General features: G+C 44.5%; 1 protein-coding gene, 2 long non-coding RNA genes and 1 pseudogene across 11 annotated transcripts; 1 reads left to right on the top strand and 3 right to left on the bottom strand.

The window, feature by feature from the left end:
• Window positions 1-9388: 9388 nt before the first annotated feature.
• Window positions 9389-15234, bottom strand: LOC140849373 (uncharacterized). Its single transcript, XR_012131120.1, has 3 exons — window positions 15121-15234; window positions 14275-14450; window positions 9389-13221 (listed from the first exon to the last, which is right to left on the bottom strand). It is a non-coding gene; the product is annotated as an uncharacterized lncRNA (long non-coding RNA).
• A 19505-nt stretch (window positions 15235-34739) lies between these two features.
• On the bottom strand, window positions 34740-114753 carry LOC108402752 (uncharacterized). Of its 9 annotated transcripts, XR_012132382.1 has the most exons (9): window positions 113369-113581; window positions 77861-77952; window positions 68351-68532; window positions 63105-63363; window positions 62064-62206; window positions 60306-60377; window positions 49826-56677; window positions 35047-35098; window positions 34740-34900 (listed from the first exon to the last, which is right to left on the bottom strand). It is a non-coding gene; the product is annotated as an uncharacterized lncRNA (long non-coding RNA). The 9 variants fall into 9 exon arrangements; XR_012132388.1 differs by lacking the exons at window positions 34740-34900; window positions 35047-35098; window positions 49826-56677; window positions 113369-113581 and adding exons at window positions 77341-77570; window positions 114287-114753 and having other exon boundaries at window positions 56690-60377; XR_012132384.1 differs by lacking the exons at window positions 34740-34900; window positions 35047-35098; window positions 49826-56677 and adding an exon at window positions 77341-77570 and having other exon boundaries at window positions 56690-60377; window positions 113369-113570.
• On the bottom strand, window positions 80611-81471 carry LOC108402751 (ribosome maturation protein SBDS pseudogene; annotated as a pseudogene).
• A 2717-nt stretch (window positions 114754-117470) lies between the features above and the next one.
• POU3F3 (POU class 3 homeobox 3) lies at window positions 117471-120104 on the top strand. Its single transcript, XM_037020040.2, has one exon. The coding sequence runs from the start codon at window positions 117480-117482 to the stop codon at window positions 118977-118979; it is 1500 nt and encodes a 499-aa protein (XP_036875935.2). The 5' UTR covers window positions 117471-117479; the 3' UTR covers window positions 118980-120104.
• The last annotated feature ends 24075 nt before the right edge of the window (window positions 120105-144179 follow it).

Genomic DNA, 144179 nt, shown 5'->3' with positions numbered 1-144179 from the left:
AAAAAAAAGAAATTTAAAACACACACACCAGTAATTTAAATTCAGTAGAGAGTTAGCTATTTAGAGGAACTCAGTTGTAAATCCTTTCACAAACTGAAGAACATTTAAGTAATTACCCTCTAATTTATGTGCTTTGTAAGGTCAACTGTTTAAATGTCTGGCTTTCTTAATTCGAGGCACACCCACATTTATAGAACCTCTTTAAACTCATTATGGCTGACAAATGTATTTTTCTTTTCTTCAACTAAAAAACCAGTATTTTGGTGAAATAGGCAGAAGAAATCTATTATCCTGGAAACTATTATAACACTCACTTATTGCAAAGAGGATTTCTGTCAAACTGATCTAGGCTTAATATGATCTAGAATCAAATTATCTTATATTTAAAAACATATTGTGAGCACATACATCTTTAATCCTTGTAATTTGTCTGTTTAATCTTTAAACTCCTGTAATTTGTAGTCAAACTACTCATAATTTATTGGTGGTTAACCATGATGAGTTTTTATTTCTCTGTAAACCTAACAAAAAAGCTACTGATTAGTGTAGTAGCCATTGACTATTAATAATAAGAATATAAGAAAATGTTGGAAATAACCTTTAAAATATTCCTTTAATGAGTACATTAACTTTTAGATGTCTTTAAAGCAAGATAAAAAGACCCAATGAAAATTTCGTTCCTTCTTTGTTACAATGTAACTTTCCAAATTTGGTTTAAATATGGCAGAAGCAAGCATGCTGCGGCAGAGTGTACACCCAGGATTTACACCCAGAAGGAACAAAATACTGTCTCTAACTGGGTGTCAGAAGACCATCAAAGTGAACCGCTTGAAAGAATGAAACAAAGGCAAGCTGCTGAGATGGACCACAGGTGCCTGGGGGAGCTCAAACCACCCCAGGACCTGGCCAAAGGACAGAGCCACTGGCGACAGCCCCAGGCAGCTCCACACACCTAGGGGACACACTCCAATGGAGTCCACATGTGTGGTGCCCCCTAGAGCACAGGTCAGGGACAGCTTCTCACACAGGGGCCTGGTGCCCCTGAAGGCGATTCGCGGCCCTCACCACTTTCCCCTCCCCTGGAATTCGGTTCCACAGGACTCCGGTCTAAACACAGGCCAAGAGAAAAGCGTTATTTTGACCATTCCCACCTCACCCTGGCCATACTCATAATACAATGGTGTTAACACTCAGACGACAGAAGCTTTGAATGCCTCTTCCCGCCAGCAGCTGCTGCAGGCACGCCAGACAACGGGCCGACCCGCGATCTTACCTGCCAGGGCCGGCTGGTGGCGTGGGGGTGGGCCAGACAGCGGAGCAGAGCAGCACCTTCCTGGACTCAGGCCAGTCAAAGTCATGTATTTTAAATACCCGAGTGGGGAGAGGAACAGATGTGAAGTGAAGCCCCGTCACACTGCGTCTGGGCAGAACGCTTGATCTGGTGTTCGCAGGTCGGGGCAGGATCTCAGGAACAGTGCACACAGGACTGGCGTGCAGTCCAAACTAAGCTGCTGCATGGTGAGCTTGAAGAAGTACTGGCTGTGATGACGATGTCATTATCACAAGGAGAAAAGGGAACCAAGCAGCAATGTACACACTGAGCATGCTTGTCCCTCTCCTGGGACGCTGTCAGGTACTTAGGGGGGTTTTATACCCCCAAGCAGCATTGTTTCCTGATGTCAGCCAATTTGAGGCAGCATCGGTCTGAATCTGGCCTCCCCCACATTCAGACTTTTAAAATAAGTGACTTTGAATGGCTGGAGTCAGGAATTGCACTGTCTTATGCAGCTACCGCTCCCACCACGCTCCTGTGATGTAGCAGGTGGGAGCGCGAACCTGCTCGGCATTCCCAGGTTGCACCTGAGACGTGCAAGTGTCCTGACCACTCCAGGATCCAAGGTGTGCAGTTCGGAGACACGACTGAGGAGGTCCGGGGACTGAGCGGCCACGAACTGTGGCTTCCTCGGGAAGCCCACATGTGGGCTCTCCCTCTTTCCAGGCCTGCTCCCCAGCTCCGCCACCTGCTCCCACAAGCCACTCACACATCAGCCTTCTCCCTGGCCTGTGCTTTCAGGGGCTCCAACTTCAGGTGTTTGGTAACAGGCAGCCCTAGAAAGCAGATCCTTGGATAAGATGTTGGATCCGGATCCCCAGCCATCAGGAGACATAAGGCTGCATTCATTGGGTAAGGGGGAAGGTCTGATCCACATCCCTGGGATGCTTGCTTGCAATTGGGATGAAGGACAGGCAGAGGCATAGGTTAGCAACAGCCATGGCATTGAAATGGTACAGTGTACTGGTCACCGTTAAGTCTTATGGAGGGAGTTTTGCTCATTGCTTTGGAAATCTTGATGAAGGAAAACAATGCAAGTCATTATGCATTTGTCAAAACCCATGCAATGCACAACCCAGAGAGTGAATGCTGATGAAAATCACAGGCACCCATTGGTAACATTACAGTATCACTGAGCATATCAACAACATTGAGCCAATCATCACTGGCTCATTTGCGGTAACAAATGCGGCGCATAATGCAGGGTGTTACTAACCTGGCCGAGGAAACCGTGTCGGGGGCTGGGGTGGGCAGAGGGGCTACATGGGAACATCTCTGCAATCCTGAAACTGCCCTAAAACACAAAGTCTATTAATTTAAAAATAAATAAATATGAGACAGTTTAGAAAAATGGCAAACAGTAGGCTCAGAAAAGTCAGTCTTCACCTTAGGTCAGGCTCAAAAGCAGCAGGTAAGGAGAAAGGGGGCACAGAATACTGAGAGCCACACTCGCAGCCGTATTAAGGTTGCAAGAAGCAGAGGAGGCAGGTGGACAGGGCCCAGGTCCAAGATGAGGGCTGGTGGGGGTGGGTTTTGGCCTTGAGCTGAGCATCTTGAGTCACAGCTTTCCTTGAACCCTCTGCACAGGCAGAAGCAATGCCCTCCTCATCCATGGAGGAGAGCACCTGCCCCTTCCTGGAGACCTGCAGGATGTCACCTAGGGCGTGACACTGGCCCCAGTCCACAGGACAATGAGAAACAGCCCTCCTGCTGTTTCTCCCTGGCCTCTGGAACATCAACCTAACAACTGGCAGACCTTGGTGGTTTACTGTGGAGTAAGGGCCCTGAGGTTGAATGAGCAAGTACATGCCCCTGAAACTACCCGCAACACACATACACACACACACACCTGAGACTAGTAACAGAAGCAACACTCCCTCCAAGGAGGGGCTACGGAAATCAATGCCGCTGTCCACAATTAAGGGCACAGGGTGGGGTTCCCATCACATCCTCACGCAGATCACCAGTGCGGGCCCTGCAAAACCAGATGGGCGGGACAGGTGTCTGGGGACTGCTGCAGTCTTAAGCAGTCACAGTTGCCATGCTACACATGGTGTCTTCACTAGACAGACCAAATCCCCAACATTGGAGCCATCTACCACCCACAGCAGTGGCTGTCCTGACAAGCCTTCCTTAGACTGGCCCTCCTGTCCCTGTCCTGCCATCTGGGATCCCTTCCTCTTATAAGCAACTCAAACAGACCTCTGGGCTCACACTTGAACTCAGAACATCCAGGCTACATCAGTCTATCCTTATCCCCACTCTGCAGAAGAAGGAACTGTGCCCAAAGCAGCCCAGAGATTTGACCAAAGCCACATAGCTGGTGAGTGGGGCTGAGCAGGACTATGAACACAGGCAGGCTGACTTTCAAATCCCTGCCTTTCACCACTATGACTAGTTAATCATACAAGACAGGACAATTTGGAGAAACGTAGACTTCCCTTCTGGAAACCCTAACCATAAACTCTCAAGTCCTGAATCAATTTTCTGAATAAATCCCAGTCTAAGTGTTCCACTCCTCTAAAAATCTTCATGTAATTAACAATAATTAGGACTGTTGCTTAAAACATCCAAACAATTGCCTCAATGCTTCTCTTTTCTTTGACTCCAGAGAAACCATCTCTCTCATCTCTAATATTTTATCACCGTATCTTTAACTGTGATATAGCCATCAAAATTATGTCAGCAGGTTAAAGGCTCAAAGCAGCCGGGAGGAAGCACCATCAGCAGAGGTAGGCCAAGTACTTGGGGTAAGTGGGCCTTTGTGGGTAGTAGCAGGTCCTGAGATGGCTATTGTTGGGTCTAAAGCAACTTTTCTGATCAAATAATCAGTGAGCTGATTTTTGCCTTTGAATTCCCTTTGAAAATCTCTAATTTTATAAGGGAAATTCTTGAGAAGAAAATAAAGCATTATCCCCATTGCAGAAGAGAAAATGCAGTAGCAAATATCTTCCTTGGGTGCATGAGACCAGGCTCGGCTCCTACCCTCACCCCCCACCCCGTTATTTTCTTGGTCTCTTTCACTCCCCCCGCTTTCTCTGGCCACCTTAGTAAATGAGTCTGTCCTGAGAATCCAGCCCATGTGTCCTCTTCTTGCTTAATATGAGGCCTTGCCATCCGTGACCCCCAGTTCTGACCCCCAGCCCATATACACACACACGCATGCACACACACTCATCTCCACCAAGCCCAACTACTAACTGTCCCCCAGACATACCAAATACATTTGTGTCTCAGTGAATTTGCACAGCCAGTACTCTACTACATGAACTTACATTTCAAGGCCAAGATTCAACATCACCTACAGTCCAAAGACTTTACCTCCACTGTTTTCCCCATAGTGATGCTTTGCTGGGCTCTGTCTTAAATGCTTATATTGTGATTTAGTTTGTGTAGTCTGGGCATGGTTGGTAGAACTATATAACTGTCCACCACAGTTAGCAAAGGGGAATAAAATATAATAAATATAAATATAAATGGACATATGATAATTCAGTGGCCTACATGCTATGATAGGCTGACTAATGCCCCAAAGAGGTCCACATCTTAATCCCTGGAACCTATGAATATGTTCCTTTACATGACAAAAGGGACATTGCTATTATGACCAAGTTGACAAAATGGGGATGAGAAGAATATTCTGGATCATCCAGGTGGGTAAGGATCTTTACAAAGGGAGGCAGGAGGCTCAGAATTTGAAGAGGAGATGAGACAAAGGAAGCAGGTCAGAGTGATGCAACCCTGAGTAGGGAATATGGGAAGCCTCTGGAAGCAGGAACCAGGTCTCCCCTAGGGCCTCCAGAATGAGCATGGCCCTCCTGATGCCACCCATTGAGACATCTGACTGTCAAAACTGCAAGGTAACAAATGTGTGTTGTTTTAAGTAAACACTAAGTTTGTGGTAGTTTGTTAACAGCAGCTGTAGAAACTAAGACACATGTCTCTTACACAAGAGACTGACTTTCTCAAAAGCAAAGACAAGTTTTGGCTCTGAGTGACTATCTCAGTATCTAGCAGAGAGTAGGAACTCCAGAAATGTTTGCTGAATTAAATCAAAACCTATATGAGATATCACCCCATACCAGTTAGGGTGACTATTATCAAAAAAATAAAAGATAAGTATTGGCAAGGAATGGAGAAAAGGCAGCCCTCATATAATGTTGGTGGGAATGTAAATTGGTGCAGCCACTGTGAAAAACAATATGGAGATTCCTCAAAAAATTAAAAATAGAGCTTGCATAAGATCCAGCAGTTTCACTTTGGGGATATATATCCAAAGGCAATGAAACCAGCACCTCAAAGAGGAATCTGCTCACTGCAGCATTATTCACAATAGCCAAGAGATGGAAGCAACATAAGTGTCTATCAACAGATGAATGCATAAAGTTGTGATTAACCAACTGCATGATCTCATTGACATGTGGAATCTAAAAAAGTCAAATACACAGAAGCAGCAAGTAGAGCACTAGTCACCAGGGTCAGGGAGGTGGGGAGCAAAGAGAACAAAGTTTCAGGTATGTAAGATGGTAAGTCTAGAGACCTAACGTACAGCATGATGACTGTAGTTAATAGTATTGTTTGTTAAAAGAGTAGATTCCAGGTGCTCTCATCACACACAAACACAAAATGACAACTATGTAAGGAGGTGATAGGTTAATTAGCTTGACTGTAATAATCATTTCACTATGTATATGTATACATCAAATCATCATGGTACATACCTTTTATATATACACAATCTTTATTTTGAAAAACAAATACACATACATTTTTTAAAAATAAATGTCTGCTAAACTAATGTATTAGTGCCACTGCAAGCCTCACTATTAAGCACTGATGCAGCCTTATACAGGGATTAAAGATGGATCTTCACTACAAAGGAAATCATAACTAAAATCTATTCAGCAATCATGGGATGGTAGATTATAGAAACAATATTTTCTTTTTTTATTTAAGTCTTTGTTTTTAAATTTTCTGAATTTTACATCCACATATTTCTGGTTATTTAGATTTAAGTGTTTTGATTCTCTAATTACTAGAAAAACTAAAAGGCTACTCATAAATCACAAATACTATCCATCTTCAACTTAACTGCTAAGTATCTGAAATGAGTTCACTGTTGATTTCCTGAAACTGCTTTAGTTTGGGCTGTGACTAAGCATGGGAATTCCAGTTAAGTGGCCCAGTTTTCTAAAAGTTACAAGTGAGTGAAAACAGGAGTTTGGCTGCATCTTACTTTAAATTTTTAAATATTAACCAAGCTTGACCTTCTCTAAATATTAACCTGAATACTGAAAGGGGAGGTTATCAGTGAAAACCCAACTCTAATGAAGCTGTGTGAGAAAGAGAGAAGGAACGGAGACCACAAGCAATCTGTGACTTGTCAGAATTAGAACTAAGATCCATGTTCCCAAACATAACAAAGAATTTTGCCATTTCCGTGTAGCAATCACATCCCCATAGAACAAAGTCAGGGAGCCCTGTCACACAGCACTGTTGTCACTGTGGAACAAACGAGATCACAAACCATTCAGACTATGAGGAGCGCTGACACTGCCAGCTTCTCATCACCATCTCTATGCTGTTGGGGTGTGTTATATAAGTGGTCTCCACCCTCACTCTTCCATCTGATTCCTGGGGCACAATCACTGTCCCCTCACTTCTCACCTCTGTCTTATTAATTATTAAATTGGGGTCCTGGCAGGATCAGGAGAATCCAGTTTAGTTGAGAGGGACTTTTCCAGGGTCCATAAAGTCTATGCTAGTCCTAACTCCCCATCACACTGAGATAAAGCCCTGGGCCATGAAGCACCACACATCCTGTTGCTAGGAGCTGAGCATCCATCCATCATTCACTTAGTAGCAGGTGTTGATCACCTATTTTTTCCCCAGGCACCAGAATCTACCCTCAAGAGTACATATAACAGATAACAGATCAGTGTTAAAATTCAGAGTGCTATGACACATGCAAATTACTGTAGAGACACAATGCAGGGTCACAAAGATCTTGTCACAAAAAGATTCCTGACAGGTGACATCTAAGACCTGGAGGATAAGAAGGAACTGGCAAGGCCAGGAGGGTTTGGGAGTAGAGAGAAGATGGGGAAGGGAGACAGGCAGGAGGCAAGCAACAAAAATAAAAGAAATGAGAGTGCAGACATTGGCAGGGACCAAATCACAAAAGCTAGGGTGTATGGAGAGGTTCAGGCTTTATCCCTCATTAAAGAACGGTGTGTAGGGACATGGCGTGCTTAGGTGTGCTTTAAAGTGTTCACTCTGCCCTGCAAGATGGCAAACAGAGTGGGGAAGAGCAAGACCCAAGAGGTGGGTGACTAGGCTTTAGTAAGAAGTCGGACTGATTCAATCATTTATTCAACAAATACGAACTTAATATCCACTAAATGCTAGATAATCAGACAATGAAAACAAGCAGGGGCACAGCCCGCACTTTCACGGAACTCCCAGTCACAGAATGAGACGAGCGTCATGCAGTCACACACCCAGAAACAGGCCACAATGGACAAGCATAGGCAGGAGGAACCACGGGGAGTGTGAAGGAAAGGCCAGATGGGAGATGATGGTGGCCCGAAATGAAATGATGCCAGGGCAGAGGGAAATGAGACTGATGGTGATTGACTGTGGGGAGGAGCTGCGAGAAGGGGAACCTTGGGCAGCCAGAGCAAGGAAACACCAGCAGAGGCATGAACTTAGAAAAGAGAGAGGAAGATGAAGTGGAAAGGCCAACCCAGACGTTGAATTTGAGGGGCCGTGAGACATTCAGATGGAAATGTCAATACGTAAGTGAATCTGAAGATGCACCGTAAGTTTAGGGGAACGCATTGGAGAGTGCAGATAAGGAGAATAAATGAAACAGATCTCAGAGGAATGGGTGAGATGTCCTAGGACAGGGGTATCTAGTGGGAAAGCTGTGGTGTCCCATAAGCTTTCATGAAGAATCCCTGCTTTTAATATACTAAGAGCCTCAGAAGGGGCAGCCTGACACAGAGGAGGAAAACTGAGAGATGTTTCCCACAAATAGGATCGTGGCGTTCTTGATGTATACATAAGGGCTGTATTGAGCTGCCTTACCTGGAATGACAATAGAGATACACCTACCCACCTCTCTCTAACTCCTGTTCTTCCTTGCAGCCCAATGGCAGCGAATGACCTGTACAAGATGGTTATACTATATCAGGCTTTGGATATAGTTGGTGGCCACAGCGACAAAGAATTCAATTGCTCCTTGGATGACAAACCTACAAAGTTTACTTTGTCCTTATCAAATGAATAAATCAGTCACTGACTATCCTGCGCATACTTACAGATTTGTAAATCCATATATAGTCATTTCTGTATTCAGACCTTTCATCATTCAATTTTTATTTAATATTCTGAATATTTAATACAAATTACTCAGGGAGTTTAGATTCTATGAATAACTGCTTTTTTGACTATCTACTTTTGTATACAAACACAGCTATTACACTTATGAATTCATGAAAACATCTATATACTACCAAGATACTAGGCCCTGCCATCTACTCAATTTGTTCAACTTTTAAATTGACTCATCAATGTAGTAAATCAATCATGAATCTTTCTACCTTCATCTAACAGCCAAACTCAATCACTGAATTCATTATTGCTAAAGAAAGTAATTTCAACTACTGCCAAATTTTCTCAATCAACTGATTTCCTAAAACCACACCTGACATCACACCAGGTCAAACATGTGATTCTCAGGTTCTCAGATATTCTAGAGATGGTAAATGAAAACCACTACTAAAGCAGCTTTTAGATAGACTCAAGCCTGGTCATTATGGTTGGTCTTCAGAATCAAAGTACAGAATTGACTCTTGAACCACAAGGCTTTGAATTACCCAGGTCCACTTATACACAGACTTTTTTCAAAATGTGTACTGAAAAATTTTGGGAGAGTTGCAACAATTTAAAGAAACATTTGCTTTTCTCTAGCTTACTTTATTACAAAAATACAGAATATAATACATGTATCATACAATATATGTAAGCTGTTAGTAATTAAGTTTTGGGGGACTCAAAAGTCATACACAGATTTCTGACTTGCACAAAGGGTCAGCACCCCAGTCCGCTGCATTGTTCAGGGGTCAGCTGTACATGGAAGACTAAAGAGAAATTCTATCACAGCCACCACTGTCTTTATCATCATAGCTTACATTCTTGTAACTTACTATTTACCAGGCTTTGCATAAAGCCCTCCACTGCACCATCTTACTAAACCACACAGTGTGAAAGAAGGCATGTGGAATCTACGAGACAACACCCAAACAGGGCTTTTTTTTCCAATATTCAGTATTATTATAAATACCATAAAAGCACCACTGACAGACCCACTGAACAATGTACTCAGTTATTCAAATTTCCTTAGACTACACTCTGTCAAATACACTGTCAAATACACTCAAATACAAATCCGTGAAAAATGCAAAAATACATAGCATCTTGCTTCTTTCAAAACATCTTAACTTTTCGAGATCTTTAAAAGCCTTTGCACATCCTGGTCCTTCCAAACTTGGATAAATCAGAGGGAAGCCAGTCTGAAAGTCCACCCACTCCTCATTCCTTCTCATAGATCAGGGGACTCTTTGTCTTTGCCTCCACAGCCCACAGCAGGTGAACCCTATAGGCAGTGGAACCTCTGAGAAGTTGCCATCAACCTCAAAATATGGCCACTGTTTATTGTACATGTGCTATGTGTCAGATGGCATGTAGACATTATTTTGTATGTTCTACCAAATATAAAAATGAATGAGGTGGGTATCCTCATTGCCGCTTTAAAGACTAGGGAATTGAGGCCAAGTCAGGTAAAAATCACAGACTCCGTCCCCATGGGATTTCTCCTGCCAAAGCTCAGGGGATGCCACCAAAGCCCAGTCCCTGTAAAGTTGCTCCCTGAGCATCATCCCTCAAGGAAACCTTATGCTTTTTCCTCATCATTCTTATCTGTTCACTTTCACTAAAACAGACCCTCTTAAACAGTGAACATCTCCATCATCAACTTGACTTTTAGAAATTTCATGAGGAGAGTTTTTAATAACTATCTATGAACAAAGCAGAAGAAAAGAGTTCCTATGCTGAATGAACATTCCTTCTTACTAAATACCATGAGGCTGAATAACTAGACTGGCCATTTTTTCCTGAATGGATATATATTTTATTTTGTTCAGAAAACTGATTTCCTGTTAAATCCATGTCAGCACAGCCCAAGAATCTTAGTTCTATGTGGAAAGGATTTCTTTTTCTTTATTTACAATGCATGAACCCTGAGATGTACACATGGTTTTAGTGTAAAAAGCTACTTTTAAGGACAAAAAAGCTGTTTTCCTCTGTAATCCAGTCACCCAGAGTGGGTTGACAGGTAATTATATTTCTTGCAGACATTATAGGAGTTCAGCTCCTTCCCTCCGGTTTCCCCAGCATCCCCCAGGATATTGCCATGATCTGCATGTTCAAAGATTAGAGTAGTCTGTCCTGTATTTTAGTACCAACCAAAGGGAAAGGCCAAGTGTTAGGACACAGGCCTTGAAATGTCTCCTATCCCTACTGTTTATATTCCATTGACGACCTGCAAGTAAGGCTTGAAATATAATCCCTACTAAGAGGCTACATGCCCAGCTTTAAGTAGATTATAGCCTTGAAAGAATGGGAAAACAGACTTGGTGGGCAGGCACCATTCTCGTGCTGGGCAGGCCTGCAGGTCTCGGGTGCCTGTGGAGCAGAAAGGCTGAAGTGCACAATACACGAAAGACACGGTGAAGCCAGGGAAAGAGAAGACCTAATGAACTTGAATAAACAATGAATAAAATAACTATTTACCCAAGCGTAAGATAGTGAGCCTGAATTTTCCTTCAAATTCATGATGAATATCATAAGATATGTACTTCAAAACTCTGTTTTACTTAGAACAACCTTTTGAGAATGAAAGACCACAGCACCTTTCTAAGCATATGGAAATGGGGTTCACCTCAGAAGAAGAATAAAGGATAATAAAAATATTGCCACTTGACACAGAGAGTCAAGAACATACCCAGGATGCCTCTAAATCTGAAAATGATCCTGAGTTGGAAATCAAAACAAAATCTAAGACTCTCCAGGCCCAAACATATGGGCCATAGACACACATATGGTTTCCATCTCTAGCTGAAAGAGCTGGATCTAAATGGAGTTTCAAAGCACATATGCAGTTTCATAAATAGAATTAGGTAGATCAGGATACCTTCCAACCAAGAAGTTTAGCAATGTCCTTTGCACAACTAGATTTGCTGTTCTATAATCTAGTCTTTGTTAAAATTTCCTGGCTGGTCTTGGATCCTCATAAAGTTTGGTTTCCACGAGTGTTGGGTGAAGCTTTAGAGGTTTGCTCTGTGGGAAGACTGATGAGAATGCCTGAATTTTAATTTTGGGGGAAAATATATAAACAGCCATCCATAATATGAACATGTGAAAAGTACTTCAATAACATGAATTTCATAGGTTGACTTTTCAATAAAATGCATATCCCATCAGAAGAGCTTGACCAATGAGACAATGGTCCAAGTTAAATCTAAGACATTTCTATGACGGAGAAGAATTTACAGAACCTAGAATTGTAGGTCATTCAGGTTTCACTCTCAAAATGCAATTCTCAGCCTCCTCCAAGAACTATAAAAATAAAAATATAAAAGGAAAATCTAAAATTATGAATATGAAGTGAGTAAAGAAAATATGAAGATGTATCCTAAGGGTCTAATTATTCCTATTTGCTGTAGATTTATAGAGCCACTGGTCAACTCTTAATTTTTTCATTGTAGTAGAAACATACAAATGCAAAGTTCTTGTGAGAGATTTTTGTAAATGGAAATTTTATAGCCTGTCTGTTTCATTTTGTAAACCTTGCTGTATCAACACCTTTTTCCCAATAAATCTCATTTGATTGAGAAAGGGTTTTAATGGGTTGCTTTTCAACTACTTTTGTGCCAATGTTGGCTATTTATTTGCCCAATCTCATGATATAATTCTTCTAATTGCTATGGTTCCAGAAAGAAAAAAAAAAGCTACAATGAGGCATGTCCTTCCTATTGACAAATTGACCAAAACTTTATAATTTTAATAATTTCTACATAACCAGCAGTATCTAAATATAATACTTATGAAAATATCAATGAAAATATTCCACTTGAGGTCTCTCAAAGGAACCATATCAACTGGATAAAAACCAGATTCCTCAGAGGATTCCCGGCCTCCCTCCTGTGCTTGGCAGTCGTTCTCTGGGTTAATTGATCTACTTTGTTAGAAGAAGGCTAGAGATCAGCCAGTGTGCAAATCTTATGGCTAAATTATTGAAAGTGGGTCTCAACATAATATTAAGAACAGTGTAATTACAAGGTGAATTCAGAACTCTCTCAAATGGCTGCATGAAAGCATGGTGAAGAGTGTATAAATACACACCCACCAATATGCATTTTCTCCTCTATAGCACAGTTTCTTAGGACTTACAGGATTCAACAGTTTGAAGCATTTGTCCACCTCTGATCTAGAGTCGATGAGAACAGGTTTCAGAGGTGAAGTGACTCACCCCGATCACACCACCTTGGGACTCCCCTCCCAGTGCCCCTACCTCCTCACATACCATGCAGCCAAACTCTTCCCAAGATGCATCATGAGGAAAACCAGCTGTGGAAATTCTGAAACCACATAGTCAATGCTAGAATAACTTTAGTTTCCAGTCAACCATTTGAAAAGTGGGCAGGAAGACACAGAGAGCCATCCCAGGAGGTGAAGGAAGGACAAGGACATTCTCTAAGGTAATGGGCTCGTACACAGGCTGCTGCTCTTCTGAGTTAGGCTGCAGGGATCTTCCGGAGAGCATCCTGGAAAGAAAAGTGTAGAAAGGCTTCACTTTCTGGAGAATTGATCCAGTTGCCCCAGAACACATAAGCACCCACCTGCCAGAGCCAGGGTCACTGACCACGTGGACAGTTCCTTGTTGAGGGTGTCAAAGCAAACCCTTCCCTCTCTCAGAGGTGTCAGACTCAACAGGGCCCACTTCACCTACCTGCCAGGGTTTTCACTCTGAAAGTCAGGTGAGCAAGGAAGCATGTAATTACACAGAGACTCTGGCTCTTTGTCCAGGAGTTAGGCTTCCTTTGTAGCAACGTACATCTTTTTGAATCCCTGTGTTAGTTTTGGGTTTCCTTCTACATAAAGGAGTTTCCTAGAAGCAGTACAGATAATACACCTGAGTAGGATGGCTCATGTGCACTTTCACAGGCAGTGTGGACGCATCACTGGAAGGAAGGAATGCAGATGCTGCCCGCTGCTGTTCTGCGCTGGAGTGTCCCTGTCCACAGGAATAGCACCAGAGAACACAGGACAGAGAATCGGACCATCATGGGGGCTCACGTACACCGAGTGCAGTCTGAGTCACCCAAAACCTTGCCCTTCTCTGTACTGGTAGGCGGATTGTGCTGGAGAAGACAGTATGACCAGGATTCACATACTTCTTTCCATATCCAGAATGAGTTTTTAAACAATCTCTTCTAATTGGCATGTTCATTCTTAACTTGCAGTCACAATTTAATCCCTAATACTCATTTAGTGCTGCATTAGGCACTGTACTTGGCACTCTTCCAGCTTCCAAGAGCAGGAAATGTGAACTCCCTGCTGCCCTCATCGCCACTGGGGCTGCCTTCCCCGGTCCTACTTCTCTGACCAGCAGCCCCACTTTACCAATATTCAGAAGAGATTTCACACTTGAACAGAATGGACACAGAGCTTTCTGTAGGGGTTTTCTGGTCTGCTGTGATATGTGTTACTTGCTATGTTTGGTGACTACTGATGGAAGCTGAGCCTGGATCTACAGCTGCTGTGGAGGGTGGAGTGGTGGCACACAGACTCAGCACCGCGCTGTCATCCTCACTGACCTGCAGGAACACCCATGTAAGGCAGAACTGTTCCAGAACAGCGTATCCATCAGGCGAGCAGAGGCCTGAGAGGTTTCAGGAACCATCCTGTCAAATGCTGCTCTCCAATTCTGTCTACTGGTATTTCTTTTCGGTAGCTGTCACCTTATCACCTCATCTCTTTGAAAAAATGGCCACTTGAAAAAAAAAAACAGAAATAAGTAAAGGATACAGAACATCCTTCCTTTTTTCTAATTCCAAAACATCCCCTGACCATCAAACCTTTGGAATCTATTAGACATCCTGGAGTATCTCAGTGGTAGAACTAAGAAAATTTTACATTAATTCCATATTATTTGTATTTGTGGAACATATTATGCTATGCTATGGTAACAAAATAGCCGGGGCTGTCCTGTCTAATGATGTTTCTATTCAGAGCCCATCACCTAACTGAAGATTATATCTTGTGCATGCAAAGGCTGATGCAGGTCAGCCGGGCTCCCTTCCATCTAGTTTCTCAGGGATCCAGGCCCCTTCTATCTTGCAATGTCATCATTTCAACACATGGCTCACAGGGAAAAGAAAACATGGAAAACAATGGCCTCAGATCAAAAATGACATGTCTCTTCACTCAGAGCCCATTGGGCAGTACTAGTTACCCAGCCTCTAACTACTTTCAGGGCAGCGTGAGTCTCCCCATGTGCTCAGAAATGGAGGGAGTCCCCATATGGAAAGCAATAGGAATTTACTGCCTCCAATGGCCAAATTCATGTGCACATTTTCATTACAACCATCTCCAAAATTGGTAGCAACTTCCACATCTGAAGATGACAGCAAGGCCCGCTGCTTCTAGGACAATGAACTCACCATGATGCCAAGACCCTGCCTTCCAGACCCACATGAGAGGCCAAGGATTTTTGTCACCAGCTTTCAGGATCGTCATGCCATCGCTTTCTCACATGAAGATAGTGATTTCTGCTGCATCAATCTAGCCATCAAAACCAAAAGTAACAAGAGAAGGAAACTGATTCTCCAGAGCCTCTGGTAGCATGGGGGATCAGTTCTGGGTGAGGAAAACGCTTCAGTCAGTGGTTGGCTATGAATTCATAAATGCCAAGGAATCATGTGTTAGGGAATGAAGTCACTCCAGAGGAAGGAGAAAAAGGCAAGGAGAGTGGGGCCAGGAGAAGGCCTCATTCCTTGAGGTAGGACCGACCTAGGGATCCCTCTAGTCATTGGCACAGGTACTAAACTCAAACAGAATGTGTAACAGGGACCTTTGATGAAAAACAGTGGTGTAGGAAAGTAACATCCAGACACTGAAGCAAAAAAGATGCTTAGATGCTTAAGGAAGCAAACACTAAAAAAAAGGGGTGGCAGGAAGGACCCTGGGTCCCAAGGCCATGGAATGAGGATTCTAGACCAGATCCTCAAAGGCAGGAGTCCCATTGACACACAGCTCCTGCAGCAAGGCGACTTCATTCGTACTGGGAAGCAGACTGGGGAAGGCCTCCAGTCACACTGCAGGAGTGCAGAGGCAGTTGGTAAACAGCAAGTAGCTCATTTTACAGTGCCTTTTACAGTGCCTTAACATTACTTCTGCTGAACACCTGTGGCCAAAGGGCACCTCGGGTCATCTCTGTGGAACTTACTAAATTGCCTGATACCCATCTGGAAATTCAGCTCCTTCCGCCTCACCACCACTCCTCATACACACATACTCTGAGAACCAGGATCCAGAGAAATGCGTCTCCTCCGCAGGAATCGGCACAGTGTCTGGCCCACCTAGAGATCCCATGGGATAAAGGAGAGGCAGTGTGTATAATGGTTCGGGCTGGGGCTGAACTGTACAACCATGCTAGCTACATCCTGACTTCAGGTCCTCATGTCTTTGAAGAGCACTTATCTCCAAGGCTTTGCTGGTGACTGGATAAGAGTAAAAACTACATAACTGAGAGTAAGAGCTGGCATGTAGCAAGCTTTAGTAAATGCTAGCTGCTATAATAGCCACTGCCCTCTATGAGTATGGACAGAGAAAGAAATGGTATCTTGGAGCTGAATCATTGTGATAGCAGCTCAGCTGGGTGGAGGGGTTACCAGAGGGAAAGAACTTGTACCAGGAACCCTACAGGTGACCTGGAGAAGGTCATAGCATAAGAAAGTCCACTTTGTCTCTATGGTGTCTCCATGCTGCTGAGAATTTTAGGCCTCAGCTAAGTGGACTGGGAATGTAAAAAGGGAAGGGAAGGCAAAAGGCACTTCCCAGGAGCCCTGAAATCACATGAATGGCGGAGACCAAGAGGGGCCCCCCTGTGTGTCTCCACTTCATCCACAGCACTTGGGTTTTGCAGGCTGCTGATCACCACACAGACACAGCTAGAGGTGGCCATGTGACTATGGCCCTGGCAGTAGGAGGTAAGTGAAGGTGCTGTGTGGGAGTTTCCAGGAACTTTCCTTAAGAAACAGAAGGCTCCCTCCGTCACATCTCCCCCATCCCTCTTTCTTGCTGTCAGGAATGCAGGTGTGATGGGTAGGTCATCGTGGACTGAGAAATGTCCTTGGGAGCAGAAGCCCACATGGAACTACATGAAAGGAAAAGCAGCAGGGCGTGGAGGACAGATGCCCCCAGATGCAGGTGTCCTGGGCTAGGGGAGTCATCCTTACTCCAGGGGAGAGAGACAGGAGAGGGGGCAGGACAGCAGAACCCTCAGCCATCTGCACAGAGACCTAGATGGACTAGTTTGTACAAGGGAAATAACCGTCCCTGTGGTTGAAGTCACAGTTGGGCTGCCCCTTACGTCACGCACAGTCCAGCATGGTCCTCAGCGGTGGTGACCCCTGCGTCTGCGGGGGCTTTGGTGACACTCCCTTACCAGCCTTGGCTGTTCACTACTTTCCCTTCAGTTGCTCTGGGTGCCAGCATTTATTATACCATTAATCTCATTGTAACAGTATTATAATCTCACTCCCATTTAAATGCTCTTCAAAATGAAGATTGAATGTCAGTCCTACTATTGTCCACCTTGCCCAGATATCCACAGTTTTCACAGATGTAATAAAAGAAAAAGTGGGGAGGAGGGTGGGGAGCCAAGACAGAGCTTTGCAGTTTTGCCCAGAGCTGGCCCAGGGAGCACCGCATGCAGCCATGGGGATCCATACAAAACTGTGAGTATTTGGAAGAGGCTTCTGACCTCCCCTATCCAAAAGAGTCATCCCAAACCTGACTGCATTCTCTGCCTCACCCAGCATACATCAGCGTTCCTTCTGGCTGACACTGCATGCAGACCAGCTCCTTACCAAGGGCCAGGTTGGCAGCACCCGCCCTGCACATTCAGGTGGTTCCTTCACCCCAGACGCAGGGTCTTGGAGAGAGGGACTGCTGGCACAGAGTGGCATGCAGCCCACCGAGCCCTGGAAGGAGAATGGGAGGCGCAGGGAAGCAGCTGGAGCCAGGTGGCTCTCGGCATCCCGGCCGGTCCACCTGCCATTATCCTCCATGACTGATCAGAGGTCACCTGACATGGGCCAGGCACCCCCACCCCTCCTCCTGTGACTGCTGCTGCCGGGCATGCTGAGATTCCTGCTCATCTGTTATCAAGCTGGCAGGGTTGTTTTTTTTTAACACCTGTGTGTGTGTGCTATTTCATTCTTAAGTCAGCCTATTAATAGGTATTACTCCACTGAGTCCTCACAACAACTTTGAGAAAGTAGGCATGGACAATATTGCTCCTGATAATTCAAGCTGAGGAGATCGAGGCCTTGGGAGTTGCTAGGCACATCTGCAGGGGAAGGAGACTGGACTGCTCCTGAGACCCGGCCCGAGGAGGGTGGGCCTGGGGAGCTGCAGGCAGGACACAGGAAGAAGGCTTCCCCAGGTTCCATCCCCCACTCTGTGTTCCTCCTGCCTCAGCCCCTGCTCACCTCCCTGCTGAGGCCTGGAGTCTCAGCCAAGCAGGGCAGCAGGCTGAGTTCCCAACAGACACCCTGCAACCACACATGAGACAGAGACCAGGGCCTGCCCCACCACCTTCCCAAGTGAGCCCAGAAACTACTTGAGAATCGAATTAGCTGAGTCTTACTTTGCCAATTTGATCACTTTTTCATTAAAGACAGGAAATAGATGCAATTCCTTCTTTCTTTTTACTACCATCCAAGTAGGAGATGCCAAATGTTGACACAAAGCACAGGAGGCTGCTCTCCCTACTCTTACAGAGGAAGGAGACATTTGAACTGAAATTGGAAGAGTATCACTTAGAACTCATAAGCAAAGGGGAACAAAAAAGCCTGGACTGGAAAAGTAAGTCTTGATTTTAATGTTCTCAAGCACATACCTCTCCATGGAGTGATATAGTGCACTATGTAGTTAATGCAGCTAATGGAGATCGGCAGCTCGCACACTGACCGGGCATTGTGTTAGCACTGCAGAGGGCAGAGCTCTGGTGTCCAGCACATCCTGGCTGTTCTTTTCACTCGAGCATAAATGAGCAATGGTGCATCAAGCCACACATTCTCCTTTGCTGTGATCTTACCACTGAGGAGCCAGGGAATGTTGTGACGAAATTAACAGAGCGGGGTGACCTGTGATGGGGGTTAACCTGCCAGGGCAGAGGCAGCCATAAATCGGCACCCGGCATTGTGCACATGCCAGCAGAAGGGGTGCACAAAAGGGGGCTCGAAGTCAGCCAAACTAAACAGCATGACTGTATCTAGACGGTGTTTTCTTTTCTAGAAACTAGAAAGGTCTTTAGAGACAGATGGACTTTTGGTTTTCAAAAACTGTAAAATAGGGAGACAAGATGCAATATGGACAGAGAATTGATGTCAGTTGTGTTTATGCTTTCTGTTCTTGCCGAAAAACAGTAGATTCCATTTTCGTATGTGGTGAAGGATGGGCTCTGTTTTCTTTAAAGTTTAATAATACTTTTGGTAACAAAATAGAAATATCCCAACCTTTCTTTTTTGGAAATTTATGAGAGCTTGTTAATGAGCAGATATTAATTGATCACAATGTTAAGAAAGCAACATCATTGTGGGATGCCTACTGAGCGCCAGGTGCTTACAAATTTAGCATTTAATATTTTCATGATATTCCCACAGGTAGGATGAATTGGGATCACTCTGCAGGTGATGAAGCTGAGACCTGAGAAAATTTAAGTAAGTTTCCCAAAATCACACAGCTAATCCATGTTAGAACTGGAATTCAAAAGCTTGAAGGACAAACTCCAGATTGCCTCCCCAGAGAACTGAGGGTGCTTTCCTGTGGAGTTCTCACACCACCCCCCATCGGTATTGGTAAGACTCCTACACGGCAGGTGGAAGCTAACACCATAATCGACTGCCTAATTGTCCCTGAGGGCCACTCCTGTGCCAACTGTTTTAGTGGCATTGTTCAAGAGGTTGAAGATTCAATCTTCAGTATGCCGTCTCCTCATGGTCCACACCTTGTGTTGGCCATGATGGCGCTTCCGAACACGCCTGCCACACCCACTGTGCAGGCGAGGAAAGTAGGGCTTACACAGATTGCCTGACTCACACAGTGTCTTGCACAGGTAAGTAAATTAGGGACCGAGCCAGGGGAAAGACCCCAAATTCTCTTGAATTCTAAAGCCCATGTCCTGTTACAACTTCTCATGGATTCCATCAGTAACTCAAGATAGAGAAGATGTCAAGGCTGTGCATTCCAAACCCTTGTATTTACTTATCAAAACACAGAGCCCTCCCCACCCCTCCCCGATGGAGAGTTGGCCAAGGTCAGAGGTAAGTGGGAAGGAGCCAGGCAGGTGGATCCACGCCTGCCAACTCAATGCCCAGGCGTTCTGCTGCAAAGAAGGGGGCCAGTACCTCGGATGCCCAGGGCTCAAAAAGAATACACAGCATTTCATTTAGAAAACTACACAAGGACTCTGGGAAAGGAGATTTGGATAAAAAAGGATTGGAACTTTTACGTGAAATATGAGCTCAGAAACACTCACAAGTGGCCAGTATCACTAAATAATTAATGCAGAGCAGACAGGTGGCACTTTGAAGTGTAAATGGGTGGGTGAAGGCGTGATGCTGTCATTCAGCGGAGGGCGAAGACCTCAGCTGCCCCCAGGAAAGGCTCAGACACAAAGGAAGGGGGCTCTCAGGTGAAAGACCCCAGAACCCCAAGTCCTCGCTTTGACCTTCAGTTCCCTTTCGTGTCCCTGGCCCCAAAAAGATGTCTAAAAATGATGACAAACCAGCTAGGCATGAAGGAAGGGAAGGGAAGACATCTACAGAGATGCTACCTGACAAGGCTGCAGGAGACAGCCTTGAGAACACCTTTATTCTCCTTATGTTTTCCTGCCTCTTGGAAAACCATGCCCCTTTTGTCTCCCCTCCCTCCTCTTTCTTCCCAAATTCTCTAGAGATCTTCCTGCAAGTGGTTCCCTGGGACTCAGGGACAGACAACAGCTTCACGCAAAGGAGCAGAAAGGAAGCCTGACACTGGGGACAGAGGAGGTGACAGAAACGCCTTCCCCTTGTCACACTGGGAAATGCTGGGGCTCCAAGACAAACACGTCTGCGGAAGGCAGGATGTCTCTCTCCTAACTCAACATTGATCAACAGTCTCTACTCTAGAGAAATATGGCAGCTTGGCATTCACATTACAGCATCTTACATCCAGAACACACATCCACGCCAGCATAGCCTGGTCCATAGTAGGTACTAAGTGTATGTCAGTTCTTAGTTTGCTTTCCCTACCTAATCCATTTTCCCACAGAGGCAAGGCTCCCTGGAGACCCCCAGGCTTCAGTTTCCTTCTCTGGAAAATGAGGATCATCACAGCACCCACTTCAGAAAGTTAAAGGCCAGCCCCTGCCTTTTGGAGACTCCACGGTGGCGGTTCTTTCCATTACTTCAGATGGAGGGAGCAGCAACGTGTGCCTCCGTGAGGACACTTGGTCTCTCAGGGAAACCATCAAACTTCTGGGTGCCAAATTCATGGGGTGCAAGGTCAGGGTGGTGGAGAGCAGCTGGCAACATGAGCCCAGGCTGGAAGCTGGAGCGTGCTAGGCTCAGGGCCCCGCTGGGGGTCCCTGGAGCCTAGAGTGTGGGGCAGAGCAGAGCGGAGCAGGAGGGAGAGGAAGCCGAGAGCCCTGGTCCAGGGCAGTCAGGATGGCACAGAGACAGATTAAGGACCCTGAGGCTGGAGATGTCAGTGCTCTTTCCTGCTGCTCTTCCCAAAAGCTGACAGCTGTTGTCCTGCCCACACTTTCCCTTCTTCTCGCACCTTCCCCTTCACTCTGCTCCTCTCTCTTCCCCTTCCTTTCTCGCTCTCCTTGTCATTCTTACCTTCTGTCCTTTGGAGCAAAATCAGAAGTGGTTTCCTCCCCCAGAAATCTGCACCCACCTTGTGGCCTGTCTGGACATCTCTGTGTTTTGCTGGCCGTGGTGATGGGAAAGGTCAGCAGAAAGGGAGGGAGGCGGCTGAGGGGCGGCGCGGGGCTCGGTTTTGTTCCCAGTACTGCCTCCCGCCTCCCTGATGCCCTTGCTACCCTCTGCAGTGCATGCCAGCCAACTGGGAATCAGCTGTTTGCTCAGAGAACCATGGCTCCTTTCTGAATAGACTCTCATAAAAATACACAAAAACAACCTATAACAGAAATAAAAATAGCACGGGGCCAACATGGCAATTTATCCTCCAATGCAATACCAGCATTTTTCCAAATTTAAAAACCTAGTTCTTAATGCCCTCACATTCAGGGAGAGAATATTACATGACTTTTAAGTTAGGGACACTTTCTTTCCAAGAATTTATTACCTGTGGCATATATTTCTCTAGTTCACAATTCCAAAAGTTATGGGCAAGACTTCTAAAACTCCATAATTTAAGGATCCGCTATTTTTTCTCTGTGAAATATACATATGGAAATTGTATCATCTAGGAAAGATTATTTTTGAAAAACCAAAAATTCATTTATATTGAATCTGGGGAATAAAGGAAAAAAGAAATCCTAAAGGCAGAATTTTGAGCTTTTTGCTACTGCAGCAAAGGCGTGTGGAGGAGATGGAGTGCTTAGGGGATGTGTGCATTTGCACTTCACAGAAAACTGTGGGTTTATACACAGAATATTGTGACCAGATGTTCTTCATCCCCATCTAGTAGAAAGTGAGAAGCTACTGGCTTAAACTTGAGTGAAAAGGATTTGTGTCCAATAGGAAAAGGGAGGCCGTGACAATGACGATTGTTAGGACACTAGAAGAGGTTGCCAAAGAGGGCTGGCACACTTGCCCGGGGCTTTGCTGTTCCTGCAGAGTCGCAGCTCTCTGGGTGAGCTGAGGTGCCATCCTCTCAAAGGAATCAGCTTAAGAGGACAGCAGTTCCCCCATCCCACACGTCTTCCCCATGGTCACCTCAGCATCCTCATGTGCAGAATGGAGAACCTGCCCCCAAAGACCGAAGGCAGCTCGGCCACTTGCCATCGTGGGGTCTTGGAAGTGTCACCCAACCACACTGTCTCAATTTCATGATAACAGCCATCCATCCCCCCTGGGCTGTGGGGAGGGTAAGAGCAGATGTGAAGGTACCTGTTAGGGTTGAGTCTTTGACTAGTGTTGGTCCATATTAGATGCACATGACACACAGAGATTGGAGGTCCTACTACCCACCCCCCACGGGCATTAAAGACCTGCTGAGGTGCTAATAATGTTTCCAGGTCTTCAACTCTAAATCACAGCTCTTCCCACATGTAAGAAATGTGTTAACTTGTACAAAAGGGGTGTTTTCATCGTCTTTGACTTTCCTTTGAATTTGACTTAATAATATTGAGCTCAGATAATTAACCTGAAGTTGTTGGGAATATTAAAAGGTGGCAGGAATTCATTCTATAAGAATATTTTGGGGGAGCATAATCTTAGAGCTAGCATTGTATCTGGATGAGAACTCAAAGAACACAAGCCAGGCAGGGAGAAGAACCTGCAGCCATGTCTTGAGGGTGGCATCCAGGAGGAGGCTGGTCCAAGGGGCCTCTGTGGATGATCACGTCCCCATCACTGGTATCTTCCAGTCACATGAAGCCCAGGACCCTGAGATGGCAAGGGACCTTCTCCCATTTGGTGGCTGGAGACACACCTCCAATGCTGGGTGGAGGAAGGGGACCCTTCTACCACCTCCCAAGCCCCAGACACAGGCAGGCCTCAGCTTTGAGAATTCAACTGCAACCTACCCCTTCCTGCCAGTGCTGGTGGCTGTTTGAAGAGACCTTTTTCACCAGTAGCCCCTTCTACTCTTTCCACCAAATACAGCACATTTTATTTAAAGTTTAATGTGTTTTTTGCATGAAATACAATTCAGGAAAAATAAAAATGTTTGGGTCTGTATATTTTCAGGAGTTACACATATAATACACACATAGAATATTTTTCAGTATCTGCATATACCCTCAAGCCTCTAACACTCCTACTATTGCCCCATTCATGAAGGACTTGTTGACTGCTGTTGGGGGGTGGGGATGACAGGTGAGGTATGAGAAACATGGCTAAATGAAGTAGCAAAAATGAAGAATCTGAAGAATTCTTTTGTACCATAAAAACTGGTGAAGAGGGAGGGTGGACAGAATGGTTTTAATGGCCTCTCACTCAATAAATATTAAAGATGAAATTAATTTGAGATAAATAAGTGCCAGAGTCCAACCCCTGAGCAAGGCTAAAAAAGATAACCCATGTTGATTTGTAATTGCTAGGAAGTGGAGGGAAGAAAGGGGACTGACCATTTAGCAAGAGTCAGGGAGAGGATTTAGGACACCCTGAGAGGTGTGACAGCACAGGCAGGAAGAGCTGCAAAATGCTTTCTAGATGGGATTTCCTTCTCCACTAACTACTTATAAAATAGTGGAAAGGGAGCATCCTGCCGGACCTTTCCTTGAGGATGTGTGGGAAGCAGGTCTGTGTCTCTTCGACTCTTTACCCAAAAATGGGCCACAAGCCGCATGCACATGGCCTCCAATATCATGTGTCTGGGGTTAGCTCCCGTCTAGAGCTCATACTGGGCTGGAAGTGGGGCCCTGGGCACCCATCTGGTCACAGATGGAAGGCCAGCGACTGCTCCAATTTAAATGAGTGAGTGTACATTCAAAGGGTTCAACAGACTGAAGCTTTTTGCTCCTGAAATTGCTCCATCAGAGTTGCATTCCCAAAGCTTGAGGGCTGCATGTTGCTCATCACTGTTTTAGAGCAAAGCTGTTCCAGGTGCATGGAGTGTGTGCCACTTCAAGGTGACAAGAGGATTCATTTGATTTGCAAATAGACCATGAATTTAGCACTAGCCTCTCTCTCTCCACCTAATACCTCTCCTGAACTTCCCCAAAACTCCTATGCTTTTGTTGAAGCACCCGATACTTCAAAAGTGGAAAATAAAATCATTGAAATCAGGAAATAAGTTATACCTCTGCTTTCAGAATCCAAAGATCAGGGTTCAAAATCCATCTCCAGCCATGACAAGCTGTGTGACCCAGAACCAGTTATTTAATCTCTCTGATCCCCTATTGCACCCACCTATAGCCCAGAGATTCTCCAAGATCGCCTGACCTCCTATGACCTCATGGTGGGGCTCAGGTGAGGTAAAGCACTTGACCACCCCCAGGCCTAACCCTGCTCCCCCACAAAGTACTGCAGAGCATCTGCAAGGTCAGTTGTCAGGGATTCATTTGGCCACAGGGTCTGCACCAGCCTGTAAAAGAGACGGCAGTATCCTAGTCTCTCCTGGAGGTCTCAGTCTTTGCATTTCTCAGGAAGGGGTTTTTTCGGGGAGAATCTGGAGCTAGTTTCCTGAAAAATGCTCCTAGGGGCCTTTGCCGCCAAGCCAGAGGAAGCACTACCAGGAAGCAGAGCAGCCGTGGCTTCGTGGGGGGCTGAGCCCCTTGTTCTCAGATAACCACCTGAGAGCGCCTGCCGGGAGGGCCTCGGCAAGAGATGCCCCCCGAGCCACGGAGGCAGAGAGGGTGAGAGGAGCACGTCCCCCCTGGCCCCGGCCCGTCTGTTTGGGTCATGCCTGCCTTCCCATGCTGAGACAGAGCTTGGCTGGACAAGGCTCTCTTGAGTATCTGTGAATGCGTGAAGGCCCAGATGAATGAGCTTTGTCACAGCTGCAAGCTCCAGGGCACTACGGAGGAAGAGGTGCAGTGGGAGAGCCCCGTGGGGCCTGACAATGTGACTGTCACAGATGAGACACGCAGTCACTGCCCAGGGATGGTACCTACTGTTCTCATTCCCCGACACAGCTCAGCCCCAAACCATGCCATTTTTACTCTTCTGCTCTGAGACAGGGCTCACAGTCCATCTGCACCAACCCCAGCTCCACCCAATCTGGACACACAGCTCTGGAGCAGGTGCCACTGAGTGAATGCTGAGCTTGCCAGCATCGGACAACTGGAAATGCTCGGCCCGGGCAAATGCTGGGATCGTCTCAGCAGCGACCTTCTGGACTGGGACAAACAGGTTGTAAACACATCTGCTCACGGTTAGGCAAGTGCCCTCACTTCTGGGGGAGGCAGGGGCTCTCCTCCTCACAGCCCATCCGCCCCATCTGTACCTTGTTTTATTCTGAATCAGGGTCATCACCGTCAGCCTCATCATCAAGACCTTCCTCTCTCTGTCTCTGTGTCTCTTTCTCTTCTTAGTCTTATTTTACTTACCTAATGTGTCTCCAATCCATCCCTCCCTCACCCTCTCCCTGGCTCAGGATGGATCTTCATACCTGCTTCCTGGTCTTGCAGCCCAGAGCTCACAGCTCTCCACCTCTCCCTCATCCACAAATCTAGGGGTGTCTTCTCCCTCTGAGGACCAGGCATGACTTCCCACAGACCCTGTGGGCTGCCTTGCTGAGCCCAGCTCCCACCCCCCCAGGGATGCCCAGCCACACCATATGAGCGCTCACCACCACCAGAGGCCCTGCTGAGCACTTTCCGTAACATTTCCCCCTGAAGCCTCCCAACGGCATGGGGAAGAGGCATTGCCATCTCCATTTCACAGTGACGAAGCTGAGACTTCGAGGGACCCACCATCTGTAGAAAGCTAGGAGGTAGCCGAGCCAGGAGTCTCAGCCAGACAGCCCAGTCCCAAAGACACGGCCCTCGCCCACCTCAGTTCAGCTCCCAGTGTCCCTGAGAAGGTCTGAGTCCTCCCCCCAGAGCCAGTTCCAGGGCTCCTCACTCCCTTTGTGGTGACCCCATACGTGAAGATTGGGCAGCTTAGTTGTAAGCTTCTGTCCTCCCCACAAGACTAGATTCCTTGAACATAAAGATCATTTCATGTCCCCAACACTGAGGACAGAGCTAGCAGTCCAGGAGGCTTAACCAAACCAAGTAATGGTCAGATAAATGAACCAGTGGATGAATGAACATCATGCAATCACGTAGTCACATTCCTCTGTCTCTTCCATAACAAAACTCAGTGTATGTGCTTGGCCATGTTTGAAATTTGGAGAATGCAATTACTGGTTATAGAACATTATCAGAACATGTGAAATGTCCATCACTGAGGGATGGAATCCCCTTCCAACAGAATTGTCCCTTGTTGTCATCATGGATGTCGCTGTTTTTGTTCACTATGGAATGTCCTCATGCTTAAAGTTTAAGCCAATGGGTTTAGGCTCCATTCACAGTTGCGCTGACTTAGGAAAAATCATTATCACAGACAGGGATGGTAGCAGCTGCTAACTCCCAGGGCCCAGCCACAGCTCTGGTCTTAGCACACTTGGATGGGATTCTACTTCACCGGCAATCTCTCCACAGGCTGCCTGAGTTGTGGGTCCCAGTGAGGATGGAGTGAAGGATGCAGCCAGGGCTCACCCTTTGGGGGAGGAGGACACTGAGATTCCTGGGCACTGCACCAATTCAGCCATATGTCACTGCAGAAAGTAACTGCTTTTTCCATATATGATCATAGCTAATGCTGCAAAGCCTGTGTTGCCTGGATCCTTTTACAGGACCTATGCAAAATATGCTGTGAGCTCTCACTCCAGATTTCCCTCTTAGTCTGAGTGGCTCTGCACACACACAGGAACAAGCTCTTATTCTGTTCATCAGGAGTGATAATTATTCCACAGGCTAATTCCCTGAGCCTCAGTTATAGAGGGTGAAGTTCTGGCTCTGGAACAGGAGCTGATGGAAGCAGAGATCCTAATGGCCAAATACATCCTAATGTTCTTCTTTAAATCCTTTCATTTTTTCTGTCTTTACCTTTTAGAAAATGTTAATGTATTCCTGATGAATTCAGTGTGAAAAAAAAATGTTTATCAGCTTGGGCTTAAAATTTTTATTCATAATAAGAATATAGTAGCACTGCCAGCAGTTTCCAAAGTCAGTCCCAGAAGCTTCACCGGCTCTTCAGGGCATCTAAACAAGCTGACCACCCAGAAGAATTAAAGGGAGGAATCTGGATGCCAAAATGATAAGCAAGCATATTTGAATCAGGTATTGGAGCTTTGCTCTTGCCAGGCGTGGGGCTGAGGCAAGCGTGCTCTGGTGACAGATAACCCTGAAGTTGTCATTTGGTGACTAAATTGTGCCTTTAGCCAGGGCCAAGTGGATGATAAGTTTGTCACTGTAACAGGTGCTAGTTATTTGGAGCAAACCATACTTTCTCTTGTGAAATCAAGCTCCTAAATTTCTTGACTGCGTCTCCTCATCTGCAAGATAGGAGTGTGGGACGGGAAGACTGGAGGCCCTCCCCACTCAGCCTCTGATCCTGAAACTTGGATTTCCATCAAGCCCTATTCTCCCTCAGTTTCCTCCACGGGCCCACCCATGAGTGGGTGCCCACGGCCCCCAGCCCAGCTGGCATGCACTTCACATGGGACTTGAGGCCACCTGAGCAGCTAAGTGGCTTGCCACCCTGCCAATGACCACACTCAAGGAGCCTGCAGCTTCCGTGGCTGCATCCAGCCACAGCTGGGTTCTTTAGTTGGTTGTGAAAAGAATTCCAGCACTACACAGCTCTTCTCAGTACAAAGCAGTGCCGAAGCACTAAGGAAAAATAAGGAATGCCTCTGCAAACCTTAGCCAGCCTGGAGAGAGCAGTAGGATTGGAACGCCTCCTCCTTTGCATGGTAAACAGGCTGTGCAGCCATCGAAGGCCCAAGACGTGGGTCCTGGCCACAGGGGTGCTGCGAATGCCCCACAGGCGTCTGGAGCAAACAGTACCCCTTGCTCTGTGGTCAGATCAGGGACAGCCGGTCCTCCCATTGTTTGGTTTCTAAACTTGCCCCCACGTCCCCCAGGCCTCTGAGAGCTCAGGGCCTTGCAAATCAACATAACATTTAATTAACTGCACATTAAAGTTTCCATCTTTCAAAGAAGGGAATTAGGGAGACTGCACTCTCCGAAGCATTCATTAATGAAAAAGTAAATTCTAAAGCCTCCAAGTTCCAGGTGGTCTTCCCCATACTCGCTGGTTACATGCCCTGACTCTTGGGGTTGGGCTAGCTCTCTGCATCAGCTGCAAGATTCAGGGTCTGCTTGCAGGCAAGCATTATGACTCCTCTCAAAGCCAGTCTCCATTTTACCACCCCTGGAGCCATCTGAATCATCCTCAAGAGTCTTTCGGAAATATTCAAAAATGTTTCCAATCACAGGGAATTGTGAATGCTTTCTTATTAAAATAAAAGGTATATACACAGCTTTGTTAAGAGGGGCATGAATAACATCATTCAGTATCATCTGTGCCACCCACGGAATGGGTGTGAGTTGTTGTCACTCCATGAGGGTGACAGAGGCAGGTGGATGCCACTGAGGAGGACATAAGACACTTCAGGGAGCAATGGATGGGGATGGAAACAAAAAGGAGACAGACCAGAAGCTCGCCAGTGCTCCGGACCTCCAACAGGATGGGCCCACATGACACCCAAATTGCCTGCTAATGCAGAATGGGGCCACACAGTTACACTCACACACACACACCCTCACACTCACCCATCCTGACTGCAGGTGAAAAAGCACAGTGAGCCAGGAGAACATTGTTCAGGAGCCGGTGGGTGCTGGCGCTGTCTACACCATAGAGCCCCTGCCTCCCAGTTTACCCTCCTCCCCATCTGAAGAACCATGGGACCTCCCTACACCCCTGTGTCCCTTTCTATTAGAGCTATTGGGGTATCACTCTGAAAGAAAGGTCTGGTAATGCCTTGTTTTGTTAGTTATCTGTGTATATGCCTCTTTACAATACTATGAAGTCTTTAAGGAAAGGGAGTGGTCCTATTTAATTTTGTACTCCACATTATCGCATGTTTGTTTAGTCACGCTAGCCTGTGATTTCTGTCATGTGCTGGACACTGCTAGCATCAGGATATAGACACTAGCTTGCCCTTCTGGAGGAGGCAAACAACTCAGTTGGTAAATGAACCAATTATGCATTACAATTTGTGGCTAGGCAGGGAAAATAACAAGATGAGAAATGATGGAGAAAAAAAGAGACCAACTTCACATCGAATCTTCAAGGGCAGCTTCTCTGGAGGGGATGTTCAAAGTGAGCCGTAGAAGGAAGAGAAGGGGCAAGCAGTGCAGCAGGCGGTAGAAATACAGTTCTGGAAGAGGCTTCTTGTGCAAAGCAGACACTCAACCAATGCTTCCTGATTTGTTGATAAGCATTTATAGTGTAGATCTAATAAATTCAAATTAGCAGGAAAATCTAGTCAAAATAAACTCATGCATAGACAAAAGCACATGAGTTCCTCCCTTTCCAGAAGGAGGGGAGCCTGGTGTAGATAGTGGGTTCCTGTCCCAGGCCCCACTGAAACAGTGAGCACCCCGCAGGCCTCTGCTCCCTTACCCTCAGCTTTTCCCCTCACTACTCATTTCAGAGCTCGGGTCAGTACCTAGCACAGTGGCCAAAGCGCTAGAGAAGTCTAGGGTTTCATGAACAGTTCCTTTGCAGCCATCATTTCTCTCTGGTCTTTGGATTTTCTAACCAGTATGGCACCCTGGTGAAGACGGCCTCTCAGCTTCTTACAGTTCTTTCCTTGAAGTTGTTCAAGGCATCCCCCCACATGGTGGAAATGCACAGCAAGGTGGCACAAAATCAGACCCCACAGCTTGTGCAGCAGTTTTGGGTCATTTAAATGTGGGTCACATCTTGTGATGGAGGAGGGATCCAAATGACTACAGGCTGCTCGGCTGCTGGCTCTCACGGGCCAGCACCAAGCCATTGCCCCTGCTCTACCCTGTCTGTTCTGTGGCTGTGGGAAACACATTCTCCCTCCCTTTTGCCTCTGTCCAAGGGAGAACTTAGATGTAGGCTGAAAGGTGGCAAATACCTAGCGAGCTAGATTTTCCTGACTGGCCCCTAACTGATACACTCAGGAGATACAAGTGCTTTCTTATCACTTAATCAGTCATTCCTGTTCGTGTGCCCAGGAGCCCGTAACCTGTGCCTAGAGGTGGAAGAGGTGGAGGAGGGGAGGCTGAGACATCCGTATCTGAGTTACCTGGTGTGCAAACATCATCTGGTTGCAAGGTGGACTTGCCCACCCGGTGAAATCATCGGAGGCCATGGATCAACTTCTGCCCCTCTTTCTTCCCCTCTGTCCTTCCCCATTTTGGGAACGCAGTCCTGAATTACATTACAGCCACACATATAATAAGAAACCCAGGCCTTACTCTCCAAATCCCACCTAGTGGGGATGCGTGAGCTGATGATAATGCAGCAGGGCAGGGTGATCACTATGGTGAGGGTGACTGCGGTGGGCAGCGGGCGTCAAGGGAACACCGTGGATGGCTCCACCACGCAGGCCGGGGGAGCTGATGGAAGAGCGAAGGCCAGGGTCAGCTTTTGAGCTGTTCAAGAGGTAAGACTGACACTTAGCAACAACAGGAACATTTAGGAGGCACTACTCCAGGAAGCACATCATTGAATGGATCGTCCTTTACGCTGGTTCCCACTGAGGTCAGTGAGTTGGCGAAGTGGATTCAGGTGGACTGTGCCAAAATCATGGAAAGCCCTCACCTCCACCCACAGCCTAATCCAGTAAGCCTGTGGAGAAATGGCTCCAGAATCCATTTCTTTGTTTTACTTTTCTAATGGATTATGTATTAGGTGTCTGATTATTTCATTCTTATAACATTTCCTCAAGCGTCAGGAACTACTCTGCCCCATTAATGACCCACTAGCAGGGATCAGGCACTCCACTGAGTTTGGGGCTTCTAGTTCATTCAGACCCAGGAATAATGCAATTGAATTCCCACTGGTTGGCCCAAATACTTTATGTCACAAAATGGTGATGGATAATGCTTCTTCAGCCTGGGCCAAGATTTAATTTGTGTTGCAAGGGAACATTTTCAATTGTCAACAACAAAAGGTGATATTTCCAATATTCCTTAAGAACAAGCTTCAAAGGCTTCAGCTCTTCTTTAAAAAGCTTTTCAGCTTTATTTTGACGTGGCAGAAAAGTTTTGCATGCATCCTCCCAGCCACTGTTGTGACAGCTGCATTTAATGAGTGTAAAATAATCAGAAAAACATCCTTTGCTGTGGGTTGCCAGTTGGTGACAGGGGAGAGGTGATGCTGTAATGAGAGCAGTGAAGTCATGCACACATCTGCTGAGGCAGAATTCCTGCCCAGCAGGTCTATGCCGGGCAGCTCACTGCATGGCCTCGAAGCCCGACAAGACCCGCAGACCCCACATCCCATGAACACCTTCTTCAAACAACTGCACTGCCCCTGGCTATTGTTACTGGGGGTTCATCCAAGTACCTTTCTAAGTCTTCCATGTATCTGTCTTAAAGAGAGAAGATCTTTCTGGCTAATCTAACATACTTGTAATTAATAAACTCATGAGAAAGGCAAACTTTAATCCTCGTGTGGAGGCCCAAATCAGAAAATGGAGGTCTTCCTTCAAATTTTGATGGTCACAGTTGATTAAATTATTGTTCAGCAAATATTCACTCCCCTCCAACACAATACACACACTGATCTCCATGGGAAGGATTTACTGTCTTATCACACTGACGTTGAGCTTGACTATGGGATTTCCTTCTGCCAATGAAAGGTGGGCAGACATGACTATATGCCAATTTGGAGCCTACAGCTTAGGGCACTTGCATGTTTACACTCACTCCTCTGAGAACTTCCACATCCATCTTGAAAAGAACATGAGGCAGATCTTAGATGATCCTTGCAGAACAAGAGACAAACTGCACCTGCAGCATGAAGCAGAGATGTCCCAGCTGAGCCACGTGCCTGGAGGAGAGCTGCCCAATGGACCCAGCCTTATCAGTCGAGCCACAGCTAGCTTGCCACCCAGGATGCATGAACATAAATGTCAGTTAGTTTCAGCCATTGAGATTTGGGGCTGTTTGTTATTTAGCATTATTGTGTTGTTGCATAAACTCTTGAGAAAGATTTGCACTTCTCACCCTTCAGTTCCATGTTGGGGTCATGGAGCTGCACTTACTGTTCATGAAGGCACAACTTCAGTCAGGTTTCCAAAGCAGCTCATTGGTTCTAACGTCCTTTGCTGTTTGTTAGCTTCTCTGCCTTACATGGAAAACTAGAGGTACCTTCCTGTGTCTGCCTCCTTCTCTGGAGTCTCTGTGTCGTCTCCATAGAGCTGGATTTCCAGTCTTCCCTCTTGCCTCACTCATGGAAAGTCAGCAAAAATAAGCCATCACACTGAACCATTATGACAATTTACTTTTGAGGGGAGAATCCTGTGGGTGTCTAAGAGCTTACTCTAAGTTATATTTGCTTAATTTATGCTTCTACTGACGAATAATTAGGGCAGCAATTAATTTTAAAATGCAAATGCTCAATGGGTCTCACTGTTTTGTTTTGTTTTAAATACTCTTTGTCCTCTGTTCTACTTGTGTTAGAGTCTTAACGGATTTAGTTTAACAAAGGAATGAAATTATTTTTCCTAATGCTCTATTTACTTGACTGAATCAGACTTTTTATCAAATATTGACCACAAATATTTGTTCAAGATCATATGCCATAGAATTTAATAGAAATAAAAACCTGTACTAGAGAACCATCATTTTTTATGTGTCTTGTGGGTAATCCATCTGAATGATGAAAAACTGACAGACAGCTGTTCATAGCAGTGTGCCTGTGTACATGAACCTGTTGTTTCCTACTCAGAGGGAAAACTCCTTATCATCTCTGAAAATGTCACAGAGATATACTTTGAGAAAAGGAAGCTTTCCAACTGCAAAGACAAGTAAAATTAGCTTTTATTTCTTTTATATCCTCCATCCGTGGGAAGATTGAGGACATAGTTAAGGTCCATTCACACTCTTTGCATTTGTTCATTCATTCAGTATCTACTGACACCTAGTATATGCAAATGCTCCACCCTGAGAGTTCACAGTGTGCTGAGAAAACCAACAGAACAGCCTCTATATATTGTTGTCATCATGCTACCTGGTGTCATTTTACACGCATGTTTATTATCTTTTCCCTTCACTACACTGTGAGGCCCACGAAGGCAGAGACTGGGTTTATATTCTCACCATCCAAGCAGGACCTACCGCAAGAGAGACCCTCATATGTGAGACTGTTGAAAGGAGAAAAGTGATATTTTGAAGACATGAAGCTGATGAAATGGGAGCCCAAAGGAGAGATGCCTTTCTCAGTACAAGATGTGAAGGGAGGTTAATTGGTCATAAAGGTATCGAGTCGCAGGTGAGGGTGGCAGCAAGGGGCTCACATGAGGAGAGAGGCAGGAGGCTGCCCGAACAAGCAACTGAGAGCACAGAGTGGGTGTAAAGTCTCAGAGGTGGAAGCGAAATGGACAGAATTGGGAATACCAAGATTTCACTGGCACCTGGGATCCCTTGAGGAATGACAGGAGCTGGAACTAGACAGGGAGGGAGGCCTAAAAGAGAAGTCATCTTATGCCCAGGTGAGGAGCCTTCATCTTTTTTGCAATCAGAGAAATTACTGATAAATTACTGTAAATTATGTAAAAATGTCATGTAAAAAAGTCACTGTAAAAATGCAATGTAAAAGATTATAATGAACCTAATTACTGATAGACTGAAATATTCAAGTATCAAATTACTAATTGGCATGAGCACTGAAGAAATCAGTTGTCCACTTTTGGCAGAAAGTTAAAGCTCTCTTTTATAACAAACCTGTAACATTTTTCCACTGATATGTGCCTTGCTTTAAGGATACATCCAAGACCTTACCAACTAACTCAGAAAGAATACTAGCCACACACATCAGATGTAGCTAAATCTTTCTTCCATTATACAAATATTGAAAGGAAAATCATCATTTTGGTCTGATTTATCTAAATAATCCCACAAGTCTCCATTTACTTTTAGTAGACACTCAAAATAAATAAAAAAGAACTATCTTTAAGACTAAACATCATTCATATAAAGTCTATGTTAAAACAATATCCAAGTTATTTGCCTGTTTTCACACATGTGAGAAAAGTATTTCATATGCCAAGAACTAATGAAAGAACATCACACAGCCTACATGTTTGGATTTCATTCTTTTGCTTTGTGGGCTTTTCCATTTTATTGGAGAAAAAAAATTAAATGGAGCATGTATGCAGATACAATCACTTGCCTGCTGCAGGTTGGGGTCATCAGCAAGTGGTAGGTAGCAGGCCACTTCAGATCTAATTGTGAATTCCTCTCTTGTACACAGACTTCAGCCTGGGATGACAAGGATTTTTGAACTTCAGGGAAAAAAATAAAAGAGGAAGAATTTCAATAAATATTTCATTGTCTAGTCAACCAAATTTGCTAAGCCTGATTATTTCTCTCAGCCTCCAGGAACTGTACAGGAAGCCTCCCCAGATGTTCCCCTTCATGCCAAACTTACCACTACATGTCAGGGAAGTGGCCCGGCATCTGTATCCTGGAATCCCAGCTGTCTGTGATGAGAGAGGAGAGAGAAGGTCACACCTACCAGGGGAGAGGCCTGGATGCCCCCTGCCACCCTTGCCAGGCCACTTTCCCAGTTCCTGAACTGCACTGATTAACCAGTGATTGACTGCACCTTATCCTTCCCAGGTTTATACTCTGTTCCAAACTGTGAAGGTCAAGGAACACAGGGACTGAGAGTTCCTGAAGCAGCCTGGCGCTAACCACACTCCTTCCCTGTAGCAACAGAAATCCTGAAAAGATGATGGTGATTGAACAAATATTGGGCAGGACCATGACGTGAGTTTTGGGGATTCTTTGTGTGGGCCCACACATGCCCACTGCTCTTTCCAGGCAACATAACCCATGGTTTTCAGCAATGATGGGGTTCCCTATACTTGTGTTCTTTGTGTTCTTTGTTTTTGTGCACTTTTTAAACTCATATTATTTGTTATAAGTCTTCAGATTCTGACACTTGTTCTTCTCCTTTGGATCACGCCTAGTTTGTCCTTCTACCACTCTCAAGCTATATCAATTCCCTGGAGGTGATCACACTGGCTGTACCACACATAATCTGCTGCCAGAAAGAAGCTTGGACCTAATGTCAAATAAGACAGAACCTCACACCTTTACTAGACATGATCCTGCCACAACCAGCCCCTGGCAGTCAGACTCGCCAAGCAAAGACTCTTGAAAGAGCTTTTCCAGAAGAATTCTTATTTGGGTTTTTTTTTTAACCACAAAGCCAAGATTTTGAAGGCAAATTTGATACTCTTATAGCTTTGCTGCAAAAAATAAGGAGTACAGTAAACTCTTGACTAAGACTGTCATGCTGGCATCTCCGAAGAGGTCTCAGAAGGCCATCACCAGAGTCTGGGGACGGAAAACCTGAGACCACACAGATTAGAATGGATTAAACATTATACCTCAGAGGATGCAGAGAATTCTTATTTGCTTAGCAATTTAGAAAAGAAAAGAGTTTTGGGCTGCCTTGCCTGCATATTTTATTTTTCTAACCCAGTCTTCAAGGGATAGGAGTTTCCAGTGGTATAGGTGATGACTGACCAAGCCTTCATGGTACCATATTTATCTATTAATGATCAACTTTTACTAAAAATAAAATTAAAACATAAATTAAATAGAAATCAATTAGTAAGATACTGAATTTTTGTATATGTTTCTCATAATAAATTCTATGTAGGCCTTATAACTTTGTATTATTAAAACTGGAACTTTTCACTACTGGTATAAAGACTAAACTGTTTTAGCAATAAAATAATAGCTTTACGCCCTCATTTATTTATTATTTGATATTAATGAGGGGGAAAGGCTTTTGATTCTAAAAAACAAAAAAAATTATACCTCAAAATAAAAAAGTCAAATAAGATCCAGTTGCCATTTACCTAATTAGAAAATGTCCAAACTGAAGTTTTGATTTATTTTTTTCAGCTAGCTTTCATGGACCTCCAATAGAAGGCTCCATGTAAAATTTTCTTTCTAGACATGTCATTTTCATTAACATTACTGTGATACAGGACTGATCATAGTTAAGTGTTATTATGGCAGTATTTAGAAAAGACTGTGGTAAGACAACATTTCATTACCAGCTTCATGCTACCCACCCCTGAGTTTTACCCATCTATCTGCCTACTCATAGCCTCTCCGAAAACAGAGCTTGGGCATCACTAATATTAGAAAGGACATTTTTCATGCTTTATGTTCTTTTATTTTGTCCCCTGTTGGTTTTCCTTCATTTATGATCTTATTCTTTAGGCATTTCTTGCTTAATGGAATTGATTATATGTATAAATAAAGCATTGACAAAATGGCCTTAAGTTTAAAAGTAATGTTTGACTTTAAAAATAAACTCCTATCCTACCAAATGGGGTCCAGTATCATTCTGTTTGTTTTATTGTTTGATTTTTTTTTTTTTGCACCAGCAACCAGAGTTGTACTAAAAACCTGCATCTAAGTTGCACAAACTCAGAAAATACCAAAGATGAGAAGGTTGTACTGGCATTCATGGGAATGTCAACTTCCAGTTACTATTATTTTAATATTGTCCCACTGGAGAGTCACTATATTGAGCAGTTTCACAGAAAAAGAAGAAAAGACTTCAGAATGAATTTCCTGAGGGATACATAGGAGATTAAATAAGGATTTGAGAAGAGATTAAAAATAAGGTATAGTTCAAAGAAAAAAGTTTTGTAAATAGCTGGGTCATCATAAAAGATCAGAGTCAAGTTCTCTTAAACAAAGATCAGAATGATGAGTGCTGGAAGAATCAAATGTAATTTAAAAATTAATATATCACAACATATAACATACCAACAAAATCCCTACGAACAGTTTTACTGAAGACTGATGGTACTGTCACAGAGCTGAAGGTTGGGAAGAAATATTTAACAGGCTCTAAGACCCATACAAGGAAACACAGAGATACATCACATTAACAAAATATAAGATAAATGCATTTGAAAGATTCAACATTCTTTCATGGTTAAAAAAAAAAGTCAACAAACTTAGAAGGAAACTACCTCAGCATAATGAAGGCCATAAATGAACAGCCCACAGCTAACATCACAGTCAATGGTTAAACACAGAAAGGGTTTACTCTAAGATCAGGACCAAGAGAGGGACACCCTGTCTTACCACTTCTATTCAGCATAGCACTGGAAGTGCTAGCCAGAGCAATCAGGCACAAAAAAGAAATTAAAAGCATATAAATGAGAAAGGAAGAAGTAAAATTATCTCTGCTCATAGATTACATGATCTTACATGTAGAAAACTCTACACACACTCAAAGAACTGCTAGAACTAATCAACAAATACAGCAAAGCTGCAGGATACAAAATCAACACACAAAAATCAGTTGTATTTCTATAGACTAACAAAGAACAGTCTAAAAAGAAAATTTACAGAATGGGAAAAGTATTTATAAATCATGTATCTTATAAGGGGTTAATAGTCAGAATACACAAAGAACTTTTACACCTAACAACAAAAAGACAACCCAAATAAAAATGGGCAAAGGATGTGAATAGACATTTCTCCAAAGAAGATATGCACATGGCCAATAAGCACATGAAAAGATCTTCAACATCACTAATTTTCAGAGAAATGTGAATCAAAGCCACTGTGAAATATCACCTCATGCACCTTAGGATGGGTACTACCAAAAAATAAACAAATGTTGGTATGGATGTGGAGAAACTGGACTTTTATACATTGTTGGTGGGATTGTAAAATACTGCAACCCTTATGGATTCTGTATGATTCCATTTATATGAGGTATCTAAAGAATTCAAATCCATAGAAACAAAAAGTAGAATGGTGGTTATTAGAGGCTCAGGAAAGGGGGAAAACTGGAGTTGTCATTTAATTGGTATAGAGTTTCAGATTTGCAGGTTCTAGAGATCTCATAGCAACATAAATACAGTCTAGTGAACTTGAAGAATAACAATGGTTAAGATGATAAATTTTTATGTTATGGTTCTAACTACAATAAGAAAGACTTTAATTTTAAATTCCTTTAAAAAGAAATTTTTAAAGGAATGCAATGGAAAGGGGGTCATGCAATGTAAAGGAAGCCCAGAGCAAGTTAAGGCTCATTGGTGGGATGAGATGGGGGTAGGGGAATAGAGAACTATGAGATCTTGAATCCACAGCTTCCCTGCGTCACTTCTCCCAGTTTGGAAGAGAAACAATGTGAATGAATTCAAGTGCTTTTTCAGACCCCAAGTCGAAGCAAGAAGAGGTCTGCTGACTGGTATGGCCACAAGATAAAATGCATATCATTCATTCAATCAAGTCTTCCCTCTGTGTGGCAGGCATGGTTCTAGGCACCAAGGGCAGGAGAGCCAGGAAGAGTCTGCTCCCATGAACTTGCACCCTCGAGGCTCACCCACCATCTGTGCTCCGTTCCGTCACACAGATGCAGTCTCTGCTGTGTATCTCTGCATCCTTGCTTTTAAGGGTTGGTAAACTCCTTGAGACCTTGGACCAGTCCTTTAAGGCCATCCACCCGCTGCAGTGCCAGCCAGTGCTTGCCCAGGTGTAGGCAGAGAAGCTCAAGTCCAAGATGGCAGAGGCAGTAGAGCAGTTCCAAACAGGGGCTCCTCCCGCAGGGCAGAAGGGACGGCCTGCAACTGCCTGCACCGAGGAGGATGCTGCTTGCGGAGTACGGGACCTAACCAAGAAGCAGAGAGTATGCCAGAAACAGCACAGGTGCAGCTGAAAGAGCAGCAGTGAGGCCTGCAAGTGAGGAAGGGTGCAAAAGAAACTGCAAGAGACAAAGTCATTCAGAGTATTTGCAGAAGTACCTCTATGCTGCGGTTCACAGAAGCCCTGTGGGCAGCTGGTACCCTACACATCACTGGGGAAGGAAGGCTCACCTTCACAAGGGGCAAAGAGTTTCCAGTGCCCTTGAGACCCCTAAAGTTAGCCTTTTCCACCTCTGGTCTGCTGGTCACGAAAGGACCCCCCACAGGACATGGGGATAAAATATTATAAATTCTATATTTTTCAATGTCATCATTTTTTGAATTTCTACCTTTGTGTGTATTTTATAATGTATATAATCTATTATTAGAATAACAGGTGCACCCAATAATAAATAAATAAACAAGCGTATACTGGGGGGTTATGCTAAAAATATTTTAGTGATAAGGGTGAACAATCAAAAAAACTTAGTGATCACCACTCTTAGGCCACCCACTCCTTAATAAACTCCTCTATCTTTGAGTAGGACCAAGAACACCATGTATTTGGGGATACCCACTGCCATTTGTACCAGACCGACAGGATGGAAGGGGGGAAATAAAATGGAGAGTGAAGCGGGCTGGCAGGGGCATAGTTGCAAAGTGAAACTAATTAAAAAGCAGAAGAGGTAGACAAGGCCCCAGAAGGAAAGGAAAAAAGGAAAGCAAGACCTTCTTAATTACAACCCTTTAGTAGAATTAGTGCCTCACATCGAAAATTGCCGAGTATCATAATTCTTCCAAGTGGTAAAGATACCTCAAGACAAATGCTGGGCATAGAAGCCACAGGGCATAAATCTGCAAAGAAGTAAAAAGCTAACCTTTTCAAAGAACATTGCTTCTCTCTCACTTATCAACTTTACATTTCCCTGTATGGCCCGGGAAGATGACTGGTTAGCCAGAGACGGGTAAGATTCCTCAAGGGAGGAACAACCTAAGACAGGCACAGTTGCAGGGGGGCCATCAGGAGAGAAATTGGGGACCAACAGAGGGGAAGCTTAGAACCTCACTCCCCCCTGTTTTGAGAGAAATCTTCTGCATCCGTAGATGTTTTGTTGCCCTTGTCTAGCTTGGATTAATGCTTAGTCTACAGGCACACACCTGATCATCTACATTTGCCCTCTTACAGCACTAAATTATGTTTTCTACCTTTATCTTGCATCTACCTACCACTTCAGCATTTTATTAAAAAATAATAATAATAATAATAATAATAATAAAGGAGAAATGTGGGATTCACATATAAAACAAGTATAAAAATCAAACAAATAATCATATCTGACTTGATTGTTTATAGTTCATGATGCGTGATCAAAACCGAAAGTTTCTGTGATATGACTGCCCTTGCACTGTTCACCATGTAAGAACTTATTCACTATGTAAGACTTTGTTCACCATGTAAGAACTTGTTTGTTATGCTTCAGAAGATTGGAGACTGTTGAGATATAGGCTTGGGGTTGATTAATTGAGTCCCCAATGCAGAATTTTATTGTTGTTAACAACCATTTTGATCAATAAATATGAGAGATGCCCTCTCAAAAAAAAAAGGAAAGCAAGACCCTCCAATGGGTTGAATTATGAATTTTGGAATTTGTTGCCAAAACACAAATTTTATCAGACTTAACTTTGGTTTCCTGGGCATCCACATTCAGAAGATAAAAGAGCCCTACAGGTAGAAATGTTTTATCGTCAAGGACACAGCTTATGTCCTTACTTGGTTTATTAATTCCCTGAATCTCCCTTAAAGGGATCAGCAACTTCTCTAGGTAGCTGGGGTAGCTGGGGCATGGCACCACCCAGAGCTGGGTGGTAGGCTCTCCACTGCCGTACACTCACAAGCACACTTAGATGCACACACACACACACACACAAACTTGAGTCCATGTTCCTAAAACATGAATTTATATGTTTCAAGTTCTAACAGCTATAATGTTAAATGTAATGTCTCCAACTAGCAAAAATAAATGAATAAAAATTTAAAAGACATGCAGTAGCCATCATTTTCATGAGGTTGGCAGCTAGGTACATTATTTTTCACCTTAATGGATCCAGGAAAAGTGTTTTTTAATAAACTAGGAAGACAAACATGATTAGAAGCTTGACAAAAAACAGGGAGAGTACTTAGAATCTCAATCAATGTTGAAAATTCTACCTCACTTGCAATGGCTTCTAGGAAATCTATCACAAGGAATATCACAACTTAATTTATCAAATCCTATTGGAGGGGTAGGTGGAGAGCTAGTGATCAAAGGACATGATGCTCCAGTTCAGCAGGCTAAACAGGTTCCAGAGACCTGCTGCACAGCACACTGCCTACAGCTAACAATTCCGTATTGTATACTTAAAATTTGCTCAATCTAAAAAAAGTTGGTAGATTTCATGTTAAGTGTTCTTACTACAAAAAAGAAATAATAATAATAATATATAATATATTATTATTGTTATTATGACAAAGGATGGTGGGAGGAAATTTGGGGAGGTGATGGATATGTCTAGGCCTTGATGTTGGTGACAGTTTCATGGCTGTATACTTTTTCCCAAACTCACTAAGTTGTATATATTAAATATGTGCAAATTTTACATGTAAATCATACCTCAATAAAGTGGTTTTTAAAATAACTTGCTATCAGAATTGAGATGGTTTCTACCTTTTCCCTGCAGTAAGAAACGTCTTTCATTTTGGGCTGTTTCTGTTGTTTATGGAGTTAGTTTTCACTCATGGAATCCACAAGGGACATCTTTATGTTAATATGGTAACTGTCCAGGATGTTGGGTTGCTGGGTCAAAAGGTATTTATATTTAAAAATGTGATCTGTACCACCAGATTTCCCTCCAAAAATATTGAATCCACTAATGTCTTAGACAGCCCTTTCTCTATACTGCTAGTGTCCCTGGGGATTCTCAATTTCTTTCATCTTTGTCAGTGAAATAAACAACAGAAATGACATCATCTTTAAATTTTCATTACATTTACATGAATTATTTCTGAAGCTGAGCACCCATAGTATCATGCTTTTTGCATTCATTGCATTATTGCTACTATTTTATCACTTATTTTGTACTGTTCAGATTTTCGCTCATTTACCAGAAATATTTTACTATTAGAGACGTAAGGTACTTGTCTGTGATGAGGAAAACCTTTTCCCCAGTTAATTCTTTTCTATCTTTTAACCTTATTTTTGCCATACAAAAGTTTTACATTTTAGCCAATTATTTCAAATGTTAGCCAGATTAATGTTTTGCTTTGTAATGTCTTTTTCTATTGAGCTTAAAAGAATCTACTATAAAATTATTAAGATAGTCATCACTATTTTCTTCTGATATTTTTAGTTTCTTTTTACACATTTAAATGTTTTAGCCCTCTGGAATTTACTTTAAAGGTGTGGAGGAGAGATTCAGCTTCATGATTTCCATACGGCTGGTCTCAGTGAGAGTTGTCCAGTATTCTTCCTAAATAGCCTGAAACACAACCGCCATCCTATTTTTCTTCCCTTCTCTTTTCCATGACCTGCCTATGTCTGCATGTCAGCTCTGTGATGTATTTACTCTCTTGCAAGGCATGTCTTCCCTAGGGTCTCTTCTTTTTTAAGATTTCCATAGCCTTTCTATCATATTTATTCACCCAGGTGAACTTTAAAATTATGTTGTGACAAAAAATAAACTATGTTGAAACTTTAGAATTTCTACACACAGTATCATAATAAAGTTTCCCAGAGATATTATTTAGAAATGGAATTGACACATTTTTTTTCTGTAAAGGGCCAAACAGTGAATGTTTTGGTCTTTACAGGCTATTTGCTCTCCACCACAACTATTCAACTCTGGCACTGAAATACAAAAACAGCCATAGATAGTAGGTAAACTAATGGGTGTGGTTGGGTCCACAGAAAAGTTGTACATGAAAATGAGCAGAGGTGCAATAGAATATTATTCACTCATGGAAAGGAATGGAGTACTGAAACACACTACAGCATAGATGAACCTTGAAAACATTATGCAAAGTGAAAGAAGTCAGACACATAAGGTCACATATTGTGTGACCCCATTAATATGAAATCCAGAATAGGTATCTATACAGACACAAATTAGATTTGTTGTTTCCAGGGTCCCTGAGGAAGGGAAGAAGGCAAATAATTGATAAGTGTGGTATGCTCTTCTGGGGTAATGAAAAAGTTTTGGAACTACAGATGGGTGGTGGTTGCCCACCTTTGTGAGTGTCCTAAATGTCACTGAATTGTACACTTTAAAATGCTTAATTTTAGGTTATGCGAATTTCACAATTGAAATAAAAACACCAAGTGAACAGGTGCGTATGGGAGGAGAAGAGAGCTAGAGGCTTCTGCAGAAGCTCCTCATGCTTGGTACTCAGGAGCACTAACTGTGGCTCACTGTGGAGGTCTCTGTGAAGCTGGGGGTCTCCCCCAGCAACCCTTGGGGTGACTGAAGAAACAAAGGTGAAAGGCGGCATGGTTTCAGTAGCAGCAAAGATGAAGGCATGGGCTCTGTAGTTCTGCATGGACACTTACACTCAGACAGGATCTGTTTATCTGTTGGGACCACTGTGATCTTTAAAAACTCCTAATGCCAGGCTTCCACCCCCAGACATTCTGACTTAATTGGTATGAAGTGTGACCTGTGTGACCTGAGCAACAAGATTTTTTAAAGGTGACTGAATGGCCCTAATGTATGGCCATTTCTAGGAGTCACTGGCCTGCAGACAAGATGATGGGTCCCCTGGCTTCTTCCTGGGCTATACGAATCAGTCAAATAGCATGCCAGGGTTCTTAATCCCAACTGCACATGAAAATCACCCAGGAAACATTAAATGTTGCTAATACCTGGTTCTGCCCCCAGACTTTCTGATCTGAGGTGCAGCCAGGACATGGGGGCTTTTGAAAACTTCTCAGGTGATCCAAAGGGCAGCCAACCCAGGAACCCTTCACTAAACTGTTTCCTTAGCATTCTGAACATAAGAATCAGCTGGAGCTCTTTTAAAAGACAGAGCAAAAGACAGGGCAGGAGGTTTGGTTCCCAGTGCCCAACCCAGACCCACTGACTCAGGGACCGTTACAAGGGCCCAAATTTATTCTTATCAGTAACGTTTGGGAAACTCTGCACTAAAGATAGATTAAATGCAGAAAGCAAACATTTCTCGTGTGTGTGTGTGTGTGTTTGACAAAGAAAGAGAAAAGCAGGAGACCGGAGAGGAGAGGAAGAGAAAGAAAACTTCCTCCCCTACATTCACCCCTCAGAGGGCCTGGGGCAGCAACAGAAGCGTGAGGCATGACGCCCAGCCTCAGAGGGGGCTGCCCTGGCACAGCAAAGGACAAATGCAAGCTCCCATTTGTTCTATATGCTTCACTTCCTCTGGACCTTTGCAAAGAGTACATGCTGCAAACAGTAAGGTTGGAAAAGCTTTTCCTACTTTAGAGCTCAGACTGTCACTCACTGCCCTATCAGTGGCCCAGCCAGACACATACCATGTATTTTGTCTCCCATACCAGCTGTCCCTCCATAGGACGGTGATGTTTGGGGCCACCTGATGGTGTGGAACCCTCCACTCCCTCTAAATAACTTGTAAGAGTTGAAACCAGGACAACTTGAACCAGAAACAAATGCGGGAGAAAGCAAGCATGTAAGGGTATATGGGCAAGAGGGCGAGAGTCAAGGGCCAGGGCTTAGAGGGCAGAGGCTCCTGTGCTTCCCCACCAGCACCTTCCTGAGTGTCTCTGACTTCCTCCTGCTCCCGCGGCCGCGTAAATCCTGAGGAGGCAAGGGACCCATTCTGCAGCCAGAGCCTTCCCGTCCTGGCAGAAGTGAAATGGGAGGCTGTAAGGATGAGATCTGACCAAAGGCTTATCCTTCTCTCTGAATACCCTCCAGCATTCATTCATTCCACCAGAGAGTAACTGTGCACCTGAGCCAGGCGGGCTAGGAATCCAGTGCTGAGCAAAACAGATCCACCCGCAGCCTCACTCAGCTCACCGTCTAAGGCCTTCTTGTTCAAAGTCTTGCTATGGCACCTGAGAGCTCTCCAAAACGCAGAATCTCAGCACCCCCAGAATTCAGTAACCCCAGGCCTTCTGAACCTGAATCATCACTGTAACATGATCCCAGGCAGTTTAAATGTGCATTCAAGTTTGGGGAGCACTGATTAGATGCCCATTTCCATAAACAAGAGTGAGACCCTAGACTCCAAAGAAATGCAACCTGAGTTCCTTTCCTTTGACGTTCATGAGAATTGGTATTAGGGGAAATAACTCTGCAGCTATTCTACCTCAGTGGGACTTTAGAGTTCATTCCGACTCCCACATTTTACAAATGGCAAAACTGAAACCCAGAGAGGTAACGTGATTTCCAAGAGAAAAAGCCAGGATCAGAACCAAGGGCTTTATTTTCAAGTTCAGTGTGCCCAGCGCAGGTCTGAATAAAGCCAGGTACAAGTGTCTGTAATGAAAAGAGTGACAGAAACGGAACAGAAAAGATGGGGGCCACACCACTGCAGATTCTGAAGGGTGCCTCAAAACTACGGGAGGTCAGATCATTTCTGCAGCCTGGGTCAAGTCTGCTCTTCTAGACTCCCAAAGTTGATCCAGGTAAAGAACTACTGATCTCCTTTGACTTCCCAGCATGAACATGCTTTAAGGGTGACATTCTGGTCCATGAGACCTCCAGCAACATGGTGTCACTCCATTGCATGCTTCTGGCTGAGCCGTAAGTGAACTCCAGGAGTCTAGGACACCCTCATGAGCTTTAACCAAGGTCCTCAAAACCTTTGACTAGATCGTTGAAAACAAAGCAATACACTCTCTGCTAGGGTGTGTATAAATTACTGCATGCTGTGTGGAGACATGCTACCCAAACCAGCTTACCCACCAAAAGCTCCCCCTTAAATCTAAGCTACTGGACCAAGATTGTCAAGAATGCTGACAGCTCTTACTCACCCTCGCTGCTCAATTTAAGTGTCTTGCACTGCACGACTCTAAAACTCATACTTAAATCAACTTGAAAGATTTTCCCCAAGAACTAGCACATTTTGTCAAAAGTCAGATAGATTAGAAATGAACACACACAGCCACTACCCCCTCATAGGAGCAGAGTGCAGTTTTCTGAGCAGTGGGAGCAGGAGACTGGCAGATCTAGGCCAGAGGTGGGTGATGGGGCCTTTGCTGCCTTTTCTTCCCACCCCAGTAATAAGTAATCAATTTGAGAGAGTTGATAGAAAGAGACAAGAGTGAAAAGTGAGCATGACACATTTATGAGAAAGATTTTCCCTGGGCTTCCTAAGTATAGTGCCTTGAGTTTTTCTAATCACATTAAAAGTAGCAGGAAACACCTGTTTCATGTTACCCAGCCACAGCTCAGATATATGATGAGATGGATCACATGCTATCAGGAACAAACAAACAAACAAAAATCATGGAGAAGAATGGCTTCACAATTTAACAAAAATTTTATATTGTTTCCAATTTAGAAATCAAAAGAGAGAGAAACACCAAATCACAGGAGAATAGAAACACTTTGTTTTAGTTGAATTCTCATAAAAGGCTCCTCCATGCAGTTTCTGACATTGGAACAGAGAGCATTCTTATGCTGGATTTGTTTCACCCTTTCCCTAAAAGATGAAATTTTGGAATCACAACTTACTCTGTGTTTCCCGATCATGATGAGTTAAGTAGAAAGAGTATTTGTCAGCTCCACAAGCTGGTGTTTCCGCTGAAGCAAATAGTTAAAGATTTGTTACTTGATCTAATGGCAATGGCTTTCCAATAGACACGCACAGAATCATTGATCAGTGTGCCCTCTCCTTGTTTGCTCTGAAACACTGTTCAATTTACACCAATTAAAGAAAGCTTGGTTTGGGTATTGAAGAATAATTAAGGGATGCAAATCCCCAAGGGCTTCTAAAGATGACATCTGACTAGAATGGTGATTAAGGCATGAAGGCAGCATTAGTCTTTGAATAGTTGACTGATATACAAAATCATTACAACGTCTCTCCTGGAAGAGTGACATTGGGTCAATGTATGTATTTGCCTGGTCACCCTAAACAAATTTGACAAGTCTAATTTTAAGTAATTGCTCAGAGTTTAGCGGCCGCCTCTGTCCCCACAAGGGCAGCTGTCTGGACCACATCTTGTAATTGAGATGTGTCTTCAAACTCTACGTGTCAACCCAAAATGCAAATGAGCTCTCAAAAAAGGTTAGGGGTTAGTGACGTTCTGGTGAATCATTTTCCAGTCAAATTCCAACACGAAAATTTTACTGTAGCTATTAGTCAATTCATCAACTAATTCTACTTCATCCCCTCTCGGAAATATTGAGTTTTCCGGCTGCATCGGACTCAAGAGTCCATCTAGAGCCCATCCCGACATGTATTCCTTGGACTAGCAGCATGAGCCTCCCCCAAGGATGCAAAGCCTCGGGCCCACCCAGGCCTGCTGAATCAGGGCTGAGGTCCTGCCCTGTGGGCTTCAGTAAGTCCTCCCAGTGATCCGAAGTCCACTCACATTCGACAGATGAAATGGAGGCCCAGTAGGTTAGGTAATCTGTCTAAAGTCACACAGCTCAAATGACAGTGGAGGCTGGAGCTAATCATACATGCTCAGAACATTTAATTCCTGACTTTTATCATTCAGTTAAAGTTTTAAAAATGTGTTGCTGTCCTGTTTTTCGTTTTTGTGTAGCTCTGGGCTCAACCCTGAGAACATGTGCAGGGTACGTCCTGGCAGACGACCGGTGATCATCTTCCTCCTGCACACCCGAGAGAGGCGGCCTTCTGGCGCCAGCAGCCGGGTACAGCCATCGGCCTAGCTGTCAGGGACAGCAGCTCCCAAACCAGAGATTGAAGGGCCTGTGTCAGAGCCCTAAGAGGTGCCTTCTGTCCGTGGAGACCTGGACGCACACCCAACAATGCACGCAGAGAGAACAACCCGCCACTGCCCAGTACCCTGAACGACCCTGATAAGCAGAGCTCCCTGCTGCCCCCCACTGGATGCGCAGCGAGAAGAGCGGATGTGAACGTTAAGCCACTGGTACTGGGGGAATGTTTGTTACTCCTTTGTAACGCAGCAGCACTTCGCAGGTCTCTGGGACTTCTCCACAATCCCCCTGCACCTAAAAGTAAGTGATGCATTGGTCAGAGAGGTGGTAAAAAAAGAAGCATCTTCCTTACTCAGAATGTAATTAAATATAGTGAGATTTCCCAGAGTATGTAAGGATGAGAAGCAAATTTGAGCTACTAACCAAACAACAGATTTCAGATGTCATTTTCTTTCTTACGAATCGTATCCTCTGCTGTTTTATCCCAGTCTGACAACCCTTGAACTACAGGGAGCTTACTTACTTAACTACAGATTGAGGAAATCAAATCAAAACTGGGAAATGAGGGCGGTCTCATTTGCAGCCACACAAGCCCGCGTTCCCAGTGTCTCCCGGAGCAGCTCAGCCACCAGCCGACGTGAAGCAAAGGGTTTTTCCCAGCCCGTTCAGGCCCCGGCAGATGGGGGATAAAGCCTATTCACACTGCGCGCTCGCGCCCTGCCTACCGCCCGTCCCTTTCTTCCTAAACACCCACACCACACACCCCAGGTGAGCGGGGCGCCCCGCCCGCCCCTGCGGCTCCCCCTCCTCCTGGGTGCCTCCGGACAGCACGGGGAGCCTTTCAGCCGCTTCATCCCAGGGCTCCCTGCGAGGGGCAAGCGGCGGACAGGGCGGATTAATGGCAGTGGCAGAGGGCGATGCAGCCCGAGCAGAGCAGAAAGAGAGCGGCCCGGACAAAACAAAGCCCCACAATAGATCATTTCTGAAAAGCCATCGGGCCGCCCTGGAACCCCCGGCCCGTGAGCTCCGGGCACTTGCACACCCACGGGCTTTCAGGAGACATGAATGGAAACGGAACAGTAACTCTTTCTCAAACCTCCTTTCAGGGGTCTTGTCGGCAGAGAAGGATTCACCATTCAATTCCCATACTTTTATGTGGGAAATTAGGAATTTGCCCCTTGAAAAGAAATTGCCTTTAAAACTTTTGTAAATTGTGGCTATTTTATGGATTTACCAAATTTCTTCCTCCTTTTTCTCTTTCCATGTTTATCTCATTTTTTAAAATACTCATAAACACACACACACATACATTCCCATCTTCCCCACTTTCCTAAGGAATGTTTTGTTTAAAAAACTCCAGCCGAAGAGAGAATTCATCTTCCTGCTTGATGTAGTGTTTGGTTTTCATCCCTATTTCTCCACTTTATTTCCTTTATCACAGATATAACTTCTTTTCTGAATGAAAAAGATCTATCCTAGAAATTATTAATCACTGTACACTTGGAAAGGTGCACGAGTTTGGGCCAAGCTAAATGAATAAAGTGGATCATTCATTCATTCCCTGACATGACAGGCACTTAGTGAGTAGCCACTGGTCTGACCAACCCTCAGTATATCCTACTTTCGGATCACCTAGTAAAAACAATCAAGTTTTACCATAGGGGCACTCTGCGAAATGTCCCCAGCTGGCACGGCCTGGCCGGCATTTCAGCCGCGGAGGGCACGCATCAGGTTCCTTCCTGCTCCGAAGCCGCGGTGTTTGGCCGTGTTAATCTCATTAACCTTCCCCACGAGTTTCAACAGGACAGAAATGAAGACTTGAGACCGTGGAGTTGCTGGCCTGAGACTCGGGCTGGGAAAAGTCAAGCATGGGCTCCGAGCCAGCACATCTGAGCGGCCGCCCCAGGCCTCTTCCCGGGGCTGTTCTTGGAGCAGAGGAAGCGGCACAAGGAAACCTGGCCGAAGGAAGTCCAGCCACATCTGACCCCGCTTCCCCCTCCCCTCCTGCTGCCCTCAGGAGAGCCCGGCTGGGGGAGCAGCTGTTGCCACAGTAGCCATTCTTCAAGGGCAGTCAAGCATACCCCGATTCCAGAGAACCCTTTGGGGAGAGAGAGAGAAAGGAGGGCAGGGGACGGGAAGAGAAAGGGAGGTTTTCCCCGTCAGCAGGTCTGTAAGGCGAGACTGGGTCACAGTAACCATTTTCTGATGTGCAAAAGCTCTGTTCTTGTTAGATTTCTTGGATATGCAAAAAACTAACGCAACAAAAGGGAGCCTCACAATCTACTTGATGGGGACTGGTTCAGACCCTGATATTGTGTCTCTGTCAAAAAAAAAGAGAGAAATAAATCATGTCTTATTTCTGAGTACAGTTGTTAAGAACCTTAAATATTTGCAATATGCATGTGTATTGAAGCCATAGGCTGCACACCTAAACTGATACAGTGTTATGTTTCAGTTACATCTCAGTAAAGCTGGGGGCACTGAGAACTTAGCAAGAGACCCAGTAATGACTGCATTGACATCTGCAAGTCTGGGAACCATGTCATTCCCTTCCTGAAATAACCTGCTTGTTAGTAGTTATTAAAGGGAGTCATGATATTGTGCTTTAAGAGACAAAATCTCACAAAGGAAAATTAATAAGTGAAGGAAATGGTGGTTCTTAAATATGGACCTCACTTGCTTGAGAAAAATAGGTAGCTTTAATGGTCTGGGAAGTGTTTATAAATTAAAGTATTTTCATTTCTTTCTTCACTACTCTTAACCAGAGCTAGAAATTCCAAAGGCCAGGGCCCTTCGAACAACTCCTACAACCTCCCAAAACGGCCATGCTCAGCATCTCTGGGGAGGCCCTCTTCACAACAGCCTTCCCCACAACCCAAAACTACAAATGTTGACCAAACAATCCCACCACTGAACTCTAAACTAGCACTTCCCAACCTGTTTGGAATTGGACTGCATATTGCTAAAGAAATCCTCTCTCAACCTAACTCCTAAAGCTACTGGCCTGTACTAATTTTTTAAACTGAAGTCAAATATTATGTGGTTAGAGAAATTCTGGTGTGTGCGTGTGTGTGTGTTAACAACTGTCCCCAACCTTTACTTCCAGGACCATGACAGGCTGTGAGAGCTGTACAAAGTCTTAACCTTCTCCATAAAATGGTAAAAGTGATCTTAAATTTTAAGCAAATGTATTGCCTTTCCCCCACCATGCCCATGCTCCTGGTTGAAACTCTGCAACAGCCTCGCCCTGCGCTCAGAGGAAATCCAGGATCAGGCCCCACCCACGTTGCCAGCTTCCTATCGCTCCTCCTTCCTCTCTTGCCTTCAGTTACTGGAGCTCAAAGGGTCTTCCTTGTCCCAGGGCCTTGGCACATGTGCCCCTCTGCTTGGAGTGGTGTGTCCCCTTTCCTTGCATGCCTGGCTGCTTGTCCTCCTTCACGGCTGAGTCCAGGCACCACCTCCATCCCCATGGAGGCTTACCTGACCATGCTATCAAATGCAGCTTTCTCTACCCTCCCATCTCCATCCCAGACACAAGCTTATGATCTTTACAACACATACTCCAGTCTGCCAGTGTTTTGATTTTATGTCTGTCCATTTGTTTTTGTCTCTCTCCACCATATAATGTGGCCCCAGGAGGATGGGGATGTGACTCTTTTGTTTACTATCACCAGCAACTCGCACATTGCTGGTACAGAGTTGGTGCTCAGTAAGTATCTGTGGGAGGAAGGAAAGAAGGAAAGAATGAAGGGATATAAGGCATTGACTCGACATCAGTGCTCAACTTCCCAGCCCAGAAATGTTTCACATTATTCAGGGTAAAAACCTCAGCTCTTCTATCAAAGAGACCCTGAAAAGCAGTGGCTTCTAAGATTGAATGGCATTCTTTTATGCATAACATTCTTGAGCTGGATGGTCCAGGCTGGCAGGCTGCTCTGTCTCACACAGTGATGAAGAGATCCACGTTCTTTCCCTGTTGTTTTCCCTCCATCCTACAGGGCACTGTGCATCTGCCTGGCTCAGTGGGACTGCTAGCACATCCAGGTTCCAGCCCAATGAAAGGAAGAGAAAGAAGTCTAAGAGCAGTTTCCAGTTAAGACTTGAAACAGAAGTTGCACTTATCACTTCAGCTCACGTTTCATAGGCAATAATTTAGTCTTCTGTCTTGAAAGGGAGGTTGGAAAGCAGAGTCTCTAGGTGAATGGTTTCAGATCCATAGAGAAAAGAAAGATGGCTTCAGGGAAAACTAGCCATCCGCTGCATGTTCCCCACATCCTGTCTGAGTAGAAAACTTTCTGGGACCTCTCCCGAGGGAGCAGAGCCTTCATGCAGACCCTGTCCTTGACTGGAGGAAGAAGACCTCCCACCCAGGATCCCCTACCACATTGAGTGGCTCATGGGAGCTGGAGAGGCAACATGTCCCCAGAAGTGGCCGTCACTGCAGCCCCCTTGCACTGAACACTGAGATGCCGACATGCTGGATCCTCCCCTTACCCTTTGACTCTGAAGCTCAGAGACAGTGGTTGTGCTTTTGTTTCTGCACCTTGATTTTCCCATTCAGTTCTTCACTCGCCATGCAAGAAGAACATGCAAACAGCAGTTGCCCAGAGTGGTCACTGCTCTAATCAGAAGTCAGAGATAGATAGGAGACCTCTTCAGTGTCTCCAGGACAATCCCAGTTCAGCAGCTTCCTTCCATGTGGTCCCGAGCAAATTATCTCACATCCTTGTGATTCATTTTGCTCACCACTGACATGGGAGCTAAAATACCTTGTCATACAGTCATTAGAATAAAATTAGCTCAGGCATGTAAAGATCTTAGTTTTTTAAGAAATGCCTGGCACATAGATATTCCATTTATTTTTTTCAACCAGTGGATTTTCTTTTGCTAAATCTTCTTTTGCTAAGACCATCTCTTTTCCTTGACCTGTTCGCATTCCTCCCAACTACATACTGTTGCCTAAAGCCTTCTCTGAAATAGTCCAAGAGCCTTGGTCTCACTGTCTCTCAACTCCTGTCCCTTACTCGTTCACACTTTTATGTGATGCCTTGTGCTATCCTCTGTTTCATGAGTGTTTGTCCAGTCTCATGGGCTAAACTGCAAGCCCCCTGAAAGTACTAGGTACCGTGCTGGGTTCCCATAGGTCCTAACATCTAACAGCACAGGACTACATAATATCCACTCAACAAACACTCCACAGAGTCATCAAAATAAAGATACAGCAGATTGAGGCTAAGTCTACATGACCCTAGCAAAATAAATTAGTTCAGCAAATTAGCCCCAAATGTCAGTTCATCCAGGATTTCTCTTTTAAATAGTAAAATATCCTGAACAGTTTACTATCCACATGCAATAGGTGCTGCAAATGTTGCCTTCAATTACATTGCGCAGGGCAACTTCTGGTAACTCACTATGCCTACTTCTGAGCAGTATTTATTCCATGCCACAAACACCTGAATTACCGAAATTGAAATCAATCCAGACTCTGTGTTTGGGGTTCCAGCACTCTGTGGACTGGCATGTGTGCCTGACAAAAATCTGAGGAATGCTTGGCCTTGAATTCCTCCGAAAATCGTGCCATTTCCCAAGGAAAGCTGAATAGCTCATTCATGCTTTGCCCTCCGTTCTTCCAGGCTGGCTTCCTGAGGATAGTTTTTAGCCAGGCTAGTATGTTGTTGTTTTTCTAAATAGACTACTGGAAGCTAAGAGTTTTAAACTTAAGCTTATATTGAAATGATTCTTGAGTGCATTATCAAATAAAAAATATTACCCTTATTTCAATCATTAAAGATGGAAAAAATATAAACATGAATGCATCCACTCAGTGGCTTTTATCCACAAATGCCCCCAGAAGATAACTCAAATGCACATAAGATCTCTCAGTACTATTTCTGAGGGAAGCAAGCTAATAAGTACCATCAGGTAAAAAAGCTGTTATGGGTTTTTTTCTTTCTGTATCACTTTTATCATCAAGAGAAATGGGAGACTTCATATTCTAAGGGCTTTTTGCATGGGAAGTGCTACTGTGTCCTTAACACGCCCTGAATTCTCTAGGGGGGATGTCATGGGGTAAACCGAAAAAGGTGAACAGAGGAGCAGAACTCCTTGACTGAACGGCAACCATCAGGGGCTTCCAGAAGGAGAGCGATAGGTACATAAAGCACCCATGAATGTGGGGCACACGCCAGGGCATCTGAATTCTTGAACTCTGTTTTCAAGCAGAGGAGATGCCATGTACTTCAGAGCACAGAGCCCAGATTCACTCCCCAAACCTAAGCAATAAGTTTAAATGCAGACAAGGAAAATACTTGGTTTGGCTTGAGTGGACAGACCACTGTGAAATGGGCAGGCAAAAAAGTCCAAGAATCTATAAAAGTTCTTTAGAAAACAAAAAGGCACTGGTCAACAGAGGTGGCCTGGCGATGTATAAATATACTTCCCCAAAGCTTCCCCGAGTGCCTCCCTGAAATGCTCATGGGGCTTGTAGAGGAGAGCAAGAGGAATTTTTTAACTCCTCTGTGGTCACCCTGCTTGTTTTCATAATTAGGAAGAGGAAAAAATTAAAATTACAACCCTTAAAAAAAAGATAAATTTTTTTCCTCAAATGATCAACTCATGAAGGCCTCTGAGAGGTCTCTTGAACTGGGTCTTTATTGTGGAGGAGCACAAAGTGTGGTGGGCTGGGAACGTCCAAGTGGCCCCAGGAGCATGCAGCAGGGGAGTGCTGACAGATGGGAGGCGGGGCGGGGCTGGGCAGGGAGGGCCTCAGGGGCCCTGGGCAGGGGCAGGGCTAGCTGCCTGCAGGCTGCTGGGGAGTGGGGACAGGCAGGTCTCGTCCCCTCACCCACACAAGGTGCTGAGGCAGGCCGAGCCCTGAGGAACGTGACGGCTGACTTCAGAGGGCGTGAGACAGTGTATGATGGTCACGAGTCAGTAACTGAACCCCAGCAGAGCCTAAAGCCTGAAACATTTAGTCCAAAAATGTGCACATGACAGCAAGCAGTACTGCTAATGAGTAGGGGCATGAAAAAATGGCATCTTCCCTGTGGCACTGGTTTCTAACCTATGGCTCCAGCCAGGGTCTCATGGAGAATAGACGGCTCATTCAGATGGGTGACAGGGAGAGGCCAGGGAAAGGTCTGTGTAAGAGGCGTCATCAGGTTTAAGAAAACCGAGAGTGGTGAGTGTTTGTCACCCCTAGGCTTGAAGGGGCACTGAGGAGGCATGGGACCCCAGGATGGAAAAGCAACTGTGTCACCCTCAGGAGTCAGGGAGGACTGGGGCATCATTACGCTGACCTCACTGTCCTGATCCTCAGTGTTTGGCTCCTGACCCTGAAGGCCAAAGCAGCCATTGATGGAGCCTTTAATGACCTACCTCCCCAGGGCCCTCGACATACCAGGTTGGAGCAATGGGTAGAGGGGCCTGGGGGCACATGGAAAATGTCCAGCGACATACCATCTACTTGACTTTTAAACCTTCATTTCCAATGCCACCTTCCCCACTAGAGCATGAGCTCCCAGGAGGCAGGGATTGTAGCTCGTCTGTGCCCTGATGTGTCTCGAGTACATGCATATGATGGGCACTCAAAGAATATTTGTTGGATGGCAGAATAGGAGCAAAGAAGAAAACCATTTGCCCAATATTTAACAGCAAGTACATAGTAAGACAAACAGCATTTTACAGAAAGTAAAAACAGTCCTTAACAGGGTGTTTCCTTACAGTAAACTGGTTCTTATTTTGGCCATTCTGCCCAAAGCAAAATATAGCCAACATATATAAGAAGGAAAATATAGTGGGGTATAAGATTTGCTGAAAAGATTATATTTATGCTTTGCTTGGAGTGAAGAAAAGTTTTGGAAAGCAGACCGAAGAATTTTAAATTGCATTCAAAAAATACATCTTTCTCCTAACTTTCAGACCTGTGGTCTAGAAATCAGGGGACAGTTGCCAGGATTATTAAAGAAACCCTGTGTTAAACAGTGGAAAGATGTCAGGTTGTGGGTTTCTCTGCCATGGGAGGTTTTAGAGACCAACATTGTCTGGATTTGATGACAGGTAATGACATTAACTAATTACAAAACTAATCACATTTGGAGCAGTGGAAGCTGAGATCATGATAAGCATAATCAAATCCCTGACTTCAGGGCTTGGGGAATCAGAGGATAAGTTTTCTTCCCATGCAAAGCTTGACCAGATGCCTTTCAGAGGCCTTTGTCTGGGTATTTTGGAAGCCACAGATTCCAGTGAAAGCCAGAACCATTGTTCTGAGTCACAGAGCCCAGTGGCTGGCTTGGCACCATGGGGAAGCCATGTGGGTCTGGATGGCTGAACGGGACTTGCCAGGCCCGCCCATCACCTGGAGCTCCTCAAGGTAAGTGCCTGGTGCTCAAGCCCCTTTGTCTTCCCCGAAGACCTGAAGGCCGGAGCGCACACCTGCCCTGGACCCCACTGCTGGTTGGGTCATCTTGGACAAATTCCAATCCATCAGAGCCTCAGTTTCTTCCTCTACAAAGTAAAGATAAAAATATCAGTCCCCTTCACCTCAGCAAATTGACATGAGAACCCAGGGAAGCAGAGTTCACTTGACGTGTTATAAACTGTTATAAGTATTAAAAAGATGGCTAATATTATCCCCAAAGTACCTGTGATAGGAGACCCCAATCATCAGACAGGTGGAGAATCACTCAAAGGAAGAAGCCGGCCACCACCCCGCAGTCAGGACCTCCTTCCCCACTTCCTCTCCTCCTTCTCACTCTTTCTGGGCCCCTGGGAGGAAAGGAAAGAGGCGAACCTCCTTCAAAGCATTTCCAGCCCTTTAAGGAGACAAGAGAGCAGTGAGCTGGGCCGTGGAAATGCCCCAGTCATTCTTCTCATCTAGTAAAGTTCCTGAAGCCCCAGAGCAAAACTTGAAAGGAAATGAAATCCTGAATGTAAACACCATCTTCCAGTTGTCGGGCAGCCGCGTCTGGGGAGCTCTCTCCCTGCGCACAAGGTGAAGCACTAGGAGAAACCTCAGCGTGGACGGGGGAGGGTTCTTGACTCTGGGTGAGAAAGAATTCTTGAACAGGTCAGACAAGTGTAGGTAAGGAAGGAATTCATTAGAGCAAGAGCAGCAGGGAATGGCAGCAGCCTTGCAAGCAGCAGAGAACAGATAAGTGCAGAGGGAAAGTTCTCGGCCTAGGGCAGATTCCCTTGCCAGCTCCTGAAGCCAGGGTCACCTGGCATCCTGTGTCTGCTTGGATCTGCATGGCATGGGGATGAGCCCCTACCACCCCAGGATTTGGGGGAGCCACAGAGCACAGGATGGAGTGAGACTATGTTCTGAGAGCTTCCCAAAGAAAGGAGATCTTCAGGCAGGCTACTAAGAGCAGATCACACAGTGACAATTCAGTCCAGGTCACCCAGGCAACAGAAACATGCAGGCCCAAATCTGAGCTCTTAGCAGCCCCTTCCTACTTATTAGGAGTAAAGTGAAGGCAACGTGAAGACTTGGAAATAAAATGAAAGAGCAAAGAGACAAACCACAATAATCTGAGCAGTGAGAAAGCTTTATTTGGAAGTACGCACTTAAAGAAAGGAAAGTGAGGGCGTCCTTAGAGAGGAGGGGCCTTGAAAGTTTGGGAATTCTGTCTTTTAAGACTTTCAAGGATGGGGCAAAGGGCAGAGGGCGGTTTGTTGGGCATAGGCTTGACTTGTGGCCTCAAGGTACTTATCTCTGGTGAGAGACACTATTTCTCCACTCCTCTGTTATCAGTCTTCCAGCTAATTCTGCTAAATAAACCCAACACAAGGGACTTATATCTGTTTTTCTCCAAGATAGTGGTTACCCTCAAGCAGTTGGGACATCAGTTAAGACTTCCTTCCCTGCCTTAAGATAGGCTATTAGGTTATTGTCTGATTACCAGAGAATATGTTAGGAATCTTCTCAACTCTGTTCTTTTTAAAATGGGATACTAGCCTTAAGATGGAGTCTCTCCTGTTCTTACTATGCTGTTTATATCTCAACATTTTTCATCATAGGCAGGAAAAGGTAATCACTATGCTTGTCCCAGGTCCCCATGCTACCTCACGGTCACTTGGAAAATTATCTGCCTTGACTTTCTTTCTCTTACCAATTCATGACCCTCAACTAAAGCCATCCTTTGAGTTAAACCTCACTTTTCAGAAACTAAGCAGTCACTTAAGAAAAACATTAAGTGATCTGGATTGCAATTATCTTTGCCATTGATTTTGCTGTAATTCTGGGGAAGGTGTTATTCTTTTGGCAAAGTGGCAGCAGAGATTTCAACGATTAAGGAAGGCTGTAAGGACAGCCGTGGGCCAGGGCTGAGACATTTTTAGTCCTGTTCCCCACACCTTGCAGAAACACAGAGATGTTAGGAAAGTAGCCTGCAGGAGAGACCTGCAGAGTTGCCCTGGGACCATGGCAAGTCCATCATTCAGATGGAAAACCTTTGGTGAGACAACTGTTTCCCTGCACTTTTTCATTTTAATGTACTTTATGTATTTAGTGGTTTTAAATACATAAAGTATTTTAAACACATAAAATATTAAACATAGTTTTACCCAACTATGCAATTTTTTTTTACTGGTCAATGAGATGTATATCCAACCCTGCTTTTTTTTAAGCGCAGTTTCCTAATTGTTGAATATGTATCAATCATAACACGGGACCACTGGATTGGCACATGTTCACTTTTGTGCACACACACACACACGCTACATAAACAGGGCAGAAGAAACTGCCAATACAGATATAACTGTGTTGTGTCATTGAATGTCTATTGAAGGAAAAAAGTCTCTGAAAATAGATTTAAAACAGCAGGCAGTTTAATCAGAGAAGTACACAGCATTTATCTCTGTCCCCTGGAAATGTGATTTCTTTCAGCTTAATGAATGAAGAGAAGGAGCTCCTCAGAATACATGTCTTCGGAGCACCTGAGTGAAGCCAGCTGTGAGCTGTGATGGAGAACGTCTCCTGGTTGTGGGGGGAGGGGGGCCACTGCCCATACGACATCAAGAAGGACTATGGCCATGCTCATCATCCATAGGTAAACGGGAAGTGACCAAAGGCTGTACGGTGGGACTAGAAATGATGCCATTAGCAATCTCACTTTAAAAGATATATTCAATTATACTTGACTTCTGATGGGGACATCAGCCCTGAGACACACCCCACAATTTTTAGAAGCCCCTAGTAGAGTGGAGCAGCAGGTTCCTTCAGTGGGAGTCAGGGATGAGAAGCCACCTCTCAAGGAAGTACAAGGGCAGTGAATTGAAGCAAAGGCTCTCCTCTCAAACAAAATGCAAAAGGTAAGGCTGTTCAATAGCCACCTAGAAAAGCATGAAACTGGACTGTGGCTTGATGCTCTCGTGGGAAGAATAGCATTAGATTTGTGTCTGGCGATGAAGCTCCTTCATAATGACGCTGAGTGCCTGCATCTCTTAGGGAACAATGGGTGGGTGAGGGGACCCGTCACACCCAGTGGCACTGGCAAGCTGACACTCATGCATGCTGTGTGCCATGCCCAGGACCTTTTCCTGGGCTCTGCCCCTCACATACCCCAGTGGGGGTGGTCCTATCATTTGACCCATTTTACAGACAATGATAAGACACATGAAGTGACTTGCCCAAGGTCACATGGTCATTTGGGGCTAGAAAGGCACTCAAGGCAGAAAGCCAACTCTGAGAGAACCAAGTAACCACAACGCTGCTGCTCAGATGGACTGAATTTGATTGAATCCAAAGCAAGAAGATTGGATGGGCTTAACAGAAGGCAGGGAATGGTTTAACTTCATTATAATCATTGCCAAAATAAAAATGGTTTGCTCAGTCTCCCCCTGCATCCCAGCAGTGCTCAGCAACATCTCCATGCATGCAGAGACATTCCTGTCTGCCCACCCTGCCCAAAACTCCACTTCAAATCCACCTGCGCAGTGGAAACAGTGTGGGGATGAGAAGCACTTCACAGATTTCAGCAGAGAGCAGGGGTTTGGCCACAGAGGTCAGATCCAAGATCCCAGAAACAGGAACCCCAGCAGCACCCCCTAGCCCTGTGCTTCTGTGCTGCACAGGGCCCCCAGGCAGGAGCAGAGAGCAAGCACACCCAGAGGCCACCCCAGCGTGACTTACTGCGTTTGCCTTTCAGCGTGCATCCATGTGTGTACCTATGCTACCATCACTGGTGGCAATCTCAGTTCACAACTGGAATTAAAAATACACCATTTTTATAATATAACATTTCATAATATATGATATAATGTTATAATATTTTATCACACATATTATATTTTATGATATATATTATAATGTTATATATTTAAACATATTTGAATTATATACATATTTAAATTATATAAATATATTTAAATTATATAAATGCATAAAACATAATATTTAAATTTTGAAGACTCATTTGTCGAGGATGGCAGAAACAGTCTTGGGGCATGACCTTCATCTAAGTCATGGCCAAGTGCTGGGATTTGGTAGGGGAGAGGCTGTCGACGTTTGAGGCCATGTGTCTATTCAGGCAACCTCTGAGACAACACACTCAATCCCCCTGCCTGGTCCTCAGACAGCAGTTTGCCAAGTCACCCTGGACACGGTCTGGTTCCACCCTTTGACCCCCTGCTGGTTGTCAACAGAGCAGGGACAGATCTCCTCCTCTCTGCAGCCCCCACCGTCATGACTGTCCAATGTCCCCATTTGTTCTCTCAAGTCTTAGCGAGACCCTGAGGTCTTTCTGTCTCCCTAAGGAACAGAAATGTAGCAAAACAAAACAAAACAAAACACTGGGTAAGGCTTACATTTGGACAAATATCACAAAAAACCAACAACAGAAGCTTGACCAAATAGGAATTTATTATGGGACCCAACAAAAAAATCTGGCGCAATGTTCAAAGATGCACTCCAGGACCCAGGCCACTATTCAGCAATGGCCCTGTCCCCTGGGCATCACATGCTTTCCAAGCAGGGAAAAAAGCCCTAAGTAAAAGAAGAGGCCACAGTAGGCCACGGCCTGTTCCATGGGTCAGTGCTGGAGCCGCCTGCCCTCCCCCATTTGCAAGGTATCTGGGAAGGTGGCCTGGTAGTTTCCTAGCCTCCACAGCAGGTAATTGCCAGTTGGGAGAGGATTGACGGCATCAACCTAAAGAATCTGCCACAACCAGAAGACTCATTTTTCACCATCACTTCCCTCCCTCAGAACAAGTAGGCACTGGCCTAGTTGCTTGAATGAGGTAAAGGTAAAAAGACAGACGAGAGGTAAAAAGTTGGAGAATGCTTCATAAAATTCTCATGAATCTAAAAACATCTTATTCTGGGTAGACAGCCCAGGAAAAGTTCAAATGCCATTGGCTCCCTCGCAGGATCTGCTTCACCCAACTCAACACTTGGGACCTTCAATTCAAACCCTTACCATCCCCAGGCTACATGACCTATACCCAGGGCATCTGTTCTTCCATCCCTACCCTGGCTTGGTCCAAGAGATCTAGAAGGCACTTCATGAACTGATGTTGAGCCAAAGAAACTCCCACATTTGTGAACAGTGAAGACTGGGTCAGAATGTGCAGGACCTGGTTTCCTAACACATGTGACACTAGAAGACCTAGTCACTGAGGGAGAGCCTACAAAGGCTGAGCCATTTAATGCCAACTATATGCCACCCAGCTCCTTCAGGAAGCCAGACAGGTCAGCCTCAGGCTCAGCCCCCCTGCAGAGGTCTAAGGGCACCCCTCCCCTTCCTACAGCTAGAAAATCATTTTGGCTACCACATGTTTTATCAGAAAGTCTGACCCACCTGAGTCTGAACTCCAGGTCTGCTACTCTACAATCTTAAAACTTAATTTCAGCCTTAATTTATTTACCTGTAAAATGAAAACTAGTATGTACCTTGCAGGGTCACAGTGAAGATGAGAGGTAGTGGATATAAGGTGCCTTCCACACTGGCCTTTTCAGTCCATGGTAATGGCTCTTCATGCAGTGATCCTGGGACATGGATCAGACCAGGAACAAACCCAAATGAGTGCTGCCTGCTAAGAGACAAGAAAAGGGAACATTTCCACCAGGTAGATTTCCTCCAGGCCAGACGGTGCTCCAGAACTGGGTTTGAGTGTTTGGTTCTTGTGAGGAGTGAGGATGTTGGGGGGACAGTTGGCTGACAACTCCCCAGTCCTGCATGGCTGGTTGGTACTGACCTGTAGAAATCACTGACTGACCTCAATTCTGCATAAAAATGGTGGATATCTTTGTGCCATGACATGGGGTGGCATTTTGATTTCAACCACACAGCAATACCACTTGAAAGCGATTAATTCTTTAGGGTTTTTAGGGCACCTTTAGTACTAACATTCTTCCATATAGCTGTCTGCATTCAAGTATAAGAAAAAGGCATCTTAATCAAACTTGCTGTACAAATAAAAAGCGTGTGCTTGCCAAATAATAAAATAAAATAAAAATAATTCCTGGCTACATCAGTGATGTAAAAATTAAAGAAGAAAGATGCCTGTGTGCTTGATCAGACCATACCTGAAGTCCTGGTTCATTTTGTGAGCTTCCCTGTGAGGCAGGAGAGAAACAAATGGCTACATGTCCAGAGGATCAATGTGGCTACCAGCATGGAAAGAAAGGTCCTCCAACATGCCAAAGAAATGGGGAGTGCTTTGCCTGGCAGAGTGAAAAGAATACAAACTATGCAAAATTAGAAGAGAGCTTTCAGTGTAAGAATGAGCCTATTTTATGTGCATCATGAAGTAAAACTAGAGTCAGTCATGGAGTGCTACATGAGGGTGGGGGATGTTGACTCAGCTGAAGAGATTTCAGTTACTGCATTTGAAGATTGAGACGTATAGACCTGAGCGACAGCGAGCTCCTAAAGGTAATGGTGTTCAAGATCAGAGAATGGGCTCATTGAATGAGGAGAGTATCATATACCTGTCTCCTGGGGTTGTGATGAGGGCCAAGGAGATGATTGTTCAGGACCTCCCTGTATGCGCCTCTTGGGTGGTGACTTCACTACGCTGCTCTGAGCTGCCAGCCACTTGCTCCCATGCAGCAGGCTTCCTAAGGGGCAACCCAGTGGAGCCTCTTCTTGTGTCCCCTTGACTGGCTTCTGTCTTCCCATCTGGAGCTTCCCTGTTACCTGTGAAGAATGGGACACTCCAACAAAACTCAGCGCCCAACCGTGCTCAACCTGGAGGCAAGAGGGGGAGATAAAGGGGCATATGAATGCCCCACAAGGAAAACCATTGACCAGACAGAAGTTGCAGCTGGCCAGTGAACTCCGTTCCTTTCCTTCCTCTCCCCCCACCCGATCAGTCTATCCTGAGACCTAATAGTTCATTCTCCAGGAGGATGGTCCCTGTATTAGTTTCCTGTGGCTGCTATAAAATATCACCACAAACCTGGTGGCTTAAAACAAGAGAAATGTATTACCTCCTGTTCTGGATCCCAGAAGCCTGCAACCAGTATTCCTGGGCCCACAGCCAGGGGTCAGTGGGGGCTGTGCTCCCTCTGGAGGCTCTGGGAAAGGGCCTCTCCTTGCCTCCTTCAGTTGCTGATGACAGACCTTCACTAGCCTGTGACCACATCACCCCAACCTCTGTGCCTGCGGCCACACTGTCCTCTCCTCTTTTGTGTCATATCTGCCTCTGCCTCCATCTTTCAAGACACTTACAGTTGGAATTAGGACCTACCTAAATAACCCAAGGTAATCTCTCCTTCTCAAGATCCTTAATCACATCTGCAAAGCCTTTGGCATATAAGGGAACATTCACAGGTTCTAGGAATTAGGATGCAGACATTTCCTTAGGGGCCAATATTTTGCCTCCCTAGTCTAGAGGATTAAGCAATCCGCCTCGCTTCGTGCCATGTTGGGACCACATCACTAACATAACCCTGTATTTGCACTTTCTATCTCAGCCCCTTGACCATCCCCCCAAACTCCTCCCACCCTTGGATCAAACTCTCCACTAAAAAGGCAGCACAAGATTTTCCACAAGCTCTCCTTTCGGGAGGTGTAATAAATGTGAACGATCAAGAACACTGCACACAGTAATGGTACTAATGGTAACAGTAGTAATACAATAACTATAGTTCTCATAGAGGTTTTTTTCCAGAGCATTGCTTAATCACTTAAAAATAGGCTTATACTCTGAAGTAGAGGTCATCTGTTTCAATGGAAATTTACACTGTGTTGAAAGATTTATTTCCCCTCTATAAAACATTTCCAGCATGGTGACAATTTTTCAGTAGAATACCTGCTAAAAGATTAGAATTAGAAAAAGAAGGGTTTTCCCATAGCAAATGGAAGAAAATTCACTCCATTGCAGGAAAGTTAAAATAAATTAGTTAATGCTTACAAATTTCTTACAGATGCAAAGTGTTACCTGTATCAGTGCTAAGTCCTGCTATGAATATGCTTTTAGTGTGCTGAGACAAACTATACTTCTTAAAACAGCAGTGTCCTGAGTCCTGGGAATATTTTAGAAGTAACACAACTTCATGAATTACAGAATCAGATAACACCACCTCCAAATTCAGTCAGCAGGGCTGGGGCTGACTTTGTGGGGAGAAAGAGGAGAATAAGGCAGAATATTCTATTGTACCTCTCCGAGGTCTTTGCAGGTGACAACTGTGCAGTGAAGGATTCTGTAAGATTTTTATTTTTTTATGAGGCACCTTCATCAACACCTCTGTTTCAGATAATCATATGACTATGATGTGGTTCACAGATAAACCTGAAGAGAACAAGTAGCCAACAACATTGACTATGAGGAAAATACTGACAAACTTCCCTGTTAAAAGGGCAAGTATCAAAAACTGTTAGAAGCTCTCAAGAATTTCACTTCTCTCACCATGACAAGGCAAATTCAATATTTTGGTGGAAACTGCTTCCTCCAGGCTCATGTGGGAGTCATCATTTCAAAAATTACAAGGTACATCATTGACTGAATACAACCTGAATGGAGACTGTATTTAATAATATGATAAAATAAGCCCACACCTGGTATATTCAATATAAGTCATTTAATTGGGAAATTCAGACTTGAAAACTTCTCTGACCTTGATTCCCTTGAACTTTATGTCCAAAATCTTAACTTTCAAATCTCCCAGACCTAGATGGTCTCTATCCTTTAGTTGCTGGTAGGATCTGCTATTATCATGTCCGTATCTCTCTCTCCCCTTTCACGGTGTGCCCGCACACAGATGAACACACACACACACACACACACACACACACACTGCATAAAGCAGCATCAGGCAGCATTCTGCTGAATGACAGGACTGCTCTCCCTTTCCCGTCCCAGCTGCCCTCTTTTTCCAAAGCACAAATAAGGGCCAACTCCTTGGGCAGCACAAGGAAAATCAAGAGGAGAATCTCCATGCTTCTGGAGGATTCCAGCCATTAGGATCCAAGAACAAAATTATTTGAAGAATCTTCTAGCTCTTCTTTATACAGTCATCACTTTCCCTGAAAATCTCAGCTCTTTCTCCAGTTCATAGTAGCCTCTTAAATAATGTTGAATACTGAATGAACAAATAAATTAAAGAACTGAGCATTTCTGAAACCATGGAAAGACACACAATGTAGAGGCATGTGGTAGATTGTAAAAAGAGTGACTGGCTTCCAGCTCTTCTGCTGGTTTACTCTTTGACCAATATCCTTCCACATCTCATTTCCTCACATGCCAAATAGAGACAACACTTATTTTAATGTCATTATAGATCATGTCTATACCCCCAAACACAGCATCTTATGGTTTAGAAAACACTTGGACTCACATTCTCACTTGACCCTCCCCAATCACCAACAGGTGGCAAAGGGTATCCATCTTTTGGTCTGGACGCAGAAGTCTACAATGCTGACTTAGTAAATAAAGGTGCACGACAAGCCAGAAGTCCCAGCCATGACAACACCCGCTGCTCCAGGTAGCAGACAAAGGCAGAGCCTAGCTATAATCAGGGACTTGTCATTCAGACAATAATGGCAGAACCTTCCTCAAACCCTCCCTCCTCCTCTACTGTCCTCTGACCAACACCAACTGGTAGAGGGCACACACAGCATTTATCCTTCAATTGCAGTTATTCTAAAAGACAAAGCAGGGGCAGAGATTAAAACCAGACCCCAGGTCTTTGTACCATAGCCGACATATCAAGTGCCCTCTTCAAATTGTACTGAGTTAGCTGTATACCTAATAAAGGAAATAGGACTATTCTTTCTCTTAATAGTCTTTTAGTGAGGGAATGGGGGGCCAGGTTTACTAAAGGCCCTTATAAATTGCCAGCTGAAAGGAAATAATGCTCCTTGGCACCACAGAACCTTTTTCATGTGAAGCTACATGATCACTTTTCATTTTGTTTCTCAAGCACCCCATGGCACCCATCCACGTATTAGGCTAATAACTGCATGAATCTAGTTAAAAGGAACCGAGCAATTATTTTAATTAGGAGAGAACAAAAATAACACTCCTGGATTCTGCTTTAAGGGGCAAGAAGGAAGTAGTCAGGGTTCAAAAAGATCCCACAAAATATTTTTGTGAAAGGAAAAATAATTAAGGCCAAATTTAGAATGTACTTGCAATAAATGGGCGAAATAAAATGAATGGCACCACTGTGCAACTAAAACCCATTCACAGACAAGAGCCCCAGAAAGCCCATTTTATGTGATGCCATTTTGAGGGTATAGCCAATTTTACAACGTGAGGGTGAACGTCTAGGAGAGACTTTAATGATCCTTGTGAATCTCTTTACACAATTTCTTGTAGAGTTTCTGTGTAAATTCTTTTATTAATAAGAGAAAAGGGGAAGGATATTGGTCAATTTGCCTTTTAAGTAGGATTGTTTTTTCATTTAAATTCTTAGAGTAAATTGTTCAAATGTGTTTCTCTGGAAAAAATCTATCTTTATAGAAAATCCTTGTTACTAATTCATTCTACAAAAAGCGACTCCGTCATGAGCATTTCAATCATCCGAACTGAATTCAGTTACATAGGAAGAGATTGCATCTGCTGATTGTCCACAGCCTTTGCCTTCCTTCTTCCCTCCCAGTCATGAAGTCTGGGCTATGTTATTGCATCTCAGGCTTCCAAAATGAGATGAAATGAGGCTCAAACTGGTAAACTAACCAGTATTAGGCCTTCTGTTTGAACCTATAAATGTTTGTTGAGCACCTGTTATCTACCAGCGCTTGTTACTGACAGTAAGTTATGGATGTACATAGTTTATTAAGACATGGACCCTGCCCGCAGAGAGTTCACAGACTAACCATAGAGATACAGGCATGGGCAGAAAGGAGGCCACCAGCCCCAGCTGGGTGAGTCAAGAGTAGCTGACCTGAGCTGATTGTTAAAGAATGTGTTACCTTTGAGAAAGACATAGACAAGTCTATTCAGGGAGAAAGATCAGCATACACAAAAACTGGGACACAAAGAACCCCCCGGTATCTACTAGGAACCTCAAGCAGATAGAGCTGCTGGAGCGTTAAGCCAAAGGCTGGAGCAGGGCAAGACAGAGCTGCAGAGGTGAGCAGGTGCCAGGTTGTGAGCAGATTCCTGTGCTGTGTCAAGGAGCCTGGACTTCATTCTGTAAAGCAATAGACAGTCACCAGTTTTCAACTGGGGACTAATATGGCCAGCTTTCCTTTTTAAACCGAGCTCCTGGATGCTGAGAAGAGTTTGGAATAGAGACCAGGTGTTCCACAAATGCCATTGCCCAGGCAAGAGGTGATGAGTCCTTGAACTAGGACAATAGCAAGCAGGAATGCAGAGATGGGGTGAGATATTAGTTATGCAATATTAAAGGGGATGAAAAGAAGACCCATGTGGGACAGTTACTGAAGGTGTCAACAGTAGGAGATGAAATTGACTTTATAGTTTCACTGTGGGAAGCAGGTGTTTTACCTGAATGCTTGTCATATGTCCAAACAGCTTCTCATCTTATAGTTTCCCTTTAAACCCAGGGTGGGCCATGATGATGGGGTCCGGGATTGAGATGCAATAACAAATTTCAGCCTTGAGCACGTGAGTACACTGCTGAGTGCCAAATGAAAAGTCCTAGAAGATAGTCTAACTTATATTTACTTTCTCATGCAAAATTCACACAAAAGCTATTTCCTGCCATAGGTCTAAGTTTAAAACATATAGAAGCTTGGAATGAAAAACACTGTGGCGAATACTTACTGTGGTGCTTAATCTTGCGTGTCAACTCGACTAAGCCAAGGAATGCCCAGACAACTGGTTAAACACTGGTTCTGGGTGTGTCTGTGAGAGGGCCTCTGGAGAGATTAGCATCTGGATTGGCAGGCTGAGCAAAGAAGACACCCTCACCAAGGTGAGTGAGCATCATCCAGTCCCCTGAAGACCTGAATAGGGCAGAAAGGTGCAGGGAGGGTGGGTTTCCTCTGTTTGCTTGATCTGAATGACCATGTTCTCCCGCCCTTGGACATCAGAGCCCCTGATTGTTGGGCCTTCAGAATCAGCCAAGACTTGCAGACAGCAAATCATGGGCCTTCTTGGCTTCCATAATTGTTCTAGCTAATTCCAATAATAAATACATAAATAAGCATGTGTGTGTGTGTGTCCTATGAAGAGGGCACTTCTCAACTTCACTTTAGGAACCAACTAAACCTTGATAACACACCTGACAAGGACATCACATTTAAAAAATTACAGATAAAATTCATTCATGCACACTGTTGTAAAATTCATCAAAACATGCTGCAATATGTAAAATAAATAATACATTATAACCAACTTGGTTTTAATCCAGAAATGCAAGATTGGTTTAACATTCAAAACCTATCAAATAATTGATCACACTACAAAAAATAGGAAAAAGTCATATGATCATTGTATAAATAAGTGAGAAGTTAATTTATGACAAAAGTATCACTTCAGAGCATCAGGGAAAGGATGTATTTTCCATTAATGATATAGGGTAAGTGGATGTCAGAGAGAAAACAAGCTTGATCCCAATCTCACGCCATATACAAAGCTCAGTGCTATATGGATTACAGACCTAAATGTGAAAGGTGAAACAATAGAAGTTCCAGAAGATAATATAAAAGGATATTTTCACGGCCTTGGAGTGAGCAAAACTCTCTTAAACAGGACATGGAAATCACTAGACATGAAGGAAAATTTTGGTGAATTAAACTACATTAAAATTAAAATCTTGTGTTCATTCAAAGACACCATAAAGAGAGTGTAAAGTCAAGCTCAGAATGATATATATATATATATATATATATATATGAGCAACAATTAGCAAGGACTTGTCACTCAATACTGGTGATGTGGAAAATGATACAACCTCTTTGGAAAACTGCTTAATGTTATTAAATGTGAGCACAGTCACTCCCTAGAGCTTAGTAAGCTCCCCTTTAGCTACATACCCACAGGAAATGCATGCCCACACCCACCTAAGATGTGCACAAGAAAGTTTACAACAGCACTCTCTGAAATAGCCTAAAACTTAAACAACCCATCTGTTCAGCAAGGGTATGCTGGGTCAACTGTGGTATATTATTGATACAACGAAGGAAATACAACAAGGAAAATATACCATCATTTCACCCAAAGACAGGAATACAGCTCACAAGTGTACTGTTGAGAGGATGAAACCAGACACAATGTGATTCCATTTATATAAAGTTAAAAAAAAAATCTACGGTATCAGAAATCAGGGTAGTGGACCTGAAGCCACTATAATATTGCATATAAAATATATTCCCTCACAAAAAGATATTATTCCATTAAAAAGAAAAATAAATCAAGATAGTGGCCATCTTTGAGGAGAAAGGGGGCTCCCAACACAGGGGCAATCAAGAACACTGGCTGTATTCTCTTTTGTGTCCTGGGGGTAGTTATAGAATGTGTTCAGTCCAGGATAATGCACCAAGTTAAATGATTCTGCTCTTTGCAATCTTCCTTATGGGGAGCCCCAATACAAGAAAAGTTTTAGAGAAGAAAACTCTTCTAAAAGAAACTTTTCAAATGTTGATTTGCATTTCTCAAGGTGAACTAAATGGAGGAATTAACACAGAAATTGTTGCTGAATATCTTTATCAAAATCAGTCAGTGGTGCGCCCTTATCTGTGTTCAGTCTGCTCTCCTCATGTCAGTTACAGGACAGGAAATAGGAAGAATCACCCATATGATTGCAGGGCCACTGGACTAGGAAAAAGAGAATGCTTTCCGCTTGAGGAAAAATGAATAAAACTAGGAACCTTTGCAATTTAGCTAAGAGGTGAGTAATACTTGAGAAGGAAGAAATGTTAAAGGCCCAACATACAAAATAATGATGATAAGGAAAGGCCTTGCTAGAGGCTCATGTATTTTTAGTCTTATCACATAAAGCAGGATTAAAAGGTAACAAATTTAGGCTGGCTACAAGGAAATACTTTCTTAAGAAATGTATAATGAACCTGTAACAAATGGTTTAGTAAAATTCAACTCCTCCCTCAAAGAAAAAAATATTAGCTATTTCTAGGGGCCAGAGCAGCATCTGTAGTTAAACTGACCAGTATTGTATTACAAAGACTCCCCTGCTTCCAGGCAAAAACTCATAGCCAGCTGGGGTCAGGAAGAAAATGTTCCCTTTGGTGTAGTATTTCACAGCTCTGTTATTTAATATTGGACAATTCGGGGGGCTGTGTAGTACCTGCAGCCCCATTTAGGGCACCTGGCTCTGAGACCTAGGCTGCTGTGCTAAGCAGGCTATTGTTTTAATCCTGGATGGCAACACCTGTAGGCCTGTATTTAGGCAACACCTTGTGTTTCCAAAAGGTAAACGCACTAAATATAATCAAAATTGTTCCTAACACTCCTGTTTTTACATCAACAATCTATAAATATATGGAAGAACTCCATACATGTGTGAAATAAACAGAACAGGTATGCCTACACTATGGTAATTCAGAAGACAGCTCTATAATTTAGCAGCTTGGATTTCAATTGTTGCATGTTAGGTATGAAAAACACAGATATTATTCATCAAAGTGATTGTCCTGTGCACTTGTATACCTCATATAATTTATTTTTTCAGGGCTTTTTACTTCAAAGAAATCACTAGCTAATGACATTTCAGACTTCAGAAATTTTTCTGATAGCACACTGGAATTCCCTCAGGGACAGGATTGTGAATAAGTGGATTTTTTTAAAGATCATTAACAGATATTACAAACCAATTCAAACTGAGCATTTTCTTTGCAAATTACCTTTAACTTTTAAAGCCATTGAAAAAAAAGACAGTGAGTGATTTAATTTACTTAACCTGTCTACAAATTGAGGCTTTGCACTCCATAGGCGATTGCATTTTCAACCAAAAAATATCTCTAACAATCTCTAATAGAGATATTTTTCTAAATTATCACTCTATGAGTGATATTTCAAAAGACAGTAATGTTTATTTTTTTCGTTTAGCAAGTTGCCCTGAAATTGAGAATGTTTATTTTATTGATATGTTTAAAGTAAAAGCAGAGCCCTGCACTGTCTACATTTGTTGCTTAATTAAAACTTGCAGGTAATTAGCAAGTTTATCATTTCCTGAGTGAAAGGATGTTGGAGCTTCCATGATAGATCAGGGGGGTTGAGGGGGAGTGACTCTTTTCTTTAATGATCAAATCATAGTTTCTTGGCTAAAGAGCTAATATTTGGGGTGAGAAGCACCTTTATTTCCCGCGTACATCAGGCCTGATTCTTATTTGCATCAACATCCCGTTGTGTATGTTTTCCATTCAAAGAGCTCCTGTGGACTTCAAAGGGAGTTGCCTGCAAGGACGGGCTACGTGGGAGTCCTGAACGGCTCCAGAACAGGCCCAGAGCTGCGAGAAACCACGCCAAGACTAGCTCATGCTGGAGCCCCCAGACCATGTCACAGAATTAAATGGGTCTCCCCTGCCTATGCCATCCCACAGTGCACGTGGGAAATGTCCCCAGGCTTGCCAAGCATTGTGCTGGCTTCTCAGGCTACTACTTTATAAATATTTGATGAGTGGTACTCTATTTATAAGAAAGTATGTTAATAAGAATATGCTTTGAAATTGGAGTCCAGTGCAAGCTTTAAAAAGGCTCATTGTTTGAGGTACTACAGGTTTCCTTTTCTTCCCTTTTAAATGCAGACTCAACTTACCACAAACCAAACAAAGGAACCTAACATCCTTTGGGATGTCCCATCAAAAAAATCAGGTCAGATTCTACTCTGAAGCATGTTCTGTTTTTGGAAGGATTCATTAAATTATTAACAGTAAAAGAACATGGAAACTAGTATTTGCTGAGTATCTCTTGGGTGCGACGTATTTTAATTCTCCTCTTTAAACCCTCACCAGCATTTTATGAGGTAGATTGTGTTACCCCCATTTTAAAGACGAAAAGATGGGCCTCAGAGATCATGCAAATTGTCCACTCCAAAGTCCCACAGCAGTAAGATAAGTACAGGGCGGGTCTGGAACTCAGCTCTACCCCGAAGCCCGTGTTTGCTTCTCTACCTCAAGCTAGCTCACATCACTCTGCTTCTTTGAAATGTCAAGTTCACATTTGAGGCAGCTGCCATTTTTATGAAGAGTTAGAACTCAAAGAATAGGGGTTCCTATGATTCAAGCACAGGCAGAGAATACTGTATTCCACACATCAATGATTAAGATACAAAAAATCATTCTGCCCCAAAGAGTTCCCAGTGGAAACCTGTGGAAACTCAGAATCCAAGCTGACCAGAGACCTACACTAGCTAGTCTGAGTGCCACTCATGTGTCCCAAAATGCTGACACGCCTCAGTGAAACTCAGGCCATGGAGGTGATCCTAAGTCACAGCTCACACCCCTGGAGACAGGCTCAAGGAGGAGGTGGAGGACAGGCAGGGACTCCTGCCTGGTGAGCAGACACTGGTCGGGGGCCCCAGCTGCCCCACAGGAGTAACAGGGGCCAGCCAAGACCACAGGGTGCTCCTTCCTGTTCCCACAAACTCCTACAGCAAAAGCCCCAGAGGCCCCTGGAAGGAGCCCAAGCAACTCCATGTGGCCCCTGGCCACAGTTTGCCCTGGTCACAGCAAGCTCACGAGGACAGAGGCACTGGTTCCCAGAGGCTCAAAGGGATGTGGCCTCACCAAGTTTTTTCCACCTCTCTGAAACTGACAAAATTTGACATTCATCTGGAGCATCAATCCATTTATTTATTTTGCATTTGTTCATAAATTCTTACCACACTGGCTTCAGGCAAGGTGCTGCATCACGTCAGATTGGTAAGCACCTCTTACCTTGCCTTTGCACTTAGGAGAAGATCAAACTTCTAAACATGAGCCACCCATGAGGCCAGGCATGATCTGACCCTTGCTGGCCTCTCCAGCCTCATCTGGACCAGCACGCCAGGCTCCCCGTTACCCAGACACACCAGAAGAGACTGACCTGGAGTCCCACCTCCTGGCTCTTCCTTCCACCTGCTGGCTAGTCTCCCTCCTCTTCCCTCCAGATTCTGCTTACATGGCATCTCCTCAGAAAGACCTTCCATTGCCTCCAGATCCAAAACAGCCCACGCTGACCATTCCGCCCCTTCTGTTTCTGTCAGCCGTCATCGCCATGTGTACTACTCAGCTTGTTTGGTCCCTTTCTGACCACCCATCTCCCCAGCTCAACCATAGCCTCCATAAAGTCATAAATGATCTCAGTCTTGTACCCTACTTTATTTCCAAGCCCTGAACAGTGCCCAACACATGAAGGACACAGCAAATAGCATGGCCTTCAAGCAGCTTTACCTAATGGAAAATAACATAAAACCCCAGTCAGAGACTTTGTTTCTGCAGTGGCAGCTCTTGAACTGAAGAAGGAAAGTTCTCATTTTTCCTCCTCCACTAAGCTCAAGTTCTTTCCCCTACACATGAACCCATGCCTCACCTCTGCAAGGCAGCAATGCACACCTGATCTGGAAGGAAGGTGTTGACTCCCAGCCTGGGAAACACCTCGTCTGTTAGCCAGGTTCCTGCCTGCCAAGGAGGCATGGCTGCCCTTGTCATCTAAGAGTGAGATGGCAAGGAGCTCAGTGTCTGTGGGGCTTAGGTGTGACTCTCAGGTGCTTCCTGGGGCTCCTCTGTCTGAGCGGGGGCTCCCATGACAGCCCAGAACTTCAGCTCCTGTGGGCATAATGAATTTCCGACCCCTGCTGCAGAGTGGGGAGCAGCAGGCTGGGCTCACAGCATGTATGTCTCTTTAGTCTTAAATTTCTTTTTCTTTATTGGATCCTTTTTAAATTAGAGAAGAAATATATACTAGTTGTAACAAGTGAAAACAACACTTAAATATGTGAATAGAAGCAAAGATAATTCTCTTTTGCGTAAGTGGGGTCACACACGTGCTGGGGGAATTTCAGTGCAGTATCTTATCTTTATGTAATTATCACTTGTCTATATATTTGACTTGCTTTTCCCAGGTGTGGACTCCAGGGATAATACTGGAAGCTCCAGTGTGCTCTGGCCAGAGGACCACACCTGTGTGCAGTGTCCATGGTTTCCTGTGTGTCATTAGACACACCTACCTTGATCAGACAGGAATTCGGGTGAGTCTGCAGAGAAGGGGCTCTGCTGGAATTTTCTCTTCTCGGTGGCCAATCCTGGAACATCTGAGGAGATGCCTGCCCCCTGCTCCCCAGGAGGACCGCCCGTGGACACCATCCCTCTGGCTTCTGTAGCTCCCTGGCCCGGCTTGCTCCCTTCTGTTTCTAATTGACTCCCATTGCAGGCTGCCAGCCCCTGTGTTGTCTCTGACCTTGTCTGTTTCCAGTGACCTTCTCAAAGTAACAAATCTCTAGGCCAAGGCCTCTTTCCTTTTCTCCACAGGTGTCCCTCCCCAACCTTCCTCTGGCAAAGCCTAGCCAAGCCTTCCTTCAGTCCATTTGCCTGCAAGTGACCTTTCTTTCTGACCCTCACCCTACCAGGTCACAGTATGGTCAACACATCTGGGTATTGCTTTGTAGGTTTTGAACATATTCAAATAGGTTACTTCAACTAATTCTTACAATAGTTCTGTGAAATATAGAGGGCTAAGTATATTGGCCCTCAAAATATATGGGTCTTAAAAGACATTAACAGGCTATTTGCAAAGAAGACATTTAAATGGACACATGAAAACCCTCAGTTTCACTACTAATAAGGGAAATCCAAAGCTTAAGAACATCAATATACTTTCTGCCTGTGAACTAGCAAATAGCAAATTAGAAAACCATGGAACCATGCAATTCCTCTTGTAGGAATTTATCCCAAGGAAATAAACAAAGTTATGTAGAAAGTTTAAGCCACAAGGATATTATAATATGTGACTGATTAAGGTGAACTCAAGTCATGCAATAAACACTCAGGAAAAATTTTTTTTAATGATGTGGAAGAATATATAATTTCATAAAAAGTTTTTTGACATAAGTCAAAAAATTACTCAATAATACATATTGTCTGAGTTACATATATATGGTGGAAATACATATAGATATGAATATCATGTACCCCAAAATGTCAAGAAAGGTTATCTCTGAGGAATGACATTATGGGTACTTTTTACTTTCTTAATTTTTGCTCATATCTATTTTCTGAGTTATTTTCAATAACTATGTATAATTTTGTGACAAAAAGAACAAGATAATGATAGGGTAACGTTTTTTAAATTGCCTTTGTCAAAATGGAACCAATTCTACATTTGATTCTTTCATCCACTTATTCACTCAACAAATATTTATTGAACTCTTACTGTATCCAAAGCATTCCACTGGGTGATAAGAGTACAGTGATTAATGTTTAAAAAATTTTTTTTTCTTTTAAAGAAATGGCTTCTGTCCTGGAGAAGGTATTTCTAGTAAATGGGAGAAAGATGGGGAGGATGCTAGGTTTAACACCTGGAGCTTACTAGGCATTATTCTGCTCTAAGCCCAAGAAATGACCTCAGAGGCATCGAGCACCTGGTCATGCTTGGGTGAGATGAAACTTCAGAACTGGACCTCAGTCTAGTAAAGTGGTTTCTGAAACTGGGAAATGAAAGAAAGCATGAGAGTGAGAATTGGGCAATCACCCACACTCCTAAAACTCCTAGCTACTGCATCTCCCACCAGCCTGAGGCAAATGGCTGGAGTGGCCCAGCTGTGGCAGAAATGGTCCCATGGGTTGCATGACTACAGACAATAACTGGAAGGCCCCAAATGACCCATCTTTTAAATAAGTGATCAGTGAAAATTCAACAAAATTCCCATAAAGCATCCCTCTGAGTCTGCCTCTCCAAACAGCAGCCAGCCTCCTCTGTTCCCAGGTGACACCCCCTTCAAGGCTCATGACTGAAACCTCCTACACATGTCAAAACTGGATTTCCCAGCACAGAAGCCACCCCCAGGAAGCATGGCACTTGAACAGTATGCTGGAAGTTGTTGCAGCCTCTGGGGTACCATTTTGTCACCCCATGGGATCCCTGTCATATTCTAAGTGAACCCAAAGCACCTGCTTTGCATTGTTCTTTCCCACAAATGGTGAAGAATCTGTGTGGCTTATTCCCTCAGAAAGCCACTTGTGACCAGTGTGCATTTGGAGGCCTGGTTGTGGTTCAGAGTGGGACCATGTGAAGTGAGGCAGCCCTCCCGGGGACTAAACTCGTGACCTCATTAGCACAGAGTTCTAATCAATGGAGCCACTAGGCACATACCTCATTTAAGGCACTGAGGCAGTAATTTGCTAAATGTTAATTCTTAGATTAACTAAAGATGAGTAGAGTTCCTAGGGGGGGAAAAATGAGAGATTTGTTAATTCTTGAAAGGAAATTTGGGTCATCAGTAGATAATCCCTTTGGTTTGTTTAAAGATATGATTCCAGCATCTGAAGATGATACTCATCAGGGCCTATGCTGCTATGATTTTTTTTTTTAATCAGTAACCTGATCAGGAGACTTTCAAGGGAAAAGCAAGTGGTGTCACTTCCACACTCCCACCATACAATGATTTTCCTACAGGCTCCTACATTGTTTCAGTTTCAAACTCAGGCACAAAACTGGGGTGGCAACACAGAGGAAAGATTTCCATTTCTGAGGCAGAGATGGTCCTCCTAGAGTGGCACCCCATTCCAAACACTAATTCCTGTAGAGAGAAGCCCCTGCATCCAGGGGGCAGGGGAGCCCCTGGGTACATGCTGTACCCACCCTGCTCTGCCTCTTACCTTATCTCCAGCCGAGCCCTGAGGAGCCAGTCTCACAAATAGCAAATATGGTTTGGAACAAAGTTTTGACACTGACTTGGTATCCTTTGCTCATATTACATTTCTATGAATATTCCAGCGACTTTGCAACTCTAAAGCAAAGTTTCCGCTCTGGGGCTACATTTAGCATTCAGGCGGTTTCAACTTCGGTTGCTCCCACCGTGACAGTGATGTTTGAAACTGATATGGCCCTGAAAGAAGCCAGAATAACTTTTTTAAAATATTAATAATAATAGGCTAGGTTCCCAGTCTTTGTAATCTTCTGGAAGAAAGCACACTGGGGACTGTATTGGGTACTTGCCCATGTTAGCTTTTTCATGGAAAAGCCTGCTTGAAAGTGCAAGGTGGTCCTCTGTGAAGAGAAAGAGGATGGGAATTGCACTTACCACCTTTTACCCCAGGAGCTTTACCACCATCTTTAAATACCCACGTCTCTGCCTATGATAAGGAAACCCCACAACACCTGGCAGAGAAAACCGACCTGACATCTCAGGAGCACTCCAGTTCTTCCACTTGCCAGCTAAAGGCTCATGGGAAAGCTAGGTATCTTCTTCAAGTTGTCAGTTTCCTCACCTGTAAATGGATGATAATTATAGTTACTGCAAAATGGTAAAAGTCATCATGTGCAATAATGGACATAAAATCCTTTAGTCTATTACCTGGAACATAGTAACCACTCATTGATACAACTATTGTAGCTACTATCTGCCTCCTGAGCAACACATGACTATCTCAGTGTAATATATCTATGTCCCGGATATCCCTTCCTTTATAAATATAAAATAAAAATTAAATAAGTGCTGCATCGTACACCCACGAATTGATTAAACAGATCACAACCAACTGCAAATAGTATGCACTGATTCAAATAGCTATGAGGTAGTAGCCTAACATGAAAATAGCTAGTCCTGATTTCTACATAATGCCTTTAAAACTGTTTTCTTATGAAATACATTACAATGTGGCAAAAAGAACTTTCCAAACTAGCATGATCAAAATATAAGATCTTGAAATCCTAATTTCTACAGCATACCAACATTTTAATCAACCTAAAGATTCTCAGGAATTTCAAATTCTGAATGTATTTTTTTAAATCCACCAATTCAAATAAAATTAGACTAAGTATATTTTTATTTGAATATACAATCTGAGACAATCCCATTTCATATTCAAGGAACATTTTATATGAATTTAGTTAGTTACAACTGAAAACTTGTACTCAAGTTCAAGCTGACAGAAACTAAATTGCTGAACAGTATCTAACAGTTGTGGGATCCCTTCACTGCTTTAATCTCCAGCAGGGAATATTAGTTCAGTAAAATAAATATTTTTAATTTCCTCAAACCATGCCAGTGCACTTATCCGTGGCTCACTTTAAAGATTTGTTAAGCAGCCCCCACTTACTTAAAAAAAGGATGTTTGATTTCCTTATGAAAATGGGGGAACAGACTTGAGTGCTCATTGTTTTAATGCACTGAGCCCTTAATCACTTCCAGTTCTGATTCATCAGAAAAGTAGTACTCTCGAGGGATTTTTGTTTTTTTGGTCACTAAATATTGTCTCTCATTTTGAGATATTTATTTCTTGCCAGAAAGTGATACTGTATTTTTCCCCTAATGATGAAGGATGAAAAATGGAGAGAATTCCATTTGCTGATTATTAGACCACAAAGAAGTAAACCGATTCAGAAAACAAATCCCCAAAAGGAAAATAAAATGTATTATGTGATGTGGAAGAATGGAATTCTTGGCAAATATTCCGTTGGAGCCAGGATTGGTAATTTAATAACATCCTTGTTTTGTTAATATTTGGCAGGAGGAGAGGGGGGAGGTTAAATAAAGCTCTAGGGATTTAGCTTTGGGCCAGGATCTCTGTACTCTTCACCATGACCTCAGCCAGCAAGGATGTTTAAAGACATGGATGCCTGGAGGTCTTGCAAAGGGTTGTTAAAACTACATCGACATGGGCAAGGCTCCAAGGTGCCATCCTTACCACATAAGCCAGAAGCTATGACAGAACCTTAATCTCCACAGCTTAGTGGACGGCAGGAGTCACCCCCAAAGAAAGCCCACTCTGAACACTATTCCCAGAGGCCTGGGGCATCACCTCTGGGTGTGACCTGCCAACTGCAGTGATTCTGCCAAATCATTCTGATTTGCTGGATAATTACGCCTCTTTACTTTAGACGGGTCCTTCCAGTTTCCCCCTTTTGGCTGGTGAGCAGAGTTTTGCAGGAAAAATATCCCCAACCTAGGAAACCTTGACCCCCCTGTGCCCTTCAAAGGGGTGCACCTGAGTGTGTGGTGGGGGAGCTAAGGGAAGAGCTGTGGGGGCACACGGCCCTCTGCAGGTCACAGACGGGCATCCATTAGCTCTGGCTCCCAAGTGCGTGGTGGGGGAGCCAAGGGGAGAGCCTTAGGGGCGCACGGCCCTTCCTGAAGGCTGCAGACAGCGCATCTATTAGCTCTGGTTCTCTCCCAAGTCTAAAGGAAGAGACCAAGTACCATGGGAAGAGAACTGAAAGGAGAAAAGCCAAGAGGAAGGAAGATAGGTTTAGCCCAAACCCAGTCCCCAACATAGTTCTGAGTTGCCACTTTTCTTCCATGACTTTTTTGTAGTTTAATAAAAATAAACAGTGGTTTTATTGCATATTTTAGCCACATTAATATAAACTTTAAGAACTAGAAATGACTTTTATTTACCATGAATAATCTAGGTTATGGCAGCATGTTGGATGAGTATTACTTAAGTCTTGCACAGTCATCATGTATCTATTTTGAACGTAATCAGGAAGTCATCATTGAAGCTTTATATTAGATCACAATATAGTTACTCCTAAAGTTACATTTCATTAAGTAGAAATAAGACATTGTTTCATTTTTCAGTGCAAACTCCCTTTTTGTCATACAGACATATCCTCCCTAATTTATCTTATTATAATGCACAAAACTTACAGTTTTATCCACAAGAATTGCCTCAAATAATTTTTATTTTGGAAGGTCACAAAGGCATGAGACAGTAACAAAATGCAACTCTGGACTTTATATTTTGGATTTTTCATTTTTGCCTAAAACCCCACTTTAAAATTAAACTGAAATTAATCTCCCACATTATAATACTTGTTTAGGAAAGTCTTTTTGTGTATACATTTAACATAAAATGGGGAGGTCACATAGTTTGAGCAAGTACTTGGCAGATCAAAGAAAGAACAGGACTGTGGGAAATGAAAATGCTTTAGTGTTTTACAGCTGAAGAGACTGATGAACGTCATTCAAATTTCTCATCTCCTTCTGCCACATCTTTCAAATTGAGTACTTGCAAAGAACCTTTGCCTTTTGTCTCCTTTTTTATTAGCTCATCAATTTCTCTGAAGCAGCCTGGGTCAATCAGACACACAATTTCTAACTGTTGCGTAGTCTTCACTTTCTATAAACTTGATCAGTGACTCGAGCTTTTCTTTCAGCTTCTTCCCTTCATTCCCTGGAAGAATGAACCGAAGTCTCAAGTGAGCACGTTCCGTCTTCATTTTCTCCTTTAACTGTTTTATCACTTCCAAAGTCTGCTGTTTTGTACTCTTGTGGGTTTTGACTGAATAGTGGATGTCCTTCACGGCTCTCTCGATAAGGATAACAGTGTATGGTCTCTTTGTTTCAGGGTTCACACATTTGTCAGCTACAATAGTTCTGATGTCCGTGAACATTTGTTCCAACTGCATGTGCCATTCTTTATCTGATACTTGAACCTCTCCTTTAGTCAAAATCTGTTTACAGATTTCAATCTGATCATCTGTTCCAAATGCACTGATCAGACATTCCTTCTTGGCAACCTGACCTTTAGAAACATTTACACTGAGTAGGTCTGTAGAACTTCGTCAAGACCTTCTTCCACGCCGCTCTGCCGGCCAACGACCTTATTTTCGAAGCAGGTGATTTCAAAGCGCTTCCCGGCGCGCTTCATCCGAACCACCGCCACATTGGTTAGGAGGATCTGACTGGTGGAAATGAAGACCAGCATGGTGCCTGCTCACCCACGCCGCCGGCCTGAGGAGCGCCCAGCACCTCGCTGGAACGACGGGCTCTTGGGATGCCCGCAGAGAGCGCCGTGAGGCAACTAACTCAGCGGAGCAATAGCCTTCCATGACTTTTTAAATTTCTAGACCATGCAGTGTGGAGGGGAAAAAGAAACAAGTTTAATTACTAAACATCTTACCTAATTCTATGGTTCCCATGATGGTCTGAAGAGAAACATATGGGTCACACAAGTGTGCTTTATAATGACAGGTGGTGGTAGCACTGATGGTGGTGAGGGTGACGGAGGTGGTGGTGATGGTGATGGTGATGAGGGCAGTGGTGGTGGAGGTGGTGAGGGTGGGGGTGGAGGTGGTAAGGGTGGTAATTACAAGACAAATCCCCCAAAATGAACTAAACACTTCAACTTAAATGTTAGAGACTTGAGAAATTTTACTCTCTCTACATTCTTAGAATCTTAACTTCCTTGACCATCAAATGTTGATTAATCTGATCACAAAGATGTCCTTTAATTAAGACTTGAAAGGCTTGATTAAGACTTTTTTAGAAGAAAGTGGAAAAAATGTAGAAGCTAAGCAAGTGCTTGAGGGATATGTTCCTCTCTGTGGGTGGGTTTTATTCTTCACCATTATTTTCATCATAACCATTGTGACTGGAAGCACTTCAAAGCATCAGTAGTCCTTGCAGCTGCTGCATCATAAGATTCCAAGGATGCAGAGCATTCAGTTCATGGGGACTATGGTGGAGATATATGACAACACTTTTTACCAATGCTCAAAAATCTCTGGGGCAGAGAAATTCACACTGGCAGGGCTAGTTACCATAATCATCGAGGAATTCCTTCCCTGTGTGGTTATGTTTAGTGGATGATGAAGAGTAATAAGCAGTTTTAATTTTTCTATTCTCTTCTTGCTATGCTCAGAGTAGAGTTGAATGTCCCCAGCTACTTGGAAGTTAGGCATGGTCATGTGACCTTTTTGACCAATGAAATATGAGAAGTGACAGGTGTCAAATGTGGGCAGAAGCTTTAAGAGGTTCTCCCTGTTATGGTGCATATGGAAGGAGGTGTAATCAGGTGCCTGCATCATCCTGAGTCCAGATGTCTACACTGGAAGACACCCCTTCTCGCCCCCAATGGGCAAGCAATGGGATCAAGAAATAAACTCATTATTTTAAGCCACTAAGATTATCATGTTATTTTCTACCACGGGATAACCTTCTCTATCCTAACAGACACAGATGGCAAATAGCCAAAACAGGACATTTAAAGTGACTGGTAGTCACATCAGAGAGAAGGAATCTGTATCTTTCTGAAAATAAACCAAACTCTCAAGTTATTCTGTTATCAAATCACTAGCCCTGAGACATTTATTCATTCCCTAGTTAGAGTCCATTCTAGGCAAAAAGTACCTGGGAAAAACATATGACATGACCAGTAAGCAACTGAGTCATTCTAGCCCACACAAAATGCGAGACAGCGCAGAGCTCTCTATTTGCTGAGTTCTGTTATCAAACAAGAAACCAGTTTCTCACCACGATCCAGGCAGACAGGCACAGATTCCTCATCATTCTCAGAACTGTTCATTTAAAGACTGGATTGCTCAAGATATAAGCCTCCTTAAGGAAGTCTACTTTTAAGAAAACCAAATCTCATAAAACTAGTACATTTCCACATTCAAACCGAGGTGGCAAATGTAAAAAGCCCATCTGTGCCCACCCTCCGCTCCACCCCACAGATTCTACCACCACCCAGCACTGTAGCTATGCATGAAAAATCTAACACATGCAAAGTACAGAGGCTCTTTGAAAATTTGGACCAGAACATCTTATATGTGAGTTGCAATCTTACAAAGTCCTGCCAACAGCAACACAAAGGAAAGAAAAGAAAGGTTTTCTTTTCTCTGAACTTGGAAATGAAACATAAAACTCCTCTTCCCCATGAGGCTGAATGGATCCAATTTTCCACACTCAGGATAATCTCTTGCTAACTTTTACCTCCAGAATATCCATGTGGCTTTTTAGTGGGCATTTCTTTCCTCCCAAATAAATCACATGGCAGCAGTGTCCCAAAGAGATGCCCCAATTCTCCTGTGAGGGGTCTGGGATCCTCACCAGATCTCAAGGTCATTGTAAATATAAAATAAAATGGGCAATATGAATGAACTTTGAAACACTTAAGTGCTCTATTAATAGCATTATTTTTATCATGCCAACTTCTACCATGTCTACCATGTTTATTGTGTCTCGTTTGTACAACTTTAAGTTTTCTGAGGTCTCTATATAGGTAAGTACAGAGGAAATTATTAGCACTTACTATAAGTGCTCCAAGAACAAAATTCACACAAAAAGGGTGATGAGTAGGGTGTTATTATCTCCAAGAATGCATAGAGTTGCAGAGAATTCAGTGGTTTACTCAGGGTGAAACAAGCAATGGTAAGTTCACAGTCCCTATTAGAACCCCATCTGGCTATCTATTTACCAAATATATGCACAAATGCCACCTCCATTAAGGGGTCTTCCTACTACAAGTCAAGTCTGTTCAAAAAAAAAAATGGGTTGTAGTTGCTATCTAGTAAGCTGATAAGAAGAATGTACTTAACTGCCCATGTTAAGCTGGCTAGGCAGAAATCTCAACCTAGAGTTTCTTAGACATAACCAAAGTCTACCAGACAGAAGGACCCAGACAGGTAAGTGAAAAAGACAGACTCTATGTCCATGAGGAAGACTGAGCAATGTGGAAAAGAAATTAGGGAGCAAAGCCAATTAGAAATTCAATGAAAACTGTAAATGTGTTGTCCATCAACATATATTGGGTTGAAATTTCCAATAGCTTGGGAAATCTCCATAGGAAGATGACAACACACTACATCCATAAAACCAAAGAGAATGAAGAGACATAAGGAAGCTATTCATCAAGATAGTTGATAGGTGCACAAGGAATATTGAAAAGGAAACTCAATGGCAGGGCAGAGAAATTCCCACAATATCACTGGGAAAAAATGGAAACCAGAGCAAAGCAAAAATAAATATGGAAATGATAAATTAAATACCAATAGGAAAAAAATGTAACAGAAGAAAATCCAAAGAGCAAAATGAAAAAAATAAAACCTAAAATGGAGCAGTTTGAAATGAAAAATTATTTCTACAAAAAGTAAATACACACTGTCTCCTTAGAAAAAAAATTGAAATAGGCATCAGAGGCACTAGAAACATAACCAAGGGCCAAATCATCTCACTCAGGTTATCAGTTCTGATAAATACATTAGCTACTCAAAAAGGCATAACCAAAAATGAGAGAAAGGAAAGCCTTTGAAATGCAAAACATATGCAGGTTCCTAAAAAATATTTTGTTGTAACACTCCAATTTTTACTTGTTTTTGCCCACTTATTTTCCTACTTTACGTACCCATAAAGTTATACATTCACCTCAAATAACTATAAAAAAAGTCTGTGATCTTTCTTCACTTCTTTGCAAATGCCATAAGAAATGCCTCATTTGGAGGGGTGTGTCCCCTTTATAGCTTCTTTGATTTTGTTCTATCTACTTGAACCATCCAATTCATTGAGTTAAACTGATTCACCAACTTAACTCAAATTTACAGTGTAATTTCAATCATTTCAGTTCAAAGAGCCCAGCCATTTAAGTGTATAGACACATGATATGCTTTTCTAAAAATTAACTTCCAGTGCTTTCTCAAAAAAGATTACTGATTTTTCTTAAATTCTGGATGTACAATATGAACACACAATGTTGCATTGTGAATATTCACTCATAAATTCCCAAAATTGAAGGGATAATTTAATAGCACATTCCACTTTATTTGGATAACTTAGTAGCCTATCCCTTTTCTGATGGAGAATTATATCTTTAAAAAGCACATCTCCTTGTCTTTTGTAGTAAGATTTTCCATCAGAAAAAATATTCTTGGTTGATTATATGAAGAAAAGAGGTAATTTAAAACATTGTATAGTATTCTTAGGACAGCTAGTATAAAAAAGGAAATGCTTCTATATTTAAAATGATAATGCTTTACAACCCATAACATAAAAAAGTAGTTTACAGAACCAACCGTATAATGTTATGACCACATTTTCTAAATGACACCCATAGAAGAATCATTTAGATTTCTGATCTCAGCACCTTCACTAAAGAGAGACAAAGTGACAGAACCTTTCTTTTATTTTTTTTAATCTATATGTCTGTTTCATATTTACTTAGCAAAACTTCCCTCACAGAGCTGGTGGCTTGCAGAGCAAAGCCAGCAGCCCTGCTAAGTCAGAAAACTTGGGGTATGGGTCAGCTTGAGTTAAGACAACAAACAAAGAGCATTACCCACCAGACAGCTGCTTCTACTATGCCTGGGCAGGAAGCCACATAGCCCATTCAACAGCCCTATACCAGGGCACTTGAACAGAGAGCATAGCCCATGACATCTCCCATATGTAGAGAAAAACAGTGGCCTCACCTGACCAGGGTACTCAGTGTACACTCAGGCTTGATTTGGGTCCTTGAACAATGAACTGAACAGGCCCAGGGGGCTGGCCTGTTGCCCTGCCAAGGCAGGGAGCAGACTCAGAGCTCCATCTATCCTGAATATAGTACCCAGTCCCAAACATCTAGTAAACCTGACCAGAGACTCCAAGCAATGGTGGAACCCATCCTACAGCCTCATTTGGTTGGGGAATCAAGCCAGCAGTTCTGGTCACCTGTTTTTTCAGCCAGTGACACACACCCCCATCCCTGTCCTCACAGCTCAAACAGCTGCCTTGACCATAAGAGAAGGCCCAGAGACATTATGAGCAGACACACCCAGAAACACAGACTGAGCTGTTTGGTGAAGAACTGTCTCTGGTAAAGCAGACCTACAAAGTCTGGAGAAGGAGCCCAGTTCTCAAAGTACAGATACCAATGTAGGGAAGCCAGGATCACGAAAAATCAGGTGAATATGACACCACCAAAGGAAACTAATAAAGCTCCAAAAACTGATCCTAAAGAAATGGAGAGGTGTGAACTGTCAGACAAATTCAGGATAATCCTTGTAAGGAAGTTTAATGTACTACAAGGAAACACAAACAGACAACTAAACAAAATTATGAAAACAATGCATGGACAAAACGAAAAGTCTGAAAATGAATTAACAATCATGAAAAAGGCCAAACAGAAATCCTAGAGTTCAAAAATACAATAACAGAACTGAAGAATTCAATAGAGTTTCAAAAACAGACATACAGGGGAAAGAATTGGTGACATGGAGGATAGGAGTATGGAAATTACCCCATCAGAGGATCAAAAAGGGAAGAGGGTGAAAAAGCATGAAGAAAGCCTTTGGGAAGTTTGGGACACAATGAAAAGAAACTATTCATATTATGGGGATGCCAGAAGAACAGAAAAAAAGGGGGGACAGAAAGTATATTTAAAGCATTCTGAACCTGGTGAGAAAAGTAGGTATCCAGATCCATGAAACCCAAAGGATCCCAAATAGGGTTACACTGAGATGCATTATAATTAAATTGTCAAAATCAAAGACAAAGAATTTTAAGAACAGCAAGAGAAAAGAGAGAAGTTATATGCAAGGGACCCCCATAAGACTATGAGTAGATTTCTCACAGAAACTTTCAGGCCAAAAGACAATGGTATAACATACTGAAAACATTGAAAGAAAATAATTGTCAACCGAGAATTCTATACTGGTGAAGCTGTCCTTCAGAAACAAAGGAGGGATAAAGAATTTCCCAAACAAACAAAAGCTGAGGGAATTCATTACCACCAGTTCTGCCTTACAAGAAATGTAAAAGGAAGTTCTTTAAGTGGAAGTAAAAGAACACTAATTAGCAAAATAAAAATATAAAAAGGTATTAAATCTCACTGGTTATAGCAAATATTCAGTCAGAGTTAGATTTTACAATATGGTAATAGTGGTGCATAATCTATTATATAGGTCTAGTCTAGAAGTTTTTTTTAATACTGTAGTAAAAAGAACAATAACTAAATAATGTTAATAATGTATTAGCCACACAATATTTTTTAAAGCATGTAAGTTGTAACCACAATAACCTAAAATGTAAGGGAGAGGAAAAATAAAAGTGTAAAGTTTAAAAATTCTATTGAATTTAAGCTGTTATCATTTTAAAGCAGGGTGTTATAAAGTCTAAAACATTTTACATAAGTCTTTTAGTAATCACAAGGGAGAATTCTATAGTAATCACACAAAAGAAGATAATAAAAAAGTTGATGTATACTGATAACAAAAGACATTAAAACACACAAAAAGACATCAGGAAAAGGCAGTAGAAACAATGGAGCTACAAAACATCCATAAAATATTTAAAATGGCAATAGTAACTCCTTACCTATCAATAATTAATTTAAACATAAGTGGATTAAACTCTCCACTTAAAAGACATAGAATAGCTGAATGGATTTTTTTTAAAAAGCCACTCCAGGAGACTCACTTTAGCCTTAATGACACTTTTAGACATTGAGTGAAGGGATAGAAAAAGACATTTCAAGCAAATAGTAACCAAAAAAAACAGGTATAGCTATACTTACAGCAGACAATAGACTTTAAGTAAAAATAGTAAAAGTATATATCATTATATAATGATAAAAGGGGCAATACATCAAGAAGATATAAAAATTGTAAATATTTATGTATCCAACATTGGAGCACCTAAATATATACAACAAAAACTAACAGACCTAAAAGGAGAAATAAACAGGAATACAGTAATAGTTGGGTACTTTAATGCTCCATTCTTAACAATGGATAGATCACCCAGAGAATCAGTAAGGAAACAGGAAACTTGAACAACACTATAGACCAAATGGGCCTAATAGATATATACAGACATTTCATACAACATAGCGGAGCACACATTCTTCTCAAGCACACATGGGACATTTTCTAGGTTGGACCATATGTTAGGCCACAAAGCAAGTCTTAGCAAATTCAGGGAGACTGAAATCATATCAAGTATCTTCTCTGGCACAAAGGCATGAAACTAGAAATCAATAACAAGAGGAAAACTGGAAATTAAACAACACTTTCCTGAGAAAAGCCAGTGACTCAAAGAAATTAAAGGGAAAATTAAAAACTTTCTTGAGACAAACCAAAATGGAAACACAACATACCCTAACTTGTGGGATACAGCAAAATCAGTTCTAAGAGGGGATTTCATAACAATAAATGTCAACAAAAAAGATCCTAAATAAACAATTTAATTCTATGACTTAAGAAACTAGAAAAGAAAGTACAAACTGTGCCCACAGCAGAAGAAAGGAAACAAATGAAAAACAACAGAATAGATAACCAGATTAAGAGTCAGTTCTTTGAAAAGATAAACAAAATGGACACACCCTTTGTTAGACTTAACCAAATTAAAAATAGAAAGGAACATAGGAGGCTACTATGAACAACTGTACACCAAAAACCCATACAACCCAGAAGAAATGGAAAAATTCTTGGAAACATACACCTTAACCAACATTGAATCAGGAAGAAATAGAAAATATGGATAGATTAATTGAATAGATAAATAGAAACAGTAATCAAAAATACCTCAACAAAGAAAGACCCAGGACCAGATGACCAGTGGGTGAATCTTACCAAACACTCACAAAAGACTCTGAACTCCTTCTCAAACTCTTCCAAAAAAATCAGTGAATAAGGGACTCCCCCAAAATCATTTCACAAGGCCAGCATTATCCTGATACCAAAATCAGAAAAGGCCACTGTTAGAAAAGAAAGCTACAGGCTAATATCACTAAAAAACACAGATGCAAAAATTCTCAATAAAATATCAGCAAACCAAATTCAGCAGCACACTAAAATGATCATTACCAAAATCAAATGAAATTTATCTCTGGATGTGAGGCTGGTTCAATATACACAAATCAATCACTGCAATATATCACATCAATAAAATGAAAGAAAACCATTATATGATCTTCTCAACAGAGGCAATAAAAGCATTTGATAAAATTCAACATCTGTTCATGATAAAAAGTCTTAACAAATTGTTACAAAGGAACATACAGTAGTACCCCCTTATCACAGGAGATACGTTCCAAGACCCACAGTGGATGCCTGAAACCATGGATAGCACTGAACCCCTATATAACATTTTTTCTTATACACACATACCTACAATAAAGTTTAATTCATAATATAGGTACAGTAAAAGATTAACAATAACTAATAATAACAGAACAATTATAACAATATATTATAACAAAAGTTATATGAATGTGATCTCTGTCTCTCAAACTATTTTGTTGTACTGTACTTAACCTTCTTCCTCTAGTGATGATGTAAGATGATAAAATGCCTACATGATGAAATGAAGTGAGATGAATGATGTGGGCATTGTTATGTAGCATTAGGTAATTATTGACCTACTGACCTCACATCAGAAGGAGAATCATCTGCTTTTGGGCCACAATTGATCACAGGTAACTGAAACTACAGAAACCAAAGCTGCAGATAAGCAGAGACAACTGTATCTCAACATAATACAGGCCATATATGACAAGTCCACAGATAACATCATACCTGATGGTAAAAGGTTGAAAGCGTTTCCTTTAAGATCATTAAAGCTTGTCCTTTAAGAAACAAGACAAGCATAAACACTCTTACCACTCCTTTTTAACATAGCACTAGAACTCTTAGCTAAAGCAATCAAACAAGAAAAAGAAATAAAAGGCATCAAAACTGGAAAGAAGCAAAATTGTCTCTATTTGCAGATGACATGATTTTATTACAGAGCAAACCCTAAAGACTCAATTAAAAACCTGTTAGTAAAGTTCCAGTGTACAAAATTAACATGCGAAAATGAATGTTGTTTCTATTCACTAATACTGAATTTTCTGAAAAAAGAGATTTAAAAATTGATCCTATTTAAAATAGCATCAAAAACAATAAAATATTTAGGAATTAATTTAACTAAGGAGGTGAAAGATCCCTACTCTGAAACTATAAGACACTGATGAAAGAGAGAAAGATGCAAATAAGTGAAAAGGTATCCCATGTTCATGATTGGAAGAATAAATATTGTTTAAATGTCAATACCACCAAAAGTCATTTATAGATTCCATGCAATCCCTATCAAGATTCTGATGGTATTTTTTTTACAGGAGTAGAAACAACACTCTTAAAATGTGTCTGGAACTACAAAAGACACAAATAGACAAAGAAATTCTGAGACAAAACAATAAATCAGAGAGATTACATTTCCTGATTTCAAACTATACTATAAAATGATAGTAATCAACAGTATGGTACTGGAATTAAAACAGACAAATAGACCAATGGAACAGAATCAAGAGACCAGAAATAAACCCAAGTATATAGAGTCAAGTAATATTTGACAAGGGAACCAAGAATACTCAATGAAACACAGTTTTTCAATAAATGGTCCTGAGATGTTTAGATATTCGCATGTCAAAGAATGAAACTGGACCCATACCCTTACACACCAAAAAATATTAACTTAAAAAGGGTTAAAGACATATATAAGACCTCAAACCATGAAACTGTTAGAAGAAAACACAGGAATAAATCTTGACATAGGTCTTAGTAATGATTTTTTGGATATGATAACTAGAACACAAGCAACAAAATTAAAAAAAAACAGTGGTACTACATCAAACAAAAAGCCTTCTGCACACCTAAAAAAACCATCAACAAAGTGAAAAGACAAACTGCATAATAGGAAAAAATATTTGCAAACCATATATCTAATAAGGAGTTAATATCTACAATATAAAAAGAACTTACACAACTCAATAGCAAGAAAATGTGTTGACCCAATTACAAAATGGGCAGAGGATCTGAATAGATATTTCTCCAAAGAAAATATATGAAAGGACCAGTACATGAAAAGATGCTTAACATCACTAATCATCAGGGAAATACTAATTAAAACCACGATGAGATATCTCCTCATGCCTGTTATAAAGGCTATCATCAAAAAAAAAAAAAAAACAGAAGATAACAAGTGCTAGCATGGATGTAGAGAAAATGGAAACCTTGTGCACTGTTGGGGAATGTAAATTGGTATAGCCACTGTGAAAAACAGTACAAAGGATACTCAAAAAATTAAAAATAGAACTATCATATTCCACTTCAGGGAATATATCCAAATGTAACAAAAACACTGACTTGAAACAATATGTTCATCCTCAAGTTCATAGCAGCATTATTTACAATGGTCAAGATATGCAAACAACGTAAGTGTCCATGGCTGGGTGAATGGGTAAAGTAGTTGTGGCATATAAACACAATGGAATAGTATTCAGCCATAAATAATGAGGAAATCCTACCATTTGTGACAACATGGATGGATCTTAAGGACATTATACTAAGTGAAATAAATTGACAGAGAAAGACAAAGCCCATATGATTTCACTTACACATGGAGTCTTAAAAAAAAAAGAACCACCAAAAACCCATGAAACTCACAGAAAAAAAGATGAGATTTGCGGTTACTAGAGGTGGAGGTGTTAGGGGAGGGGGAATTGGATGAAGGCAATAAAAAGGTACAAACTTGCAGTACAAGATAAATAAGTACTAAGTGCTTATTTAGTACTAAGTACCAGGGATATAATGTAAAACATGATGACTGTAGCTCCCACTGCTGCCTGATACAGGGAAGTTGCTAAGAGAATAAATCCTAAAAGTTCTCATCATAAGGAAAAAACATTTTGTGTTTGTTTTTGTATATATTTGAGATGATGAATATTAGTGGAACCTATTGTCTAATCATTTCACAATATATGTAAACCAAACCATCATACAGTATACCTTAAATTTATACATTGATATATTTCAATCATTTCTCAATAAAACTGAGCAAAAAGAAAAATCACTGCCGTGGAATTCACATAAATAAGTAATTAATGAAATAAATATAAAAGTTCAAGAGACAAAAGAAAATCTCTAGGCAGAGAGAGCCCAGGCTAGAAATCCAAGTTGAAGGATCTCAGTTCTCACCTATGCATAACTTGTTCAGGGTGGAATTCCATCACCAAGTTCTGAATAATTCTACTCAACCAAAGAAATTATCATGATAAACCAATGGTGTTTCCAAACCGAAATAATGTATGTTAAGTACAGCAGGAATACCAGGGCCTTAGGGAAGGGGCTTGAAAATTTCTGAATAAGCTGCATGGCAAAGCGTGAAGAGACAGTTTTTTTGTTTGTTTCTCTTCACCTTCCGTTTCATGGGATGTCTTATGATCTCCTGCTGCATGGCAACACTGAGTCACTGTAAAGGTAACGATACTTTTAACCTACAAGGCAGTTTTTTCTAAGGAGCTATTGACGCATTTTATTTCCTTTCTTCTTCCAAAGTCTTTACGATACTGAAGTCAAATAGTATTTACCCTGAGTATACATATATGAATAAACAGACATATTGTTGACCAAAGGGGTTATAGTTAAACCAGCTGATGTTATCCATGGCATGCCATTTAACTGTACTGTGGTTGCTTTATCAATATGCTCAAAGTTTTCCACAAGAATATTCCTAGGTAGAAAGCTCAAGTATCATTTACCAAAACACGTGTCTGCTGCCCCTCTCTGTCTGGGTGGTGCTCTGGAGAAGCAGAAAGAACAAGACAGAGAGCTCTCACAGGACAGCTTCGGTCATTCAGGTAAGTTCCAGTGGGACAAAATGGCATCAAACGTTAGTCTTTTACTTCCTCTCCTTCCAAGATGAAAACACATCATCAGCCAATTTACTCTGACCTCCCACCTCCTGGGGGTGCCTGGTTCTCAGGGTGAGTTGATGTGTCTTTCCATCAACGTACGTAATGGTAAGAGGCAGATCAATAACTTAATTGCTTAAGGAAATAGCGTGGGAAGTATTTCTGTTTCTGGCAATGCTTTAGAGCATTAGAACTATGGTCCTTGAGAAAAAAAAACATACTTTTCTGTCCTTCCTCATCGAAATTCGGTCTGTGATATTTCAATTCTTAATCATGCCTTTTTTTGTCATTTCAATTGGTCATGAAAAGTTCTGTCAGCCATTAGAAATATGAATTAATAATAAATAAATCCCAACGTCAAACTTGCTAGTGCCATCTGGATATATCATAATGTATAAGTTAAGTCAAACATTATGTGAAGTTCATGACTGTAAACATCTCAGCTCTATAGAACCCTTTCAAGCCATCCTCTCTGAAAAATAGCTTTTGTGGGGGCTTGAATTCAGAAACAGTTATCATCTCTCATTATATTGAAAGAGTTGTAACAGATCTGTGATACAGAAAAATATCTGGTGGAAGAAAAGAGGGGGAATGTGTCTGGCTCTGAGTTGAAATCTTGTTTGTAGCATGCCTGTGAAGTTAGTCCGCATGCCCAGCTGCCATGCTGACGCGATCGATCTTAAGGGTTCAAAAAGAAAATTCTGGGAGAATCTGTACAATTAATATCTCTCAAATTGAGGATTTTTGCACAGCAGATCATATCAGCTTTGAAGATTGGGTCTATATGATAACATAACTAAGTGTAAAGTGAAAAATTTAGAAAACCTTCTAGATAATGGAGTTACATCATTTCAGGTATATAGAAATTTAGAGAGACCATATAGCCTGAGGCCAGCAGTGCCCACTATAACAAATTTTTCTTAAAAGCTGACCACATTACCAAATCCTGTTAAGGGGCTACTCTCCTTGTGTGACACCTAGAGGCTTCCTGGACACATTTGCTGTTCCTCATTTGCCCACTCCAAGGAATCCTCTCTGACCTCTGGGGTTGAAATATCAAGCTGAACCTTTCAGAATTTATCATCAGCCTGGCATCTGTGCTCAGCAGTAGAGCCTTTGAATTCAAAACAGGACTGTTTCCTGGCTCAGAACTCCAGCTCCAAATTCCTTAGGCTCAAAACTGATGGAAAAACAGATCTCCAGCATTCTTCTGATTTAGAAATCATTCAAACTGACAACGGATAAGAAATTGACAAGGAGATACGAAATCCTTAATTTACATAGCTGTCTCTTCTTTCCTTTTACATAGTAAAGAACAGAGCGTCCTTAACCTTGATTTTCTCACTTGTCTCAGTTTAAAGCACAGCCCATAACATTAATTAAAGTGTGTGTGAGCTGGAGGGTGCAAGTTATATTTCATATGCTCTGCCACATGGCATTCTAGAAGAGCTATACAATTTTTAGGTGTGCTTTTTTCCCCAGCTTGATATGCATGCAGCCCTATGTGCCACACAGAAACTCCACAATAACAACTTAAAAATGAATGCTGTGGCTAGAACAAATGCTGGGGGGCACTGGTGGCTTCAATATTTAGGTAGATGTATGTGCAAATCTGACTCAGAGCTACAGAGTGCTGGTGCTGGAAAGGGCATCTGAGATTGTTTAGTGCAACCATTTTATTTTACAGGTAAGGCCTGCAGAAGGTAGGCAGCTACAGAAGGTAGGTTAAACAACTAGTAGGGGATAACCCCAAGTATTTACAATTCCATCTTTCCACTACACTACACAGAGTCACAAGATTCTTTGATATATTGATGTAAGTTAGACCTTTCCCAGCAAAGAAAAGATCATATGCATATATGCACTCACAAATGTGTGCATATAATTCCGGAGGTTCAGAGAGCCCCTGAAGCTTATCTCAGGATGTCTAACTTGTCCACATCCTCAGGTTAAGAACTCCTGCACTGAAAGAAGTAGCTTTTCTAAGTAGAAAGTGCTACTGTGCACCCCTTTCAAAACTTAACTCATCTAGAACATAAACTAGATTTAATGGCATAACCTATAAAATTCAGGGGAAAAGCAATTCCAACAACTCAAATAAATGAATTAAGCCCTAATCAATATTTCCATATATTTAACATGTGTCAAGTAAAAAAATATGCATAAGAGAAATTAAAACCTGCATGTATTTTACTACCGATTGCACATTTAGGCATAGCATATCTTTTCTCCTAATATGGAGATGGCTCAGCAGTACTTAAATGATTCCTTATTCCAAGTCAGATAAATATGCACCAGATGTATCTTTTGTAAATGTTATGTTTTTCAACTTTCCAGCATTTCCAAGTAGTTGAAAGCTATGTCAAGCATGCTTTAATGGTGCATAAAAGTGTATTGTATTCAAAGAGATGGCACAGCTCTGTAATAGGTGAAAAATACTAATGTTGTCAATGGATACATTTTCATTTTATTGATTTACACTGCATAATAGAGTGCCCTCTATTCTTCTTTACCCAAGTCTTGAATCAATTGAAATATAACAAGGTATTTAAAAATCATGCTTACATTAATGGATTTCTAGATGACAGAAAATTCAAAACACATAATTTTATGACTAGAAGGCAACTCAAAGATCAACTCAGTCCCATACCCTAATTTAACAGATGAGAAAACTGAAAGCAAAAGGGTTCCATGAAGCAACCAAGCCACTAAACTAGTGGGACTTAGTGCACATGGCTTTATATACCCCTCAATATAAGGCGCTTTACTGGGCTCTTCACACCATCTGCCTCTTGAATACCCAAACAAAAAAATAGAAGAAACAGTGAACATACATCATTTATTGACCTCCTGGGCCTTATGAGGAAGAAGCAGATGTGATCTATATTTTATAAACTGTCAAATTATTTTATGGGAAGTAAATAAAGGAAGAAAATGCCAATTGCTGGCATTAAAAACTGTCAGAGAATATCACAATTCTATTTCTCCAATAGAAAATTCTAATAGATTCAACACTAGCTTTTTTATTTTTTAACACAAACGATATCACAGTAAATTCCTCTCAGAACATTTTTTCCTAAGGTTAAATATTAGGGGATATATTTGAGTCATGTAATTAATAGTTCATCTTGAAAACAGTCTTTTTAAATAAAAGTTAACATAGCTTGGTAGTTATTGTGAAACTCTTGTTTTTTAAAGTTTTTTATTTCTTTGCTATGGAGAAAGCAAGTACCACCGCGTGTCATCTTACACAACTTTGTACCACCTTCAAGCAGAGTGTAGCATTTGAGGAGATACATCAATTTATGCTGACTTTACCCTGGCACATTTTCCCACCTTAGTTTCTTTCTTTCTGTCATGTATTTTTATAACCTTCCTCAAATCCTTTCTTGAAATCAGGCAGAAAATTAATTAATAACTAATTAATTAATTGGTGAAAGTCATTTGTGAAAGCCAAGTAACCTTTTCACTTTGACCTTTACAGTACATTTCTTTTTCCCTTTGGGGGCCACTGGAGGCAATGAAGATTTCATTTAGAATGAAATCATTATTGAGGTTTTGTTCCCCCTTTATGTCACTGTGGCTGTGAGTGGAGCACCAGTGTTTCTCAAAGTTCCACGGCTGACTATATTTCCTCTTAGACCAAACAAAACCACATCTTTTCCCACTAGCCAGGAACCAGCATTTGCCCAGGGTCAGTGTATGGGAAAGCGGTGCCCAGATTCACAGCAGCCCCCAGCGGAGTGCCCAGACTCTAGCCTCAGTGATTTATCCTGAGCTCCCCTGAAACAGCTCCACTGTCTCCCGAAGGAGGCCAGGTAAAGAGGTTTAAGACCGTGGCCTGTGCCTGCAAGAAGTCCACACAGTCCCTTCAAAGGTGTGCACGGGCTGAGCAAAGGGAGGAGAGAACCAACCAAAGCAGCCACACAGGCTCTCCCATGAGCCTGGAAGCAAGGATAGTCTCTGGAGTCCATAGTTAACATCATGCTTAGGGGATGGTACTCCCATTAAGAGGCTCTTTTCTTCCCCAGGGTGCTTATATACAGAGAAACCGACACAATTACTATCTGTATATTCAGCACAAGAATTTATAGATAAACATACATGCACCTTCTGAGACCCTTATAGTAACTTGCAGGTAATATCATACTTTGGTGTAAATGCACAATCCCAACCAAACTGTAAGAATCATTTCAGGTTAATATGTTGAGCCTTATTCTGTGCTTATTATCATGTAGGGCTGGGAGATGTGGCTGACTGTGATATTTCAATTCTTAATCATGCCTTTTTTTGTCATTTCAATTGGTCATGAAAAGTTCTGTCAGCCATTAGAAATACGAATTAATAATAAATAAATCCCAACGTCAAACTTGCTAGTGCCATCTGGATATATTGTAATGTATAAGTTAAGTCAAACATTATGTGAAGTTCATGACTGTAAACATCTCAGCTCTATAGAACCCTTTCAAGCCATCCTCTCTGAAAAATAGTTTTTGTGGGGGCTTGAATTCAGGAACAGTTATCATCTCTCGTTATATTTAAAGAGTTGTAACATCTGTGATATAGAAAAATATCTGGTGGAAGAGCCTTAGAGCTTTTTACCTTCCTTGTCTTGATGTGAGCCTGGTGGGGGCGCTGCACTCACAAATGTCACAGATCTCTGCAAGCTCACACAAGGGTGTCCTAAAAGGGAGACATCTGGGAAATCTCAGAATAGCAGAGGACCTCCAGAATTTGGGGGTAAAGAGTAACGCATTGCTGTTAAAAGAACACGGTCTGTAAGAGACATGACCGAATTTCAAAACCAGGTACCCTGGGCAGATGACTTAACCCATAGACGTCTAGGAGGCTCATCTGTCAAAACTGGATACAAACTGTACTTCAAAGGGCATTTAGAGGCTTAAATAGGACAATGCACACAAGGTGCCTGTTTCAACACCTGGTGTATGGAAGTCCTTCATAAAATTTGGTCATTTTTACTTTGCTGTCATTGTTGCTATGGAAATTCTCTTTGAGTCATTATGCTTGGAAATAAGAAAAGATTTGCTTAGCAGAGCTCACCTTTTCTCTTCTTCGCACACTCGGAGACTGAGCACAGGCTGCTGAATTCTGAGGGACCATTCTCTCCCCTGCACATCGGTACAGTTCAAAAGGAAAGAGAGGACAGAGTGCCCAGTGCCCAGGCTATAGGCCCCCCGCCCCCTGTCTGCCCCGGGTCTAGAGTCCAGCGTCTGCGTCTTTGAGTGCAGCTCCTGCTTCCAGGGCAGAGTCCAGGCTGAGACTGGCAAGGACATCTACAGAAGGAGCCAGTGGAAAATCGCATAGGTGGACCCTCTCCCTGGCTCCCCTCCTAGTTTATTGTGAGGGCGATGGAATCCTTTCTGCTTCAGTTCCCTGAGGCAAGAAGGGGAAATCCCATCAAGCCTGAAGCCATTGATAAGGCTGTGTCTGCTGGGGGCTTGGGGCTGGGGGATGTCCATACTAAACAAACTCGCCCACCTCAAGTGGACCTGTCCGATCCCAGGACGCATTCTCTGTGAAGCACACGCCTACAGTGAACTGACTGCCAACGAAGGTGGGCAAAAGGGTTTTTTCTTCCCAACATCACCTACCCCCTGCTACCCCACTCCTCCCCTCTAACTTTTTCTCCCATGTCTTGGAGCCCAAGTCAGTACTTTGTCAGTCCTGCTGTCCAGACCTATAATGTCTTTAAAGCAGAGGCTTGCTTGGTATAAGGAAATTGAAAAATAGACAACAAATCTGTACCAGAGACTTAATGCACCTATGCCTTAGGAAAATGTACACAAAACTATTTTTCCCTCTCCACAAAAACTAGTTAAGCTGTCACCCAATGCCATTGGATTTAGTAAGACTGGAAGCCGGGGTCAGCTCACTGATGCAGCCAATGCTGGGCCTGCGGTGACTTCTAAGGCCCAGAGTGCAGAGCGGATGAGCGGCTGGGGCCTGGACTTTCTATGAGCTGAGCAACCTGCTCTAACTTGTATGCGTCAGCTGCCCACCACCCATGCACGCGCACACACACACACACACACACACACACACACACACACACACACACACACAAACACACACAATGTTGGCGCTGGGCCTGATGGGCTGGGACTGTTTAAGACAGGAGTGAGCTTTGTGTGGCCTGAGGAAGGGAAAAAGGATAAAGATATGGTCCTGCCCGTACTCTTTGAAGGGTTATTTGTGTTCCTACAATTTATTTATTGTTGTCCACAGATTTCTACTCCCAGGGCACCTCATCACACTGAGTCCAGAGCCTCACAGGTGACCTTTACTTCCAGCCAACACAATGGCTGCTAATGTATCCAATTCACCAAAGTCAGTATTGGAACACAGCATTATTTTCAAGATGCTTTTATATTTATTATAAGGACTTTATTTTTTAATCGTGTCAAAACTGTTTTGATGTCTTGCAGTTTTTTTTTTTCTTTTTTGCTTTCTTTAAGGGCTCTGCATTTTGGGTGAAGGGCAGATAATCATAGCCAGTCCTGATTGGCCAACATCTGTTTCTTTATAGGAACCTTTCTTGCCAAGTAGCTGGACAGCAATACCCATTTGGTATTTATGGAAAGTACTTGCCGAACAATAATGACAATAATTGCCTCTGATTCTTGTGTTTACAACACTGCCAAAGTATCATTAGGGCCTTATTTATAGATAATAATGCTTATTAATCACAAGTATTTGAATTTTGGAATGTATTAGATTAATATTCTTTTGTACCTCAGTTCTGTACTAATGCTGTGAAAGACATTTACTGAATAAAACTCATTGGGAATGCTTATTTTGAGCTGCAAAATAATGTGTGTAATTTGCAGGTGAAAGATAAAGAAATTACATGGCTACCTCTCAACAGCTTCCACCACGATCAATGGCCAACATGGAGAATTAGGCCCTCACTCTAAAATGAGAAAGGAAAGAAGCAAAATAAATATCCCTATAGGTATCATTTCCAAAATAATCTTGTACATTTTTATGACAGAATTTCCTAATAATAAGCCGTAAGTCTACTATCTTGTTTTGCCATAAATCTTCAGTGGATGGCATGGCTTTATTGAAAAAGGTCTGGGGTGAGGAATAATTAGTGATTCTGTGACAACTGCACATTTTCTAAGTTCTTGGAGGCTCCAGAGAACAAAATAGCAAAAAACTAATAGTTGTAACAATATCAGGTCTAACTGGCCAGTTGTTAAACATCTTTCATTCATGTATTCATTAATTATTTCTATTTGTTTAATTTATGTGCAAGCAAGCATTGATGCTAGCAAGTATTTCTCTATTTTATGCTCATCTAGATAGGAATAATTAAAAATTTCAAAAGATTATTATACTTTTTCTAAGATTAATACAAAAAGCAATTTCTGTTGGTCTAATAAAATGAATTTAAAAATAAATATAAGGCATTACTAGCCCTTAGTTCTTACCTGGCCATTCCCTCCTGAAATCATGCCAAATATGAAATTAGCAATATTTTCTTTTTATCTAGCACACATCTTTATTTGTTCTTGGAGTCTTCATGCTTTATGCATTAGAACAATACTTCGTCTTCTTTAATTGGATGAATGCAAATGTGGTGATATGATTTTCCAGAAATTTTTGAGAAAGCAAAGCTTATTAATATAGATTCTAGGTGCTGCTTTAAAAATAATATTTGCAACTAGACATGTTTCTTTAAATGGCCTGTAATTAATGTTTACTAATGTTCTGTAGGCGAAACCCAAATCTTATCCTATTTTACCAAAGAGTACTTTAAAATATTTTATGGGCATAATAATTATCAGCTACCGTCCAGGTTGTCTTCTCTCATTCCCTCGATTTTTGTCCCCTACAGAAAGTAAAGGGACCGAACGTTTCATTCACCAAATTACAGTCAGAAAATTGTCCTCCCTAAATGTGCTCAGCAAATGTTTCCAAGTCAGAGCATTACAAGGAGACTAAGATTCAGATTCATTCGATGTATAATGTTAACATTTGAATCCATTGCTAAATGTAAACAACTTTAACGATCCAGTTGGACTATTTAACATTAATTTAAAGTAAAATCTGTGTGCGTGTCTCCTCTCATGGGGCTAAGTAGAAAGGTGAACAATTATCTAATAATTTCAATCAATATATTCAGCCAAACCTGGCAAGTCAGGCTCCTCAACTTTTTTCATTTAAACCTGGTAAATATCTCAACTGGTGGTCTATTCAGGTGTATATTCCATCTCTCATAACATTGGTAGAAGAATCAACAGTATTTTATAGAATTATTTGCTATCTTACAAATGCAGTCACTACAGATAGCCAATCTGGATAGTTCAAATTTCTCTAAGTCTTTGTTTTTTTCTTAATAGCTAGATGGTATGGAGAGCAGAAATGCCTGAGTTCTCAGAATTAATTCAAGTCTTTGATTTATTTTGCCTTCAGCAGACATTGCTTTGTTCTTTCCTTAAAAGTCACTGGTGGCTGGGTGAGGATAGAAAATAAATGTTTTAAGAGAGACAGAAGTATCTCACCTTGATGTGTGCCATTGATAATGTCTAAACATTGAGGCTGATCCCTGAAATCCCCCTCGGGTGGCTCTCTGAACCTCACTAAATTAGCCTCACTCAACTGCTTGAGGACTTGAGAGAGAAAGTGAGAGAGAAAAAGGGAGGAAGGAAGAAAATAGTTAATCTGTGAAGTTGGAGTTTAAATTTGAGGGTATTGAAAAGATAATTCACTATGAAAAAATGGTTTGACATAAGAACCTGTACTCCACCAACATCCCTATCAGTTTCTATAGAGCCTACTTGGATATGAAACTTGAGATCTGTCAACATTTTATGGTTGCCCTAAGTTAATAAGCGTTTTTCCTTCTTTTCTTTAACTGCCAAATATTTTGACGAAATTTAATTTTGGATGCCTACCTTCTGCAGAGTTTTATTTGCTATATTATAGTTCTGTCTGCTTTTAGGCCATAGCATGCCAAAGTATTTACCCTTACAAATCTTCCTATAAGTGCAACTTGAGCCTACTAAAATAATAGTCCCTTACCCACTTCATTAATTAAATCAACAGAAAAGATTATTTTACGTTTTTATAGTGAATGACTCTCAGCCCAAGTTTTTGAATGAATGTTGTTCATTTTTAAATCATTATATGGCCTATCCTCCTTGTATTATACCACATCGTCAGATAGAAAACTTTATAAAATAAAAGACTAACTTATTTTTGTGGTTGATTTTAAATCCCATCTAGAGTAAAGTTTTTAGCTCTTTCCAAGTAATGTTCTTTTTTTTTTTTAATTTTTCACTTCTGGTATTTTGATCATTTTAACTTCAAACTTTTTAAAAGATTATGAAACAGACTTCAAAAAGCAGTTGGGCTAATCTGATTTTTATTTTCAAAAACTCATCACTAGTATTTAGACACCACTGTTGAGTCATCAGTCTTTGAAATACTCTCTCTGAAATAAATAAACAATAAATTACATGTGGGAATAAATGCTATCATAAACATCGTATATGTTTTTCAGTAAAAAAATATACACATACACAAACATAGAAAAGTCAACAAAATATTTTATAATATCAGTAAAACTTACTCTCGTTACTTGAGTGATCTCCTACTATCATGGACTTCAAGGAAATTTCAAAGCTACATCTTTTTTATTCCTTTTTCATCTAGGACAAATAGCTTTTAAAGTATAACATTTAGGTATAACATTTCCTTACATTTTTTCAGCACAAATGAGCATTTGGATTCTTGCCAATGTATTCATCTTAATGGTAGCCCTTATTTTAACCAAAAAAATAAAAAGCCTTTGAAAATGTAAAGAATCAAAATACTAAGAACCAGAAAATAAGTAAAATGTCACCCCATATCACACAAATCATTTCAAGTATAAATATATGCTTCAAATTTGAATTTGTGTCAACATTTTGAATTATCACTAGACTACTGAATGTCTTTTAATGATATAAAGGCCCATAAAATTCAACTACTGAAAAATGTTTTCTTTACAGTAGAGTGGAAAATAAAACCAATGCTAGGAATTTAATTTTTTGTGTGTCTGGAATTTAATTTTGGTTCTGAGATAACATTATTTAATTTGCAAAGGGAAAAAAAGACAAAGAATACCTGAATTTAGATAGAATGTTTATATTTCAAATGTGCATAGTGAAAGCATGATGCCCTTTTTATTTTATGTAAAACAAGTTATTTCAGTTCATAGCACTTTTAAACTGGATATGCTAAAAATATTACTACACATGTATTATTTACTGATTTCTGTGGTGTCATCTACAGTTGGCACAATTCAGATTTCAAAAGAAACTTTTAAATTATTTTCAATAGGGGTGAGATTTACTCACTCTTCTTATTTTAAGACTTATAGACTGAATTGTTAATCATAGAAGTTTGGTTTATTACACATGGGCATGTTATATGCAAATGATTCAGTTGGGGTATGTATATATTTTATGTTATGTACATAAACATCTACCCTGTGCATATGTGTATTTACATCATGTATAAATATGTGTATATTACCAAAGGGTTCTATACTAGAGGAGGAGGAGCATCTAAGGATTGCCAAACAATATTTTAGTTAACTGTTATCTGAGTGGCTGTTTTCTATGAAAGTAATTAGGTTTTCTTTTTTTTCCACATTCCTAACGGTGGGTGTTTATAGACATGGTCTAGTTATTTACTGTTTTCCAAAGGATAGCTGTATAATCTTATGCCAACATACAGCTTAAAATAAATTAGGGATACTGTCCTTCACCTTTCCCTCTGTAAAGAAAGCCTATGGCAAAAGGTGTGATAAATAATTCAAAAAAAACTAAACTTTGATTCCAAAACAAACTCATCTATTTAAGCACTAACATTTTACCATTAACATTCTTTATTAAAATTTAGCTGTCTACGAATTATTTTAGAAAAGAAGTAACCGAAATTATACCAAGATCTTGACTGGTTAAGACCTCGTGAGGTGAGTGTGTGTATATTTTACTTAAAGCCTTTCTCCAGGACAGGAGGTCTTCTAAAGAATTATGTTTAGTAGTAAAACCACCTAAGTTAATAAATCCAAGAAACAAAAGAAATAAATACAACTGGTATTTCCAAATTATTGAAAAACATCAGATGCAAACATTAGGATAAAAGCAGACAACTAAAAGTATTTATGAAGTTTCTTTTTAGGATCTTCTGAATCTCTTATCATCAAAAACACAGTTTGGCAATTTGGCTCTTACGCTCAGTGATGGAGAGAAATGTTTAGCCTGTTTCTTAATTCTCTCTGTCCTGTTTTCTGCTTGAGAGTTGAACAATCTGGATGGAGCTGATTAATGTTTTCAGAAGGAGGGATTTCATTTGGCCCAAGTTTTCTTTTGCTAGTCTGCTTCTCTCTTTTCTAAGGAGAGAAAACTGACAGCCCTGTTTTGTATGAAATCACTGAAATTACAGACTGGAGGAAAGGGTAGTCATGATTTCAAAACTGAACAGGTGTGGGTGTCTTCACTTACCTCCCACCCCCCCGCAAAAAAAAATTTCCCATCACTGAATAGGGGCTGAGGGCGGTGGCATGTAATAGGACACAAACGGTCAGCTGAAGAGACACCCCAAACAGATTTTCAATTGATCCCTACCTCCTTCCTATGCCTCCATAAATAAAAATAACCTCCATACAAGCAACTGTTAAGGCCAAGACAGAGGGAAAGCACCTAGACAAGCCCTTGAAACGTGGCTTCCCGGTGGGTTGAATCCAGGCTAAAGAGCAGACTGGATGGTTCTCGGTTGCATTTCTCAGTGAACATTATCCCATTCAGCCGCACCCTCGCCCACAGGAGCCAGTACGTCCCTGAATATCCCCGTACTACAAGAATGGGATGGACGCAAAAGGGGACGCACGTGTAGAGAAGAGGGTGGGGGGAGCTCTAGGGTTGCAGATTTAGATCTCACGTCTGGAAAGGTTACTCTAGCACCAGAGTAGCTGTACCGCCTCCTGCCCTGCCCTGCCCTGCGCGCGCACCGCACTCACACGCACGCACGCCCTCCCTCGCACACGCACACTGCTCTAAGGCGCTTAGCCCGCCAGATTCAGGGGAAGCGACCCCTCCGAGGCTCATTCCCCGTAGGTGAAGCGGCCCAGCCCCGTCAGTCGCTCGGCACTACCCATGTGACCCGACCGCGCGACAGGAGCGCGGCCGTGGGGACTGTCCTGCGCGCAGGGCGAGGGGGCGGGAACTGCGCGGCGGGCCCGGGGCGGGAGGTGAGAGCTCCGCCGCGCTTTCTCCCAGCAGCCCCGCCGCCGGGAGCCCGCGCTTCCTAGGCACTGGGCGCCGCTCCGCGTGCCCGAGCGAGTGGGCGGGGCCGTGGGTGGTGCGGAGAACTGGCGGCGAACCCACGCAGTCCGGTAATGGCAGCGGGAGGGTGGCGCGTGTGCTCCTCACGGCGGAGCCTGCAGGGGGCGACGGCGCGCTCGCTCCCCGAGGGGACGCCGCCGCCTGCTTCGGGGCGCTGTGGAGGGGCCGGCGTAGGACGCGGGAGGCCGGCGGAGGCCCGGGCTGGTGCTCACCCTCAGGACTGGGACAGTGTTTTCACGCTTGTCAACGAGGGGCCGCGAGGTGTCGCAGTCCGCTGTCCGATCTCCGCGGCTGGAGGAGGCCTCCAGCTGGCCGGGGAGTGTGCTTCCTGGCTGGGTGCTTTCGCTTGACTTAATCGTTACTGCGGGGTTGGAAGGGGGAAGCTTTGCTTTTCTCTCCACGCAGAGCCGCGTAGGGCGTCGGAAAGTTGCCTACCACTTGGGAGACGAAGGCGGATGGAGTTCGAGCCCTGCTTCCTGGCTGGGACCACCTGAAAGTACCAGAAGTCTCGCCTGCGAACTGCGCCCTCGGCTTTCCCAGCTGTCACTCTCACACGCACGCCCCTTCCCTGGTCGAGGGGACTCCGCGGATGTAGCGGGCTCTGGCCTGGGGACCGGGGTAGTCCAGGGAATCAGCTGCGAGCGCTGCGCCGGGCACGCGGCCCCTACCCAGCTCGCCGGCCGCGCCTGCCTTCCAGCTCGGCGGGGCCCTGCTCCCCCATCCCCGGAGACTTGCCCACCCTGCACCTTCGCAGGAAGAGGAAAGTGGGGGCCATGTTCCCAGAGGAATAGAGTTCGAGTCCTCGCAGGGCACCGAAGTGGGCTCGATCGTTCTCAGGGGCTCTGCGAATACTCCAGGGGGATGCCGAGGCCAAAAATACCTTTGGAATAGACCTTATTTTGTGAAACCTCGAATACCGGGGTGTCCACTTCCCTTTCTCCAGCAATTCAACTGAGCTTTGTGTGGTGACTGCCCCCTGTCCTGACCTGGACCCAGCAGTCAAGCCAGAGGTGTGCGGATTTTCTTTAAAAGACCCACAATTTATAAATGTGAGATTTTTATCAGGCAGCACAGATTACATAAGGCGTGCCATTTTTCCGCGATCCAATTTTATTAGGATTTACTCTCATTTGTGCTCAACTTCTCTGGGGAAATAATGCTTTGATTAATGTAATCCTGGCCCAGGATCCGCCACATGCCCCTCGCCCCTCTCCCAAGAGAAAAGGCCTGTTTGACAAACAATAACAGAGCAGCAACTCTTGCAATCTGCCCACACCTTTGGGGGTAGCTGGGAAGAGGGTGACACACGTTCACAAGCCGTTAGCCTAATGCAATGGTGGATGCAGTGAGCAGGTTTCTGCAATGGGCGAAGTTTCCAGATGCAGAGCCCTGGGCTCCGGGGTGCGGGGGCTTACGGGGAGGGGGCAGCGGATGCGCTAGGGTGCCTGTGCTCGTCTGCCCTCTGCTTGCTCCGAGTGTCCTCCTCTTTGCCCCCACAGGCCTCCACGAGAGACTTGCGCGCTCTCCGTGGGCAACTGAATTTAGGGCGCGTCCACAGCGCCCACCCGCGGCCCCAACCACCTCGAGAGCAGGGCTTAGGAGATAACCAGGCGTAACCTAAGGCGCCCTGCATCTGCCAGAACATCAGCCAGAAACCTAGAACATGGAACCAAATTCAACGGTTCTCCTCAGGCATCCATGCATCCATCCGTGCCTACTCGCCTACAGTGCAAATCCGTGGACGCAGGCACTCAGAGCTGCACCTCGCCGTCTCTGCAGGCTGAGAGCCGGCGCCCCCTTTCCCGCTCTCCCTCCTCCCCCAAAGCCAGGGGGCCACCTCCCCGAAGGGAGTACAGCTCAATTACGAAAAGGAGCGAAGGAACGAAATCCCAGCCGCGGATGCTCCTCTGGTCCCCGTCCCTGTCGCCCTATCCCCACCCCCACCACCGTCCCCAGCTCGGGGAGGGCGGGGACGCGGCGGTGCGAGGGGTCCTGCCCTGCTCTGCCAGAACAAAGCCCACCGCGGGAGCCCGCGGCCGCGCACCGAGCCAGTGACAAAGGCGAGCAGCGGCGCCGCGCTCCCAGTCTGTGCTCCTGCAGTGGGGCGGGAGGGAGGCCTAGAAGATGGGGGGCAATTCGCTCTCGGTCTTTCCAGAGCTGCGGCATCTCGCTCCTGGGTACCCAGAGACCTGTCGGGGTGACTCAGCTTTTACCTCCTGCTCTCCCGCATCTCTATCTCCTCTGCTCCTGTCTGCTTACGTCCTGAATCTCCTTCATCTCTTCCTGCCTTTTTCCACACCTTGCTCACTCCTTTTACCTTACCCCCTTCTCGCTTTTTCTTAAAAAAAAAAAAAAGCTCTCCATTTTTCTTTTCCATAGAAAAGCAATGCTAATTTGACTTGTGAAGGCCGCTCTGGGTTTTTTAACAGTGTGAAGAACAATACAGGGCAGTGCTTAGGGAAAAAAGGATAATAATGGGATCTCCTTAATTTTATCATGCAAACCGTGCTCAAAATAAGAAATGAAGTCTAAGGAAGTGGAGCTTGGTCCTGGGACCGCCACAAGTCGCCACTTTTTCAGAAGAAGTCGCTTCTGATGGCCACAAGTCACAGGAAGGGGTGGAGGAGGGATGGAAGGCTCCGATGCTGTGGAATGGAGACCTCGAGTAATGGTGTCTCTAAAGGCAAACTTTTAGTTCCGATATGACTTAACAACCACGGAAATGAATCGTTTGCCAGCCCCCTACAATGAAATCGTAGTGTTTTCGAACTTAGGGTACTTTAACAGTATTTTTCCAGAGAAGTTCTTATTTTTGTGCTGTGAATTAAAAATAAAGGAAATGCAGCCTATGCTATTTGGACAATACAGGCCTTGACTTCTGGAGGTTACTTGCACCCTGGTATAACACTAAATTAAGATTTGACGTCTGTCAAGCACCAATGTAAGCCTGGGACCCTCCCCTTAGGCTTTATTGAGTAACCAGGCTCCCTACAGAAATTTGGGGAGGAGGGGTGAGCCGCTCAAAACAATAGTGGACACACAACTTTTATTTGCGACTAACAAACTCCAGTTGCGTGAAGCTACACTGAGCGTGAGCAAGATCACTTAGTTCTACCATCAAAGTCTCCTTACCAGGTATTTTAGGACTGAAATTATAGTGCTGCAAGCCATGGAGAATTTGAAATATCAATGAATATTGGCAGTTCACTTTAAAAGTAAATAAAAAAGCCACATTTCCTTGAAGATCCCTTAAGGCTGACAGGTCCTGGTGGGCCTAGGTAGGGAGCAGGACAGTGAAATGTGAGCTTCAGCATTCACAGGACAGAAGATACCACATAAGCATGAGCACTAGTTGGAGAAAATGCCCAAAAGAGCAGCCTTCTGTCTGATAAGCTGCAATTTTCACCCAGCAACTCAAACAATAGCTAAGTTCAAATGTCAAAAAAATCTAATAATAAAAAAAACTGAGGCACCAAGTATAAGAATTGTGACAATGACTTATCCATCACATGACTGCATGATTCCAGCCCAGAAAGGTGATGCTGTACAATATATAGTGAATGTTTGGGGAAGGGAGTGTCCCCAAGGGACAGAGAGTTCAATTCTGTTAGGACCACAACCTCACAAAATCCAACCATCTCTCTGGCAGGGTTAACATTTCTGGAGTTTGTTTTTGAAAACAGACACAAGTACAGACACATACACCAAGCTGGCCTTGGGATATTTTTCTAGAGGATATACCCACAAACATGTGTTTGTTAGTAAGTCAGCATCATCACTCTGGTCAATGAGAGGTCCCCTATATTACTCCAGTGAATTTAAATTCAAAGATCATTGTGTTGGGGGTGGGGTGGGGAGGTGAGGGGGGCAGGCGACAATAGTCCATCACTTTGTGTCAGCTTTGGCTTCCCTAGCTATTGGTATCTTTCATTACCAGACTTGTCAGGGGCATGCTTGCAGCTAGAGTGGGCAAACTGTTGGAAATGGGTTGCTTTAAAAGCATGCACTCCCAACACCCACATACCATGCCTTCTTAAGTTAGATACCACAATATGAATTGGCCTGTGGTTTAAAGCTGTCTTATAAGCATCAGAAGTAAAGCTTCTTTATGGTGAGAAATCAGAGTGTGTGAATTTATAATTTCTCCTTCAAACACGTCTAAGAAAACGAAGGGCTTACTCCTTCCCTACAGATCAGATATATCAAAGTGATACAAAGAATTTGGGGCAGACCATCAGTTAGCTTCAAAAAACATAGCAAGACCAAGAAACAACTCATCCACGGCCAAGACGACAAATACTCTTTCCTTCCCAAAAGCTTGTGCGTATGCTTAACATTTTAATTTGTAAATGCGAATGGCAAATGTGCTTCCGCACTGATACGGCAGCAGAGCACCTTATTCTCAAAAGGAAACAAATGAGTAAATACCCACTTTGTGTCTTGTGCATTTGACCCAGGTAATGCTCTTCATTGTTTCATTTGGCAAAAGCAATTTCACCATATGCAACAATCAAAAGTCTGTAGCTTTCCCCAGCACTTTGGACCTTAATTCATACCTAGCTTGATCATTTCCGCCTCCAAATCCTTATAGAATGTTGACAGTTTCTAAAATAATGTCAGTTCTCAAATTAACTTGTTGCTTTGCCAAGAATTATTATTTTGTTTCCTTTACTTTTTTTAAATTTCGGTAACCTAAGACTATAGATATCATGGAGAAGCATTTTTTTTTCTTTTGGCTCTTTTTAAAGTATCTTTCCAAAAAGAAAAGTAAGTAGCAGCCAAGATAGTAACAATCATAGTTCTCATGAAAAGGGATACTAAAAATTATGCTGTAAATATGTACAATTGTTGCTTAACTAGTGTTTTGCAAAATGGCTAGATAGAATAAAGCTTTTTTATCCTGAATAGTTTTTAAATGCATTTAGCACCCCGGACATGCAAAGTAAGCTAGAGCTTTGAGGCATTTGTCTAGTTCATGTGCCCCCCTCCCCGAAGTCTTTTGTCTGAAATGTCCAGAAAGCTGAAGAAAAATCAACGTTTGGGCTCAAATTGCACAGTTTCCTCTATTTTCCACTTTGCTTTATTAGTACAAACCTGACAGTACATTTCCTGCCTCTAAATGTGAGAGCTCGCTGACAAAAATGATGGAATCAAAATGCTTTTCAGAGTGTCTCCTTTGCTTACATTATTCCCATACTCTCTCAGCCTTCCTAGATTCAATACCATTTAAATCCAAGCCTCGACTCTTGAAAAGTTAAGTTTCATGGAAAACTTATGGCTGGGATCTGGTTGACTTGGAGTTGAGTTAGAAAGAATACGGGGTCTTTTCCCACTTTTGCAGAGGAGCATGAGAGCACTCTCGTAATGTGCCCCTTCCTAACAGGCTCTTTGACACATTCACAGGTGCGTTGAACTGCTGAACCGGGGAAGCCAGTTTTTCCCTTCCAGTCACTCATGGCGTCCCTTCCTTAGTCATGCTCTCTAAATCTCCTTGGGAAAATTATTAGTGACAAACCGACTAATTCCGCGGAACCAGTCAGGATTTGTCCTTCACTATTTTAGGAAATTTTCCACATATCGTTTTCATCCCTTGCCAAAATAAAGTTCAGTCTTTATTGGCAGTATCTAAAAGGCTCTGAGGTAGAAACCTTGTGCTCTATTAAAATGTTTCTTCGATTGTGTGAAATAATAATGATAAAAAGTTTCAAATCCACAGTTACCTCTAACGATGGCTATTTTGTAGTTTTTTTTCAAGGCTTGCAAGGATAAGTCCAAAGTCTTTCTACAACCATAGGAGGTAACTTCAAGCATTAAAGTAGCTATTAAATAGCAAATGGAGGAAAAGATTCTGGATGCCTTAACTGAATCTGCAAACGCTGGAGTTCTATTTAGAAGTCAAAGTATCTATCAAATTGAAGAACTTTCATTATTTAATAGGTAATACCTTAGAATGTATTTTCTTTTCTTGACTGCTTCCTAAAAAATACAATCTGAAAGGTTGCTTCTTCAGTAACTTATTCCTTATGCTTTATAATTTTAAAGTGGTTTTAAAGCAGCCCAATTCTATTTTCCAGCCCTATAAACACTTCGGTGAAAGAAATGAACAAATAATTTTTTGAACTGTATTTCTTTCAGGGCCATTCCACAGACAAGGGTGGATGGGCGATAGGGAGGTCATTGTCCTCATATTTGAAACGCTGTGTTTTGCAATGAATTCCCTCCTCGTGGTGAATATGCATAGAAAGGTAGTGGTGTTTGTTCCTTTGACAAGTTCGGATGAGCAGATTTGCTTTCGAAACAGCTACATTTTACCCAATGGTACCTGCTAAGCCGAGTCAGTGCGCCCCCTGCTGACAAGTCAGTAGTGCGACTCCTCGACGCTTCCAAAGTTTATTTTGTTCAGTAAACCGTGTCATATAAAATTAACAACAACCAATAAAATTAGCTTATATGTTTCAACTGTAAAAGTCCAAAACAAAATAAAGCTAGTTTTAGTGGCGCTAGAAATCTCTAGTTTGGCTTCTTCTCTTTGGCTGAACCAAGGTCCTTTTATCTAAAGCCCAGTGCACAAACATATAGCTTAATGTGACTAGTGTTCTTCCTTTTATTTCTTTCTCTATGGCAACCAATATGCTCTGCTCAGAAATGTTCCCCATCAAGGAAACAAATGATCTTCAGGGAGCAGCTCTATATGGCATCTGGTCCAATGGAGCAGAGAGAGTTAACCCTAGTCAAAAGCGACGCTGCCAAGCACGTAAACAAGGAGTAGAAAACTGGCGATTCTTACCACCCCCCTCCCAACTGAAACCTCTTCCTCCCTCCTTACGAACCATTTCATTGATTTGGCATTCACTGTTTCCAAAGAAATTACAGATTTTATACTGCAAGGTGTTCTGGATGCGAAGGTGCAATAAAATTCCAGCCATTTACTCCTACCCCCTCACCCCAGACGCGGCTTCCTTTAAAATGAGCAAAATCAAGAAGCGTTTAGAATCCTTTCCATCCTATTCCACTAAGGTAAGGTGCCCAACGCGGGCCTGGATTTGGCCTGGCTATTTCCTCCAGCCATATTTATCTAATTAACTGCCGAGTAAGTAACTGCACCTCAATTTTTACAAAACCCAGGGACAGCGGCAATGAGGGGGGCAAGGCTGGCTGACAAAAATGAAAAACAAAGTAAAATCTAGTTTTTTTGCTAAAGCTCCGGCCTCCTTTGGCAATAAAATGTAGGATGTCCTGGTTAGTTTTGATTGATCACCCCCTTTCTGACGGACTTTCGCTGGGGAGCTGGGAGGCTGCCACCAACCGCCTACTCCCCAGAGACGGCCTTCACCAGGGGTGCACTGACTTCCTGCCTCTTCTTCCTCCTCTGCCCCCTTCGTCTGCAGCTCTCTGCCCTCCCTTTGCCAAGTCCCCCGCCTGCTCCCAGCAGGAACCCCCACCCCCCCACCCCAATCGCAGGCAAGCACAGTCAGTTCACCACATCAGCTCTGGCTACTGAAAGGGAACTTCTTCCCCTCTCATCCCGATTCTCTAGAAAAAATATTCCAAAAACAAGACATATTTATAATATCGCGCGCTTTCTGATAGCTTCTTTTCTAGGGCTTTTTCTTTTCCTTCACAATCAACAATGAAAATTAATAGCACTCTCCTCCCCGCCCTGCTGTGGGGAGCTTTGGATTGAGTCCATTTTTTTTAATGTAATATTTTAGTAGTGTTTTTTTCTTTTCAACTCTCTCCCAATACACTTTCCCTTCCTTCAAAGCAGTTGCTCTGTGAACCTTTTCTTGTCCCAAGCAATGAAAATAAGCTGCCAAACCTCCAAGAGCATAAATAAGCCAGAAAGGAGGGGGGAGAAAAAGAGAAAGCAGGGAAAGAAAATGAAAAACACTTACCGAGCAAACTTCCAGGGTTAGACTTTAAAATAAAAGATGTTTGGTTTGGTTTTTTTAAATTAGGTGACTGAGGGGGGAAAGGCATATTCTCAACTCCCCAGAACCGACGTATCCTTACTCTTCCCTTTACACTGACTCCTCCAAGCCCAGCTCTCCACTAGTCTATTATTTTCACCAAAATATATGAAAATGTATGCAAATGAAAATCAGCACTAACTGTTCTCCCCTTGTTATATACTTTGGATTTTTTTTCCAGACAAAACAATCACACTCGGCAAAGGGAGGAGGCGGGCGGGGTGGGGCTGGCGTGGGGGAGGCTGGGGAGCGACTAGAGAACTAAGTCCGCGGAAAGGGGGGAGGTCGAAGGGGACAGACCTCGGAACAGAAGTGTATTTCTGTTATCGAGGAGCACAGCGTTTTGGGGGGCTTCCCATACGCACACACACCCTCCTTGAAAAGAAAGAAAGAACGTGGATCTGTTTCAGAAGCGCTATCACGTTTCATCAGGCCACCTGAGACTGCTTTTGAAAGCGTGTACTGTGAAATTCATAGCCGTAATTTAGACAAAATCCTCACTGTATATTAATGAAAGGCGGCCCCATGGCTCTGTTCCTATCCTCCCCATTCAGTGTAAACAAAACCACGAGACTCTCTCGGTTTTTGAGCCGGATCCAAGCAAAATCGGCAGGAAAGGAAAACACGGGGCGCTGGCACCGACTATTCAAACGCCTGCACCTGGAGATCTCAGATTTATTCAATGAAATCTGTGTTCCATCTTTTATATATACGTACACACATACATAAATATAAAAAAAACCTGAGGGGAAGGGAGAGGGTAAAAATCCGTTCTGTTTGGGCTTTGGTTACCGCTGCCTTTCGGATCTATACCTTAGTAATAACGGCTTTGCTGAAACCTACCTACGATGGTATCTCTCACCCGGCAAGCAGGAGCTGGACGAGATCCTACATAAATTCTACGGTCTACTGTTCGTCTTGAGATCACGCAGAGGTTGCGTAGCTGCGGCTGGGCTAGAGAGCTCTGGCTTTAACTGAGTTCATTTAGCTGCGCTCAGCAGAGGAATTATTCATCGGGAGAGGGCAGCCCTTTTCACAGTGCGATCGGAGCATATCAGCGGCTCCGCTTCTCGGTCCCGGGCCGCCGCTGGAGCTCTCGGTTGCCAGCTCGGGGAGCAGGCAGAGCGTGGCAGGCGCAGGACAGGGGGCACCCGCAGCCAGGGGCGTGCGGCGTGCACGCACACGTACATTCATTAGGAACGAGCTATTTACAGAATGTCCGAGTTGGGTTAGTTCATTGGAAATCCCCAAGGAGGGTTCAATTTGCCCTTGTTTTCGTTGCCACTTTCTCTTTTTTCTTGGTTCGCTGAGGTTCCTCTGTGCAGCGTTTCCGCTTGGCCGAGTCCTCCACCCCCGCTTTTCCCGCCTACCCCGCGCACTCCCCCTCCCATCCCCCTTAACTCTTTCAGCCAGGCTGGGGCTGAGAAGGCGTTTGTCGCCGCCCGCCCCATCCGCTACGCAAACCCAACTGAGACAGAAAAGAAAGAAAGAGCACCACCGTGCCTAAGAATAGCGAGAAGGAAAACACTAATAACCACACTGAAACACACACATCCCAGTGTAAGCGGCGGAGGGCGAAGCCAGTGGACCTCTGTTCTCTAGGCTGGCTCCTGCTGCAATCGCGATTCCTTAACGCCCTTGGGGTGGAATACACTTACGAGGTGTCTATAGGGAAAGGTTGGACTGATTCCTTTTCAAATACATCGCTCGGCTCCGCTGACCGGCACCCTCCAAACTCACAAGGGCACGCACGCTGCTCGCGTGAATCCCAGAGGAGGGGAGAGAGGGCGGGCGGGGGGAGAGCGAGGCAGGGAAGGTGGGGACGCGCGCCGCGGCTGCCTGCGGCCGTCTTGCACGCGCGAGCACCGCACTGGTCCGGGGCTGCAGGTTTCCCAGATGATGGCATCCGAGAACTTAAACAAAGGGGGCCGCCGCCGGCGCGAAGCGGCCGCGGAAAGTTGCGGTGGCGGATTTCCAAGGAGCACTGCCGCGACCCAAGCTCTTGGCCATGAGAGCTCTCTCTTCCACCCCCGCCGAGTCAGAGATGGGGGCCGGCTGGTGAAGGAAAAAGGAAACTTTGAAACCACTGGGGACACATCTGCCTATAGGTATTGGCGTGAAGGGTGCATCCACACCGCGCACTTTACAAATCTGCGGGAAGGGGGGTGGGGCGGGGAGGGCGTCAACACAACGCAGAACTAGGTGGAGTGGGTAGGTTGCTGTTTTTCGTGGTCTTTTCCCCCTCTTCGTTTTCCTTCTGGCTCCCCCCACCCTTCTCTCCCACCCCTCCCGCCCCCTTCCCTCTCCCCTTTCTTCCCCCTTCCCAGACCTATCGCGGCCGGGCCGCCTAGAGCCGCGGAGGGAACGTCAACGCCTCGGCCGGACGCTAAGAGTTAAGATGTGGCGGAGGGGGTGGCGGGGGAGAGGCGGGTGGAGAAAGTGGAGGTGGGGGGAGGCAGGCTGGTGGTGGGGGACGACAGATTTCCAGCTTCTACGACGCTCTGCCTAAATTAAAAAGCAACCAATCGGAACGGCCGGAAGGGGGCCGCGCGTCCTGAGCCAGTCATTCCGGGCCTGCCAATCACACAGCGGGTAGCCAATCAGCGGGGGCCCTGGTGCTCGACTTCCTTGTATTTGGGAAAGTGTGGTGGTGGGTGCGCGCTCGCGGCGGAGGGTAAACATTCGATAGTCCCTGCTCTGAGAGGGAGGGACAGAGAGCGAACTGTCAGAACCCAGCGCGAGCGGGCGGGCGAAAGGAGAGAGAAGGAGAGCGGGAGGGAGGGAGAGGGAAAGTGAGAGAGGGAGAGAGAGCACGCGAACCAGGGCGCAGAACAAGCTCCTGCTGCAACTCTGCTCCGGCACGGCCAGCGCCAGCGCCGTCGGTGCACCCTACGAGCCGTGCAACGTGCCCACTGGAGTTGGTTGTGTATCAAGGATCCCCTATATGCACACACACACCTCCACTTCCACCAATGCACTCTTCTTCCTCCTCCTCCTCCAGACAACAGCTGGGAAAAAAATAAAACACCAACCCCAACCGTCAGCATCAAGGTAACAGAGCAATTCGACCTCCTTTTTCTCCTGTTCATTTTTTTCCTTGTTATATTTGTTTCCTAATTTCTGCCCAAAAGGAAAGATGTCGCATCAGACTGTGACTGTTGAGAGGAGGATGAAAAAGGACTCTTGTTTCAGAGGCAACCAAGAGCTCCGGCAATAGCAACTTAAGAGATATGCACCATCGCCAGAAGTTTTCCTAGGACAGAACAAAACTTGAAAGGAGAGACCAGAGAGGGAGAGCAGGAGCCAGCCTCTCCTCTCCGCACACGCGAGCAGCCGGCATCACCACGCCTTCAAGAACGAAAAAAAGTTTTACTACTCTGAAGGAAAACGCGTGAAACGTGTTCCTGAGGAGGAGCAAAGCCAGCGGGCAAGGGAAGAAGTGGGTCCCCATTCGCCGGTCACCCACAGTTTGGTCAAGAAAGAAAGGAACGGCTTCTTTCTTTGTTACCGCCCGTGAAACCTTCCCTGGGCAGGTGGACTGAGCCCCGCGCCGGGCAGAGTCCGCGCTCGCCGGAGGACCAGAGGAGGAGCGGGAGCCCGCGCCCCCGGCCGAGGGCCCAGCGCAGGCCGCGCCCCGCCCGGAGAGCCCCGCTGGAGCGAGCCGAGCGCGCCGGGGCTGGGGGGCGGCCACGACCCCCCCTGAAGGGGGCGGCCACGGAGCGCGCCCCGAGAAGCGAGCCCCCCTCCCCAGAGCGCGGCTCTTGCTGCTGCGGCTGCTGACCAAGGGCGGCCGGCGACCCCCGCGCCCTGCCGAGCGGCCTTGCAGCTGCAGCCCCGGGCCGCGGCGGCGGCGGCGGGGGCGGAGGCGGCTGCGGCGGAGGAGGCGGCGGCGGCGGGGCCGACAGGGGCCCGGGGAGGGGGCAGAGAAGGAGGCGGGAGGCGGGGGGGCGCGGCGGCGGCAGCGGCGGCGGCGGCCGGGGCTGCTGCTGCGGCGGGGGGGGTGGTGGGGGGGGTGGGGTGGCGGGAGCGGAGCGGGATGGCCACGGGGGGTTCTAACCCCTACCTGCCGGGGAACAGCCTGCTGGCGGCCGGCTCCATTGTCCACTCGGACGCGGCGGGCGGCGGCGGCGGGGGCGGCGGTGGGGGCGGCGCGGGCGGCGGCGGCGCGGGGGGCGGCGGGGGCGGCATGCAACCCGGCAGCGCTGCCGTGACCTCGGGCGCTTACCGAGGGGACCCGGCCTCCGTCAAGATGGTCCAGAGCGACTTCATGCAGGGGGCCATGGCCGCCAGCAACGGCGGCCATATGCTGAGCCACGCGCACCAGTGGGTCACCGCCCTGCCCCACGCCGCCGCCGCTGCCGCCGCCGCCGCCGCCGCCGCCGTGGAGGCGAGCTCGCCGTGGTCAGGCAGTGCTGTGGGCATGGCCGGCAGCCCACAGCAGCCGCCCCAGCCGCCGCCGCCGCCGCCGCCGCAGGGCCCCGACGTGAAGGGCGGCGCTGGACGCGACGACCTGCACGCGGGGACAGCGCTCCACCACCGCGGTCCGCCGCACCTCGGGCCCCCGCCCCCGCCCCCGCACCAGGGCCACCCTGGGGGCTGGGGTGCCGCCGCCGCAGCAGCAGCAGCAGCAGCCGCCGCCGCCGCTGCCGCGCACCTCCCGTCCATGGCGGGGGGCCAGCAGCCGCCGCCGCAGAGTCTGCTCTACTCTCAACCCGGGGGCTTCACGGTGAACGGCATGTTGAGCGCGCCCCCGGGGCCGGGCGGTGGCGGCGGCGGCGCGGGCGGCGGCGCCCAGAGCCTGGTGCACCCGGGGCTGGTGCGCGGGGACACGCCCGAGCTGGCTGAACATCACCACCACCATCACCACCACGCGCATCCGCACCCGCCCCACCCGCACCACGCGCAGGGCCCCCCGCACCACGGCGGCGGTGGAGCGGGGCCCGGACTCAACAGCCACGACCCTCATTCGGACGAGGACACGCCGACGTCGGACGACCTGGAGCAGTTCGCCAAGCAGTTCAAGCAGCGGCGTATCAAGCTGGGCTTCACGCAGGCCGACGTGGGGCTGGCGCTGGGCACGCTGTATGGCAACGTGTTCTCGCAGACCACCATCTGCCGCTTCGAGGCCCTGCAGCTGAGCTTCAAGAACATGTGCAAGCTCAAACCGCTGCTGAACAAGTGGCTGGAGGAGGCGGACTCGAGTACCGGCAGCCCCACGAGCATCGACAAGATCGCGGCGCAGGGCCGCAAGCGCAAGAAGCGGACCTCCATCGAGGTGAGCGTCAAAGGCGCGCTCGAGAGCCACTTCCTCAAGTGCCCCAAGCCCTCCGCGCAGGAGATCACCAACCTGGCCGACAGCCTGCAGCTCGAGAAGGAGGTGGTGAGGGTGTGGTTCTGCAACCGGCGCCAGAAGGAGAAGCGCATGACGCCGCCCGGGATCCAACAGCAGACGCCCGACGACGTCTACTCCCAGGTGGGCACCGTGAGTGCCGACACGCCGCCACCGCACCACGGACTGCAGACGAGCGTGCAGTGAAGGCGAGGGACGCCGCGCGAAAAGGGCCACCGCCGCCGCCGCTGTCAGTACCGCCACCCCCAACCCCACCGCCGCCGCCGCTGCCGCGCCAACCCCTCCCCGGGGCCGCATCGGGGCCGCACTGGGCCCGGGCCGGTCCGCGCCTCTCCTCGCCCAAAGACAGGCATTCCCGCCCTTGGAGGAAAAAAAGAGAAGGACCAAGGAGACATTTTCGGAAGTCCGAGGAAGGAGGGGCAACACAAAACAAAGAGAAGCATAATAAATACCCACACTGTTTTATATACATTTTACATAACAAACAAACCGGGAAGAGAAAAAGGGGGCGATCATGAGATATCGTTTCTACTGTGGTGGTGTTGCGTTTTTCTGTTTTTCTTTTTAAAGAATGGTGAAGATGCCTAGCGCACCAAAACTGCACTCATGAGGTTTTCCCCACCCTGAGAAATCCTACATGGCAACGGTGGACAGCACCTGGCACCTGTCGCGTCCTCTCCTCCAAAAAAAAAAATACAAAAACAAAACAAAAAAAACAGCATCCCCTCCTTTCCACTCCTTCCCTCCAAAGGGCTGCCTAAAGCGATCCACCGAACTTTCTTTACTGGGAGCGACCCGAAAGAAAGCAGAGGCACCAGGTTTAATCAGTGGATGGCTCTGTGCTCGGGGACCCTGTTTTTCTTGGCCATATTAAAGTCATTTGGGGACAAATTGACTATGAATTGGGAAGGAAAGAAAAAAAAGAACAGTCTCCTGGAAAAAAATTCACAGCTTCTGAAATTACCAGACTGAATAGCAAAGCCAAAAGAAAAAGAAGTATCCTCAAAGTAACCTTGGAAATGAAAGATCACGAAAGAGCAGAGGAATGGCCGAGGGTTAAGGGGACGTCCAGTGAGGAGTGGGAGAGGCCCCAGCCTAGTTGGGGCGCGGGCAGGCAGACTGGGCGCAGAGCAAGGCCTGGCCACCAACCCCGGCTTCAATGGCTGCCACTCAGGTGGATGCTGCCTAAAGATTCCACCGCTAATATTTTTTTTATTAATATTTTTAATTTTTTATTTCTGGACTGACTCAGATAAAGGGATTTAGAAAGACTGAGCACCAGCCGCTGCATTTCTCTGGACTTCTCTCCTCAATCCGTTGCCAACTTTGATTGAATGGGTGCTGTGGATGTGATTATATAATACTGCCATTTCCAAGCAGTGTTTTTGGTAGGTTTTAATAAACAGACTTTTCAAAAGACGGCAATATAGAATTGTTAGATCCGTTGTTGATCTAAAAATATTTGCTTTATATTTTCATTAAATGACTTCTTTTAATATTTTATTCAGAATACTTATGAACTGCTGCAAAACGGTAATTTATTTTTCCCCAGATCTTGTATTACGTGTTTTTTTCAGACGAGCACAAATCAAAATGAAATGAAAATATGGACAGTTGTTAGGTAATAAGGGTATCTTTTGATGTGATCATTTGATTGTAATTTAATTTGAGTAGTGACTCCGTAAGAGCTGATCGAGAAAATAAATTTGTTAGAATGAAATAGTCTGTGTCTGATGCATAAACACTGTGTGGGAAGAAAAGAGTTCTTTAGAAAATATTTTTTTACTAATGCAAATCCTTAAAGTGATATAGCACTGAGGAAATGGAGCCTGCTCCGCCTAACCTATATTTGGAAATCTAGAGTGAAGTACAGAAGTGACAGAGACGGGCTAGTACTTTAACATAGCAGTCACGCCTTGTTAATCCATAAATTTCACATATTTTTCTCCCCCTTCACTTTGATGGGTGTCTTTAGTGTTTTTAGATGAGATTGTCTGAGTACAACTCCTTTTCTTGGAGATACTTGTGTCTTTGCCATCTTTACTAGAAGACTGGACTACATCATCAGTAAAAATGTGCCTACTAGTTATTTCAAGTTAATAAGGAGCACCCCTACCCCACCAAGTTTAGCCTCTCCGTTTCCTCTCCTTGCCACCATATTGCTGTGTCTCTTTCCCCGTTTGTTTTGGAAGACTAATAGTTGTGAGGAATAGCTCACAAGTCCACAAACTGTTTTATGTCAATTACTTCCCATGAAAAGCAATATGTAATTAAGTTAAAATCATTAAGCTGTTTTTGGTTTTTGGTTTGTTGGTTTTTCCTGTAGTGAAAGAATGAAGTTTTAAAATCCTGATTTTGGTCCACACTGCATTACCTTCAGTGTGATTACCAGCTCAGACTTAAAGATTCTATATTTCTGGGTTTCCGTCTTTCCCCAGTATAATTCTGTATCTGCTTTTCTGGGGCTGGGGGTTTTAGCTTTTTTGATCACTCTTTAGATACACCCTGCAGAGTGGGTCACATTTATCAAGTTAATGTATCAATATTTACAATGTGGGAAAATGAAAGTGTAATACCTCGGGCTGTGAGTACTAAAAATGCAAAAGGCTCTACTGAGTTGAGTCCCTTCGTATTATACTTTTAAAAAAAAAGTACTTAGGGGTGATAAAGCAATGACATTATAGGTTACCTTCCCCCTAATCTCATTTAGCTGTCACTCACTTTTCTTACCCTCTCTCATCTTCACTCGCTCTCCCTGTGCTATTGGTGCAGGGGTTACAAATCCCGGAAAACTGTGAGAGCAACAAGGAACAGTTATTTATTCCAGACAGACCCTTTGTCACTTTCATAAATCAAGCCCAGCCAGATGGCCATGTATTGGGTTGCATTATTTTAAATACCAAATCGTACTAAAAATCACAATCATTTTGATTTGTGAAATCTGAAAAAGGCCATATTTATTAAACAGAGAGAAGGGAAAAATGAAAACAAGAAGCCACACTTCACCTTTCTTTGCTTTCTTGTTCCTATTCCTCTTGCTATTGTAATCTCTGTGCCCAGCAAATTTACAGTCTGGAGTTGGGGGTGGGGACAAACTTCATCATTTTTTGAGGATCTACAGGGGCAGGCAAAGAAGGCCTTACTGGAAAACTGGGGATTGGTTGTGGTGGTTTTCATAAGGTGGCTACTACTGGCTCAGGAGATGAAATCCTCTTTTCCCTATAGGAATGGTAGTGGTTGATTCGACAGAGAATGGGTCTATTTAAAATTTTAGGAGGTCTTTGCTTACTTGATTTGGCTGACAACAAAGAGCTAACATTAGATTTCACAGTGTTTTCTATTAAAAAGCAATCTTTGCTGATTACTTCGAAATAAGACCTGACTTGGGGTAACAGAGTAACTTTTCAGTGGAGAAGCTTGGGAAAACAAGCCCACAATATTTCACTATTTCGCATTTTTTTAAGTGAGCTAATGCTTGCACTCCCTATTATAAAAAAAAATCAACCGCTTGAATGTATTTACAAAATGAAATTCATGGTTGAAAAACAAGAGGGCAGATACAACTGAGAGGTTTTGTGCTGAGGCTTATATTGTTACACATGTAAATAATGAAAATATTGTTATATATCACCAGATCTTTTTAATGAATTTGGTCATTGTGTTCCTTTGCAGTGTAAGTGTCTTGTGTTTCGTAAAGTGCCCATTTGTTTCCTCCATTTCGACCCACCCCCTCCTCCCTTTCCAACCCAAAGGAAAGTGACAAAGTTCTGTTCCATCAATCTGGCTAATCCCAAACTAGGCCCATTTATAATTTGCAGTCTCCTGTGGCTCTTCATCAGTGGTCTGCTCCCACCATCTCATTCACCCACCCATCTCCCCCTGCAAGTCTGGGCGATAAATCATTCAAGGTGTATTTAAAATAGTCACTTCGCTGTTGTTGCTCTGCCTTTTTTTTTTTAGCCAAGGACTTCTTCTTTGTTCCAAAATAGAACTGTTCATTATTGATCTCAGAGATTCCCTCTGCTTTCCTGTAGCCTCTAGCATTTGCTCATTACCATGCTCATAATGTTTTGTATGAATGGTTTTCAACATTCAGAGAATTGGTTCTAATATTAAATGCAGTATATACTATTGATAGTTTTATTGATAAGTGTAATATTTTAAATAATTTTAACAATTAAATTTGTTTTTTAAATTATATATTTGTAAAGTATTTATCCTGTTGAAGCAACAATATATTGTTGTATTTATTCGTTTATTTTTGTAATAAATGATCAACCTCTTCAAGCTAAATCAAAAATGACACTTTTATATATTTATACAAAATGCACTTTAAGATATGGGCATATTTGCACCAATTTGTATGTAAATAGAGTAAGATCCATCAATAACTTGTAGCTTTCAGAACTAAATTGAAGGCAGAAACAGCCCCTCCACATGGAGTTTAGTTTGCCCAAGTTCCAGGGTAATTAATCAAACTCTAAAATAGATGCAACAAGTATTGACACTGGATTCAGACTTGAAATTAATTATTCAGGAGGTGCCCTGTTTTTTTTCAAGGCAGAAGAAATTAAAGAATTCTCTTCTTCTCTGAAATCCACGTGGCTAACTTGCACCGATTAGAACAGATGCTAAGTATCAGTGATAAACCTACTACCTGGCTGTGTTCACATCTATGCTGGGGAAAGTGTGTTGAAGGGAAGTTAAGACTGTATCAGTGACCCAGAAACAAGGTGATGTAGAAAAATGGTGGAATTTTTTTTTAAATTAGATCCTCGTCAGACCGCTGGGAGTGAAGAGCCCTTTCTCCTAGCCCTGTTACTGACAGAATAAGCAATCAGTACAGGTGGTGGTGGTGAGAGTGACTCACGCCGGTGGTGTCTCCAGCTGCAAGTTCCCTAGGTCACTTGGTCTAGTTCCTCAGGGCCGCTGTTCCAAGGCCTGAAGGTCAGCCACGTGACCTCCAGGCTGCGGAGCTCCACCGTGGGCTTGATCTTGATTTCAATAAGGAAATCAGAGGGCTCGGGGTTTGCCTCCTGGACTTTCCAGGCGAGGAAAGGAAACCGTGCGGAGGCTGGAAGAGGTTGGGGGTGGGGGAGAGCGGAGATAGCAAGAAGGGTACTTGGGTAATCAAATCTTTGATTCTGTTAGCCTGGCTCATGGCCTATTAATTAGATTACTCTCTCTTTCATTCTTGATTTCACATCCGTGTTTGTTCCTGTATCCTAAAATATGGGCTCGAGAGTGGCAAGCAGGAGCCCATGATGTCACTGCCGGCCAGCGGCGGCCGCCTGGCCTTCTGGAGGGCTGTGGGCTACGTTCTTGATGAGTCGGGTCTTCTTCAGGGAAGAGTCGGCTCTGGAAGTGACCTCAGAGGGGTCTGGGAAGAGGGCAACTGGCGTCCGCGCGGAGACCGAGTGTGCGCGCGCGCGTGTGTATGTGTGTGTGCGCGCGCGCGCGCGTGCCGCCTGCCTATGGGTGCGGGGACGCCAGGGGCCTCCTGAAACTGGTGGCCTGGCCTCTCAGCCCTTGGGATGCAGGCGGCGTGCTCAGATGCGGGGCCTGCCTCAAGTGGATGGGAGGCCGAGGAGCGGAGCCGGCTGGTGCTGCGGACCAAGGAGCCGGCGTCCGAAGCCCAGCTTCTCTCCGGGACGCGGGGCAGGCCGGGTGCTGGGGTGGGGCGGTGGCGGTCGCGGGGAGGTGGCCCGATCCCCGCCCGCCCGGCCTGGCCCGGCCCGGCCGGAACAGCTGCTGCCAGTCCCACAAGTTGTTTTCCTCGTGGCGACCATTCAGCAAAACGCACGATCCTTTCTCAAAGATTTAAATTTCGCGGATGAATTACCATACACCGGTTGCTTAGCAACTAAATTCAAGCAGGGCTAAGAATATGCAAGCTTTTTGTATTCTCATTAATAAAATGCCACTCTGACACAGCAACCCGACTTTGGATCGCTGCAACTTCTGTAAAAGCCGTAGGAGAATACAAACCGATCCTGCCATTTAATTACAGATCAAAATGGCTTGAAACGCGATGTTTTGTTCATCTATCTTCCTAAAAGCGATGTAAAAAATAACAGCTTTTCAAGAGCAGTAGTAAATTCTTTTCTTTTCTTATTTTGAAATGGAGTTGTCTATCGGGGTTACTGATAATTGTCAACTGAAACTTTCTGAAACACAGGTTGAAATACCCTTTTCATCAACATTTCAACTCTCCGCCTTAGACCGCTCTCTTCTGATCCTGCGCTCGTTCCCCAGCCTGGCAGTAACAATTATTGTCCTGATTCTGGAGAAACTCAGGACTCTGGAGCCCTAGCGACGAACGTACAGTTGACAAAACAGTGGACAAGGCCGGTGGCTAGACAAAGCGTAAGAACTCAAGCAAGGGAGAAATAAAAACTTGAGAAATTTTCCTTGGGAGGTCAAGGGAGCTGCTGCGCCCGAAAGGCTCAGTCTCCAGAGGCCCTGGCGGTGATTCTGGGGGACACGTAGGGGAAGCGACGGTGGGAATGCTTGTCGACTGTGCTCGACGGGGCTGGTCTTCCGTGGTAGGGCCAGCCTCCTTATCTGGGGAATCCAGATGCTGCGCCCCGTCTGCGGACCTGAGCGTTCAGAGGGGCTGAGTTCAGGGTCTGCTGACCCCAACTCTCTAAGTCCACCTCCCCGCCGCCGGCCTGGGAGCCCCGCAGGACACGGTGAGACAGAGCTGGACCCCCTGGGTCTTCAAAGACTTTGGCCAGCACGGAGACCCGAGTCTGGGGGGACAGAAAGGGCGACCTCGTGCCTCTTCCGCAAGGGTGCGGCGCAGGCAGGGGACGCGGTGGCTCCGAATGAGAGCCTAGCCCTTTGCTACATTCCGAATGTGAGGGCAGGTGGGGTCACAGAGGACCTGCCTGGTGCGCGGGAGGTCGCATTGTTCGCAGTGCGCGGAGGCCTGGGAAGCTGGGGCAGCGGAGTGGGAGCAGGGCAGGGCGAAGCCGGCGGCTTTGTGAAGTTTCGGGCCGCTAGGCCAGCACCGAGCCGGTGGAGTCCTTGGGTCACCCTGGGCGCTTGGCCCCTGCCTCGGTTCCTAACGCCAGGGCGAGTGGGCTGCGTGTGCCCGGCTCTGTCACGGTCACCTCCTGCACCCCGGGCCCGCCCCAGGCCTGCGCCGCGACGCTGCAAGCGCGGCTAGGCAAGCGCGGGCCTTGGGGAAGGCGCGGGTGCCATGCAGCAGGTCGGTGCCCAGTCCACCCGCCAACCAGATCGCGCGCAGGCCTCGCTTTTGACGCTGCAAACGGAGGCAGTGGTCAGCTTTAGAAAGAGCCAGGGGCAAAAGCGAAACTCCCGAGTCGGTTCCCAGGACATTCCCGGGGAACCAAACCCCTTAGTTTACACTTTGGCAAATCTAAGAACTTTAGAGTTGATTCTTCCCCAGGTCGACTTGGACTAGGAAGAATAATGAACCCCCAACCGACTCGATTTAACCCGAGTTCTTTCTACTGAATACAAAACAAAACAAAACAAAAAAACGCAGTGGATATCAAACCGAGTTGAAATAGTTGCTGTTTTAAGTGCTCAGGGCATTAGGGTTGCTTTTCACTAAAACCTGCATTATAAACAGGAAGCCATTTATTTACAAATACAATTGCCCTAGACAAGCCACATTCCATGTACGTAATTCATTAATGGAATTAATTCCTTTTCCCCCTTTGGAAAGAGAAATTTTAGCTTTTAAAAATAGTTGTGTCTTGGAGGAGGGTTTACTTGTTCCTAGAAAAAGGAGCAGGGGTGTCTGGCCAATAACTGTCTCTGGAGATGTTAAACAGTATAAAATGTCCATTAAAAGGGATGGAGAAGTTTTTCTTTTTCTTTTTGACTCTTCAGAAAATAAGTTTGCTAGTGGTGGCTGCTGCCATCAGAGTTGCCCAGTGGAAATGCACTAGTGATGTAATCCTAGTTGGTGTGTGTATGTGCACATGTGAACAAGACTAAAATTTAAATAATTTGAGCTGGCTGGGAATACACCAACATGTTATTAGTAAAATTTTCTTAGTTGCCATAGTTTTAGAGATGTCTGTGAAGTGTGCCTTCCCTCCTTCTCAAGAGGAATTAAACCCAGGGAGATGCTAGCAGCTCATGGCTTCCTAGCTACCAGCATCATCCAGTATCATTTACCTGAGTTTGGTCCTTTTTGATTAGGGGAGCTTTCCCTAAGTGGATCCCCTTCCCCTGCAAGTTGGGAGAGGCCCATCTATTGAGAGAGAGCTGTTGCGGGTAAGGCATGAATCCCTGGGTGACCGCGGGAGGACTGAGACATCCTGAGGTGTGTCTGGGGCTTTGTGAGGTCCCACTAGGAGACATGTTTACCAAAGACGAAAAGAAAGATAAACTGTTGTCCATGTTTCATTGCTGTAGCTACAAAATCACAGGAGAGAGGCTGAGAGGAAAGCAAAAACATCATTTTAGTACAAAAACAAAAACAAAAGGGCAAGGGATGTTGTGATGAAGGGCTTCCTGGGAGTTCGCACATTAGTTCAGTCCTCCAGGACTGCCTCTTCACAGAAGGCAAGCCCAGTTCGTCAGCTGGAACATGACACGCTGAAATAGAATAGATACTCATTTCGAAGAGCTTGCCTTGCACCAACACTGAAATAAAAGGTGCCAAAACCTGCCACCTTGGCTCTACCCAGGTTCAGTCAGTGTAACTTCAAAGTGTGAGTGGGGGCCAGGCAAGTTTGTTCCCCTCCGTCCCGGTAAGAACCTCAGAGGGAGAGAGTATATTTTTCATGTACATTTCCAAGGTTGGAAACTCTCCAGCAGAGTTTTAAAAAAATAAATAGGTCTAATTCAGAAAGTATAGTATCACCAGGAAACCAACAAAGTGAAAATAAATGTCTTGCTAGCTTGGTCTTGAGACTGTAAGTTACAATAGGGAAAAAAATCCATCCCTGAACAAAATAACATCAACAAACTATTTTTAATTAATATTTTGGGAAGAGAAATCTTTGAAACTTGATCAGTCAGTCCTACTGATCATACTTTGTAGTCTTCAAAGATTACTTCCGAACAGGACTTTAAAAATGTTCCAAACCTGAGAAATGCCTTTAACTCTTCCATGAACTATTTAATAGTTGTCCTGGGTGTTTTTAGCAAGTGAGATGCAAAGCGAACAGCCCTGAATCCAAAGAAGTCTAGAGGAGTGGAAGTGGTGGATCCGTAAAATGACTGAGGAGCCTACACCTGAAATGGGCTTTCTGCTTTTCATGGAGCAAGGGCCAGCCGCAGTCAGCACTCTTTACAAATGTCCCTCATCCCTCTGGGTTTCCCTCTATTTGTCATTGAGGAGGGACTGCAGGTGAGGGGGTAGAAGTGGAGGGAGAGACCAGAAGACAGATGATACCCCCTTTTTCCTGGGCCTTGACCTGAGGCTTCAAGGAGAGAAATGAAAGTACCCAGGGAATGGAGCCTTCACCTCCATTCATTCTCCAGACACCCCCACCCCAGCCAGAAACCACAGTGCTGGCTAATTTAGAGCGAAATGGTAACTTGAGGAATCCCTGAGTGAGTGTTGTGTAATATACAGAACCTTCTGCAGGGAGAAGGGCTCACACCTGATTTTTCTTCAAATAAGTATGTGCAGGCAGAAAGGCCTAGAAAGTGGAAATGAAAACAAATTAAACAGAACAGCTATGGAAAAATAGGGATATGTGTAGCCATACATAACGATGCATGTAAGCTTACTGCAAACCTGAATATCCTTTAAACATGCTGCCTACAGCTGTACTTGGCTAAAGAGGAGTCATACCTAATTTGGGGGTTGGGGTGAGGAAAATCCTACCCAAGAATACTGACATCCGGTTGCCCAATTAGTTCAGAGGTGTGTTATCCTCACCATGTTCTTTCTGTCAGGATCCTAAACTCCTTACTGTGGGAGGGTAGGTTACCCCTTACCCATGCACCCTTTCACCCTTTGCCCTTGCAGGAGAGCCACTCATTCACCAGTCACAGGAGTCCCTGGTGTGACAGCCCAAAGTCACATTCAGAAAGCCTGTTCTTCCAGGAGAGCCTCACCCACCAGGCGAAGGCAGCACAGATCGTGTTCATTTGTGCCAAGCATGAATGGGAGATCATAACCAAGGGACAAGCATTTTGCAGAAAGGTATCTGGAGCAGGGCAGTTAATCCTGACAGATCCCTGCGGCAGGACCTCTCCACAGCGGGAGGAGGAAGAGGAAGAAATGGGGGTTGGGAGTTGGACCTGTCATGGGAGCTGGTGAAGGCATGCACACTGACAGAGCTGTAACAAAGGATTTGTGCAAAAGTAGTACCACGGATCTTTAAATTATTACACACCTTACAGGCGTGTCCCCAGCTCCTGGGACACAGAATCTGTTGATTTTCCCCTGGGCTCAGCAGACGTGCCCAGTCTGCCAATGGTCCGGGGCTGGCTATCCAGCTTGGCAGCCTTGACCGCTGTGTTCCTGTGGGCCACTGTGGGTATGGGTCAGTGGCTGTGCCTGGGACCCCAGATCCTTGTCGGTGACTGTTCCCCCCCACAACCCAGTGAGGCTGTGGTCTTGTTGGGCAACATAGCTTGCCCTTGGTCAGCCTGGGAAGGGCGTGGGCTGCAATCCAGCCTGGTAAAGCAGGCCCAGAAGCACTCCACACGCCTCCCTGCTGAACCAGAGGCAGAGTGCTGGGGGAAAGGGCAGCTTGTGGTGGTGGTCTCTGCATCACTGTGGCCTTAGCAAGGAAAGCAAACAGGACACTGTGGAAAGGACACCCCCAGGATAGGCCGTTGGGCACTCAGGGAGGTGGAGGGGTGTTCCCTTGTGCCTAAGCCTGGGCACTTCACCCCTGCCGAGGCTCCCCCAGGACCCCAGGTCCTCTGACCCCTCTAGCCCCAGCCCTGTCTCAGCGGTGACCCAGCACTGACACAGAACAGGCCTCCAGCCGATGGGTAGAAATTAGCTCCCCAGCACCAGAGGACAGATGGGGAGAGTTGAGACTACTCACCCGAGTGTCTGGGTATGTGGTGAGGGAAAACACAGCAAGAACCCGTACTTGTCTTGTTCTGGAAGGTTCCCAGTGCAGCTCCCACATGCCTCTCCCAGTTGATGGGGGACTTATCTGTCTGGGAATTCTGGGGCCCAGGAGTGGGGCTCAGTGACACCAGCCCAAAGGGAGAAGCTCAGGGTTCAAGTTCAGGACTAGTAGTAGGGGGAGGAGCCTATCAGGCACAGGTGTCCCTCCACTGGTGATAAAGTGGTGATGAGGACAAAGCTTGGGGAGAGGAATAGAAGTGGTCAAATGTGTCAGATGTGTTTAGCGGCTATCCCTCTAGTTCACACCGTCCTCTTTCTTTAATTCAACCCAGAGGAAGCCCCTCTGAGTCCCTGCAGACCTCAGGCAACCAACTGCCTGGGCCCACCTCACCAGGCCTCCCAGCCCCTGGAGCTGATCAGAGCAGAAGGTCGGCCAAAGCTGGCTCAAACCCGTAGGCTGGGGCCTCCAGAGCCTCTGCCTCCCCAGTTGTCTCCACCCCTGCTAGCCTGGGCTGGGCTGGGCTGGGCTCGGACCTCACAAACGGCCTCTGCAGTGGGGCCATGGGGCCGGCTCAAAAATTCCAGCCAGTCAGCCCAGCATGGCAGACAAGACTGGAGGCAATGAGTGACACCAGCTCCTACCCCTGGCTACATACAAGTGCAAATGAGATGCATTTTGGCTGATCAGTCCACTGTATTTTATGCAACTTAATGTGTCTATGTCTTGTCAACTCTTCTAGTTGGGAAGAATAGCAGAAAATTTTAAAGAGAATTTGTATGTGTATGTGTGTGTGATTTCTAACTACAATTCCATACAATATATGGGGCTAGAGTGGAGACAGGGAAGCTTGCTGACATGAGCAACATTATATAACCCTCCTAAAATGCAACCTTAAACTACTAAAAAGGGAGGAAAAAGAGGTGGGGAGTGTCATGCTTTCTGACAAATTTTGATGAAACTAGGTGGATTATGGCTGGGAAAAGTTTAAAGCTGTAACATTTCTTCTTCAAAATTCATGTGAATTTACCTTGGAGCAGGGGGCAGATCAAACTCCTCTCACTTGTATAATATCTTCAACGATGTGTAGGGGCCACTCAGGGGGGTCTCAGGAGTTCACCAGGAGAGGACAAGTTTTCTGACACCATGGAGGCCCCACACGGGGGACAGAAAGCTCTCGATTTCCAAACAAGTTGTAAGTTGAGGAAACTTGCCTCTAGCTCTCACCAGATTCCCCACCAGGTTTTGTGGGAAAGCAAGTTATCTCAGACTGGGGTGATGTGGGCCTCTTGCAAGGTGAAGGGGTGGGGGCCTGAGGGAAAAATGGCCTCTAGTATTTGTCCCCTGCACCCGAGTAAATACAATGCCCCACACGGCCTTGTAGGGTTCACATAGGCAGTTTGGGAGAGCTCTGGTCTTGTCTTCAGCACAAAGCCCTAGAATTCCCAGTTAGGACAGCCAGAGAAGACGAAAGGGCTGGCTCCACTCTCCACCCCTGCCCCTCCACACATGTATTTGTTGTCTCAGGTTGGTCTGCAGGGACCCAAGGAAGGGGACAATGGATTTTCTCAGCTCTGCTCCCCAACCCTGCCCACCCCCGAACCATGCCGGGTTTCAGGGTACGGCAGGCCCAAAGCACTAGGAAGAGGCCCAAAGCACCATGTGCCAGCCCTGTCCCCTCGTTCATGGGGTTTTCAGAGTCAGCAGGGATTTGTTCGCTGAGTTTTTAGGGACAGCAGAGAATTTGTTGTTGACATGAAGCTGCCCTGTTAAGATCTGCCTCTGGGATGGGGCTGCCTACTCAAAGAAGCTTTAGTAGTTTTCCTATCAGGACTTGGGGGCTTCTGCAGGTTGCTAACAGCTTGGTCCAGGCAAAAGAGGCTTGCACCCAGGGAGCCACTGAAGGGGGAATGCCCCAGGCCCATTCCATCAGGTGAGGACTTTGGACCCTTCAGGTGTCCAAGATTACTCCCTGCCATTCTGACTGGTAGAGGATTCCTTCTCTGCTGTATTCCTTGGTTGAAGTGTGAGATGCCCTCACTGCAGGACAATTAACTCAAACAAAACAGAAAGGGGGAGGGGAGTCATGTGCTTCGCAGCAAGAGAAGGAGCCGCCCAGCACTCTGAAACTATCAAAACTTTTTCGCTGCTTAGCAGAGGAGTTCGCTTGTCTCAAGCAGCTCAGGTTTCTGCCATGCAGCCTGGGCATTTCCACACCAGCCTGGTAATGCATCCGAACCAAATGTGTGCTGCCACTAGGCTTCTGCCCAGGAGCGGAGGTACTAGGGAACAAGGCAGACTTGAAATTCATTGCCTCAAGTCACCCAGTGTCCTGACCGGCTGCCGTGAAGGGCTGTAGGCAATGAGCAGAGGTCACCCTGCACCCTGCACCAAGATGAACTGCTGGCTCCTCCAAGTGTCCAGTTGCTTAGCCTGCCTGCGCTGCCAGAGCCTCTGCAGGCTGACCCCCTCCTCTCTTCTCACTGCGGACTCCCTACCGCAATCCCCACTCCTAGCGTCCCTCCTCTTCCCATCCCAGAACTGAGCATAGATTTCCATTTGGGATAGGAAGGGGTTTCAATAAAGAGGCAAAAGGGTGGGTGGTGAACCATCTTCAGTCATAAATAAAACAGGCTGCAGTAGCCTTTCAACCAAGACATTATTCTCACTAACCTTTCCTTTTCCAACAGTCACCCAGTTTATGACAGGCCAAAAGCATTTCAACCTATAAGCTTTATTTTAAAATCTAAACTAAGTTCCTTTTTTCTCCTTTGTTCCCTGAGTTCACCACCCCTTATTTCCTCACCTCTCTGCCATCCCAATACCCAATTACCCCGTCTGAAATTTAACACACTTGTTCTTTCAAATCTTCCAGGGTTTTCAACATGAGCAGAGTAATTGGAGAGAGAACTGCATCCTCCTCACCCCAATTTCATATCCAAACCAATAAGTTGTAACCATCATGATCAATTACACCTTGCATTACTTGATTCCACCTGCAATGTAGAGGCCCTTATTTATCAGAAGTAGCAATAAACTTTACTGAAAGAAAGAAATTCAGCATTGGCCATGGGATACCCACTAGAGAACTCTTTGAAAACATCATCTCTACCTTCTTACCACCTTTATCCGGGTGGTGCTGTAAACATCTTTGGTAGAATTTTGAAACAGCTTGATTGCCTTGAGCAGGTTTGGAGGCCTCAAATCCAATCATTGGTAATAAAGTCATTAATAGTCATAATTGGTACTTAATTGCCCAATCTGATTGGTGCTTTATCTGTGACCTGATTTAGTTTCCTGAGGAAGTAAGGCAACCCCAATCCATGAAGGGAAGCCATTTGCAGGCAACTTTTTCAAGCAGAAGGGAAAGTACTTTTGTTATATTTGCAGACATGTGTCTCACACATTTTTTTCCCTGCTTTTTGTAAACTATCTAAGAATAAACATTACAGATCTGGGTTTTAATTTCTCCAGATGGGATCATAAAGTACCTAGGAAATTTCATATATATATATATATATATATATATATATATATATACTATAGAATCCAGGACACACGGCTGCTGTTCACACTGAAAGCCAAAAAGAAACTCAATTCGAAAGCAGAAAGAAGGAACCGCAATGCTAGTGCAATCGAGTATCTGAGCAAGTTCACTTTATTCCTTCTCAGGAAGAGGGTGAGCTGCAGCGAGAGAAAGTTTCACGGGGTCTTATTAAAAGAGGGACACCGCGAGGCGGGCCAGACCTTCCCACGAGCCGGCCGCCTGGGCTCTGGGGGTTTCGCGACATCCCTTCTCTGACCATGGCCCCCCAAACCCGTCCCGCAACCACACACACACACACTCTCTCTCTTCTGTCCTCAGGACCTTCCTTTCCACTTGGCTTCCCTTTCCAGGACACTACGGAGAACTTCCTCTACAGGATGCCCTGGATCCCCTGGTCACCCGCCTCTCCTCTCTGCCCCGCGCCCCCTGCCCTGCCCGCTCCTCCGGCCCCGGACTCACCCGGCGCGGTCCTTCCACTCCACACACAGACAAGAAACCCGCCTCAGTCGGAGCAACATTTGAAACCACATTTTATCAATACCATCGAAGACCAGAGCGCTCTCTGGGCTGGGCTCTCGAACTAGCTTCTTACAGAAAAGCCGGTAGGAAGGGAGGGCGGAAGGGCGAGAAAGGTACCCTCCAACCGAGATCTAGGCTTTCTTATGGAAATGAACGCGCCAGCCCGCTCCCCCGGGTCCCAGCCCTTCCTCCAGGCCTTTCCTCCCGCGAGCCCCCGCCTCCCAGGCCCGGTTCTCGCCGCAGCCCCTCTGCGCCTGGGCCCTGAGCGCGGGGACCCGGCCCGGGGCGCCCCTCTGCCCAGCAGGCCGACTTTCGGCGTGAAGTATTCAGCGAGATTGCTACTTTCTTGAAGGAGACCCGCCCGCGCCGCAAGTTCTCAGCGACCCAGACACCCAGGCAGGGCTCCAATCCCGCGGGTTCCCCAGACTGGGAAGAAATCTCCGGCTGCACGGCAGTGCGGTGCCCGCGCAGGCTGACATCAAGGACGGGACTAGCGGACGGTGTCGCCTTTTCGGCAGGTCACTTTTCTTGGAGGGGTGTGGAAGGAGACACCAAACTGGGGAGGAGAGGAAACTCGCTTCCCGGTCCCTCAACAGTTATTTTTAAATGAGCGTCTTATGCCCCGGGATCCCCAGGGACTTTTTGAAAGATGAGGCTCTCTGACTTCACCCGGGTTCTCCCGGCTGCGGACGCAGCAAGAAAGTTTGCCCTGTGTTGTTGCAAACACGCGCACGCACTAAGTTTCTCACACCTTACACTGAACAGTTTCACTTGAACAGTTAAACAGCAAAGCCCGCACCTGCCTCCTTCTCTTAAAAAGAGCCCTGTTTGTTGAGACTGGGAGGCGGGTCAGGGCGGAGAAAAGGCTGTAAGCGCCCGTTCTCCAACTTGTATCGGCGCCCCAGTTCTCGCCTGGGCGCAGCTTCATCCCCGGCGCCCCGGGCCCCGCGTTGGAGCGCAGCCGGCGCCGATCTCCCGGGGCTCCTCCCACGGACCGCGGCCCCGTCCCCAGGACCCTGCAGAAGCTAGAGACCCGGGAGAAGCGGAGAAAGTTCTCGGCATGAGGGGCGGAGGCCTTCCGGCGCGAGCGCCCCCTCCCGAGGTCGGCTGAGCGGCGACGGGGCCACGCGGGACTCCCGGCGACATCCGCGCCTGTGTCAGGCCCGCGCGCCCTCAGTCGCACGCACTCCCTGCCGCGCTTCTTTTTGTTCCGGGCCAGGCGCACTGTCACCAGTGGTTAGAAAGTCTTGAGCGCCATCTAACGGGAACAGCAAAAAGTTGACGCGAGGTAGAGGTTAGGACCACTAGGCGCGCGGCCTGGGCGTGGCGGGTGCCCTTCCCGTCCCCGATCGCACTCCTGGGCCTGACGCCATCCCCGGCACACACGCACGCCCGGGGACTCCAGAGGGCTCCGAAGCTCACCTTCCCTGGGCCGAGAACCCCGGTCTCTGCTTCCCCGCCCTCGCCGCTCTTCCGCGTTCCCCCAGGCCACCGAAGAGGAAGGATCGTCTTGCACCTGTCTTAATAGGGCCCTGGTGTCATTCAAGTTCTTCCTCCCGGCCTGTGATGGACACTCCTGTGAAACCCTGGGCGGGCGCACCTGCTTTCCGCCGAGAGGACCAGCCACAGGATGAAGAGGTCTGCAGGCAAAGAAGCTTCCAGAGGGATGGGGAAAGGAAGTGGAAGAGGATAATGGCAGTGAAACCAAAATAAATGAATAAACAACAGTGCCCAACTGGGGGATATTTGGTTCTGCAGTGGCCTCAGGAGCTCCTCAGTGTCTCCTGGGAGGGAGGGTCTCCGGGGAGGGAAGGAGGGATTGGGTTCCCAGGAGCCGTGCTGGGAAGTGGGAACTTTTATTCCGAGTCCAGGAGGGGACTCTGAAAGGAACAAAGGAAGTCTGGCCCAGTAAGGGATGGAAGGGAGGGAGCCACCTATCCAGAGGCAGGCTGGATCTTGAGGAGGTTTCAGCCTTTAAGGGCCAGTGGTCATGGGAGATAAAAAAGAAGGATGTACTCTCCTGTCAGGTGGGGGAATCCCCACAGAGTCTGGGAAGGTAGCGGAAGGGCTGGTATTCCTGACCAGCTGTGAAATAAGGACAAGAAGGCACGAGAGGTGCCAGTCAGGTCCAAACCACTCTCTCCTCAGATCCCGCAGCCGCCATCTGTCCTGAGATTAACATGCGGGCGACATATGTCCAGCACCTCCAAGCAAAGGCCCAGAAGCCAGCCGGGAAGGCTTCTGGACAGCCTCAGGCACCTGGTGGCTGGCCCTGGTGATGTGACCAACGTGGCAGGGCTGGAGTCCAGATTCTAGGGGAAGCAGTGCATGCCATTCATCTGGACCCAGAGCTGTTAAAGGGTTTCCAGCCTCCAGCCCTACCTTCCTGGTTTAGAGAATGAAGCTTTATAGAATACCTGTTCCTCCCTCAACTGTGTTATGAGGGTAGAACATGGTGGCAGATGCACAGTTATTTTTATTATGGTAAAATTTACATAAAATTACCATCTTAACCATTTTTAAGTGTACAGTTCAGTGACATTAAGTTCATCCCCATTGTTGTAAAACCATCACCAGCATCCATCTCCAGAACATTTGCATCTTCTCAAGCTGAAATTCTGTCCCCATCAAACAGTAACTTTTCATTTCCCTGCCCCCAGCTCCTAGGGGACCATTTTCCTTTCTAGATCTATGAATTTAACTGTTCTAGGTCCCCCATATAAGTGGAATCATATAGTATTTTTACTATCGTAACTGACTTATTTCATTTAGCATGATGTCATCAAGATTTGTCCATTGTTGTAGCAGATGTCAGAATTCCCTTCATTTTTAAAAGCTTAATAATATTCTATTGTATGGATAGACCACATTTTCTTTACCCATTCATGTGTTGATGGACACTTGGGTTGTGTCCACCTTTTCGCTATTGTGAAGACACTGCAATGAACATGGGGTGTGCCCTCCCCGTTCCTGCTCACACTCCTGGGCCTGACACCATCCCCAACACACACCCATGCCCCGGGGACTCCAGAGGGCCGCGAAGCCCACCGTCCCTGGGCCAAGAACCCCAGTCTCTGCTTCCCTGCCCTCACCGCTCTTCCACGTTCCCCCAGGCCACTGAAGTTCATCCCCATTGTTGTAAAGTATCACGGACCCAGAAGTGGGATTGCTGGACCCTATGGTAATTCTATGTTTGATTTTTGAGGTACTGTCATACTCTTCTCCACTGTGGCTGCACTATTTTTCCATTCCCACCAGCAATGCAGTTTCTACACATCTTCACATCTTCACCAACACTTGTTATTTTCTTTCCCTTTTTTTTTTTTTTGGTAAAATCCACCCTAATGAGTGAAGTGGTATCTCACTGTGGTTTTGAAATATTTTTAAGTGCAAATATGCAAACATTATGAGATAATACCAACAAGGTAAATTAGCCACAGGTTTTAACAGAGTGGAAATAACCTGATAATTATTTCCAATTTATGATTTTAATTTTTGAGTCCAGTTCTGGAAAAGGGGGAAAAGTAGAAATGGCCAAGATAAAGGTACACACAGAACTAACACTATTTGATGATCACGGTTTGGCCTCTCTTCCTAATCACAAGCTGGAAAAATCAAGGGGCTATTACTAGTGAGTCCTCTTCCTTCACTTTCAGAAGGACCAGAGCTTCAACCTCTCTTAAGTAGAAAGGGGGGGGGGGAAGTGTGCTGTCTTCCTCCTGGATTCTTTGATTTATTCCAACTGAAAGAGGTGCTAGTGTCCCAGACACTGGCCATGTGGATGGGTAGAAATCTTTGAAGTCCATTTTTCCTAGAAAAAAATATAACAACTGTGCAAGCCAGAATTCCCTGGCTTGGGAGCTATCTCACTACAAGGCATCTCTCCACTTCCTTACATGGCCTCCTTTGCTGGTAGCCTCATGCCAGCCTCCTTTAGAAGTTATGTGTAGTGCATTTACAAAGTGCTCTTTATCCTTTCTACTTTTTTCTTTTTTTTAATATTACAGCCTGGGGAAACAGGCTTGTGTTTGTATTGCCCACATTTTGAGTGAAAATATCCAGAGTGGGCACAAGATAACAAATGGAAAGGACTGTGGTGACAGGGTGGTGGCAGAGCCTCCTCACCCTGGCCCACTGAACCACGCTGTTCCTTTCATCTGACAGAAAGGTTGGCACAGGGCAGAGATGGGAGAAACCAGAGCAGCAAGCCTTGGCAGACACCTCGACCTCCCTTCTGCCACCAGGCCAACTTTGCCACTGTCTGGACCACTAACACTCATTGGTGTTTTAGCGAATCGGGGTTCTGGGGTTGGAGGAAGGGGCCAGGGACCTCCTTTGGGAAGTGGTTGTGGAGGCAGTTCCTAGTAAGCTCGTCTGGCCCTCCCCTCTAATTGCTGCATCTGCTCCCCTGAAAGGAGGATGTACGGCACATCAGGAGCTCCATAACGTGGGACAAAAGAAAAAAATCACTACTGTGACACATGCATGCACACACAATCATTTCCTCTTCCCTTGTTAGAGCTACTTCCATGTGACAGGGAAGACACAGAAGGGTTACGTTCCGGGGGCGCTGGGACCGGGAGACCACTCAGCATTCTGAAAGGGCTTTGTAGTGTTTGGATCCAAGCCATTTGCTTCTGGAGAGAATCACATTGGTTAGGAGCTTGCTTTTTCCATTTGCAATGGCTTATTAAGTATAAGCATCTCTCTTCTCTCTGTTTACTGAGTGATTAGCTCTCCCTCCAACTGACCCTGCCAGGGGAGATAGCCAAAGTATATCCTTAACACACAGTTACCCTGCAAAATGGCCTTCCCATAAACCCAGAGACCACAGACAGGACCTCGTGGTTCATTTTCGTGTCTTCTTTTTACAGCCTGCAACGAGGAGCTCCACTGATGTTGCAGTGTGCACAGATGCCACCCACGTTTCCACGGTTCCATGACACACACAGATGAGAGGGAGCAGTAGAATCTAGCTGTATCAGAGGCACGCCAGTATTCTGCCCTCTGCATGTGGCTGGGCTGGGAGGCCACAACCCCAGGGCTCCATTGTTGTCAATGAATCTTTTCTAAGTTGTACAACAATGCTTCCCACAGAACTGTCCTTATTGTCCTCCCATGACAGGACAGGGATGAAAGGAAAAGGCTCCTTCACAGACCTGGATGCAGGCAGTTGAGAAATCTGGGAACTCATAAGCAGTAAAGATTAACCAGATACTGGCAGATTAGTACCTGGGTGCTTGGCTAAAAAGGCTGGTTTCTAGTAGGTCAGTTTAATACAAGGACAGACCAGCTGTGCTTGCAGACCCAGGCTTAATCAGTCAGATTCCAAAGGTCAGAGTGGGAACAAAATCATGTAATTTACTCAAATTTCAGAGACTGAATTCAATTGTAGGATTTGGTCTGGAAATGAGGGTGAATTATTTCCGACTAAGTGGATTCTTTATCCTCTTTGCCAGTTTTCTTGCTATGTTAGAGGGAAAGCCTAGATATATCATCGATAGTGTTACATAGATATAGTCTAGCTGCATAGTATAGACTGTAGTGAAATAATTAACTCAAATTATTTCCAGCCTCTTCCATGTTCTCAATGGAAGTTTGGTGCTTTGATTCTGCATTATGCTTTTGTGATAAGGCTGCACTCTTACTATTCAAGGGTTAGAATTCATCAGTGACTGTTGTATTTACTGTGTGAATCTAGTATTATTTTGCACTTGATAGAATACAGGATTGAAGCAGACCCTGTCTATAGGAGTTGGTATGTTGTGTAAGGGTTGGGATTCTTTAAGGGTAAGGATTCACCATCCTTACCATCTCCTGGTGAAAAATAGATCTCTCAGATTGCATTGCTGAGCACAGGCTTCTTGTGGGTGGCAAAGACAGACTTGAGCTCTGTTTGTGCTGTGCCCCAAATATGTGTCTGTATCACATACACCACACATACGCATACAACATGCATAACAAATATAATACATGTAACACAGCACACACATAACACATGTGGTACACACACATCACACCACACCCATATAGCTGTAAATTCCATCTGGGCTCAAACCCAGTTCCTAATCCTCTGGGCGTCCAAGAGACCAGGTCCTAGAAGCAGGGTGTGAGCTGGCACGGGGGTGAAATGACTGCCAAGCCCTGGCCATCCCCTGAGAGGCAGTATGGTTATCTCAGGGAAGAACATGTGGGAGAGACAAGAAAGCTGGCTTTTTGTGGGGGTTGTTTGGTACCTAATTTCCTATTTGTTCTCTCATTTTTTTGCCAAGTCTTTTGGAAAAGTAATTACCCTTCTCAGCGAGGCTAAGAGAAATCCCCAGAAGCACATTCTCCCCACATTTGGGCCAGATCATTTAAAGATAGCTATTTAGTCCTCTGTCAAACAAAACAGGGCAGTGATCATGACCCAGGTAACAATCCGTGAGGGAGCAGTGACCGGGCCTCCATCTGCCTCCGTCTGTGCTATACAGCCTCCTCCTGACACTGTGGCCTCTGCATTTTGTTTCCACAGCAAAATCCTGTCCCACGGCATGCAGGTTAAATTATTTGCAGAGGGGTGCGGGCAATGTGTTCAGGTGAGAGAAAGCCAGTCACAGTGAGCAGAATGTATCTTCCCGGATATCAATTTATTACACGATTCTTTGGGGGCGAGTTAAGTAATATAACTGATAGATCATCTCAAACTCTACATTTATATTAAAACGAGCACAGATCTATTATACAATTGCATAAAACATCATCATACAATTTAAAAACAAAAACCAAGACTTCACATGCATTTGGTGACTGAAGACAGTGGCTTCAGATCAATACCTCCCCCTTCTTTTCATTCAAGCACATGAGTTCCTTCTAACACAAATGATACTTGGGTGGAAAAAAAATTAAGAATACTACCTTATAACATATTTCGCCTCTTTTATGTGGTTAGGATTTAAGTTTCAGGACATTATATTTTCAGATTCATCCTCTCCCCACCCGCCTCCAGCCCCCACCATACAGACAGATTTGGGGCCACCTGTTCACTCCACAGCCAGGAGGACGGAAGAGATTCCTCCTGCCAGATTCCTTCCTCCTGCAGAGCCTACAATAATGGGCTCTCCAATGGTAAGGAAGGAGGAAGCCCTCCCCTGGCTCTGCTTCCAGGCCTGTGCTTGGATGGAGTGCAGCCTGTACAACGGTTAACTCAGAGGGGCTGGCTGCGTAAGAGACCTGTGATTTCAGTGCAAGAGCCAAAGGCCCCCAACTCCAGCATGCTCCTCTACCTGACCATGGTCCTCCCTGAGACACAGCACTCATTTGTATTCATTGCTGGTGCCTCTGATTTCTTCCCTGTGAGTGTTCATAGATGTCTGCTCTTACTTCTTCAAGGCAGTGTCATCAAATCCACCTCCTCATACAAGGAATGGGTGTCAGATCCTAGAAGAAAAAGAAAACCTTTCCTCTCTGCTTCCCTCTTTTCTTCTAAAGCTTGGGGCGTGTTGGCTGGCCCAGACCACTGAGAATTCTCTGGTGGTTACTGTGCTCCAGAGCTTGGCCCTGCCTCTTCCGTCGGCCAAGGGCTTGGGTTTGGCTGTCCAGGTTGGGGCAGTTTGTGTGTTATTGCCCTAGATACACCAATACACGGTTGCCCCTTACCCTGGGCAGAGACTGTAGAATTAGACTCAGTTTATCACTTAAATGCTTTAAAAATTCTGTGAAGCAGACTGTGCACCAAAAACAAATTAAGACATTAATAGGGTGAAAATATTTTTTCTTGTAGGTTTTAGACTCTTAGAAGATGAAGGACACCTGGTTTATTTCACATATAACCTTCTTTTATCCATATATAATCTTTTTCATTTTCATACACAGTGGTTACAAAGTTAATAAGCTGTACAAAATGTAACATTTATATTTTATATATTTTATATATATATATATATATATATATATATATTTCAAACTGGTTCTGCAACAGGTTGCCTTGACTTTCTTCTGACATAGCTTGAGGTGTGCTCATGAAAACCAATAAATTGGCCTACATCCAGTAATATCATCTTGATTCGTGTTTTAGACTGTGGTGAGTTGCTGAGAGGGCTCAAGGGGGGAGCCCCACGCGGCCCATGGGCATCGTGCGCCCCTCTGAGCAGTGCTGCATGGGCATGTCCTGAGGGCTGGGGCAGTCGTCGGGCCGGGGCCGCCGCGAGCCTGCCGACCAGTGGGACAAGTCTCACCCCAGGGGGCGTCCGACCCCAGGTTGTCATGGGTCCTTCGACTCCACTGTGTCTCAGGGTTGCTCTTCTTTTTGTTCCATTTTGAAGACAGGAGAAGGAGAAATAGAATCCATACTCATAAGTGAAATGGGGAAGCAAGTTGCTTGCTGTCTTGCCTACTGCCTGGTTGGTAGAGTCACTGACCCACTGAAAGATTATTAGAGCAGATTAAGTCTACTGTTACAGAATGGGTTTCAAAGAACTATACACTGTTTGAAAGTGAACGGTTGTTTATTTGTATGTTTTTCAAGTCTTTATCTGAGTTTAAAATTTCAGATATTGGCCTGACTTAATAAGCACAGTCTTTCCGGTTGGAAAGAAGACCTGGATGTTTTTACTTACCCTATTTTTCCCTCAGCCTCACCTAGTCTCCCCATAGAGTGGATATTGGAACTAAAATGTGGTTCGTCCTTTTAGAATCCCTGTTACTGATGATCTGAGTAATCCCATGCATGAGTTTCACCTTCATCTTCATGTGACATCGTGTGACGAAAACACTTGACTCAGAATTCAGAAACAAATTCACATTCTAAGTGCTCTGAGAGTCATGTGCACCTTCCCACATATCCTTTTGTCCTCTTTTTAGATTTTAATTTAACATTCTCCCCCAAGGAAAGAACCAAGAAATGTCACAGAATAAAGTGAAAGCTTTGCAAAGTGTACCAGGATGAGAACTGAGCCAGAACAACAGGTGGAAATGACAGGTAGTAGGAAGCAAGAAGAATAATGAATACCCAGAAAACAATAGCCATCTAAATCCGATTTTGTGTCTAGATGGGACTGGAGGAATTTATCCCCATGTCCTCTTCAGAGGCAAGGCCCTCGCAGAGAGCTGGGAATGATCAGCTTGGCCTCTTGGTGGAAAGCAAGTTTTTCCTGTGGAGAATTGCAGGGATTACCCCTTAAGTGGATGAAGAGGAAGCAGTGGAGAAAAAGAGCCTGCATTTTCTGCCCTGCATTTGATGAGAGTCATGCCCCAAGCGTGCAGGGCCATTAGAGGGGGGCTTCCCTGGTGTGTAATGTACCAGCAACATGCCTCATGCATGAGCAGCACCCCTCCTCACCTCAGGCTGCCATAGCCCTGTCCTTGGGGCTTTGCGAAACAGTTTAGACCTGGATTAGCTTCAGGCCATAGAAGCTGCACACTGACAGTGTGGGTTTTTTTCCCTTCAAATTGGGCATGAACTCATGTTGGTCTGTCAGCAGGCAGGGCTGGAAAGGGCTGGTCTTCCCTCAGTGGGGGCTTTGTGCAATGTGCTCTCACTTGCGGAAGATCTGGCAACGAAGAGTCAGAAGATTACAGGCGGCTTTGGCTCCTGTCCAGCTCTCCATCGTCAGCCCAGTTCCCTTCTCTTAGCATCTGGGAGACCCTAACACATGCAATTCTCTATTTCCAATACAGAGGGAGAAACATCCTTCCAGGGTCCTTCTATTCCACTTGGATGTGTTTGATGTCAGAAAATCAGCTTGTTGTGTTGTAAATTTGCAGACATTTAGGAATGAATATCCTTAGGGTCTGACCATCAAACAAGAGTGGAAGGGTGTCTGTCCCTTTACTAATAGGAAGTCAGCATATGTTAGGCTAGTGGGGAGCCCAGGTCCTAGAGAGATCTCAGAACCACTCAGCTTGCCAGCAGCTTATGGACAGAACTAAGGAAAAGGCAGGGGATGGGAGGAAGGTGGAAGGGATGTTTGCTGCAGCTCTCACTTCCCTAGGTGAAGCCTGGGGGGTCCATTTAAAATTGCTAGGGATGATGTAGAAGTGCTCCTACCTGTAGGCACTGATTACAATACAGAGATACTCACTACATTAGTGAGGACGCCCAGCAGGTACGATTGGTAGAGAGAAGATTGTGGAAGGGGTGACAGAGAAGGCTGTGAGTGAAAAAAACACAGTGTACAATTAAATCCAAGATTAGGTTGGAATAGCAGTGAAAACCCGAACATATTTATTTGAGGGCAATTCCAAAAGAAATCCACTGGGAACCAATTCAGGCTAATATCAGAGGATGAAAACACCCAAAGGTAGAAAATACCTGGGCAG

The sequence above is a fragment of the Manis javanica genome, chromosome 1, assembly GCF_040802235.1.
Source record: "Manis javanica isolate MJ-LG chromosome 1, MJ_LKY, whole genome shotgun sequence".
NCBI classification, from domain to species: Eukaryota; Metazoa; Chordata; class Mammalia; order Pholidota; family Manidae; genus Manis; species Manis javanica.
Note: the sequence above shows the minus strand (reverse complement) of the source record. Positions and strands in the feature narration are given on the sequence as shown.

Excerpts from the sequence above, each read along its gene's own strand:
- POU3F3 (XM_037020040.2), top strand. The coding sequence starts at position 117,480 with ATGGCCACGGGGGGTTCTAACCCCTACCTGCCGGGGAACAGCCTGCTG.